We start from the raw sequence: 144179 nt of genomic DNA on the forward strand, positions 1-144179 counted from the left end.
GATTCCTGTCTCACATTTAGGTCTTTCATCCATTTTTAGTCTATTTTTGTGTGTGGTGTAAGGAAACGGTCCAGTTTCATTGTTCTGCATAGGGCTGTCCAATTTTCCCAACACCATTTGTTGAAGAGACTGTCTTTTTTCCATTGAACATTCTTTCCTGCTTTGTTGAAGATTAGTTGGCCATAGAGTTGAGGTTCCATTTTTGGGCTCTCTATTCTGTTCTATTGATCTGTGTGTCTGTTTTTGTGCCAATACCATACTGTCTTGATGATGACAGCTTTGTAATAGAGCTTGAAGTCTGGAATTGTGACCAGCTTTGCTTTTCCTTTTCAACATTCTTCTGGCTATTCATGGTCTTTTCTGGTTCCATACAAATTTTAGGATTATTTGTCCCATTTCTTTGAAAAAAGTTGATGGTATTTTGTTAGGGATTGCCTTAAATGTGTAGATTGCTCTAGGTAGCAAATACAAGCAATTATAAGTACATATTATGAGCAAATATATGCCAGCAAATTAGATAACCTGGAAGAAATGGACGCATTCCTAGAGATGTATAAACTGCCAAACTGAACCAGGAAGAAATGGAAAACTTGAACAGACTGCAAACCACTAAGGAAATTGAAGCAATAATCAAAAATCTCCCAACAAACAAGAGCCCAGGGCCAGATGGCTTCCCAGAGGAATTCTACCAATCATTTAAAGAAGAATTAGTACCTATTTTTCTGAAACTGTTCCAAAAAATAGAAATGGAAGGAAAACTTCCAGACTCATTTTATGAGGGCAACATTACCTTGATCCCTAAATCAGTCAAAGACCCCATCAAAAAGGAGAATTACAGACCAATATCCCTGATGAACATGGATGCAAAAATTCTCACCAAAATACTAGCCAATAGGATCCAACAGTACATTAAAAGGATTATTCACCACGCCCAAGTGGGATTTATTCCTGGGCTGCAAGATTGGTTCAACATCCGCAAATCAATCAATGTGATACAATACATTAATAAAAGAAAGAACAAGAACCATATGATCCTCTCAGTAGATGCAGAAAAAGCATTTGACAAACTACAGCATCCTTTCTTGATCAAAACTTTTCAGAGTATAGGGATAGAGGGTACCTACCTCAATATCCTAAAAGCCATCTATGAAAAACCCACAGCGAATATCATTCTCAATGGGGAAAAACTGAGAGCTTTCCCCCTAAGGTCAGGAACACCACAGGGATGTCCACTATCACCACTGCTATTCAACATAGTACTAGAAGTCCTAGCCACAGCAATCAGACAACAAAAAGAAATAAAAGGCATCTAAATCAGCAAAGAAGTCAAACTCTCACTCTTTGCAGATGATATGATACTTTATGTGGAAAACGCAAAAGACTCCACCCCAAACTGCTAGAACTCATACAGGAATCCAGTAAAGTGGCAGGATATAAAATCAATGCACAGAAATCAGCTGCATTACTGATTTGCATATACACATATACAGTTGCATATACACCAACAACAAGACAGAAGAAAGAGAAATTAAGGAGTCAATCCCATATATAATTGCACCCAAAACCATAAGATACCTAGGAATAAATCTAACCAAAGAGGCAAAGAATCTGTACTCAGAAAACTATAAAATACTCCTGAAAGAAATTGAGGAAGACACAAAGAAATGGAAAAATGTTCCATGCTCATGGATTGGAAGAACAAATATTGTGAAGATGTCAATGCTACCTAGTAGATTGTTTTCATTCATACATGATGAAAAGGATTCCAAGCAGGGGGAGCATCAAGGGCACAGGGACCCGAAAGCACATGGTACATTGGCAGATGTAGAAGGGGATTGGAGCCTAGTGCGTAAACAGGAAGGGTGATGACAGCAGGAAACAAGGGCAATGATGGTTCTGTGAAATTTGGACATGGCTCTACTTTTACAGGTAACAGGGATCCAATGAAAGATACGAAGTGTGGTGATACCGTGCTCAGATCTGCACTTTAGAAAGCTGCTCTGTGTCAGTGCCCAGGCAACAATGGAATTTGGTGAGATGAGAGAGAAGAAGGAAGACTGACTAGACTATTGAAATAGTCCAGGACAGAAAGAAAGGGACACATTAGTCCAGGAGTCTTGTGAACTAAGGGATGAATTCAAGAAGCTTTTCAGAAACTAAATTAATTGGATTTGGTGATAAATTATGTGTAGGAAAGTAAGGAGAGGAAGGAATTTCAATGACACATAGGTCCTGTCTTGGTCTCTAGGTTTATGGTTGTACATTTATTAATATAGGAAGCAGAGGAAAAGAATAGGTTTAGTTCTGGACCTGTGAAATTCTAGATGGACCTCTTAGATTTAGATTTGAATGTCTCATAAGCAACTTGAAATATATATAAGAGCTCAGTACCGGTCATAAAGTAGGCATTCAATAAATGTTTTCTCAATTTTGCAACATTTTAAGTGAAATGAAACTAGGCCAGCCTAACTTGTCCCACTTGCAATATGTTTCAACTCTTCAAAAAAAAAAAAAAAGATCCTCTCACAATTATATCACACATTATTCATGCATTGGATAATACATTCGGTCTCTGAGCCCAGCTGCCAGTGTTAAATTCTATGCTACACAACATATCTGTGGCCCAGACTAAAATCAACAGTGTGATGAGAGAGAAAATGGCTCTGAATTGTTTCCCTGATAGAATCCCTATTGGGCTGCCACTTTCCTTTGGCACAATTTAAAAAGGCTTACTTTCACTTCATTTTGATAAATGTTTAACTATCATCCTCAAATTAGAAAATCTTTAATTCAGATGTAATCATGAAAAATACCATACATAAAAAAGAGAGATGCAGCGATGAAAAATTCATTCAGGATTGGGCCTAGGAAACAGAGAGGCATGATTTATGCATTCTTTGAGCTAATCCTTTGTTAGGATTCTAATGGTGTCGCTTGCATAACTATTTTGTAAGACGAATGGGCAAAGTACTTATACATAGTTTTGCATTAGGACAAAATATAATTCTGTTTAATTCATTTAATAATCATGGTATCATTAAATAATCCATACAAACTACTTACTGAGCTTTAATAAAGTCATATTCAAAGAAACTCCATGAAAATTTGTGGTATGAAAGAAAGCATTTTGTAATAAGAAGTTCCCTACTCTTTGAGCTAAAGATAAGATACTGGTCTTACTTGTTCATTATTAAGGCTTATACCACTCATGAATTTTGAAAATCTTTTTTGACTGATGAGAATTAGTGAAAGCATTTCATGAATTCTGTATGAGTTTACATTATAAGTTAAGAGAATATAAAGTATGCTTTTCTTTCCATTTACATATTGATTTATTGCTCTGATATCAAATATATCATTAAATAATGTAAACATAGTTATAAAACAAACTGTTAAATATCTGAGTATGAGTTCCCTGACAAAACAAGGAAATTATGTGTATTTGAGAATAGTCATGCTTATTTATACAATTGTGCTTCTTTCTTAGTGTGTTTATCTAGAAAGAAATGTTACATATTAAACTAAATTATGTCTAAGATTCTTAGTCTGTTTCCTATTCTTAATACCAATAACCATGGACTTCAGAGAGAAAAGCCTCAGTATTAATAGCAGCAGAATTCATCAATGTAACATGGCCATTTATTTCATTAATCCTGAAATCCCACATAGTAGTAATATTATTACTATTTTTTAAAGATTTTATTTATTTATTTTAGAGAGAGAGAGAGTGCACACTTGAGCAGGGGAGAGGGGTGAGGGGTGGGGAAGAATCTCAAAAATCTCAAGCAGACTCTGCGGTGAGTATGGAGACCCATGCAGGACTTGATCTCATGACCCTGAGATCATGACCTGAGCCGAAAACAAGAGTCTGACGCTTAACTGACTGAGCCACCCAGACGCTCCAGTAGTAATATTATTGACCCAATTTTACAGTCAAGAAAAATGAGAATTAAAAAAAATAAATAATTTTCCCCAACATCACATATCTATAATTGGCAGAGTGATTGCCTTGCCCTCAAGTGTATATATTAATTCAGAGTTTAAACCTTAATCTATGCTCTCTATCCCAACATGTGCTAAGAAAAAATAGGATGCTGATGCAGGATGGTCATGCTTCTGACCTTCTATCAGCAGGATGTGTTCTTTGTGTTATGCCACATGAATGAGAATGACCTTCAGTGACCCATGTACAGTCTCAACCTGATTCCTGTTAGCCACTAGCCATCTAAGGGTCAGATCTGGAGGTGGTGTCTGCAACATTGGAGGAGCATTGTTTGTGACTTAGCAGAAATAACAATGAATAAGAAGTCAGAGTCTCCAACTTCTATTCCTGATTCTGTCACATGACTTTTGTTCACATTTAGACCAGTTAGACCAGCTGGTCACTCTGGATCTCTCTTTCCTTGGCTGACATGCAGATTGGACAGATAGTCTCTAACGTCTCCTCCCAGCCTCTGATGCTTTTGTTTATACAGAACCAACTGGCCAGACCAAGATTTAATGCACGTCCTTGGCCTTGCTCTTGGAATGAAAGGAGAACTTCTACACATTAAGTGGTTTGCATGGTAAAAGAAGACAATGGTATGTTCCAAAGTTTATGTAGATGTTAAATGATGAAAAGAAAGATGGTTTGGTTTTAAAACTTAGACCCTGCGTCAGGATTTAGACGGTGAATAATTCCAAACAAATTTGCTTTATTCATATAATACTATTTTAGTTAGTCTCCATATATAGCCTCATACTGACTTTGAGATCAATGGGCCAAGTGTCATACCCATCATCAAAACCATTGCTCAAAATGTCCTAACACAGTAAGGCAAGGCTTAAAGTAATATGTGATTATGCTGTTGGTGAAACCTGGAAACAAATACTTGATTAATATTAGACTGTGCCCTGCTAGAGAATCTAAGTGGAATATTGAGGAAGAGGCCCACTTCTGGGAAGTATGGATCACTTAGCTCAGAATCAAAACCCGAGAGCTCTTAATTCCACCTGTGATTTTTTTAATTTAACTGGCTTAAAAATTTCTTTAAAAAAGTTTCTTTATTAGAATACAGACATGTTGTTCATGTACTATCACAGAGAAATTTTTCTTATACAGTAGGTATAATATTAATGTGATAAAGGAAATTACAAAATAACTACAAAATACTTAATATCAAGAACTCAGTTCTATTTATGACTGCTTATTTGAAACTTTAAAGAAGAAAAAGACTTTCACAGTTTCATTCAGGTGTGTGTGCCAAGGCAACTCTAAACAGAATTCCTTAAATATAGAAAAACAGAAATTAATCTTTTCAAGAGGAATCTAAGGAATAATACTCAAGAACCTATCCAGAGGGGCCTGGGTAACTCGGTTAAAAGTCCAACTCTTGGTTTTTGCTCAGGTCATGATCTCAGATTCATGGGATCAAGCCCTGTGTCAAGCCTGCCCTCAAACCCCACCTCGAACCCCACATCAGGTTCCACGCTCAGGGTGGGGAGTCTGCTTCTCTCTCTCTGCCCACCCCCCTACTCATAGGCTCTCTTACTCTCTCTAAAATAAACAAATAAATCTTAAAATAAAAGAATGTATCCAGATTCTCTATATCTTATGAGTTATTCTTAACAAATCTGTAGGTAACACTTTCCTTATGCTCTCTGAGCTCTGTTTCTTTTTCTTTTTTCTTTTTTTTTTTTTTTTTGAGCTCTGTTTCTAATGGAATATACACATTCACCATGTAGACAGCTGCAAGGTTTCTGATCTTAACATTATGATTTTCCAATTCAGCAGAAAAACTACCAGTTAATTGTTTTGTTTGAAAATCCTGGGAATCAAAAGAAAAACAATAGTTTCATATATAGTAAAGAAAGCATATTTCAGAAATTTCTATTGATATGGGGGAAAAAATCTTTGAAAATTGATGAAATTTTGAGGACCCTCTCAAGAAGATTCTATCCTGTTCATGAAATAGTAGATGCTAAAGCAATAAAGTCATTGGTTAATGCTTAGTTTTTTTTAGGACCTATAGGGAAGGCATCATTCTATGCTTCTTCCAAGTAAATAAAAACTGATTCTATTTTAGCGTTTTCATTGTCACTAGTGTCAATTCTACATCTCCAAACTAAAACAGTGGTAGGTAGTCAATTATCAGAGTAGTCAAAATTTGTCATCTAAAACCTTCATACAACTTAATTACGTTTTCTATTATTGTTCTTGCTATAAAGAGTATCAGAGTAATGATCCAAACCAACATTTTTATCTCACATTTCCCAGCACTTTTGATTTTCAAGACCTTACTTTCTCTTCCGTTTCATCAACCTGTGCAGGATTTCTCACAGGAGTGCTGTGGACACCTTACACAGAAGCACCCCACAGTGTTTAAATGCCCGTCACAGCCCCACAAGCACAACTACAATTGCCCCCACATGCTGCTCAACACTGGTTGAGACCCTCTGCTATATTTCTTGGAACCCCCCAAGGCAGATTCAAAGTTACCGTCTCTTCTGTAGATTGTTCTTCCCTCCTTGTTCCTCTGTTAATGCCAGTGGAATTAACTGTCCTCTTCCTCGCCACACTGTAGGTAGGTTAATTTGTTCCTTCTCTCGCTCCCATTTTTTTTCTCCCTTTTCCTCCCTCCCTCTCTCTGTGTTTTCTTCCCTCCTTCTCACTCTCGCTCTCGTCTTCCTCTGTTTTTCTCTCTCCCTCACTAACCTATCTCTAGTCTCTGAGCCAATGGAGGACAAGAACAGTGTGGTGCTCACCTTTGTTTCTGCAGCATACACCCAAGTGTCTGACACAGAGCAGACATTCAGTAAATGTTGTTAAATTGAATCGAATTGCTCTGCTTTATCAAGGCCTGCAGGCTTTTCCAAACCAGAAGTATTTTAATCATGCCAACTGGCATCCATCTAATGGCAACTCCGAAGCCAGACCTGGCAGGCACCAGAATAACTTACAGAACTTTTAAAAATACAGCTTCAAGGGCCCCGCTCCATATCTACTGAATCAAAATCTGCTATAGAGAAGCCTGAAATATGGTATTTTGACAAATTTCTACAAAAGAAATGGTATTTTGAAAAATGCCAATCTTCTCCTACACCATGGCTTTTAGTAGAACCTTTTTCATTTCTTTGTACTCTTAGGCAAATCAGGAGCTCCTCCTTAGGAAGAGCTCAGATCCTCTTCTATTTCACAGAGCAACGTGTAGGAAGTAGGGTGACTTGAAAAGCATTCACAAAACAAACGCATTGAGTTAGCATACATTTTTGACTGCTTCAAATAACAAAAGTATACTAAAAAGCTGCTATTGAGACAGCAACTTAAATTATTAAGGTATTTGGAGAAAATGCTTGATAAAGATAAAAATTCTAAAATATATTTTCTCCTTTTCCGTGAATATGTTTAAAGGTAAACACACTTCTAACAATTCAGATGCTTGGCAGCCATTTCCAGTTACATTTATGTTTGAAATATTCCTTTTGCATAGCCACTTATATATTGTTCTTTTTTACTGTGCCAAATAGAATTTTCAATGCCAATGTGGGCCATGGAATTTGCATTGGAACATGGACTAGTGGAAACCTCAGTCACCCTTTCCCTTCTCTTCCATGTTGGAAGATATCAAAATTCCTTCAGTCAAGATACCTCTCGAATAAAATCTTTAAAAGGCGGGGAGGGCACCCAGGTGGTTCAGTCAGTTAAGCATCTGCCTTTGGCTCAGGTCATGATCCCAGAATCCTAGGATCGAGCCCAGGAATGGGTTCCCTGCTCAGCGAGGAGCCTGCTTCTCCCTCCCCCTCTACTCCTTCGCCCCCCTCATGCCCTCTCTCTCTCAAATAAATAAATAAAATCTTCAGAAAAAAAAAAAGATACCTCTAGGGTAATCATGTTTTTGTCTAGTTATATTTTAAATGATCAGTACAAAAAGTCTGTGAGATTGGGATGCTATTGTGGGATAATGGCTAGGAAAGCTAAGAAGGCCTAAATCTACCCTTGCACCAGCCACTTCTCCAAGTGAGGTCCCAAAAGGAGATATAAATACAGAGAAAATGGTAAACTAAAGCAAAATGTCACTTGAGTTTTGCTGAGAAGTGACTTAAACTCAAATATAGCTGCCATTAAAAGCATGGGACAGAGTACATGATTTAGGCTTAAGGAAGCTTCTCTCTTTTCTTTGAGCCAAAACCTAAATATAACCATTTTACCACCTTTGAGCCCAGACATATGAGGGAGGATAATGAAGAGTGAGAGCGATGGGCTCACTAATGAGAAATGACTTGGCTTTCCCCTGGGTGGGTAAGAGATACCCTCGGCCTCTTGTCATACTTGTTAGACAGAGGGGGGAATACATTGACTGGAGATTGTCTGGACTTCTTTGCAACCTAGGTGAAGGGAGAGGATAAAACACCCTCCCTTCCCCACAAAAAGCAAATAGTCAAGATCTTTCCAGTTCAGGAGAAGATATTACCATAGAAAGGAGAAGGAGGCGGGGTGTCTGTGAACTTCAATGACACCAGTAAGCCAGCCTTTCTTGGGGAGTAAGAGGTGAAAAGCTGAACGAAGACCTCTTCTGAGGTGAAGAGAAAAGCCTCTAGCTCTAAGCTCCTCTAGAGGCCTAAGGCTACTCACAAAATGACAGGCACCTTTCATAAGCTGCATATATAGAAATAAAGACATATCAAATGAGAAAAAGCAAAGACTATTTATTCAGAGCTTGTTATAGCAAGAGAGTCAGCCACCATCTCTTGCATTCTGGCAGAAACTTGAAGGCAGGAAGAAGGATGGGAAAGCTTTATAGTGGAAAATAAGGAAGGCTTCAGGTATGCTCTGATTGGAGGCTGTAGGGATAGGGATGCTTCAGGCAGGCTAATTAGAAGTGGAGCATCTTATGTGATTGGTTAGAGATGCATATTTAGCTCTCTCTCTTGTAGGTCCCAACCTGGAAGTGTGAAAAATAATTAGAAAAACTGTCAGTTATTAATCAAGTCCTGGCCATTTTGGTCTGATTGCTATGGAAGTTACAGTTTGACTTCCTGAATTCTTCCTGGAGAAAGCAGTCTGACTTCCTGTAGATTTGACTTGGTTTCCAGGACTGGTGATTAAAGATAAGAGGTTGGTCTCCTGGGCAGATTGCAGCATTTTTGGGTCAGACTTCTATTTTTTTTTTTTTAAGATTTTTTATTCATTTATTTGACAGAGAGAGAGAGACAAAGCAAGAGAGGGAACACAAGCAGGGCAAGTGGGAGAGGGAGAAGCAGGCTCCTTGCCGAGCAGGGAACACGAAGCAGGGGCTCGATCCCAGGACCCTGGGAACACGACCCGAGCCGAAGGCAGATGCCTGACGACTAAGCCACCCAGGCACCCTTCAGACTTCTATTTTGATACGTGGTTGGCCATTATCTGTTTGTATATTCAGTCTTCACTTATAATCATGCTACCATTCAAAGAGTGTTGGGGATCAACTGTGAGCTTGTTAAAAATGCAGAATATCAAGCTCCTCCCCAAATCTTCAGAATGAGAATCTATCAACTGATTCTTATGCAAACTAACAGTTGAAAAACAACTGGGCCATAATTCATCCTCTTTATGCCACAGACTGGTACTATCTGCATTTTAAAGACAAGGAAATGAAGATTTAGAGGGCTTTAGTGACTGACCCAAGAATGTGTCTAGTAGGTGGCAGAGCTAAGATATGAACCCAGTTGACTGCCAACCTCTGCCATTTGTAATCATATTCTCAACAGTTGAAGAACTAACAAGTGCCATGAAGTGACATAGTACTGTGTGCCAAGTGGGACTACAAGATAAATTCTTCCTAACAAGAAGCATTGGGCAATGAAATGAAACGTCTTTGCAGACTTTGGTGAAGTCTCATTCAGGGACATCAATTTTAGTGAGCATTAGGTACTCGAGGCAAGGACATTCCTGCTGTTAGAAAAAAATTCTCAGAGGGTCCTCACCAGAGCAGACTATTGAACTTTGACATGTGACATTTCTTCCTTTTCATAGGAAATAAATGGAATTATAACCTAGGATTATTATTGTTAAGCAAGACATATCCTTTCACAGAAAATATAATTAGACTGCAACAAAGTACAAAATGTACAAAATGTACAATTTTGTGCATTGTACACAAAATTCCTGAATTCTTTCTTTGTCCAGAAATAATGTTTTTAGCTTTTTTGCTCTATATTTTAAGGCATAAAGAAAGACTTACCAGAGATGTCCTAAAGAGTTAGAAAGTTGTGATTATATCTCACCATTGAAACTGCCTCAAATACAATTAGAAAGTTATAAAAGTGTGTCATCAAAAAACCAATAGTTTGTGCATTTAGTGAGGCTATAATAGGGATGGAAACATTTTCTTGCCCCTGAAACAGGAATTCAGTCATGTCCAAGAAGCTTGACTGGGTTGTAGCCTAACCTCTCCAGCTTCCCAATGGCCAGGTGAGTTATAGCAGCTCCTAGAATCACCACAGGTGAGTATTAATGGTTAATTAGCAAAGATTGATGTCATTTGAAGTTTAAAATGAAAGTAGGGGTCATTGTAGGTAGGATTCATTCTTGTTTCTGTCTCTGTTTGCATGTTCTACCTATACTAAGGCAAGAAATGCAATCAGTACATACTTATTTTTTTAAATAAATTGTTACATATTTTATTTTAAAAAGTGTGATAAGAAAAGACTTTTTCTCTAAATTTTTGTGTAACCACATTTGGGAACATATTTATAACCAAAGCACGACCCTTCACCTGATGACAACCCTCAAAACATTAGGTATAAAGACTACAGAAATAAGTAATATAAAAGGCAAGGATCACAAAATCCATCAGATGATGGCAAATGCCAACCTTTTTATTCTTTACTACAAAATATATTCAAAGATACTTTAAACATTTTGTTTTTATTGAATCCCAGTAGACAAAAATCAAAATCTGATTCTGGATAAATAAAGATCCAGATGAATGGTCTAGTTGATAAAGAAACACAACATAGTCTATTAAGTAAACTTTTATAACAAAATTGGAATAGTTTGATTGATTATCAGTCTTAAGTAACAATCCACCAGTAAGAGTTAAGAAGGAAAAGGGGAATGTTCTTTTTTATTTTTAAGATTTTATTTATTTATTTGTCAGAGAGAGCACAAGTGGGGGCAGGGGGGTGGCAGGCAGAGGGAGAAGCAGGCTCCCCACTGAGCAGGGAGCCCGATGTGGGACTCGATCCCAGGACCCTGGGATCATGACCTGAGCCAAAGGCAGACACTTAACCGACTAAGCCACCCAAGCATCCCTAAAAAGAGGAGTGTTCTAATATATAAATAAAAATATAATTATTTCCTGAATACCGTTTTAGGTTTTCATTCTTTTTCCAAAGGATGTGCAATCTCACTCTTAACTTACAGGACAAGACATTAAGAACAAGAAAGCCATTTCACTTCCTTTTGAGATTCAAGACCTTACCTAGGACATTGTGTTGTGGTTCATGTTTTATTTGTACAGAAACTTCAATACTGTGAGGTTGTAGAGACTTTAGGGGTTATTTTTCATGCATCAGAATACTAACCTATAGAGATAACAGACCTAGAGGTGGACAAAGTAGAAAAAAATTCTCTCAGTCATGTCTTTCAAAAATCTACAAGAGATGTTCATGGAATCCGAGGCTTATGTGGAAATTAGTTCGAAAGTGATGAATCAATGTGGCAGCTGAAAATAATTGAGTCCCTTTAATTTATAACTCTGTCACATGCAAAAAAACCTGCATGTATTCTTTAAAAATTTTAAATGCCTCCAAAACATTATAATCCAAGTATTTGATATACTTTTTGTATTTTAATGTCTTTTTAAAAATTAAATATATAGGGATGCCTGGGTAGCTCAGCCGGTTAAGCGTCTGCCTTTGGCTCAGGTCATGATCCCAGGGTCCTGGGATCGAGCCCTGCATCGGGCTCCTTGCTCAGCAGTGAGCCTGCTTCTCCCTCTGCCTGCCTCTCTCCCTGCCTGTGTGCTCTCTCTCTCTCTCTCTCTCTCTGACATAATAAATAAACAAAATCTTTTTAAAAAATTAAATATATATATATATGAACAAGACTATCGATAAAATATTTTTCCAAAGCAGACAGAACAGTAATGAAATTATAAAACAAGACACACAGAGAGTCAGAGAGAAAAGCTTTAGATCCTGGAATCTAAATGGGACCAAGTAGAAGTTATGGCCACACTCATTCCCGATTGGAAATGTTTATTATTAATGGGGAGGAAAGAGAATATAAATATAGCAGAGACATCATTTAACATTTAAGTTCTCCAAAATGACAGAAAGTATTTTAATTACAAACTCAGTATGCATCGCTTGCATTCATTAAAGAAGCCAAACTACAATGTTACTTTTTCTTTATGAAATTTTCCTTTTTGGTATTCAAACCCAGAGAAGGCATCATATTTCCACTTTGACTGCAAATTCAGTAGTGCTGAGGGATACTTGATAGGTACTTGTGGTAGCTTCAGGGTAAATTCAAAGAAAGTTGATGTCTTGGATGAGTCACAAAGCCAACATCTTTGAGTACAATGGAAAATGCTTTACATATGGTATGCATTTTTCCTATTGAGAGAATAGATATCCTAAAGTTCAGGAACATAGGAAATGAATGGATATGCTGTTGGTTCATCTGTGTCTATAGAGCAATAATTCATTTGTCCAGCCTTTAAAATAATGTTTGGTCTTCTAAGCAACAGGTGTATAGTAAATTGGGCTAAAAAGTTGTAAAAATCTAGGTCTAATTTGGAGAATACATGTTTTACAATGGTTGTATTCCTTTCTATTTCTCAGAATAAAGTGATAAGGATTTTTTAAAAAGATTTTAAGCCAGAACTTCTCATTGCTGCATTTAAAATTTAACCAGATCCACATATGGTATTGTTTCTTGATGAAATGAACTAAATGCTATGAAAAATCAAGTGCAATTGCTTCAGGTGATAACAAATTCTTTTCTTTAAAACTATTTCTCAAGAACACTCCTGCTAAACTAAGAAGTAACAAGACAAAGAGGGAGAAACACTGAGCAGAGAATCCATTATCTCAGGTCCTTGCTACTAACAATTTATGTATTTCAGGCAAGTAACTCACTTCACCTTACAACCTCGGGAAATTATGTTAGTGTTTATCTCCAAAGTCCCTTCCAGTGCTAACGTTTTATGATCATATTATTTCTTGGATGTTTCATCTTTACAGTAATAACAATATTAACAGCAACAATATTAATAATAGCAACAATAACAAAAATGAGAGAGGCATTGGGGAATAGTTGGAAGAACACAGTGGGAGTCAGGCAATGTACATTCTAATTACTTCTCTCTCAGGAGATTGTGAAATGACCTAGAATGAGACGCTTTCTCTGGGTCTGAGTTTCTTTTTCTTTTTTCTCGCTAGGACAAGTAAAATTCTTTCCCAACCAACTTCTACATAACTCTAGGATTTCACATATGTGCTTCATGTAAAACCACACAGATACACATACACACACACCTTTACATATGTAATAGCTGAAAAGAAAAACAAAGCAATATATTGGCCTAAATATGTATTTTTTCCTAATCAATACCAGAGCCCATCAACTCATTGATCAGTACTGCTACATTATCTTGTTTCATATTGTCTCCAAAAGAAAGCATGCCCTGCCATTTCTATTTAATCGAAGAGTATCCTGAGATTTTTAGCAATCTGGCTTTAAGTATATGTTCCTACAAATACTTTTATAATGAGCCATGTGGAAAGGAATTGTGCAATTTCAAATATTCATTTTATCAAAAGAGTCTGTTTTTACTGACTTTACAGAAATTGAAGTTATAAATGAAAGTGATACTAATAATAATGCTTTTTATTTTATGTATTACAATTTCTTGGAAAATGTTATGTGACTAAAAGATTCATATTTTTAAGCTTGAATATCTTGAATAAATGAATCTATAAGTTCTCTTTTACTTCCAATCTTGAACAATTTTAAACAACTGGCCAGAGATCTAAAAGTTATCTTAAATTAGACACAGAAAAGGCAATGTTTACATTCCCTGTCAAAGGTAGTTTCCTGCTGAGTTTCTTGTAAAGCAACTCTCAATCTAGAAAATGTCATTCTAATTTTGGGACAGTCCTGACAAGAATCCAAAGTCTTTATTGAAAAGGATCCTTTTCAATCCATAATGAAAATTCTGTTCATTCCAAAGTGAGCTAGTGGTCTCTTCTAGTGGAAACAGAAGAGCTGACTAGAAGCCAGCCTTTATGTGGGGAAGAAACATGCCTGTCATGCTAAGGATATTAGTGAAACCGATTCCTTTAGAGTAGCAAAAGGTGGCAAATGCTTTCCTATGCTATTGTTCCAGTGGGGAGAAATGGGGTGATCTTTGCTTCTTTAAGCTCAATGAAATAATCATGCATCATTTGTCTAAGGTTTTGTGCACACTGTACTTTGTCAAATTATATTAATGATTTTGGACTTCCTTGTCTATCGAGTGGGCAAATTCCCATGAAATGAGAGACAAGAGTTAGAGTAGAATGGAAATGGAAGTGAGGGGATAGATAATAAAATTATTCTCTCATTTTTAGAGAAGTTGGGGAAGCAGTGTAAATAACAAGCTCCTGGGTTATACTTAATTCCCCATTGGATTGGTTCAATCCTAGAAATTTGTGAATGAAAACCCTTGTTTGTCTTACCCTTATTAAACAATTCATTTTCTTCTTTTTGTATTTCATTATTTCTAAGAGTATCACTTGTTATGCCATTATGGGTCTGTCCATCCATGGCCTTTGGAGTATCTCCTTTTTCAAAGCTCAACTCAAATGCCACCTACCTGTTAACAGGTTGTTTTAATTCCCCTCCAGGTCTAATTTCTATCTCTTTTATAAAACCAATCAAAGCTCTAGTAGTGATATTAATATGTCTTTAATGTTTTATAACATTATCATTTTAGGACAAAATAGAAGTGCCTTTTAAAAGCTAATAATTTTTTAAAATAAAAACATAAAAGCTAATAATCTATTTTCTTGTAAAAGGTAAGAAACTATAACATAGGTAGTGAAAACAGAAGAGCAAAAAATGCATTTATGTATTCCAAAGATTGGAACATTGCAGAGAGAATGAAAGAATGAATGAAGCCAAAGAATAATCTGATAAACTAAATAAAAAATTCAGTTCCAAAAAATTTGTTAAATAGCCACATTTCTGAAAGAGTACATAGTTAGGAGTATTTCAGATGGTCTCCCACAAGGAGCAGGGAGTTGTGTGCTTTTGTAGAAAAGTAGCGACTGCAGCTGGAAAGCAACACCCACCCTGTGACTCAAGCTTCTCGTGTATCCACTGCAGGGGGCTGGGCGTGTTTCTCTTCTAAGTAGACCGAGGGAATCCCCCCCTCACCCGCCCCTACCCCTGCCCTGGCACCTTTAACACCACAGAAATCCTATACAATGAAGGAAAAGGAAATGAATGAATGAGGCAATGCCAAAAATGCTCATTTATTCCTAGTACTTTAGTTTAGAAAGAGTTCATAAAGTTTCTAATGTTCATTTTGAGTTGTCTAATGAAATACTTCGTTTTTAAAAGTTATTTGTTATGCTGTGTCTGATCCAAAACATACCTTCACATCTGCTACCCTGTAAGCAGCTCTATAAGAAGTTGTTTTTCTGGTTTCCCTGAGATTAAGGTTTGAGGATGATTTCTGTCTCCAATCCATTCCTGTAATATGAAACTGCAGTCAAGCATTGCACATTTATGTCTCTCTGAGAGCAGGTGGAGGTGAAGTAAACCAGATGAACTACAGGCCCTTTTTATTCAGTCTGTTTTGTTTGCTTCTTGGTATACAGATTACCCTAAGTGACATGATTCAAGCTGAAGTTTTCACTGAAGTTCTCATATGATTTTCCTCTCAGACTTGAAAGCAAAACCATAGCAACATGAAGAAAATAGTGGTTACTGACCATGATTCTATCAACACCCTTCTCGTTTACACATAAATGGGGGGGGGGAGGCAAATCACCCTGTGATCTTGCCTTATTGAATGTAGCTATTCCAGGAAAGGTTGGGAGGAGGTGAATAAACACTTCATCAAAATCTACAGAGGCAATCAGTGTACAAAAGCTGCATCAAACATTATGTGATCATTTTCTTCTTAATAGCTTCTGCTGCCTAAGCTCGCTGGTGGCATTAGAGTGGTGTATGGCTTGAATAGCAATGTGTCCCCTTGTCCTGGTAGGGCTCCCAGTGTAATAGCAAGGATAATGGTCTGCCTTTCCAGCTTATAGACGCTGTTAACCCCAAAGCAAATTGCACAGTCTGTCTTGCTGTGGTTATTACATAGAAGTTTGACGCTCAACCCCAAAGCAAACTGTAGCTCTATCCTATTGTTATTTTTTGTTGTTGTTGAAGTTTGGAGTTCAACACTATTCTACCTTTTTCCCCTACTTTTCTCTGTGTCCCAGTATCCAATAATTTATGTTACCTATAGTAGTCCAAAAAGCATACTTAAAATGCTTCGTGCACACGCCCTCCAACCCCCACATTGACATTCGCCATAGCCCTTTGCCCTACTAACTGGTTCTGAGTCCAAGAGATACACCTGAGAAATATAAAGACCAAAGTTTCATTTTTGCCTAACCAGTTGTTTTCAGTGTGAAGTCTGTGAACCAAGTACCTGAGCTTCGCCTAGACTTCCCAAGTCCAATCTCGACTTACTAAATTGAAATCCTGAAGGGGGTGCTGTGAAATCTGTGGTTTTTAGTAAGTCAATTTCTTTATGTTATTCTTTCATGAACTACATTATGACAGACATTGGAAGATATATACTTAAAATCTTCATTCTCTGTTTGCTCTCATGTTTCCTTATGAAACTAACCAAGGTCGCATGAATAGCATCAAATCTTACACTCTCCTGCTGCCTACGTCCAGTCAACAGATGTCTCCACCAGAGCTCACAACCCCACCCCACCCCCTTGCTGCTAGCTGTTGAAAGTATTCTCCTACCTGACTCTGTGGCCAGGAGCTGTTGTGGATGAAAGCTGTTCATTCGTGTAGTAAAGATAAGTGATGTCCCCCACCCCCTCCATAGTCCCTAGAAGAATGGATCACAGGTGACTCACAAGCTGTTTGCCCATTTTTCTTTCTATTGGCCCAGTTCAGGCATCAGATTGCAGCTTGCCTGACTCCTATAAAGTGAGGCAGAGGTTGGAGGTTGGGAAGTGCTGGTAAACAATGGAAAGTATCCCTCAGGTTAACATGTTACCCTTTTTGTTAAAAGTCACAATTCCCCTCTTGTTTAAATTATAGGTCATTGAGATTATTGCTCATGCTTTCAATAAACCCAGTAAAAGGAAACATAAACTCACATGCTCTAGTGGGTAGGAGAAAATTACTAAAATAATAAGATGAAATGAGCAGAGGTTAAGGGAGGAAGCCCATGATTTTTAATAGAAACCGCTTATGGCTTAAAGGATCCATTATGTTAGCTGTTTTTTTCAATTTTAGAACATTATAGTTGAAAGAGTCTCTTAGATAATTAAATGAGTTTCTTCTGTGACTTCTACCCTCTCTTTAAATATCTCAGAATTCATGAAGCTCATATTAAAAAGCATCCCATTTCAATACTTTATTTTGCTAAAAAGTTCTTTCTTAGGTTGAGCCAAATTCTTCCCCTTTCCAGGTTCCACAGCTGGTTCCGGATCCACTTTATGGTGCACTATTATCGATGTTGGTCCTAGATCTACAGGATAAGTCCTTCATGTAACTGAACACAATGTTCATGCCCATATCCTTAGATATAGCAAACATTCCTTCCTGGTGACATTTCCAAGTTCCCTGGCATCCTCATTGTGTTTGCCCCTGGAAAAGTGCATGTTTACCCATGTCTCTTAGGATGTGATCCTCTGAATTGAACAGAATGCACTAGGCATGGCTGGACATGTCCTGGACACTGTGTTTTTATAACACAACCTAAAATTTCATTAATTAGTTAGTTAGTTAGTTTATTGCAATCATCACAATAATATTTACATAGAACTTAAAAGTCAGCTAAAATGTTTAGGTCTCTCCTTACCACATACCACCTCCATGCTGGTATTTAGCCAAACCTCCCATCTATACTGGTTCTTTTGTTAAATGTAAATGTATAACTAAATGCATTTACTGATAGAATTTGTTAAATGTAAATGTATAACTAAATGCATTTACTTATAGAATTTAATCTATTTGTCTTGAATAATTCAGTTCACAGAATGAATGATGATTCTTTTTTCCAGTATTTAAACTTTCCTTCTAGGTATCATATCTCAAAGGTAATAGACCTGTTATTTTGGGGGAAAATATTATGTGAAGTAAATATTATTGGCAAATTTTCAGATTTTAAAAATATTCTCAAGATTTATTTATTACAAAAGATAAATAAACCAAGGTATTATTTACCAAATCATTTCTACTTATTCATATATATATATAGAGAGAGAGAGAGACAGAGAGAGAGAAATATACATTAGGGATATATATATAATATCTATCATATATAAGGGAATATACATACATTTATATAAAATTTTTATATATTTATAAATTTATAAACATATTTATAAATATAATATAAACATTTATATAGCATAGATATTCTATGATCCTATTCCTTTCTATGATATATATATGACAGATGTATATATCATACATGAATCTATTTCAATTTAGCTATCTCTGTCTTATGTCAGAGAGTATTTATACAATCCCATTTAAGTCCATCACAATTCAATAGTTACTGAATGCTTACAACTAATGTATTTAACAAATATTTATTTAAACTTAACATGGTAACAGGCATAGGTGATAAGTATATACTGGTGAATAAAATAGTCATGGTATCTGGTCTCATGGAGCATTTAAATTACATTTAGTGGTGAAGACAGAAAACCAACATACATGCAAAGCAATACATACAGAATTACAATGTGTGATAAGCCTGACAATGTAAAAAGAACAGAAAAACAGGTTGAATGACCTACTTGAGTAGGGGGTCTGTGTACCTTTTTTAAACTAAACCCGTACAAAGTATTCATTAGCAATAAAAAAAAATCAATTCCATTTCTGTCATAGTTTCTAATGGCTATTTGGAAATATGCATCTGTTCAAAGGTTTTTGTGGCTATTTGAGTAAGCCTTAAAACACCATTATTATATAGTTTTGAGACAGACAATGTATTTGATCTGAGATATGGAAAAAATGATGGTTGAAATAATTCTACAGCCTTAAATAGGGTTCTGAGTTTTCAGTTTTTCTGTGGGATCCTTAGGAACAAACCCCGTAATTCATAATTGTAACCTTTTGGGTTTGTCATAAATTTATAGGTATTGCCAAATGATATCAAGTTAGGAAACACATTACAAAGTCTTGAAAACAGAGCTGTGCAATTATGTGATCATAGTTACATCCCTTGATGGTATTAGGTTTGCTAGGAATTTCTAGGCTGAGTAGTAGCAGTTTTCTGGAATTTCTTAAAGCCATCATTTGGCTGCCTCTTGCAAAGTTTGTTCCCAATAAAATAAGATTAAAGAAATAGTATTAGTTAACTTCATCTATTTTTATTAATGAAAATAAATGTACTGTGTCTGATCAGTTTGCTACCATGAAGGAAGAAGTGCTTATTCTAAGTTTATTTTACCTAATCAATAGCAGAATTTGGGAAAAGCAATGACTTAGATTATATCTGGGAATTGGTGACCTGCTGGAAGAGAAACTAACCAGAGTCCAAGGAAGTAAGCAAACAGTCAAAACTCAGGACTCCAACAATAACGCCACATCAGAGAGCTTTTCTGAACAATGACATTCAAGATTCAGACTAGAATGGGCATGAGGAACTTGTCTAATTCTGGGACTAATGGAAGGAGGTAAGTCTTTAGAAATGAATAGAAAGATACAGGGGTTATCGGATACATAGCAAGTTCCAAGTCATTCCAAGAGTCCCTTAAAAACAGGAAGGTTGAGAAATGAATCAGGCCCAGCCCACAGAAAATGGGACTAGCAATAAAATAGGCCCCAAGCTAGTAAGTAGAATTTAGGACTAGTCTCCCCCACTTCCTCAATAATAACCAGTGCCTTGGCACAGGCAGAGAAATTTCTGGTAAGGAAGAGATCCACCCAGAAGTTAGCCAGAGCTAACCAAGTAGCTCTTTCCCTATTTACATGCCCAGTAAAATGTTTTATGGACTACACAACTGCAGACCATGTTCAAGCCCATGGAGAAGTTGCATACATGGTAGAAACAGTTGGGATCCTGGGTTTTAGGGAAATGGGTTGAACAGTGAACCTTGGGGGAAAGACCAAAAGTCTGACCAAGTCTGAAAAAAGGTATAGCAGAATCAGTCCATGAACTGGCTTTAGGGACAAATGGAAGGAAGAGGGACAGTGAGGTAAGGGCCAAAGTGGCAGGAGAGATATGGAGAGATATGATCTGGGCTAGTGAAAGAATAGACAATTCCAGAAATGCAGGAGAAAATTAATTAGGACTGAATTTTAAGCTCCCTCTCTTGAGGACTCCTTTCTGGGTAAGAAACACAAATATCAGGATTGATTAGACTCCATTTCTTGGTGATTAAATGCTAAGGAGGAATTAAATAGGATGCAGTTAGGTCTACTGATGGAGGTGGGGCACTGTTTACATCAGAAGGGGAAGCTCCATTAAGTTGCGATCCAGAGTGGCTTGGCCATCCACAGTAGTATTTAAAATAGGCTTCCGCACTGGGAAAGTTTGTGGAGACAAATTGTCTGCATATTGCGTACAAAACTAAAAGCAAAAGCCTTCTGATATGGAGTTGAGAGAGATCAAGAACTAATGGCTCAGAGGGTCGTGGGGTAATAACAAGCAGACTGCATCTCAACCTATGCACTGGTGCTGGGAGCACTTTTGATTTGCTGATCTATGACTTCACTATTGGCTCACAGAGAGGGGCAAGTAGCCCCAGTTAGCTCATTTATTAATGGTACCCTCTGGAACAGGCTGGCAGGAAGCAAAGGCTGACAGTGACAATAAGCCATGAGGTATGATGTGGCTGAATTTTCAGGAAACTGACATTTGTGCAGAACTAACATCTGCATCATTTCCCACTTTTTCCTAATATGCTGGGCTTGTGCACCTTGATGACTTGGTGGCAGTGGGAAATGGCGTCTCCAAACACAAGTAAAGCAGAGGTTTTAATTGCCATCTTGTTGAAAGCAGGCAGATCAACAAATCACAGGGATTATGACAGGAATCATAATTACACCCATAATTTGGGCTGAAGAACCATGTTCCAATCAATGAGGATATCCTTTTCTAATGATGTAGGTACATGGGGAGGTGAGGGAGGAACAGGCAGCAGAAAGATCAGCTGGTTCAATCCAGACACTCAAGGCAGACATTCATAGAGAAATTGCAGTGGGATCACCCTCACATCCAAGAATATAAAAAACAAGCTTATAATAACAAAATCATGGTGGGGCACCTGGGTGGAAAGTCAGTTAAGCGTCTCAGGTCATGATCTCCGGGTCCTGGGATTGAGCCCCGCGTTGGGTTCCCTGCTCAGCAGGGAGTCTGCTTCTCTCTCTCTCCCTCTACTCTTCCTCCCTGCTTGTTCTCTCTCTCTCATATAAATAAATAAAATCTTAAAAAAAAACAAAATCATGGTTTTCTACAAATTCTTCCATATCCATGTCCATATAATGAAGTGAAAAATTTAGAAAATTCTTTGTGCACATGGATTCTTCTAGACATAAAGCAACTTTGTAAATAATCAAATTTCATATATTTAAGATTTAAATCCTTATGGCATTGATTTGGGAGAACAGTTCAGCGTGAAGTGTATCTCCACAAAGACGATACCATGCCACTCTCCACTCTAGAAAAGAGTATGGAGTTTCCTCAAGAAGTTAAATAGAGCTACCCTACGACCCAGCAATTGTACTACTAGGTATTTACCCCAAAGATACAAATGTAGTGATCCAAAGAGGCACCTGCACCCCAATGTTTATAGCAGCAATGTCCACAATAGCCAAACTATGGAAAGAGCCCAGATGTCCATCGACAGATGAACGGATAAAGAAGATGTGCTATTATATATGCAATGGAATATTACTCAGCCACTTAAAAAAAATGAAATCTTACCATTTACATCAACATGGATGGAACCGGAGCATATTATGCTGAGCGAAATAAGTCAATCAGAGAAAAAAATTATCATATGGTCTCATTCATATGAGGAATATAAGAAACAGCAAAGAGGATCATAGGGGAAGGGAGGGAAAATCGAATGGGAAGAAATCAGAAAGGGAGACAAACCATGAGACTTTTAACTATGGGAAAGAAACTGAGGGTTGCTGAAGGGGAGGGGAGAGGGGATGGGGTAAATGGGTGATGGACATTAAGGAGGGCATGTAATGTAATGAACAATGGGTGTTGTATGCAAATGATGAATTACTGAACTCTACATCTGAAACTAATAATGTACTATATGTTGGCTAATTGAATTTAAATAAAAAAAAGAAAGTAAAAGGTCAAGTCAATTACTTTTATCCAAAGAACAGAAAACAATAAACCAGTTTGTTTTTTTCCCTCCAATGAGACTAGTTTTCATTCTATTAAAAGAATTTCAAAACAACACAAAAATATCTGGGTGAAGGAAAGAGACTATCTTATAATATTTTGTCCTTATATCTAGTCTTATTGTTGTTCATTTTCTTCACAGATTAAATGAGGGGACAGCCATATTTACCAGAGTAAATTCAACTCTGAAGAAAAGCTAACTATGTAGCACAATTGGGTGTGTCCCCTCATGAGTAGGGAAAGGAGTAACATGATCTGACTGAAATCCACCAGGCATTCTTTATTAGCCAAAAATAAAATCTATTTTGCTTTTTTCTTTAGGTTAAGAAGTTGTAGTTCCTTAGTAAAAACACGCTTTTTTCTTAGAGAGTTCAAAAATTCAGCCAACATAAGTCATAAATCACAGTTCAAATGATTCCTGTGTAGTTGGCTAGTTATCAAGCTGTGACTTAAAGGTGCCCATCAGAGCCTGCTCATTTTTTGCCAAGTTACCCACACATCCACCATGAACCAGGGATCACTCCATAATGATGAACCATAAAATAATGTCTATATGTTAGTCCTTTTTTATTCCTCTTCAACATACTCTCTAAACCAGATTCTGGTTTCAATCTGCTATTCATCCTCTAGAAATTATTCATTTAATTTCCAGGGGAATCTGTTACTGATTTTTCAATGCATTACTATAATTCTTCTTATTCAAAATTTGTATAAAATAATATATTCTCATTTAAATCTAATTTGATACAAAAACAACTATAACTAGGAAATGTCATGTTAAGTGGTAAATGTACCATAACTGCTTGAAAATTAATCCATCTCCAATTAAGAAACTGTGAAGCACATGGGCTATTATGCTTCACTGGTTTTGTATAGGGTTTCAATAGTAACCTTATGTTCTCCCGACTTTCTAAAATGTGTTCAAGATAATGGCATAAGTTCATTTTTTCCTTCTTTTAAACTTCCCTTTTATTTAAAAATAGGAACAACCAGAAAATCTTTAGATTTCTTCAGTTGAATTGCATAAAGATCAAGGCTGTTAATATGAGAGTTTAATATGTGACATCTACATCAATTACTATTAATTTATACTGAAAAATTTTTGAGCATTCCCAAATTCAAAAAATAACCTCTTAGGCTTTTCTTATACATTAGGACACATGTTGCTAATGGACATACAAAATAAATCAAGATAAAGTACGGATGCTTATAGACATGGTTCAAACCTACTGCCGAGTATAGTTCCTGGGAAGGAGGTTGGGGGCACCACTCTCGCTGCTGAGGTGCACTCTGCTTCTATAAGTGCTCGTAGCCAAAAAAATGCTGAATGCTATTTTCACTTTTTGCCTTTTCTTTTTTTTTTTTTTTGTAAAAGTAAAAATCTTTGGATTTCTTTCGGTTAGCAAAAACAGATACTAACATAGGTCTTCCGTAAAAGTGAAGTGGCATACTACAAACTTTCAAAAAGTGAAGGCTAAAAAACAAAAGAAGATAGCAGGAGGGGAAGGATGAAGGGGGGGAAATCGGAGGGGGAGACGAGCCATGAGAGACTATGGACTCTGAGAAACAAACTGAGGGTTCTAGAGGGGGAGGGAGGTGGGGGGATGGGTCAGCCTGGTGATGGGTATTAAAGAGGGCACGTTCTGTGTAGAGCACTGGGTGTTATACGCAAACAATGAATCATGGAACACTACATCAAAAACTAATGATGTCATATATGGTGACTAAGATAACAAAATAAATAAAAACAAAACAAAACAAAACAAAACAAAACAAAAAGTGAGGGATACCTATACTTGAAGAATGTGGAAAATGATTCCTGGTGGTTTGGGACCACCCTTTAGGAAAATGGAATCTATCCCCAATGGCTGGTTATTGGGACATCTTACACTTCAATCATTTTTGGCAAGAAGAAATCTCCTCACATTTTCATTATAGTTCATGAGATTTATTTATGCCATGCCCCCAAAGAAGGCAAGTCATGCCAGAATATTGTCTTTGCTTATCCAGGAGAATAAATTTCAAAACACATAATTAAGGTGTCATAAGAACTTAATTTCTTCTTCATTTGTTCTTTTCAAGATTCATTTCCTTCTTCAGAATTATGACTTCATTATGGCCCTATGCCACGCTCCTAGTCATCAGAAATATAAAAGAAAAACAAATATATCTGAATCCAAGCTTAGCACTGCATCTGTCTTTGTCTTATCTACCGCCATCCTCTGTCTTTTCAACTACTACCAGCTGGCCTTTTTTTTCTCCTGTCCTGATATATAATATCCGTGGGGTAAGGTTCATAAGTTAAACTTTAGTGTTAAGGCAAAAGTTTCAACAAAAAGGATAGAATCACTCAACAGCAGTTACTTACAGGGGGTGGGGAACAATTTTTCTAGGCTTCTAATATTTCCTTTCATGTGAAAGGAGCTGCAGTAAAGAAGGAGGAATTGTACCTGGGGCCATAACTTTAGAGTTTGTGGACCCTTTCTGGACTGTTTCCTGGAAGCCAAGCTGCCAATAGAGAGCTCTGCTCCTCTGAGTTATATGGCATCCATGCTGTACACATATGGAAGCTTATGTTGGTCAGCACTGCCTGACCCAGCAGACAAGTTATTAGGCGCACATCTGAGGATAAGAACTTAATGCCATCAGGAGCTAAGTCACATTCTCCAATATCACTTTTATTAATATAAAATTAACTTTTGGCCTCATTTTTCAATTGGTAGACAACTTAAATGGATAAAACAGTGGAATTCATTGAGCCTCCACAAATTCAATACTTTTCTCCCTCATACATTACTCAGACTTTCAACCTCACCCTACCCAATCCATATTCAGTTTAGAACTAGGAGTCTGGAAACTCTCTTCATTTGTGTTTTGGGAATACCCAATTAATGATTAAATCCTTCAAAGTGAGATTATTCTACCCTTCAGTAGCAAATTCTCACCCACTTCTTCTCCCCCCCTCCCCAAACTCACAAATATCTCAATTATGCTTTTTTTAAGTACAAAATCAGTGGAACCCTAAGTCAGCCATGGCATCTCATGAAAGAAAAATGGGGTATGAAGGAATACTATTGATGGAAACACTTAATAAACATTTATTCTGCAGCACTGACCCAGCCAGCACACATTTAGGTGACCTTCTGAGCTCTATGTTTGATTTTTACTAGTGTGCTAGCTCAGTGTCCACATTTTGAATAATTGTCACAAAATTTCTCCCAGAATAGGCAAATCTGAACTTGGTAGTAGTTTAACATCTCTCTTCCCATCTCCTCTTCATATTTTACCAGCAGGTAAATATGACAATACTAAATCTATGACAATACTAAAAAGGAAGGCACATCCAATCCAGAGTCATCCTGGATCATTCTCTGGTGATGTAGCCACTCAAGGCCAACTCTTTCTGAGCATGAGTCTTTTTGTTGTCTCTAAAGAAGATAGGCCTAGTTTGCCTTGAGATTGTTAAACAGTCAGAGGCATAACTAGAAATTTTGGCATTCAAAGCTATTATCCCCTTGAAATCACCAGGATTTATACAAGTGCCTATAATTTGTAAGCTACTCCATGAAATCTGATAAATCAGTGAAGGTCCCTGAGATAATAGAAGTCGCATCACTTTACATCTGTATATGAGTAACCAGCTGAGAATCACGTGCCAGCAACATCCCTGAGAGGAACATACAAACTAAAGACTGTTAAGAGAATGAGGGATCCTGCAACTTCCTATAAGTAAAGGCTATGCTCCCAAGGGCTCAAAAATGTTACAACCTCTCTTTGTCATATTATTTCTTCACGAGGATTTTTAACATGCATATATAAATGTCACAGTCCTTACAGCACTTGATTAGCAAATGCCTTGGAAATTCATTGTGAAATCTCACCATCAGCTGGTATTCAATAAAATCCTTATTCTGAGTAAACTCTATGGAAATTAAAAACATGAAAAACAAGGAATTTCAAATTATTAAGAACTAATTAAGAAAGGATTTGGATAATTTAAAATACTCATTTCCATATGATTAATGTTTCACTGGGGGCAGGTGGAAATTCTTATAATATCTTGACTATTACAATAGCTTCCTTGGCTAGTTTCCATGCTTCCACACTTGTCTTCCTTCTGATTGCTTCCAATATGGTAGTTAAAATGTAATTTTTAAAAATAACGAGTCAGATTAAGTTAATAGTCTACTCAAAACACCTTCATGGTTTCCCATCATACTTAAAGTGTCAAATTCTTACAAGAACTCATACAGGAATTCAGCAAAGTGGCAGGATATAAAATCAATGCACAGAAATCAGTCTCATTTCTATACGCTAAAAATGAGACAGAAGAAAGAGAAATTAAGGCGTCGATCCCATTTACAACTGCACCAAAAACCATAAGATACCTAAGAATAAACCTTACCAAAGAGGCAAAGAATCTGTACTCAGAAAACTATAGAGCACTCATTAAAGAAATTGAGGAAGACACAAAGAAATGGAAAAATGTTCTATGCTCATGGACTGGAAGAACAAATATTGTTAAAATGTCTATGCTACCATATGGTATATGTATACAATGGAATATTATGCAGCCATCAAAAAAACCCAGAAATCTTGCCATTTGCAATGACATGGATGGAACTAGAGGGTATTATGCTAAGCAAAATAAGTCAATCAGAGAAGAACAAGTATCATATGATCTCACTGATATGAGGAATTCTTAATCTCAGGAAACAAACTGAGGGTTGCTGAAGTGGTGGTGGTGGGAGGGATGGGGTGGCTGGGTGACAGACATTGGGGAGGGTATGTGCTATGGTGAGTGCTGTGAATTGTGTAAGACTGATGAATCACAGACCTGTACCTCTGAAACAAATAATACATTATATGTTTAAAAAAAAAAAAAAGAAGATAGTAGGAAGGGAAAAATGAAGGGGAGGAAATTGGAGGGGGAGATGAACCATTAGAGACGATGGACTCTGAGAAACAAACAGGGTTTTAGAGGGGAAGGGGGGAGGGGGATGGGTTAGCCAGGTGATGGGTATTAAGGAGGGCATATATTGAATGGAGCACTGGGTGTTATACGCAAACAATGAATCATGGAACACTACATCAAAAACTAATGATGTAATGTGTGGTGACCAACATAACATAATAAAATTAAATTAAAAAGAAAGAAGGTCCAAAGACCTAAATTAAAAGGAAAAATTAAAACTTTAAGAATATTAAAAAAAAATGTCTATGCTACCTAGAGCGATCTATACATTCAATGCAATCCCTATCAAAATAACATTAACTTTTTTCACAGAGCTGGAAAAAAATAATCCTAATATTTGTATGGAACCAGAAAAGACCCCGAATAGCCAGAGGAATTTTGAAAAAGAAAACCAAAGCTGGTGGCATCATAATTCCAGACTTCAAGCTCTATTACAAAGCTGTCATCATCAAGACAGTATGGTACTGGCACAAAAACAGACACATAGATCAATAGAACAGCATAGAGAACCCAGAAATTGACCCTCAACTCTATGGTAACTAATCTTTGACAAAGCAGGAAAGAATATCCAATGGAAAAAAAGACAGTCTCTTCAACAAATGGCGCTGGGAAAATTGGACAACCACATGCAGAAGAATGAAACTGGACCATTTTCTTACACCATACACAAAAATTGACTCGAAATGGATGAAAGACCTAAAATGTAAGACAGGAGTCCATCAAAATCCTAAAGGAGAACACAGGTAGCAACCTCTTCGACCTCAGCCGCAGTAACTTCTTCCTAGAAACATCACCAAAGGCACGGGAAGCCAGGGCAAAAATGAACTATTGGGATTTCATCAAGATAAAAAGCTTTTGCACAGCAAAAGAAACAGTCAACAAAGCCAAAAGACAACCGACAGAATGGGAGAAAATATTTGCAAGTGACATATCAGATAAAGGGCTAGTATCCAAAATCTATAAAGAACTTATCAACTCAACACCCAAAGAACAAAAAATCCAATCAAGAAATGGGCAGAAGACATGAACAGACATTTTTCCAAAGAAGACTTCCAAATGGCCAACAGGCACATGAAAAAGTGCTCAACATTGCTCGGCATCAGGGAAATCCAAATCAAAACCTCAATGAGATACCACCTCACACCAGTCAGAATGGCTAAAATTAACAAGTCAGGGAACGACAGATGTTGGCGGGGATGTGGAGAAAGGGGAACCCTCCTACACTGTTGGTGGGGATGCAAGCTGGTGCAACCACTCTGGAAAACAGTATGGAGGTTCCTCAAACAGTTGAAATTAGAGCCACCATTCGATCCAGCAATTGCACTACTGGGTATTTACCACAAAGATACAAATGTAGGGACCCGAAGGGGTACGTGCACCCCAATGTTTATAGCAGCAATGTCCACGATAGCCAAACTGTGGAAAGAGCCAAGATGTCCATCAACAGATGAATGGATAAAGAAGATGTGGTATATATACACAATGGAATATTATGCAGCCATCAAAAGGAATGAGATCTTGCCATTTGCAACGACGTGGATGGAACTGGAGGGTGTTATGCTTAGTGAAATAAGTCAATCAGAGAAAGACATGTATCATATGACCTCACTGATATGAGGAATTCTTAATCTCAGGAACAAACTGAGTGTTACTGGAGTGGTTGGGGGTGGGAGGGATGGGGTGGCTGGGTGATAGACATTGGGGAGTGTATGTGCTACGGTAAGCACTGTGAATTGTGCAAGACTGTTGAATCACAGATCTGTACTTCTGAAACAAATAACGCAACATATTTTAAGAAAAAAGAAAAAGAAGAAGATAGCAGGAGAGGAAGAATGAAGGGGAGTAAGTCAGAGGGGGAGACGAGCCATGAGAGATGATGGACTCTGAAAAACAAACTGAGGGTTCTAGAGGGGAGGAGGGTGGGGGGATGGGTTAGCCTGGTGATGGGTATTAAAGAGGGCACATTCTGCATGGAGCACTGGGTGTTATGAACAAACAATGAATCATGGAACACTACATCAAAAACAAATGATGTAATATATGGTGATTAACATAACAATAAAAAAATTTAAAAAAAAATCCTAGAGGAGGACACAGGCAGCAACCTGTGACTTCAGCCTCAGTGACTTCTTGCTAGACACGTCTACAAAGGCAAGGGAAACAAAAGCAAAAATGAACTTTTTGGACTTCATCAAGATTAAAAGCTTCTGTATAGCAGTCAACAAAACCAAAAGACAACCGACAGAATGGGAGAAGATATTTGCAAATGTCTTATCACATAAAGGGCTAGTATCCAAAATCTATAAAGAACTTATCAAACTCAACACCCAAAGAACAAATAATCCAACCAAGAAATGGGCAGAAGACATGAACAGACATTTCTCCAAAGAAGACATACAAATGGCCAATAGACACATGAAAAAATGCTCAACATCACTCATCATCAGGAAATACAAATCAAAACCACAATGAGATACCACCTCACAGCAGTCAGAATGGCTAAAATTAACAACTCAGGAAATGCCAGATGTGGTGAGGATATGGAGAAAGGGGAACCCTCTTATAATGTTGGCTGGAATGAAAACTGGTGTGGCCACTCTGGAAAATAGTATGGAAGTTCCTCAAAGAGTTGAAAATAGAGATACCCTATGACCCAGCAATTGCATTACCGGGCGTTTGCCCTAAAGATACAAATGTAGTGATCCGAAGGGGTACCTGCACCCTGATGTTCATAGCAGCAATGTCCATGATAGCCAAACTATGGAAAGAGTCCAGATGTCCATCAACAGATGAATGGATAAAAAAGATGTGCTGTATACACACACACACACACACACACACACACACACACACACACACACAAAATGGAATACTACTCAGCCATCAAAAAAATGAAATCTTGCCATTTGCAGTGACGTGGATGGAACTAGAGGGTATTATGCTAAGCAAAATAAGTTAATCAGGGAAAGACAATTATCATATGATCTCACTCATATGTGGAATATAAGAAACAAAACAGGATCATAGGGGAAGAGAGGAAAAAATAAAACAAGACAAAATCAGAGAGGGAGCCAAACCATAAGAGACTCTTAATCATGGGAAACAAACTGAGGGTTGCTGGAGGAGAGGTAGGTGGGGGAATGGGGTAACTGGATGATGGATATTAAGGAGGGCACGTGATGTGATGAGCACTGGGTGTTATATAAGGCTGATGAATCACTGAACTCTACCTCTGAAACTAATAATACATTATATGTTAATTGAATTTAAATTAAAAAAAGAAAGAGAAAAGTAAAATAAAATAGTCAAATTCTTACCACAGCCTACATACTACAAACATGTAGCTCCCTTGCAAATTTATCTCCTACATTACTCCTTCTTGCTCATTCTTTTCCAGCCACATTGTCTTTTTGCTGTACCTTTAACACACCAGGCACACTCCACTCTCAGGGAATTTGCACCTACTATTCTCTCTGCCTGGTATTATCTTCCTCCAGGTATGGACACACTCATCCCCTCACTTTTTTAGGATCATTGCCCAAAATCAACTTCTCAGGGAGGAAATTCGGATCAGTGGCCTGAAAAGAACACTTCCAGTCACTCTATCCTCTTACATTGGTTTTTTTTTTTCAAAGCACTACCACTATCTGACATTACGTTATTTTTTTGCTGTCTCCCTAAAAAAGATTTTATGTTCTGTAAGTAATGTATTTGGTTTCCAGTATATAGAATAATGCAATAGTAACCACTCAATAAATATTTATTGAATAAATGAATTTTATTTTAGACATTGTTACAAATAAAATCAGTGTATTTATGTGATGTGATCTGGTTCGTTACTTGATTTTTAAATTGGTGGACATAAGAGCATAACATTTGCACTGCATCAAATTAATTTTGTTGTGTCACAAGTGGCAAGCCCATTTTCTGACTGTTTTCCAGAATAAACCATGCTAGTTTTGTGATGAACTCAATAAATAATTGAAGAAGTTGATTTACACATAGATTTTCCATGGAGAGAGAATCTAATTATGTCATTTGTTATAAAAATCATGACCCAGAGGCTGTGTTTAATTCTAGTAGAATCCAAACCAGAGAGTACTTGGAAAAGACTGTTACTCTTTGACTTTAACATTAATTATTTGATATCTCTAGGTGGAAGATTTCCTTCTTATTTACATTTTGCCTCACTTAATATTAAAATTTTTTTCTCAACAACATGATAGTGTATGTAGAGCAAAGTCTTTGAAGACAGACTGAGACTGTATTAAGGCACCCATGCCAGAATGTATGGGCTGTATGTTTCCATTTTCAACTTCAGTCTCAGTTTTCTCATTTGTCAAGGGGTCTAAGTATCTACATCACAGTGTGAGTGTGTGTGTGTGGGGGGGGGGCGCTATTGAAGTAATAATCTACAAAGGACCTGGTCTAGAACCTGGCATATGGAAGGGGCCAAACAATTTCCTTACCCTTCCTTACCCTTGCCCCTCCCCTATATCTGTGCCTAAATTAAAACCTCCTTGGGAAAGTAAAGCCAGAATCACCCAGATTTTTTCAGAGAATCTAGAAAAGTATTTGTTTGAATGATACAGAAGTCATGTCTTAATCATTCAATTTTTTGTTCTAATATCTATGTTTTTGTAGAGTAAGGAAATTGACAAGTGATATCAGCCTTTTTTCTCCCATCTCCAACTTTGCAAACACAGCATTTTCTGTGGCTGAGGCATTATCGGCTGATGTTACAGTAAGAGTTGATATACAGAACATATTTGGTTACCTCATCCAGCCAAATATAATTCAGATGAACATATCCTGGCTAGTCCTCCCCTCTCTGTTCACTGTTAGAACTCTAAATCCAAGTACATACCATTCCACTGTATCCTTCCAAAAGATTCAAGGGATTATATTTAGTTACAGAGAACATAAATTATGAGTGTTGTTGTTGTTGTTGCTTGTAATCTGTTAAAGCTTTGTCAGATATTCTGGATCAATTGCTTTGCCTATGGATTTGAATGTATCCAAACTCAGTCTAAGTTAATACAAATGAAGTCTGTTAAGTATTAATCAGTTATCTTCCTTGTTCTACAAAGACAGTATTTGCTTACAGAGCATTAAAATTGAACTAGGATAGTTCGATGTGCATCAGCAAAATATGTTACATTTCTCCTAACCTGTCTCAACAGGATTGCATTTAAATTAATCAGAAATACAGAAAATTGAGCTTGATAGATACTTTGGATGAGAAAAGGGGAATTCCTATTGAAATTTAAATCATGGTTTAAAATTGCTCTAAGATCCAATCTAATAATTAACTGATTTTTACTACAGGTTCTTGTAAGGCTGAAAGATGGCTCACCACCAAATGGCCCTCACGATAATACTGGATTCATGACACTTGATATAGAATTTGACTTTTCTAAATTATTTCATAATAGAAGTTCAAATACATTGCTACTTTCAAATTGGATGTAATTTTAAACATCTTAAGCACATCATGAATTTAGAAAAATATATTTTTAATGGCTGGCCTAAGGAACAATTCTTTTATAAAGCCGTAAAATCGCAAGAGAGGATTATACTATTAAATTGGTCTCTGAGGAAAATTATATTGATTTTATTGCTAAAAATAATTAATGACTTTCCCAGGCTTTCATGAAGAAGGTGCCCTATATGATCTTTTAAATTATTCTAGCTCCAGCCTTTTTAAATTTTTAATATTTATTTATTATTATTTATTTATTTACTTATTTATTGCTGTGATAAGGAGGACAAAAGTAAGAAACCTAAGTAGGCAACAGGGATCCCTTATTGCTTGAGAAATGGTAATAGCTAGATGTGGCTAAAACTTACTCAAATATTATATGCGCAATGACAGTATGCAAATTTAAAAGAATTTTTTTTTTTTTAAAGTAAAGATATAAGTTTGGAGAAGTACGATAGGGAACTCAAGACATTGCAAATACAGATTTTCAAGTTATATAAAGTTGGAAGAAGAGGGATGAGAAAGCAGAAATTAGGTAAGTCATCACAGATGTTAAAACAAATGGAGCAAAGAAGTAGCAAAATTGGTGGATTATACTAGTAAAGAAAATGATGACTTATTAATAGTCCTTTCACTTAAAGTACTTTGAAATGTCATACATATCCAATTTGGTATACCTATGAGGGGAGACAGAGAGAAAGAGTGAAGAGGTTGTTATTATTATGCCTGTCATAAAAATGAGAAAACTGAGGTCAATAAATTTAAATAACTTACCCAAGGTTACATGTCTCTAAGTGCACAAAGACAGGTTCCTCATCTGGTATTCTTTCTAAGACACTAGTGCCTTATATATCTAGAAACTCAGAAGTGGTAAAAGGTGCAAGGGTGATATAGGAAAGCACAGGAGTATTGGAGAAGCCTCTTGAAGAATGGTAGGAAAGATGGATGTCATAAAATGGAAGCTATCTCTCTCTCTATATATAGGCACCAGCCCTCGCCAGACTAGTGATTGACCTTCAGCTTCGATTTATACCACTGAGAGTTTGATGGTTCTTCAGTTCTTTCTCTGAATCTATAAATCATTCCATATTTTATCTTTTCCATTGTTTTTTCCCCAAATTAGCCAAAATCCTATGACATTAATAACCTTGAAAAATGTTGATTTGACCACACACTATATAAGGAGAAAGACAAAAAGAACTGTATATAAACACTGTGCTCTGGTTGATAATTTTCTTTTTTTCACGTGGATACAGGTCAGCGATTCTGAAACTATATTTGTACTAGAATTGAACAAATCAGTAAATAAATTGCTTTTAATGGGAGCCAGGTTTCCTATAAACCAAAAAATTACAAACAAGGAGAAAAAGCTAGAATGAATTAGAGTCGGAGATATCAGTATGAAGTTATGTTTATTTAAACATATATGCAAAAAGATAAAAATAAATATATTTGTATATACATAGTTCACAGAATATATATATATATATTCTCTCTCTCTCTCTCTCTCTCTCTCTCTCTCTCTCTATATATATATATATATATATATATATATATATATATACTTTTTTTTCCCTTAGTTCTGTCTGCTGATAGGGCCTAGAACCAGTGAGCACATCCACACCCCAGATCTTTGTTTCTAAATATTATTCTCCAATAAAAAGAAACAGAGCTCCTTAGAGAATGGTTGATTCTAGGACTCAGGTAGGGAAAATATAACACACTCTTGACACACCTTACAGAATCAGAAATTAGGGAAGTACTCATAAAACAAGGAGAGGGGTGCATGGGGTCATGTCAAAAAGACCTAGGAGCCAACCTGAAAAGAGGTTCTAATGGCTAAAAATGGAATAATTTGAGCAGCAAAATTAATAACCATGGTATTGAATTACTACAAACCAAAGAATAAAATAAAAACCCATGAGTCCACATTGACATACATAAGTAGGAGAGAAAGAACAAATCTTCCTTACAGAGGAACCCCAAATAGCATACTCCCCCTTCCAAGAAGTGGAGCTTATTTTTATCCTACTGAATGTGGGCTGGACCTTACAGGGAAGAAACCTAGCAGACATTACTTTAGTTGAGTGATCAAAGTTAACATCACTAGTGGTAAGTCATGTTGATTTCATATATCCCTGATAGGAAGCACCTCTGTGTTATTCTTCTCCCAAAGTCATAATTCCAGTCTAATTATGAAATTGACCAAACAAACTCAAATTGAGGGAAATTTACAAAATATGTGATCATTGTTCATCAAAACTGTCAACATCTTAAAACTGTCACAGATCACAGGAGCCCAAGAAGATATAGAGACTACATGGAATGTACTACCCTGGATTTAGATTAAATCCCAGATAAATAGAAGACTTCAGTGAAAAAAAAAAAGGTAAAATCTGAGTAAGTCTGTAGTTTCATCAATAGTATTGTACTAATGTTAAATTCTTATTTTTGACAAAAATACTGTGGTTATGTACAATATTAACATTAGGGGAAGCTGGATGAAGAGTATATGGGAATTTTCTGTACTATTTTTACAATTTTGCTATAAATATAACATTATTCCAAAATAAAAAGTTAAATAAAATTATCCAGTTTTTTTTCTTGCTTATTTCTGCCCAAATGGTACATGGTAATAATGAACAGATTATCCACAATCCCATTCAACAGTGGAAGCAGAATGTGCTTTTACACTGGAGAATTTCAGTACCTGCTTTACTAAAAATAAAATCTCAAATATTCTGAGTGCTTAACCCTAATGTTGGTTTATGGGGAAAAAATAAGACAAAGGCATTCCCTGAAAGCTATGTGGACTAAGAGTCTATGCAAATCCAAACATAGGCATCCACCAAACAGCATACCTTGTTGAATGGGACTTCATAATAGTACATAAGATAAAAGGAAGATATGATGTAAATACTTGACTTTTTCATACAACAGATATTTATCAGCCATTTATTATGTTCCAGCTACTCTGCTAGGCAGTAGGGATAAAGTGATGAGTGGAAAAGATACTGTCTCACCTTTAATAAATTTACTATTTGATGGACTAGCTTTGAAGATACTCATTCATTAGATTCTGAGGCCAAGAAATATTTTTGCGACTTTCACACTCCCACTTTTTTTCATCAAGAGCACAAAATCTATTTGCAATTAATCACTTTTAAACCAGAAATAGAAATATGAGGGACCTGCTTTTTCATTAAGCTTACTCATAGGGCTTAGAGTCAATCTTTTCTTCATTCCGTTTTCCAAAATATTGCTGATATATAGAATGTTTATTCATGCCCATCTAGCTCATTTCAATAGAAAGGCTACTTTTGGTGCTGCTTCAAAAAGCATAGGGAACCAAGTGAATGAGATAGTAGAAAAAATCTGAATGTTAAAGCCAGCTTTTACTTCCAAGAAGAATGATCAATAAGAGGAATATTTCATGCCAAATACAGTATATTTTTACATGAACACTATTTCATTACCTTATAGAAGGTTTCCTTTCAACTACATCATTTTTTTCTAAGGGAAGAATTCCGTAGTTACTAAACATATATAATTCTAAAGGGTTTACATTGTGCTGCCATGCTATTTTTTATATACCTTTGTCTGTTCCCTTTATAATTTTCTGGAAGAAAGTCAATAAAATCAGGGCTGACTAAAGTTTCCCAATCTCCTCTTCTTAAAGACCAAGAGTGAGTTATAATATTTCAGTATAACAAATCAAACAACAATTATTCTGATTTTATATATGTAGTATTTTATAACAAATATCAAAGAGTTTATTTTGGAACTGATTATTAGAAGCAAAAAATTGCACTCATAAAAGCATTTCACCCTTTGACCATGAATTATGTATTAGCTTGGGCTCTCAGCTGTTAGTACAAAAGCATAGGTCACACATCTCACATCTAAGCCCAGGTTAAAAAACCAGAGTAGAGGGAGGGGGAGAGAAATTCATCACAATAATATGTGAGTGTCTCATAGAATCAAAGGACACTATCCGGCTGGCCCTTGGGATATTTGCTCCTTTCTGCATGTCTCCATTTCTTTTTCTCTAAAGATGGCCACCAATGGCATCAAGCTCGGGTTTGAACCTGGTGCTAACAATTACTAACATTTTTTTTTTTTGCTCTTGGAAAAATTATTTAATCTCTGTCTCGATTTACTCTATGAAATGGGGATGAAAATAATAGCACCTACTTCACTGAGTTGCAGCAAAGAGTGAATGAGTTGCTATGTGTAAAACAGAACAGTGCCTGGCATAGTAGACATTCTAAAAGTGTTAGTTATTATTTGTAGTCTAAGGTTACCACCAAAGCTTTTCCCATAGTCATTAATTTAATGAATAAGGTAAAAGGGGAAGTTTTGCCCAAGGTAGTTGATTAAAAAATGAAGACACTGGGCACCTGGGTGGCTCAGTAGGTTAAGTGTCTGCCTTCAGCTCAGGTCATGATCCCAGGGTCCTGGGATTGAACTCCAAGTCAGGCTCCCTGCTCAGCGGGGAGTCTGCTTCTCCCTCTACCCCTCCCCTCTACTCATGATCTCTCTCTCTCACACTCTCTCAAATAAATTAATAAATTATTAAAATAAAAAAATGAAGACACTAAAACCACAATAACATTTACTGTCTAATTTAATTGGAATAATTAAAGATTTTATAGAAAAAGATTCTGTGATTGCCCTGGGCTCTAGAATTTTTTTCAGAGTCACTGCACTTTGGCCAATGTTTTGCAGATAGACAATGTCTTTTATACACCTCTCTGGATCACAACAACCTTAAGACATCCTTGAGAGCCTGTGGAAGAATGGGTGCTAAGGGGTCCACTGGAAGTTAACTGAAAGCACAAGAAGAGAGGAGAATCAGAAAACAGGATGTAAAATGGATGCCTTGTTTTCTCTTACCTCTGGTCAAAAATTATGGAATGGGAGGTAAAAAGATGTTGAGAAACAAAAGCTGACTTCTCTTCTCTTGTTCTCCTGTATTCCTTCCCAGTGTTCTCTCTGACTGCTTCTAATCTTTAATTTTTCCCATTTAAATAGTTCTAGAGAAGAGGCAAATAGGGCCTCTTAGGTTATCTCATTCTGTACATTGTTTAACCTTGAGTTTTACTGTATTTCTTGAACCTTAATTTTGAAACTAAGAGTATTTCAAGTATAGCAGAAAGAATGATCAAGTGAAAGAAAGGGGCTAAATAAGTGAAATAAAGAATGTCAATACTAGCTATTTTTAAGGAACGGCCAAGTTAAGAGAATAATTCTAGTTGAAAAAGGATGAAAAGAGAAGAGCATAGTTGTTGTAGGCTAACTAATTATTTCAAATGTTTTATAAGATTTGGCATGCCTGGGGCGCCTGGGTGGCTCAGTCGTTAAGCGTCTGCCTTGGGCTCAGGTCATGATCCCAGGGTCCTGGGGTCAAGCTCCATCAGCATCAGGCCGACTCCCTGCTCCGCGGGAAGCCTGCTTCTCCCTCTCCCACGCCCCCTGCTTGTGTTCCCTCTCTCGCTGTGTCTCTCCCTGTTAAAGAAATAAATAAAATCTTAAAAAAAAAAAAAAAAAAATTGGCCTGCCTAGGCTTTGAAGAGAAAGTTATAACATTAGCCACACTTAACAGTATTTCTAATGTCAAGGTACTACTCCACCAGTCTCATATGGACTAATTTATTTCATTCTCATAGTAACCTTAATGCCAGTACTTTTTCCTCATTACATATAAGAAAATTGAGCCCAGAAAGGTTAAGTAAATCTTCTAAAATCACACAGCTAGTAAGCGGCAGACCCAGGTCTTGAAATCAGATAACCTAGTAAGCCCAAGACATTTAATCCTACCCCTTACTATTCTTCTTTGAAAAATAACTTAAGGGGCGCCTGGGTGGCTCAGTCCTTAAGCGTCTGCCTTCCGCTCAGGTCATAATCCCAACGCCCTGGGATCAAGCCCTGTGTCCGGCTCCCTGATCAGTGGGGAGCCTGCTTCTCCCTCTCCAGCTCCCGCCTGCTTGTGTTCCCTCTCTCACTGTGTCTCTCTGTCAAATAAATAAATAAAATCATTAAAAAAAATAAAGAAAAATAACTTAATAACCCATGTTAAAGTAAATGTCATTAAGATTTCTAACGAAGTCCTATTAGAGTATGAGAACTTGACCTATATATTTGCCAACACAAGAAGGGAAATAATTAAGTATCATTATTGTACCTTTTTGCAAGTTCTTGAGATTTAAAAAGTGTGCTTGTGAAAAGAATAATTAGAGAATCCTTATTTAAGGAAATAGCACAGAATATTTTAGCCTTTGAGAATGAATGTATTCAACTAAACCAAAAACTCAGAGAAAACTGAATGAATGAAAACAAGGTATTTTTATGATTCAATTCAAGGTTCAACTTTGAAGAAAAAGAGTAAAGACTTAAGGAGAAAAAGGTCACTTGACCACTACTAAGTATGATTTATCTCAAGTAAGACGTCATAATAGATACCACAAGTTATTTGTTAAGATCTAATATACATAATTAACAGAATAAATTCTTTAAAAAATTAGGAATCAAATGTTAAGAATCTATATTTAAAATGTTAATGTTAATATTAAGAATCTATATTTAAAACCAGTAATCAGCTTCCTTCCTAACAATGAAAATATCATGATTGTGATGAAATGCTTGAGATTATATTAAAATTGGGACTAAATAAAGATGTCCATTATGATATGAAATAGAAACTAGTCACATTACTTTGAACACTATAGACATATAAATGTACTAAAACCCCACCATCATCAATTAAAAACTTTTAGAATAAAATAATTTAGTAAATCAGTTGGTTATAAAAAATATAATATCAATGGCTGTATTCTATTTCAGCAACAACCAATAAGACCCATTTCACAATAGGTGCCATAATCCTAAAACATCTAACATTAACTTTCTTCAGAGGTCTATAGGGGAAAAGAAAAAAACAAAAAACTATAAAACTCTAAGAGATAGAACATTTTAATTTTTTTAAGATTTTATTTATTTATTTGAGAGAGAGAGAGAGAGAAAGAGCAGGAAGGAGGGACAGAGGGAGACAGAGAGAGAAACAGACTCCCTGCTGAGTAGGGAGCCAGACCTGGGGCTCGATCCCAGGACCCTGAGATCATGACCTGAGCCAAAGGCAGACGCTTAACTGACTGAATCACCCAAGTACCCCAAGATAGAACAATTTAATAATTGGAAGAATATGCCAAGTTCCTAGAAAGTACGGTTACATATTTTGAAAATATCATCCAACCAAATTAATTTTAGTTTTAATATGAGCCTAATAAAAATTCCAATGAGATTGTTTTTGGAGTTTGATGAAATGATTCTCAAGTTCATATGCCATGATAATGGACAAGCTGCTCTAAAACATTTTAAAAAGATGAGTGGTGAGGGGAAACTTGCCTATTGATATTAAAAGACACTGGACCATCATATGCCTTTTATGGTTCTTCTGATTCTGATATTTGACAATAATGCACATATTTTATAGTTATGCTTTGTTAATAGAAATCATATCATCTTTGTTTTTTTTAATTTTTATTGTTATGTTAATCACCATACATTACATCATTAGTTCTTGATGTAGTGTTCCATGATTCATTGTTTGTGCATAACACCCAGTGCTCCACGCAGAACGTGCCCTCCTTAATACCCATCACCAGGCTAACCCATCCCCTCACCCCCCTCCCCTCTAGAACCCTGTTTTTCAGAGTCCATCGTCTCTCATGGTTCCTCTCCCCTCCAACTTACTCCCCTTCATTCTTCCCCTCCTGCTATCTTCTTCTTTTTCTATTTTCTTAACATATCTTACATTATTTGTTTCAGAAGTACAGATCCGTGATTCAACAGTCTTGCACAATTCACAGCAATCACCAGAAATCATATCATCTTTGAAACTTTGTCTAAATTATTCAAATATGTTAAAACAAAGTGACCAAAGATGCAACACATAGAAAATGAGTATCTCGGCATCATGGACACACACAGGTTACAAACACAGGCCACTCAGGGATAGTATATAGGGAGGGATCATGGCTGTCACTGCTGGCACAGCTCAGGCGCTCATCATCTTTCCCCTGACTATTCCAACAGTTTTCTAACTGGTCTCCTCACTTCCTCCAACACGCTGGGCCCATGGCTGAGAAAGTCATCTGCACGAAGATAAACTAAATCATGTTGCTTCCAGGCTTAACCATCGCTGGTTCTCCTGGCTACCGTGCTGACAGTTACCACGGTGGCCCACTCTGCAGCCCGAACCTCATTCGCTTTGCTCCAGCTGCAGGGAGCGCCTCATCCACATTTCCCTATTTAAGTCATGATCATTAATATCACTCCTCTTTGCACCTGGTTTTTCTCCTGCCTAGAATGTTATTTCAATATTCTGTTCAAACACATCCCAGCGCTTCACGTCGTCATTTAAAGCTTAATTTTTTTGACATTTCAGGGAAGGTCCATTAAGGCAACATCCTTACGACTACTGTATATGCCTGGTATCTACACCTGTATCTGCCACATGGTAGGAGCTCCATAACTATCTGTTACATGAATGAATAAATGAACATCTCCTATAGTTGTGTCACATTGTATTATAATTATTTGCTTATCTTCTTTGATCCTACTTGAGAGCAGGGATGTGTTTTAGGGGTGTTAATTGTTTCTTTCATTTAAGTTTGCCTTCAATGCCTAGACCCATGGTCAGGGCTCAAAAAATATTAGTTAAATGAGTGAATAAATAATGTAATGTTCCAACAAAAGGATATAAGCATTACTTAACCAGCCCAACACTATATACAGTAATTTCTTGCTGAAAGAGACAATGAAAGAAACATTTGTATATTGTTTTAGAATTAATTGATACTTATTGCTACAGTAGGTAATTCTGTTTAGAAAATTCTTTCACACTCAGCACTCTTTTCACATATTACCTTACATCAAAATGACATTCGTTAGCAGTCATTTCATACTGGAAGGCAGATGCCCTAAGCACTGGCACCAAATGATTTTTTGTTTCATTTCTTGGGTTATCCCTTTGAAGTAATAGGGACCTTCTGGACAGCAGCCTTTCCTAAGTCCCTTTACTGGACAGAACCTTAGGCTTCAACACTAAATTTGGCATTGTAATAATTTGTCAGGTACTTAACATTATTTGTATATCCCCCCCTGCCAAGAATGTATTTTCTGATAAACAAAAACTGTAAAGCAGAAGTTGGGGGGAAAACCTAGAAGCATAATTTTGTGAAAACTCTCAATTATTTAATATGTCTACAAACAGCAGTATAGTTATAAGTTCCATACATGTCCTTTATAACAATTTTTCCAAGATTTCCCTATACAGAGACATGTATATGTTTCCTTCCTATATGTATAATTACCTGAAAGCAATACGATTGGGTGTTTTTCAAAGAACTCTATAATTAAAATTTGTCCTGAATTCAGACTATTGAAATAGGTCAAAATTATTGACATCTACTGCATTTATAGGACTCATATAGCTAATCACTCTCTAATACAGATTGCTTTTTCATGTAGTAAACTGTTCTTTAAATGAGCTGCTTCATAAATTCAGATCTTTCACTCTTTTAAAAATTATTTTAATGAGAGACAAAAGGAAAAAAAGAGAGACAAAACCATAATATGAGTTTGAATTTGGGATTAGTTTTCCTCACACTTAAGTAAAGAGAAAGAAAAAAAACTTAGAAAACTTTACATGGGCAGACAAGAGTGTCTGTTTTCCTTTATCTTAGATGAATATGAATTCTCACCTGACACTTCCCTGATGGTAAAGTTAGTCAGTAAAATGTCCCCAAACCATTACCATCAATGTATACCACTTTCTCACTTAAAGCCTAAGAAGCTGGTGCCTAGTAAAAACAGAGTAAAAAACAAAACAAAACAAAAAAGAACTCCTGAAAGTAGCTCATGTTCTAAAAAAGATAAAATGGAATGTAGCATGTAGCACACCATCCAGCAAAACCCTTTGAGAGTACAGATATATGGTGTTTGAGTTTATTTATCTACCTATTTATTTTTCCTTTAGTTTTATTAGGGTTTTTTTTTTTTTTTTTCAAATATTTCTTTTTTATGCATGTGCTTTAAACATCTAGAGAATTTGGACTTACCTATGTCCATTCCAGTAAGACAAACCCACTTTTGCCCCTTCTTCTAGTCATATAATTGGATTTAGCATGAACACACACACTTAGGACACACAGGACACCACTAGCTATAAAAAAAATATGTGAAGCAAAATCGCACTCAAGGAGTCTATTTGCTTTTTAAAAGTTCATTATGTCATAAAAATTTTCAGCTCTTTCAAATGTTGCTAATGGCAAACGATGCTTTAATTACCTTTCCCTCTCTAAAAATGAGAAGTGCTGAGGCGCCTGGGTGGCTCAGTCAGTTAAACATCTGCCTTTGGCTCAGGTCATGATCCCAGGATCCTGGGATGGAGTCCTGTGTCCAGCTCCCTGCTCAACAAGGAGCCTGCTTCTCCCTCTCCCTCTGCTGCTTCCCCTGCTTGTGCTCTCTCACTCTCTCTCTGTCAAATAAATAAAACCTTTTTAAAAAATGAGAAATGCGGGACGCCTGGGTGGCTCAGTCAGTTAAGCGTCTGCCTTCGCTCAGGTCATGATCCCAGGGTCCTGGGATGGAGTCCCACATCAGACTCCTTGCTCAGCAGGAGGCCTGCTTCTCCCTCTGCCTGCCGCTCCCCCTGCTTGTGCTCTCACTCTCTCTCTCTCTCTCTGGCAAATAAATAAATAAAATTTTTTAAAAAAATGAGAAATGCCGGGCCTCTTATCTTCTGAAATTATGAAATACCACTCCAACCCTTCCCTGTTATCTGTGTTTCGCCTCTATTTTTGCAGGCATGAGAGATGGCTACCCCTCAAGCACTGGGTCAGCTGAGCTAAGAATTTATTTGAACTGAGTTTATTTACATTGGCTTTTATCACTTTAGCTAGGAGAAAAGCAAAAATGACCAGTAGCTATCCAAACCAGAAGCCCCGGTGACAAGTAAGGAAAAAAAAATGTATCAGTTAATGATCAAAGAGCAACTTCTACCAATATACTAAAAAAGGGCCAAAATACAAGGGTTTCTTTTTGCCTTATGTACCTCTCTATCTGTACATTGTAGCCAAATTGCCTAATTGGGTTATCTGCCCAAGATGAGTTAGGGCCTGAAGTGTTCATATTTGGCCTGCTTCTCTTGTTGCTTGCTCAGCTTTATACCAATTAAGAGTCAAACTGGTAAGTGTAAGGGAAAGGTAATGCAATACTTGTTGCATTGATGAATTGTACTGATTTGGAAGGGGCCAGAAACAAGAGAGCAGGTAAAAGCATTCAGATCAAGCTGATAGAGTGGGTGAACATGCATCTGGGATGGGGTTACATATTCAGGACAGGGCTGTGCTGGGACTGAGTGTTCTACCTCACTTCTGTTACAAAAGAGACAAAATGAAGAGCTTGAGATTGTGTTCTGATGGAGCCTACACACCTCAGCACAGTGGCTGCACCTTTCCTACCAGCAGGTTTCAAAACTAGGCTAAAGACCAAGTCATCGCCACCAGCTGATTCAACAGATTTACATCTGAACTGAAACTGATGTAAAAATCAGATTTAACTTCTTGTGAGGGAGCTTTTAGGATTTAATAATGGCACCTCCTTCTAAGGGCTAGGAAAAAAGAAAATGCCAGGACACAGCTTTTGAAGTAGGCAATGAGCATCACCGTTCCAAACAGTCAAATCCCAACAACTTGAACTTGGCAGATAACTTTGTTACGAAAGTGAGCACTGCTAGAAAGGGGTTTGGCTGTTGAGTGAATTTCTTTTTTCCCTTTGCACTTGATACACTTTGAAAGTAGACATAGAAAATTCTGGGTTGAACCAAATAAACCCTGTATATATTAGATTATTAGTCTCGTGTGTGACTTCCGAGTACATTTTTGAGGTTAGCATCCATCTAAAGGCATTTTAAAATTAGGGCTTTCTCATGAATGTGGTAAAAATGGAATTTATAACAAAGTCACTAATGGAATGCATTTGCATGACTCATTTATCCTTTTATAGGCTATGCATGGCCAGACACAGGGTGTTATCTACAATGTTCCTAAAATTACCTCTCTAGGACTTTCATCCAGCTTTAAGGAACTTCAAAGAAGGAAACATATTTCTCGTGGGTGACTTTAAAAAACAGGTAAATGATTTTTAAATGAAAGAAAAACAATCTCTTGGGGATTGTGTATAGGAATCTGCACTTTAACGAGTATCTGAGATGGCAATAACAGAAAAAATGGGGAAAATCAAATTTACAGGAAGACTTTAAACTTAGTCTCCAAAAAGATGGTCTATGTATTAGGAAACTATTAAGAAAATGCTTCCTTATATATTTTATGTTCTAATGGTAACTATTCCGAGGAAAATAGAGTAAAACAAAACAAACTAAAACCTTGTTTCCATTTGAAGAAGCAACTTGAGCTGGTAGGGCCTTTTTCCTTATATCAAGTACCAATCCCTCCCAACTCCAACTCCTCCCCTCCCACCCCACCGTTAGTGAGTGACAAGGAAAACCTTGAGCTAAATACCTAAACTTTCTATAGCTACTTGAACATTTTACAAGTTTTAAAGAATTTATCATTTAAAATGTATAATGAACAAAAGATAGCCCGTTGGTGCTTTAAGTCTTTAGGTGTAATACTGTTCTCCATTTGCATTTTGATATTTCATTTGCAGCTAGACACTCAGTCCTCACCAACACTGGTCCTACGCAGTACCATTCACATGGAGAGAATTAATTCACTGGAACAAATCATAGGAGAGCCCAGGCAAACTGATTATTTTCTTTATCAAATTCAGGATGATATTTGATTTCCTTCTTAGTATGAAAATTCTGTTACTTTCGGGTTATATAAAGCTTGAGATAGGAGACCACATAGAAAATTCAAAGAAATGAAGTCAGTGGTCAAGCTCTAGTTCAGCTGTACTTCAAAATGAATTGGGCTTATGTCCCAGGCTCTCAGGTATCTGAGAAACCTGTAATAAGGGACACTGGTCCTTCCAGGTCCTTGGTCCTTCTGGGGGCAACTCTCAGTTTTGAACAACCTTGACAGATGAGAGTCATTAGAGAGAAGGAGCTGTATTTAGCCTCACCTCCACAGCCTGGCAGAACATCAGAACTCCTGGGGCACGTTTCTCTTAAAAAATAACTGACCACAGAAAAATGAGGATAAGGGTAGTTAGAGGTACAAAATGGAGAGCTACAAAAGGCAAGCTGAGCTTCATCTGCAGGCCTTCCTTCTATGGAGACCTGAAGTCAATCTTCAAATGTTCGTGATGTCAACTTTGCCATCTGTATCTCAGGGATCTGAGATTGGCAGGGCTTTCTTTTATCCAAGAAAAAGAATTCTGGTGCCCTTGGCCCTGGGAAGAGGGTTCAGACATAGTCTGTTAGCCAGTCTTTGCCTAAAACTTGGTTAAAACACTTGGTATTTGAAAGAGTTGGTTTAAAACATCGTTAAATATCCATTTCTCCAGCTTTACCTCTGCTTTAAGGTATATCATAAGAGAACAATGTTCCTAGATTATCTTAGTTTCTTATAGAAACATCTTCTAAAGGTTAAGATTTAATATTAGGCCCTTGGCTTTTATAGAGGTAAAATTAAAACCTTGGACATATAACTGCCTATTCATTGTACATTTTGTAAGAATCCCCCTGGTAAATTCCCCCGAGGATTCAGTCAGGAAAAGCATTTTCTTCAGATAGATTTTAATACTACTTATATTAGGCAGAGGGAAATTAAATAAATTAATCTGTTTCTCTTTTGAAATTGGCTTCCACATTCACCTTGCAGCTGTAGTAACAAACCCATTTTAATTTCCTGTTATAATGGACTAGCACTCTCGCCCTTTCCAATCTGTGTTATGCACACTTGAGATCTATAGATTACCCGTTTCAGAATCACCGAGAAGGCCTCTGAAAATTACAGGCCCCTGAGCCACTCCCCAGAGATTCTGATATACTAGTTTTTAAAAAGGACCTAGGAATATGCACTTTATTCAAGCCTCATTGTTATTATGCGTCCTGAGTTTAAAACTATTCTGGTTTTTTTTTTTTCGCAATTTACATAATTCCCTTATTATTAAAATTAAAAGGCCACTATAGCCAAAACTAGGAGGAGAATAGATGGGGTTCATATTGCTCTAAGTGGTTTTGATCGGTCTTTTAGTAATATTAGGGGATTCAGATCTTTATGTTTTTCTGATTGAACAATATGGCTCATTTGAGACATTCATATCTACATGCAGTCTCTCCCCACACACCCCCCCCGCAACAAAGAGGTAAGATAATGGAGGTAACAGATCACCAGATGGAAGGAATAAACACACAAGATGACCTCTGGAAATGTATAAAACCCACTCAGAAGTGTGTTGCTTATCATTAAGGACACATCACGAAAAATACATACATAAAGAAACCAAGGAATTCTGCAAAGAAAACTAGCAAGTCTGTTGCATAAAGGAATAAAACTTCAGACTGCTAGCCTCCAGATACTTAAGGACAGGATCCCAAACTATTTGTAGTTTTTTTTTTTTTTTTTCTTTAAGGCTTTTTCATGCAAAAGGTTTTGTTTGGGTCCCAAACTAATGGCAGGGGTTTGATTACTAGATAGTTTCTAGCTTGCCTCTGCAAATGGTTTTTACAAACATGAAAACCAGGGTATAGCTGATTTGCAGTGAACGCCATTGGTAGAAATCTGAGAAACCTATAAGACAGCATATTTTCTAACACAACTATTGATTCTTCCCAGTGTGAACAAGATCTAAAAGTATAGCAAATTAGCATATAACTCAGTTGGCCAAACAAATTTTAAAAAATTGTTAGTTTTCGAACAAATGTTTTAAATCATACAAAACACTGTTTTAAAGAAACTGTAGATTCTTTATAGCATACTCAAAAGTATAAAATAGGTAACACAGACTAAATTTATTTTTATATATATGTAAATGCAATCTGATATATTCTTTATCAATCTAGTCTTTCATTTTTGTAGAATTCACATAGCAAAATATCTCGTGTTTCCATAAAGAATTACATAAAAACAAACACACTGATTTGTGGTCACAACTTGCCAAATGAGTTTGAAAATTCATACAAAATGAAAAGATGGTAGTTAATTGTTTTTTAATTCTCTATTTAGACTTCTAAAAAAATACGGCAGGTAAGTATAAATATTCAACCTCCTTTGGCTATAACGAACAGAAATAACCAAAATGGTAAAAACAGAGTAAAACTTATAAGGAAAGAAACTCCAAAGACCCTAGTTCCACCCGTAGGCCACAAAATTCAAGAAATTTCTGTTATACATAGTGCAAGTGGAACCAGGTGGAATGAAGATATTTAGAAGTGACTCACAACTCACTTTCCTAAGAAAGCAATGTAGTCTCCAAGCAAACAGCAGACAGCCTAGGAGAAGCGGGATTAATTTTCCTATTTTCTAGAAGCAAAGGTCAGAGAGCCCTGGGGGGTGGGGGATGGGGGAGGATGCCTATCACGGCTGTAATCAGAATCAGCTGAGTGAGGAAATGCCCAAGCAAGCCCAGCTATGCCTAAAGGAAAGCAGGCTCCTTGCTGGCTTGTCAATGGATTTTATGGTTGGATGAAGCCATTTCCTAAAACAGAAAGAGCTAAAACATGTAATCAGAGAATATTTAGAAAATAACAATAACGAAAAATGTTCCACATAAAAATGTTGAGATTCAGCCAAAATTAAATTACTCTCAGGAAAAAAACAAAACAAAACAAACTAACTCTCACTACTTTCATGATTAAACAGGAAGGAATAAAAATAAATTAACTAAATATCCAATTCATTAAATTAAGACTAGAACAAGAAAATAAACCCAGGATAAGGAGGCAGAATAAATAGCAGCTAATATTGGCATTAACTTTTCTAGTTTCTCTGTGTGTAAGATTTAATTTAATCTTCTCTACCACCCATTGAAATAGATCCTACTAATAACATTATTTTAAAGATGAGGAAACTGAGATGCAGGGAATTGAATTTTAAAACTGCAAAAGTGGAATAATTGATAAATAAAAATACTCAGGTATTAGCAAAAATAAACACAAAAACAGAAATTATACATCAATTCCTATATATTCCAAATTTCTATTAGGCCCTTTACAAATAGCCTCACTTCTTACTTCTACCCTCTTTTGCTCCTTTCAAATCTCTTTCAAATTAAAAAAAAAAAGTTTAAGTTCTAGGCTATAATTGTTCCAGTTCCAAGCCAAGACATGGGGATGAATATATTTACACGTTCACTTACTTTTTGTCCAGTTACTACATTAAATAGTAATGCAAAAGAATGCAGAACATATATATCTAAAACTACACACCAAACAGTAGAAAAGCTAAAAGCAGATGATGATTTTCAACACATTTCTAGAAGAATGAAGGTGAATTGTGTGTTTCCCATGGGTCAAAGCTCAGTACAACTGGCCTGAGGCCACTGGCACAGGGGAAGAAGCTCACTGGCCTGGAAGAGCAGAGAGGGTACAATCTCATGATTGGCAGAGGCAACAAACAGCAGCAGGCACAGGTGGGGTGCTACATATACACATATACACATGTATATACATATATACACATATACATATATACACATACACACATATACACATGTATATACACATATATACACATATATACACGTATACATATATGCACGTGTACATATGTATATACACATATACACATATATACATATATACACATATACATATGTATATACACATATACACATATATACATATATATGTATATACATATGTATATACACATATACATATATACACATATACATATGTATATACATATACACACATATATACACATATACATATATACACATACATATATACACATGCACATATGTATATACATATACACACATATACACATGTATATACAAATATACACACGTATATACATGTATACACACATATACATATATACATACACACATGTATATACACATATATACATACATATATATATATATATTATATATATATATATATATATGGAAGGGTGGAAAAGCACAGTAGTACAACTCTTTGGAGAAGAAATAAGGCAGGCAGGATAGATATTCTTGCCCTAAAGCCCTCTTTGTGCTATCACTCAGGGATCACCCAGTTTAGCTGAGCCAGCCCTGCCTGTACATGCTGAGGCAATCAGATATGCTAGGCCTCTCTGTTGCTTCATTCCTAAAATAGCCAATATATATCTATCAGAGAAGGAGAGTAAATAATAAAGCAATGAAAGTAATGGTAACAATAGACGAATCTGGATAAAATGTCCTTTATACTATTAAGCACAAGATACAGGAAACTGGAGCCATGTACCAGGCAAAGATGTCGAGGAAATGCCCAGATGCAGAGGGAGAAGAGTAAAGATTGGAGGTCAGAAGTTTCTGGAAAAGATTTCCTTCGAGAAGTTGAAACCCATAGAATGCTTTATACAACTTCATCTATTGAAAGGGAACTTAGAAAATGTAGATAACTTGCTTTTTAACTAGTAATTATAAAGAACATTAAGTGAACAAAAAGTTAGGCATCATTAATAATTACAGAGAAAAAAAGTGTTTTGGAATGGATAAGTAATCTTAATTTTCAACATGGTTCTGGTAGGAAAAATGTTTACATAGCAAAATAGGTAAATGAATATTATTTTACCATATTGGAAGATAGAGGGGCATATTACATGAATGAAAACAGGGGGATAAAGAGGAGCTCAATTCCCTTTATCCTTCATGGAAAGTCAAAATGGAAAAATCATGAAGCAGCCAGACAAGAAAATTACTTAAGAGGTTTTAGTAACAAAAGAATTAGTCAAGACGGGGCAAATGCACGGACTTCCAAAAAGGGAAATTAGGAAGGAGGTTATAGTGAACTGTTAGTTTGCATAAAAAACACTGTAACATTGACTTTAACTTTTGCACATGTGTAACTTGAACAAAAATAGATAAAGTTAAAGACAAGACAGAGACCGGGATGTAGAGAATCCCAGGAAAGGAAATGCAGCATGAGTGTGCTGATATCCTCGGTATCAGAGTGGAGGCCTTGAGATGCTGGCTGATGGAACAAGAAACAGAGGTTCCTGGTTTAAAAATGCATATTATGTTCTGGAACAAAACAATTACACTGGGAGGAGGGGGTGCTGGGAGATGGAAGGTCGATATGTGCAAAGTCATCGATGAGTCAAGAGATAATATCTAAGCTAAAAAATGAAGCAATGTAGAAGAAACATAGAAGAAAGTTTAAGAAACCCTGAAATGAATGGATACAGGGGATGCCTTTAGGAAACAAAATTCATGGAAAGGAGGCAAGGGAAGGGAGATGGGGTGAATGTTATTAAAAGCCTTGTCTTACCATTTACATTTGGGTCTGTGCACTTGTAAAAACTAATAAAAATCCAATTTTTAGAAAACCTATTTAAAAAGCATTAAATAAGGTAGGAGGTTTTGCAATACATTTTTGAAGCTAGAATAACCCTGATATTGATAAAGACAGAATAATATTTAAATTACCAACCAATACACTTATGAATATAGATGAAAAAAATCCTAAATAAAATACAGTATTGCTAAATTGGACTCAAAATAGTATTTTAAAAATTAGTATTGTGTGACAAGCATGGTTTCTTCTTGAAATGCATGGCTGATTTAATATTTGAGAATACATTAACACAAGGTATCATATAAAGAGGTCAAAAGAGGAAAAAAGAGCAGATCATTGTGCAAGATGACAAAATGGTATTTGATAACACTAAATAACCAACTTATTAAACAAAAAGACCTCTTAAGATAATTAGCAACTGTAATATGCCCTAGCTCAGGTTAATCACGTGTCCCTACATTTGCTTATTTTAAATACAATTGAGTGTAGTACCATCCTGTAGTGGTGATTTAGCAGTGGACAAACAAAACAGACTAAGTCCTTGAACTTGTGAAACTTACCTTCTAGTGAAGATGGGAGCAAATAAATAAAAAGTAATATGATTTCTTTTTTTTAATGATTTTATTTATTTATTTGAGAGAGAGAATGAGATAGAGAGAGAGCATGAGAGAGGGGAGGGTCAGAGGGAGAAGCAGACTCACTGCTGAGCAGGGAGCCCGATGCGGGACTCGATCCCAGGACTCCAGGATCATGACCTGAGCCGGAGGCAGTCGCTTAACCAACTGAGCCACCCAGGCGCCCAGTAATATGATTTCTGATTGTGCTGCATTTAAAGTAAACAAAACAGAGTGAGACAGAAAATGAGATTTCTATGTTAGATGAATTGGCGAGGGTCTGATTTGCTGAAGCAGTGACTTTTTTTTATGGACATATAGACGACACTCATGTTACATTAGTTTCAGGTGTACAACATAAGGATCGGACAGCTCTGGAGATGATGCCATGCTCACCACAAGCTGAAGCAGTGACTTTTGAGGAGGGAGTGTGCCTTGTGGTTACCCAAGATAGAAAAATTTCAGACAAAGGGCTCTTTTAGAATGAACGAGGGAAGTGTGAAGAGAATTTGGGAGAAAGTCAGGTGCCAGATCACAAGTGGTCTCACTCGCCACAAGTGAGGGCTCGCTGGATCAATTGTCCCACTTCCCACATGGCAGCATGTCAACCATGCTCCTCTCTTGATTCTTGGTCTCCAAAAGAGTTTATCTTAAAAAACAGATGGAACGCTTTGGTCCACACTTCTGCCTTCTTACTGCTCTAGATTTCTCTCTCATGTATCTCTCCCAAACTGTGCCTACTGTCACCTTTCCACTGCTTCAAAGCCACCTGTGCTGTCGGACTCTACCCAGTCTGGACACAGCTGCACTTGCCCCCCACATTGCCTAGAGTCCCGCCACTGCTCACCTCCGTGTGGTCACTGCTTTGCTGTCACTTGCAGGAGTCCTGCTCTTGAGAGGCTGCATAAAGGCTGGTGCTGCCCCCTTATTAGCTTCCTTAACTTACAATATTTTTGCTACATGGGAAACCTAGGAAAATCAAGCAAATCTCTATTAGAATTCTTTAGAAAGTTCAGCGATGTGGATGATCTAAAAACTCACTATTTATAATCAATAGGCTTTTTTATGCTAGTAAGAAACTATTAAAAAACAATTCCATAGCCATAAACACTACGAAAATATTTGGGAATAAATTCAATGATAAATATGCAAGAATATGCACAGTCTACGAAGCACTTTAATGAGATGAAATAGAAGACTGGCGTGAGTAAAGAAGACACATTTTCTTGGCTAGAGGAAACAAAACCTTATGGGTGTTTCTGAATTTGAGTCTAAACTTTATTTGCAAGAAAAATGGGATACATAGAAAAATATCCATTATATATACACACATATACATATATAGCATATGCATACTTACATATTACATTAATTTAGTAATGAGTTAATTAGTTATTGAGACTGTGAAACTGTCAAAAGAGCACATCAATAGATCAGCGCCATGGCATAAAAAACCAAAGAGACCTGACCCCTGACTTGTTAGGAGTTATTTATAACTAGGGCATGGAAATAGTAAAATGGTAAATCAGAGGACTGGTTGGATTCTCTGGGAAGCAGACATTGAGCTGGATTTAGAAGCACCAAAGTTTCTTGGGGATTAACACTTGGGAAGGAAAAAAGGACAGCCAGGGAACTATCAGACCAGGAAGCAGACCTAACTGAAGTGAAGTCTCTGACAGTCCAGAGGGGAGCCATAGAGGGATGGAGGGTAGACTGCTCAGTGGAGGAGTCCCTCACTGAGTGGAAAAAGCCAGCCCTTGCACAACTGCTTTGCCCGGTCACTGGTCAGAGGCCAGCCCACGAGGAGTGTGACTGACCCTGGCTTGAAAGTTGAGGTGGACTCCTGAGGCGCTCACACCTGGAGGCTGGCAGTTAACCACGCCCCCTCACTGCTGAGCTGAGTCTCCTTTTCTTGGGGGACAGGAACAGCGTGTCTCTGTGTGTGCTGCAACCAGTGAAAAGAACAAGTTACATTTCTAGCTCCCTCTATAGGCTCAAATCAGTTCCGAATGGGTTAAAGCATCAAATGTAAAGAAAAGAAATAACTGTTTTCAAGAGTTGTATAATCTTCAGCTGGGAAAAGGTATAACATAAAAGACAAAAGGAAAAGTGGAAAAAAATAAAGTACATAAATCCCACAGCCCCATACATCTTAAAACAACATAAAATTTAAAGGCAAATGTAAGTTTGAACAAAATAATTGAAACAAAGATGAAAGATAATGAACATTTATTTTGTGTAAGGGTTGTTACAACTCGGTGAAAAAAAACCAAACACTCCAGTAAAAATGGCTAAGGGCATGACTGTGTTGTTGTGAAAGAAGAAAGGCAAAGGTGATGCGTGTGAAATTACTATAAACAGTATCATAATAAAAGACAGCAATTTAGATTTAGAAGACACCTTTTTCCTACCAGATTGGCATAATAATACCCAGAGTTGGTAAAGATGGCAAACATGAAAACTTGCCTGTATCTTTTTAAAAATTGACTTTTTTGGTGATAATGTGCCCAAACTAAAACTCCACTTTTTGTTCATAACAAAATTAATTGTGAAGACAGATCAATGCTACTAGTTCTCTGAGTATTTATTGGAAAAATAAATAAACCTGAAATGTAGATTATGCTTTTGCACACTGAGGGAAACACTAGTGACCTGAAAGAACTGACCCTAACAGCCTCTGAAAAGGCAGTAGACAGAAAACACTGATTTCTCTTGCAACCTCAAAAGGGCTAAAGAAAAAGGGCCAAGAGAAAAAAATATATTTGTACTTATATATATTATTAAACATATATTTTAAAACTTTATTTTTATTTTTAATATGTAAATATTATATACATAAATGTTATGTATATAAACATGTTATAGATAATTCTTCATTCAGGAAGAACAGGTGTTGACATAAAGGGAAAAACAAAAAAGAGACAGGAGAAAGGACACCTGAGGTGAGAGTCTGGCCCCATTCTAGGATTAGGAAGTTTCCTGGGGTAAATCTCGGGAGCCTGGCAAGTTCCCTCAGCTATCCATGCTTAACGCCCCCTTGGCCAGTTGTCCCTGCTTCTGTTCTTGTCTTCTGACCAACCATCCTTCATAGTGCTGATATAAGGATCTCTCTGATTTCTCCAAAGAAGAAACTTCCTCAGAATCTGGCCTTTTTGGATCTTACTTGCATCATCTTCTTGCCCTAAACAGCTAGTTCTAGTTTCATTAATGTATCAGAAACTCCCACTCTTTCATGATTTTGTTCATGCTATTTGCTTCCTGGAATTTCCATATTAGCCATTTATTACATACCTACTCATATGTCAAAATGTAGGTCAAGTATTATCTCTGCTTTGGAATCTTCCTAGACATTCCCATTATGAGTTTTCACTGGAGACTGCATCATATACTTATTTAACTTGCCTACATTCAGTTATATGTATGCAATTGAGAAGAAAGAGAGAGAGAGAGAGAATTTAAACAGAGCAAGGAAATGAACCACCAGCCATTCGCGTCTGCAAGTGTAAGCCCCACAATGACAATGACATGGTAGACATGAATCTGCTTCCCTTTGGTAGGTTTTTGCTCCTATGTGTCCCTCACAGGGTGGGCATCCTGCAAAGCTTACAAGGTGTTTGTTTTTTGTTTTGTTTTAAGATTCTATTTATTTACTTGACAGAGAGAGACAGGGAATACAAGCAGTGGGTGTGGAAGAGGGAGAAGCAGGCTTCTTGCCGAGCAGGGAGCCCGATGAGGGGCTCGATCCCAGGACCCTGGGATCATGACCTGGGCCAAAGGCAGACGCTTAAGGACTGAGCCACCCAGGCACCCCGGCTTACAAGGTTTTTAAAATGAGCATATTTCAACTACTTCATCTGAGAGCCAGCTGAAAAATCAACAATCTTTTCTAAATGCTTGAAGAAAAGCAGGCTGGTTTAGACTCATTGAGAAGTAGTAGGTAAGTCTCCAACCTGATGACTTCTTAGGGATTTTTAAGGAAAATTTTGACTACATAAAATTTTTCTGCCTTCAGTGTTGCCTTCAGATTCTAACCTCACATAAAATGTGACTTTTCTTTACCGATCTTAGAGTTTTGTTTCCTTATTCTGCAAGTTTTTATGTGGTTATGAGCTGATTGAGGAATATGTTCAGAATATACTATATGTTCAATAAATGTTTGTAAAATGAACAAATTATGTGACTGATAATCTCAATAAACAGTAATATGTTTTTAAATTTTATTATGTTATGTTAATCACCATACATTACATCGTTAGTAATATCTATTTTATATATGTAACAGTAAATCCAGCTGGGATTTATGACTATGTAAATGTATCATGAAGTACCTTAAAATATTCATATACAAAAGGTTTTTTTAATGCTAGAAAAAGAAAATGATGATGAAATTAGGTTGAAAAAGAATAATCCAATTCAGAAAGAAATGTGTGATGAACTTTGCTTCTGGACAACAGTTATCTCATAGGGTTATTGTGAGGATTTAGTTAGCTAACATTTGTGTATGTTATTACATTAAGTAAGTAGTATATATAAGTGATCAAATATATTGGATATTTTATTAACATTATTAGCATTTTAAAAAACAATGCTCTACAAAGAGGGAAATTTGAGCCTTTCTTTTTCACTCAAGTCAATAAAACAGTCATTTGTTTTCTGCCGGACAAGATTTAGAGGTGCTCTTACAACATTTGAGACCAAATTACATGTCAGGCTTTATGACGTTTCTTTTAATATAGCAGAAAGAGGTGTGTCTTCCAAAAGTCCTATTTATCTGTTCTATTTAAATTTCATTAAAACACTCATGTCTCATTATGTCATACTGTTTATTCAAAATTGTTGCAGGAAATATCATGAACACTAGGTTGAAGTTAAAGCTAGCAATTCGTGTTCCTTTTCTAGAACATCAAATGTGTATTGTAAGCAGCAAGGAGAAAAGTCAAGCACAACAGAAGATGCTGAACTGTGGGAGTCACATTTTATAGCAGAGAAAACTGAACAAGAGTGAGGCCTGAGGGTCACCCCTGTTAAGGGGACACTCCAGTCCATATTGAGGGGTTTACCTGCGTAGGCCCACAAGACTGACTCCTATACCCAGAACATAAATGTTGGCATTCCTTGCATCCGCTCAGGGCCTTTGTCCCTCTACACACTTGCCCGGGTTATTAAGTCTCTGGGTGATTTCAGTTGTTCCAATAATTACTTATAAAATTCTTTTAAAGTGATTCCTTATTCTTGGAACAGTTAAAATGTGTCTAGTGGCCTATTCTTGTATAAGTGAGAAACACCACTTCTGTGAACCTTCCGGCACAAGACATGTCTTTTTCTGTCCCTGAGGCAGCTGCTAATTTCTCTCACTGAAGATAAGAAAATCCCTAATTGAATTTCTGGGAGGGTGCCCTGTACTACATGTGTATGGTGTTAGTTCTACCCAGAGCTTATCTGGAGACGGGAGGCCCGTGTGGCCGTGAGAACCAGAAGGTCAGTGTAAGAGAAAGACTGGTGGAGGTGAACGGGTGGTCCATGTAAAGTGGACAGCAGGGACTGGTGCCCCCAGCCGTGAGACATCACACGCACAGCCTCTCTACCTTTAAAGGCTTCTCCTTTGGGGAGAAAAATATTTTTACTCAGTCACCAAACAAACTGAGACAAAAATTAAACTGATCATACAGATACTTTTATATGTTATCATATTCCTTAAGTTGCATGAATTACCACATATCTCCTCAAATATGATATGACGTTACAAAAGAACGGGGGGGGGGCATTACAGTGAAGGGGAAGGGAACAAACCAACTTCCCAGCACCCCTAAAACTATAAATTTAGTGACAACTCTATTTCTTTCCTTTGGATACTGGCTCAATAAACAAGCTATTAATTAAAGGAAGAAAATTTCCAGTTTATTCTCTAAAGTCTCTGGTCCTAAATTCTCCTGACTATAAAAAATGATTCCTGTTTCTTCTTTTGCTCACACAAATTAATAAAAATAATTCTCCAGTGACTGGTTTATCTTTGTACCAATCCACTCTTAGTGTCACACTGTTATTTGTACAAAAGCTGGACAAATTTTAAAACAACTATTTAAAGGCAATAAAAAGCATCCAAAAGCAGGCAGGATCAGAAGAGTTTACTCTTATGAAACTGTTAACTATGACAGGTAAGAATTGTGTTTGTGGCCTTATTTCCCAATGGTGGTCCCCATGGAGAACTGCAACCTTACTAGCTCAAGATGGCAGGAGACAAAGTTCAAACAAATACTTTATAGATAGGACAAAGAAAGAATGAACCATAAAAGAAATATTTGATAAATTGGACTTCATTAGCACATGAAAAGATGCACATATATTATTTATCAGAAAGATATAAGTTAAAACTCAATGAGATCCCACTACACACCCATTAGAATGACTGAAACAAAAAAGGCTTGCAATACCAAGTGTTGCAAGAGATTTAGAGCAACTGGAACTCTCATATGCTTTTGTTGGGAATGCAAAATGCTAGCTACTTTGGAAAATAATTTGAGAGTTTCTGATACAGTTAAATATAAATTTACAGTAAGACCCAGTAATTCCACTCCCAGTAATTTACCTGAGAGAAATGTATATGTATAATGTACACTGAATATTCATAGTTGCTTTCTTGATAATATCCAAAAACTAGAAAAAAATGTTTACCCACAGGTCAATGATTAAACAAATTATAGCAATCTAAATAACTGGATGCTCTTCTGCAATATAAAGGAACAAATTACTGATAACTGCAGTATGAATGAATTTCAAAACCAGGCTAAGTAAAAGATGCCACACACAGAAGAGTACAGATTGGGGCGCCTGGGTGGCTCAGTTGGTTAAGTGACTGCCTTCAGCTCAGGTCATGATCCTGGAGTCCCAGGATCGAGTCCCGCATCGGGCTCCCTGCTCGGCGGGGAGTCTGCTTCTCCCTCTGACCCTCTTCCCTCTCGTGCTCTCTATCTCTTATTCTCTCTCTCTCTCTCAAAATAAATAAATAAAATCTTAAAAAAAAAGAAGAGTACAGATTGTGTGATTCCATTTATATGAAATTCTAAATAATGCAGACTAACCTATAGAGACAAAGTAGATCATTGGGTGTGGGGCAGAGGGCATTGACTACCAAAGTCCCCAAGAGAGTTTTTGGAGTGACAGAAATTTCTATCTTTTCTGTGGTGGTAATTACATGATTTCCTTTGCCAAAATCATTGAGTGCATTTTATTGTATATAAGTTATACCTAAATGAATTTTGTTCTTGTTTTTAGAGAGAAGAGATGGGAAACATATAACGCAGGATGATTCCAAATATACAGAACCTATTTTCCTAAAGTTGGATCAGCAGAGATCCTTAAACCTCCCTATGAATACTTTCCACAGTCCCACGAGTTAGGACTCAGGGCCCAAGGCATAACTTCAGGGCCATGACCATAAACTCACCTCTGCCTACCATGCTGCTTAGGGCGTGATTGGCAGAAGCCAGGGGACAATTCTGTCTGCTGCTGGCCAGGTGAGCGTACTCGTTAGTCGCTCCCCTCAGGTGTGGAAGATTTATACTGAGGGGTGAGCGTAGGAGTCCTAACTTGGGCTTCAGACCTAAGCTAATATCTCCATCCCAGGTTTAGCAGTTTTAAAAACAAATATGTAACATTGATGCCTAAGTGAAGCCCAAGTCCATTTAAACTGTTTAAAAGTCATGGGTGTGATGGTTAATTTTGTATGTCAACTTGACTGGACCATGAGGTTCCAGATATTTGGTTAAACTTTATTCTGGGGTATCTGTGAGTGTGTTTCTGGATGACATTAACATTTGAATCCACAGACTGAGTAAAGCAGATTGCCCTCCTGAATGTGGCTGGGCATCACCCAATCTGTGAATGTCTTAAATAGAACAGAAGGCTGAGTAAGGGAGAATATCCTCTCTTTCTGCTTGACTGTCTTTGAGAGGGGACTTCAGTCTTCTCCTACCTTTGAATTTGGACTTGAACTAGAGCTACACCATCGCCTCTTCTGGATCCCTAGCTTGCTGACTGTAGAACTTGGATTTCTCAGTCTCCATAACTACATGACCCAATTCTTTATAATAAATCTCTTTATATACCTATGTGCATATAATAAACATATGTATTATCTTTATATCTTTATAAGTATGTATATATTTTAGATGTAATGTAAGTGCATATATAAATATATATGTATGTATAAATTGTTTCTATACAAACATAATTGTGTGTATATAACATATATTGTTTATATAAATATATAAATAAATATGTATAGCTTCTGTTTCTCTGGAGAATGCCAACGAACACATGGAGCAAAGGAGTATCACCAGCTCCCCTAGAGAGGCCTGGAAAGCCTATTGGCATATCACACATTACACAAATTGAAAATTGGTGACTAAACTGCTCTGAGGCCTCCATCCATAAGAATTTTTCATATTCTGCATTTGATATTCTTTGGTACAAACTGAGAAAATAGAACCTGAATAATATGAACAGAAAGAAATTTGGAGCCCTAAAAACAAAAGAAAAAGTGACCTTTATTCATTTGCATATTAGACTTCTACTACTTGAGAACAAGCCATATAATTGGGGTAATTTTTAATTCAGGAATGTAAGCATTTTGGACAGGGCAGTTTTGCCCTTATTAAAGTGCCATAAAGAGAGGTTCAGGGTCACAGTTTTAGACTCTATAATATGCTGTGATAAACTGGCTGATTCCTGTACCCCCACCCCCATTCACCTATCTCACAGAGACTTGGTGAGGTAAAATTCCCACTCTCAAATAATTTTACGTATCATTCCCTTTCTTCCTTTATGGATGACTGTAGCCTGTAATAGTCTCCAGAAGAGAAGTGACAGTCTAACAAAATACGTCATAACAGAATACATTAGCCCACCCCAAAGAATAAACATGAGTTGCAAGGCATATGTATATTTAGCTCACAATGTGTAAAATAATGAGGAGGTCTTTATATTGGTCTAATCTGTTCTGAAAGTGCATTATCATACGTAAAAATTTACATTACATTACATTACATTAGACATATTTTACATTTTTCAAAATTCTTGGGTAATACATTCTTTTACAGTATTTAAATCAAGTATGAATTTTACTAAGCAATATAAGCAATTTCTCTATTATTCAATATGCCCATTCTACATGGCATTAGGAGCAATAGTCTTTCAAATGACTGACAGTCAATTGCAAAGGGACAATGTGTGTTAAGATGTGGGGCCTCTGAAGGACCCTCTTAGGCTTTAAATCTCTTCTGTTAATATTCATGGAACTGGATAATAGCTCCTTCTGAAGGCCCTTCTTGGTGGCCAAGGTGACTGTTTTTATTGGTAAATTCAGAAATAGTAATAAAATAAAAGATTTGAAAATCCTTGAAGCAAGCTAGAGTGAACAGTCTGCCCGATTCAACCACTGTTTGCAAATATTTATTTTTTCATCTCTAAACCTTCAGAGTATGTTTGATTTGAAGCACTAAAACAGCAATTGCTCTGACCCACAGAAAATTTTTATGCTGAATAAACTACCTCGTAAGCTGAAGCTTAAACATGTAGGGTGGATGTCTTGACACAGCATTCCCTTGTGAAGCATCTGGAATTCTGGTTTTCAATTGACTTAATTTTCATGTCACTCCAGAAAACTTCCTAGGACCTTAAGGAATGACGGCCTCACATTTTAAGGTGCCATTCCTTACAAAATAGAGTGTCACTTGTATTTCCCTAGGATGAAACATGAAATGCTTGCTCTTTTCTGATCTAATTTTACAAGAAGATGTAGAATGCTGGTACCTGCTGGATATGCCATGTCTCCTCAGATAAAAAGACAAGGTAAAAAAGCTGGACTAGTCTCTCTACCTCAACTTATTTCCTAAAATTATAGTTTTCATTTTTTTGAGAAAGCCTATTTTACTCTAGTTGTCATATCCTCCTCTACAAATCAAACAATAAGATATTTCCACTTGTACATTAAAATCAACTGAATCTACACACTAGCTTTAATGTATCGAAAAATGCAGCTTTTATGTAGTCAGCATTCATAGCACATCCTGACCAAAAGAGCTGTGGTGACTTCAGAACATTTCTTCCCTCAGCTTCAAACTTTATGACTTGGTCTACCACCATCTCTGTAATAGTCTCTGACTCCTATTGATGTTTACCTTTGAAACAACAGGCATATTTCACATGAGTGGACTGAAACTAGATTAAGTGGTCAAAACATCATCCCACACTGTCAGCCACTCATCAGCCAGCTGACAGGTTGTCAGTGACATGTATGGAGGATCAGGCCTACAGAGTCAAATAGCTATTGCTAAGCATAACAGGAACAATGGAATCATGGGCAAATGTTCAAATTTCTTTATATAACAAGTCCAGAGGTTGTTTCCATTGCCTGGAATGCTGTTTCTCCTGCTGATCTCATGGCTCTTGTCTTCTCACCCTCTAGTCCTCAACTTAACCACGACCTCCACTGTAACACCTCCTTTAACTGCCCTAGCTAAGTAGGTCTTGCCTCAACTCTGTTATTCTCAATCATGGCACCCTTTTTGTTTGTTTCATATCAGGATCACAATTTATAATAGTAAATGCATCTTTGTTTACTTTTTGAACATCTGTGCTCCCAACTAGACTGCAAACTCTATTAAGAGAGAAATACTTTCATTCAATAGAGTAGATATTTAGCATGGTAGAATCTGGTTCATAATATGCATGCAGTGAACATTTGATAAGTGTTTAAACAAATAGTGAAGGTATACATATTTTTTAAGAAAAAAAAAACCGAAAGGATATACAACAATCTCTAGTTGTTGTGGAGTTTTAATTGATTTTAACTTTTATCTTTATAAATTTCTGTATTTATTTTCTATATGAAGATCTATTTTCATAGCAAGATTTTCAGACTTTAGAAAGTAAAAGAAAAAAACAAATGAATAAACATATTTTCATAAAATACTATTTATCTCCCAATAGGAAAAGTTTTTTTTTTTAATTACAGCATTTTGAAAGCAATTTTTACATAGCAGGGAGTGTAAAAGTATGTATTTGCCGACTAAGTCATATCTAGGTGAAACTTTTTATGTATTGCCCTTTTGACTCCTAAAAATAAGAGAATTGTTCCATATTTACAGAAAAGGACAACTGTCTTAAGATAAAATGACAGATATTTTAGCAGGGGCAATGAAAAGATGAAACTGGGATCACATTTTCGACTTCCTATCCTTGGTAAAAGGACAGTTTGGGGATGCATTAGAAGTGAAGTGATTAAAAGTCAGACTTTCATTACACTAACATTTTTATACTTGGGAAAAATTATAGGTAATTAAGTTGTATCACAAGCAGTAAAAATCAATTGACACTAAAAACTAGATGTAAATGGATTTAATTTTGTTTTTAACATTTAAGAATATAGACAGTGATTAGAAACGGTTTGGAGAAATGAATAAATAAAGCTTATTAATGGAACAAAAATAGGTATAGGGACTAAAAAATAAAAACAAAAGTTCTGATTCTTTGAGGAATAGAAATCTATTGGTTATATTGATAGTTTCATGGCCATTGTTTGGAAGAGGAAGGATTGTTTTGAGGAAAATATTGATCAATTGATCTTTTATTTTATCAAAACTCAGGTAAGAAGTGAGTGTGAGTTGCAGGGAATTTGCTCAGATATAAGGGAAAGATCTTTTTCCCTTTATTTACCATTCTTGACATTTATTTTTCAATAAATTTTTTTAGGAAGAATTCTCTGATGTATGATGAGTCAACACTGAAAGGAGATGTGCACAGTCATGGTACTATAGTCCTTGAAAATCATTGAAAATTTAAAAGTTTATTACTAAAGTAAAAAAGCAAATATTCTGCTGACCTTGTGTCAAGAAAATCAACACAATGAATACTTCCAGCTCTGATATTCTATTATATCCTGCCAATATGGGATAAGGCTAAGGACTTAGAAGAATCTAGGACAAATTACAACTAAATCCCCACCCAACCACTTTCCTCCACCCATCTCCCATACACTCTGCCCCAGGACCACTTGTCATTTTTCTTCAAATCATTTATCTATTGCAATGAAGTTCTGATTATTTGAATGCTCATACACATGAAAGATCAAGTAAATGTGGTTTCAATATTGATTTGGCAAACCACATGCCAAGAAAAGTAGATAGGGTTGTGCCAAAGATTAATCACAGATTGTTGGGTGATAAGCAATACAATGCCACACTTGCTGTAGTGAGTCAGACAGAGCACAAATGTTTGATTTTTTAGATCTAAAATAATAGAGAGCTCAGATATATGCAAGAAATATTACCCAGTTGGTGGTCCTTGTTTCACTTACTATTGTAGTCAGAGCAAATACTGATAATTTATTTTGGGTTGAATTTCACTCACTCAGCAAAAGGCTATACATTTCATGTTAAGAAAATATATACTGCACTGAGCAAATTATTTTCAAGTCAGCGAGATCAATAAGTGTGCTATAATTTTAATATGTTTGAATTATCCATATTGCTATTCAGATCTCTTTGTTATTGATTGATTATACACCATATATTGTATTTCAAACCAAGTTACATCTTAAGTCAAGATAGGAATGTTTAAACATTCTGGGATAGGTGTTTGCCCACAAGACTTGCATCAAGAAATTATAGGCACTGAAACCAAAAGAACCAAATCCATCTGTGACAGGTCTATGTATCTGATATCCTTTATGGGAAAGATCGAGTATTTTCTCATTAGGTCATTGTGGTTTTGACTGTCAAGTTTCTTTACATTCTAAGCCAACTCTTGTGGGATACTGCATATTTCCAAAGTAACTATCGGCCTGCTATTCATTCCATAGAGGTCTTGCTTTCGTACAAAATGAGCCAATGGTAATTCGTCAGTCTTTCATGATGAAGGCAACACTGAGATCCTGTATTGACAACTTGCTTTCAACCAGACAGAAGAGGAAAGATAAGACATAGAAAGCCATCGAAGTTCTGTAAACCAGTTCTTATATGATGAAGTCTACTCAGCAGCAGTTGAGAGAAACTCATATTAAAGACTACCAAAAAAAAAAACAAAACAAAAGAAAACAAAACAAATCAGTATTCTTTTAGGCTTGGAAACTATCAGGAGAAAAACAAACTCAGGAATTCCCGAGTTGTTACTATAACTTAACTCCACACTGGATTTCAGTCCTCCCTTAGAAAGATGTATTCTAAATAACTTCATAGATTCAGTTAAATTTATTCCCACTTGGCCTGCAGTAGCCAAATCTTATCATTCAAACTTCTAAAATAGGGACTTGTAAGTACTTTTCAATTTCGCTAACTGCAGAATTTCATTTTCAATGCTAGAGTGTTCCCACTTTAGGATTTCCAATCACTCTGTCTTTACTGATACTAGTTCAAACTTATTATTGCTCTAAAGTCTCTCACTTAAGAAGAAATGTCAATAAATGAGCATTTGCATTTGAGGTCACCAAATGCTCAAAGACCAACCTTTGTAACTTTAGATAAAATGCACTTATCTTTCACTTAGATATCAGTACAAGAAAAATATATCAAGACGCAGTTGATCAGAAGATTGATAAATATTTACTGGGGTAAAAAACAGAATAATAACTCTGAGTAGAATATTGGCTAAAAAGCATCTCTCTTGGAATAGGTCCAGGTTTTGGAGGAAATTAATTTATCAAAGAGATTCTGTGTTTACTTAGGTACAGATTTTCGTGAGGAGAAATTTGAGAAATTCTGAGAGCTTTGTCTCCTATCAAGACTTGCATATTTTGGCATCAGTTCTCATGAGCCCTCTTCAACATCCACAGAAAAACAGTTCTGGGACCCTTGTATCACTTAGTAGTTACCCAGTGAGGTTAGAGCCTATTGTTCTCAATTCAAAGACTCCATGAAAACCAAAGAAGAGATTAAACTCTTTCATAGATTAAGAACTGGAATGACAGAAAATCTCTATGTATGACCAATGTCACACACTCTTAGAGCATTTTACAGCAGTTAAGCTTTAATGACAGCCCCCCTCCAAAAAGAAAAAAAAAAGTGTGACGTTTCTTACTTGCTCAGTTTGCTTTGTTTAATGTTAAATTCCCACCATTCAATACAAAACACTGTAGTTAAAACTCTTTCTCTAGTTTGAAACTGCACTTGGTTCCTATTACGATTTTATATATATGTATGCACTGACCTCTATCTACATTGTGATTATCCTTTACTTCTCCACAAACTACTTCTCTACTTCGGCCATAATTCCTTCTTCTTGCTAGTATGAGTGAGAAGGCTCTGGCAGCAGGCCTCTAGGCCAGTGTCTCAGTTTCTGGATGGACTCTGAGAACCCTGAGCATTATGGGAGGCATAGTTCTGACATGGTTCCAAATCTCTTTAAAAAAGTGGTTAGACATTCTAGAGATAGAGAACTCCTTGATAAAAAAGCCTCGGGAAAATACAGGGCATATGTGACTAAAGAAAGTGATGCCTTCTGGAAAGCAATGGAAATCATAGTTGGGAAATTAGAAATAGTTGCAAAATAGTAAACAAGATTTCAAACACTCAACCTATCTCTTTTAAACCGTTCTTCTCAATTTTGCCTACATGTTTTCTTTTTACACAGCTAAAGACACTTGGCCATCAAATTTATGGTCTGAACTCCACTCCCAGTCTTGAGATACAATTCTTAATCTGAGCAGGAGGAATTAAAAGGACCCAATCCAAAACATTGGGACAAACATCATGTTATAGTTGCTGTTAATGCTTAAATACTTGCCACTTGTAAAATGGGAAAAAATGTGAATCTTAATTTGGGGATTCTGATTTGGTCTCTGCTGAGTGAGTCTCAGTTATGGTAACGTGGACTTGTCCTGTTTCCTAGCCCGCCATTTTTTTTGGATTATCCGCCTATTATAATCTGACTAGCATTCCAGACCATGCTGGAATGGAGTCCTGTTTCCCCTTTTGTCCAGCCCACGGATCGAATGTTTAGATCCTTTCATGTGATCCAAGTTATTCCAGTACCGACCATCTTTTTGTACTTAAAGATCTCTGAATATCACCAACCCCTTAGTTTCCCATAGCTTTCCTTTGTTGACTTGTTGAACCCCAATTGGCCTCATTTGTTTGGTCCTTAGGACTATTGCCTGGCCCTGAGGGTACCATGCTCTCTTTCTGTTGATCTGGTCTTCTTTCATGATGATCACAGTTAGCCGACTCCAGATCCTACCACCCTAACTTGCTACAATTAATAGAGTCATTCCCAGCCATGAACAGACAGATGATACATTTCTTCCTCCTTCATTCTAACTTTCTGTATTTTATAAAATATAGCCAAAACATTGTACCTTTTTTCAAGGCTCCATCATGAACTACTAACCTCTTGCCATCTGTGGTACAGGCACTAAAATTACTCTTAACCTTCGAAGAAAATAAGCGGTTGAGAAATGCAAGCAGACGGATATGATTCTTCAGTAAAGAATCAGAAGCTTAGGTATCCAGATCATTGCCATTGGATGGCACATTTGCTTCTATCTATGATAGAAGAGTTACTGCACTTGTGTTTCTGGGGCCAGTCCTTACTTGGAGTGCAGAGATGGATGATAATTGATTGCATGCGTTATACAAGTATGTGATCACACAGCGGGGAGTGAGGGTGGATCAGTTGCTCAACCAAATTCCTGAACCTACACTATCTGGAGAACTGATAGAAGGCATTAAGGGAGCAGCAATGCAAATAAAATATACTAGCCTACTTCCACAAACGTCCAAGAGCAATAATTGACAACCCTGGCTAAGATCAGGATCAGCTGGAAAGCTTTTAGAAGCAACAGATGCCCAGGCTATATACCCTAGAATCTTGGGGTGGAGTGGGAATTCTGAGGAGAAACCAGGGTGGGAATTCACTACTCTGTGGTCAAACTGGGGAATAGGCAAAGATTTATGTAATCAGCTTCCAAAGACAGGTTAATATGCACAGCAGCCAGTAATGTTTGCTTTTAACAAAAACAAACCAGTGGGGACTTAAGAAATTCTATTATGTTACAGTTTGCCATTTGTCTATTTCCTCTCCTTCATATCATTTCAGAAATTATCCAAACATTGTAAAAATCAATGAATCCTGAACAACTCTGATGATAAAAACACCTGGGGTTCTCTTTAAAAACATGAAGCCCAGGGCTGTACCATAATGTCACTGAAACAGACTTTCCAAGGACAAAGGCTCGGAAGCAGGATTTTAGCAAGTATCCCAGGTGATTCTTATCATTGAGGAAGTTTGGAAAACACTGATCTGGATACTGAAGACTGGTGGACTTTGAACTTGTTTGTGATCTGGGGCCCGTGAACACATGACAAGCACATTATGAGAGACACAAGTGTGAAGCTCTTGTACCTCCTGGACTGCAATCACCCAGACATCTCCCAGTTCCTTGATTATTTCATGCCTGTTCCCACATCAGGGGCTTTGCATCTGCTGTTGACAAGTCTGGAAACTGCCCCCCCACCCCAACTCTTCAACAGGTGGAATCCTATTTATCCTTTGCCACTTTTTCAGAAAAGCGCTCCCAGCTCTGACCAACTATATCCAGTGACCTGTTAAAAAATCTCTGCACTCTTTGCTTAACTTCATAACAGTCATGACTGTTTCTGGTTATCTCTCTCTAGTGATAATGTTTTAGTATCTGTCTCCTACACTGGATGGTAAAGCCCTGTGGGGTAGGGCCTGGGTTATGTGTTCACAGCTTTACCTGCGGTATTTTATAATAGCAATATAGTGAACGAATATGTGAATGCGTGAAAGTGCTCAGTGGTAGCACGTAAAGACGGAGCAAGGTCGTGGGGAGAGATTTGCAGGAGTGACTGAGATGAACATGTGTAAAGCTGGAAAGGCTTTCAGAGGGAGGCGAGGATTGTGCTGGGCTCTGCGGCAAGGGGACCGGCATAGCTCAGAGGAGCGGAAACGTGCCAGGTGGGCAGAAGGCTCTGCGAATACCCTGGAGAAGAGACAGTGTGTTTGCCTTCTCAACAAGGAGCCAGGCTGCTTGAATTAAGCAGAGAGAACAATCAGGCTATGATGAAAGTGGAGGACAGTTAGATAAAGAGTGACTCATGATCAGTTCTGATTTGACGTAAGCAGAAACTCAGAGATCCTGCAGGGTTCAGAGAAGGAGAGAGATGATCAAAACAGAGCTTGCAGGGGATGACTCACACTCTTTGTGTAGGACTGAATGAAGGGACAGGACTAAAGATACGTGAAACCAGCTAGGAGGCTGTGGCAATCAAATTGCCGTGCAGTTAGGAAGCAAAATGGGTGCTCTGTTTTACTTGGGTCTGTCTGACCTAGTGCCACAAAAAGTTTGACGCACCTGGGTAGAAATATGATAACAGCTGTAGAATAGAGGAAGAGAAGGGGTCCTAAGAGAAAACCAGTAAGGTCTGAACTAACTTTCATAGAAGAAGAGGGAAGAGAGTCAATGAAGACACTAACTTATAGACCCAAAAGGCTGCATCCTGCAAAACGGGATGGAGAAATACAAAGGCAGGGAAGTCTGAGAGCCGGAGAAAATAATGAGCTCCCTTCCTAGCATGGAGAGTCATAGCTGACATTTCAGGAAGCCTATCCTTTTTTTTTTTTTTAAGATTTTTTATTTATTTATTGGAGAGAGAGAGCGCATGAACACGCATGCAGGGGCAAGGGGCAGTGAGGGCGAAGAGAATTTTACCAGATTGTGCTGAGCGCAGAGCCTGACGCTGGGCTTGATCTTATGACCCTGAGATCATGATCTGAGCCGAAACCAAAAGTCCATCACTTAACCAACTGTGCCACCCAGGCGCCCCTCAGGAAGCCTATCCTTTATTCGAGGGAAATTACAGGACATGAGAAAGGGCCCAAGAATAAGAAAACCTGTTACTTCACGGCCACAAACTCTGAAGCTTGAAGAGACACGCATGGTTATCAGAATGCTGGAGGGGATAGTAATGAATCTCAAAGGACATTTTCTAAGTTTGTTATCTTTCTATAGTGTTCAGGTATATTTGATGCTCTTGACAGCTCCCTTCTTTGTATCATTATATTTTTGGTAATTGCGGAAATCCTCCCCTCCCTATTTACTATTACTATTACCATATTCTCTGTCCTTTCCAGAATTCTAGCTTTACTATTTTTAATTATTTTAATAGCTCTATGGAATATCCCCAGCTTGCCGAAAATACATTCGAAAGATTCCCTAAAACACTCCCTGCCCTTGTTGTGTGTTGCTTTGTCCAGATCATTCTGATTTTCTTTCCTGGATTATTGAAAACAGCCCCCTACTGCTGGTAGGTGCTGCTAACAACAATGAAGTCATCCTTCAAAAAAATATTTCACCAAAAAAAAAAAAAAAAAAAAATTTCACCAACCATTCATATTCCTTGTTTTTCATGCCATGTCTCGGACTCAACTTATACTCAGTTCTCCCTTTGGCAGCTTCTCATTTTGATTTCGACTCCAGAATTAAACAATATATATTAAAAAAAAAGCAGTTCGCTCATAAGAAGAGTCAATAATATACCAAAATAAAATACATTTCAAGAGGAAGGTGCTTTCCTTCCCTTGCTTAAAATCTTTAAATGACTGTTTAACGAAAACCTTCAGGATAAAGGGCAGATAGATTTGCTAGCACAAAATTTCCTTTAGGATGTATCTGCTGCCCCTCTCTTCTTCTTTCTCTGTTTCCATGGGCAGTTATTACTTTTCATCCCAGTAATCTGTTCATTTCCCTGAATTACATGCACTCTCTCTTCCCTCCCTACCTTGGTAAGTGGCGTTACCTCTTTGTTATCCTTGTCACCCTTTTGTTGCCTGACAAATTTCATTCATTTTTCAAAACTTCAATCATCAGCCCCTCTAGGATGCCTTCCCTTGATTCCCTCTGCAGATCTCCCATGTGCTCATATAGATGACTGTAGCTTGCCCCAAGCAGAGAACTATAATTTGTATGCTGGGTTGGTTTTTTTTTTTTTTTTTTTTTAATTCTAACTAAAATAGGATCTTCCTTGAGGCAAGAATGGTGTCTCTCATACCTCTACTTTTTATGTCTGGCACAAGTGCCTGATACACTGTTTGAAGGAAAGAAAGTAAGGACAGAAATCGGGAAAGGAAAGAAGGAGCAAAGGAAGGAAGGGACAGCGTTTCCCCTCACCAAAAGTTCTACTAAAAGGTTGAGAAGACAGGGAAAGAGAGAGAGAGAGCAAAAGCCAGGTCAACTGGTACAACCCAAATTGAAGAATATTGAGTCAATTAAATGTCAAATTCATAATAGCCATTAAACAGCATGAACTATTTTTTTTATAATTTCTCATCATTTTAATAATTCCCTGCAGAGCACTGTGTTAATCCCTGATGCTAGACGCTGTGCTCATGAAGGTAGGTGGTATAAAAATCAGTAGGTTTTGGTCTCTACCCCAAGACCCTCGCAGTTCCTTTGGGGAAATACTCAGACATATGTTGCACTGATGCCTGACCGAGGCACAGGCAGTATGGAAGAGGGAGCAGCCAAACATACCAGATAGTATGTGGTTCCTGGAGGTTTCAAAGGTCAGTGACTCAAAAAAGGATAAGTAGAAATGTGCCAGGGTCAGAAAGGAAGGGAAAGCATTCCAGAGAAAGGACCAAGGCATCTTGGAGAATGGCAGAGTTTGGAATGACTGAATTTGGCCAAACACTCTTCCTTTGTTACTTGTCGGAGCTGCGGGGTGAGGACATAATAAAATACAATTGTATCTTCTTTTTCAATATCCTCAGCCATGTCAGTTCTTCCACTTCCTCCCTCTTTTGCCATATCACCTGCTACCCTCCTTCTCTGTCTTTTCCCCACATCATGTTTGTCCGATGGGCTGAGTAATTCTGCTTTCTTCATTCTTCTGTGATTCTTCTCACTTCAGTATCTAGAGCACTTAATCCACCCCCCTAACCTCCAGAAGACAGCTCATGACCATCTGCTCCCATTAGAACATGTCAAGGGGATAGGTTGGTGGTCTCACTATTCGTTAAACCCTCTTAGTGTACTCCCTCTGACAGGGCATGTTATTAAATAAGCTTTCCTGTTATCATGCTGCATGATTCATCATAATTCATCACGTCACTAAGGAACAATTCTGATCATTCTGAAAAGAAAAATGCATGCCAATTGAAGGGACAGCTTGGCTAGATGATATTAATAGTTTATATAGCCATCTAAGTGGAGTGTTTGGAGGAAGAAAAAATATGGCCACAGCACATCCCCAGCACTGTTACTACGTATGTCTCTCTGGGGCACAGAACTGAGTCTTGGATGGACCACTCTCAGAGCCAGCGACCGTTGCTTGTGTTTGAAGGCTTTTTGTGAACGTGGAGGCTCCTGTAGGCGTTTCACGGACCTAACATGGGCTAAGCAACTAACATGAACAGAGTTCTTTGCTTGGTGCCTTTAATATTTCACTCATTCTCACAAAGAAGAAATGCATGGTAATTATTCTAGTTTTCTGGATGGGTTATCATAAGGGTAGATATCTTAAATATTTCACTCAAAGTAACAAGTATCTTATCAATACGTGAAGAAAGCTGCCATTTGAATTTGAGTATATAATACCAAGGATGCCATTTTCCTGGTATGTTTGAGTATATAATACCAAGGATGCCATTTTCCTGGTATGTTTGTAGGCACTTGCTCTTCCCTGCCCAGCAAGCATCACTAATAAATCATGGAAGTATCACCCCCATGACTGAATATAGTCTCAGAGGCATCCAAGCTCAACAAGTTTGTTCCTTATAGTCATTTCTTTGGCCTTACCAACTTTTCTATATTATAGAAATAAGAAGCTAAAGAGAGCAAGAAAGTAAACCTAAATTATTAGGATTTTTCAGCTTTCAAGCTGAAATATACATAAATAGTTTCATTCCTTGAGAAAGTGCCCCGCCTACCCAGGCACATATTCTTATTCTGCCCACATTTGCTCTCTTGTCTCTTTCAGATTAGTCATAAAATTATGAGCTGCTTATGTGTCAACAACAAATTACCAATTGTTGGTCCTACCTTATAGGAGCATTTTAAACTGTCTCTTCTCTTCAAAAGCCATATTCAGACATACTAACTTTACGCTTGAGAATAATCGGGCCCATTAGCAATCTAACTAGTCCTGTTTACCTCCTTGCCATTTCTTCATATTATGAAAAGAAGTGGTAATTATAGGATTTCTAATCTATCTACTGACAGTGATTTCTTTTACCTGAGAGAAGTCCAGAAGCCTTTCCCTAGTAGCACTAAGAGCTTAACATACGTAGAGCTTCCTGACAGCGAGTTAAGTGCTCACACATGGATATGCTTATTAAATTCTCAAAACAGCCTTGTAAAGTTGTTGCTGTTAGTACCCCATTACACAGTTGAGAAAATTGAAGCTTTTAATAGACAAAAGTAATCTGCCCGAAATCACAAAACTAGCCAAGGAATGATATCTATATTTGAACCTGGGAAATCTGTCTCCAAGCTTTTTAAGCAGAACATTATACTGTCTCCCTCCATTCACCACATGCCCCTTGGTTGCTTCTTGGGACACCTACTGTCTAGCACACAATATGGCCACAGACAGTAAAGGAGACTACTACCAGGACAGCATTAATGACGAAGTCATTCAAAATCATTTGAAGTCTCCACCCCAGCTATAGGGCCTCCCTATCACCCATTCACAGGAGATCATGCTCTATAGCCAAAGCATAGATGAGTCAGCCTCTTGAGGCCCTTTTGATTCTTTGGCAACCAAATCCTCTTCCAGGTCCAAAAATTGCAGGATATACTCATATCTCCTCCATTCTTGGATTTGATGTCTTCTTATAGCTGCAGCTCACTGTGCACTCTGGACTGGCTCTGTCCATGGCTGGGTTTTAAGGTGCTTTTTCCTAGCTTGGGTCAGATCTGCTGCAGGTTTTATTCCAGTACTAAACTCTGGGATTCTACTTTGTCTTTGTGTTTTACATTAAGCCTAAAACTTTCCTTATAGAAGCCAATCCAGCAGTGATCATTCTGAGTAACACTTACATATCAGATCTCTAGCTCTTAAGTTTCAGTACATTTCTACATATCTGTAAGAGAAGAAAAAATAACCTATGCTTCTGTGATGAGATTTTTTATATCACAGTGGAAGTGTTCTTATCATCTTATACTAATGATACTTTATCCTTAATAATCTTTCAGTATTAGAGTTAAAATTAACATTTTAATACTAAAATGTCATACAATGATGAGATCAGGCACATAGATATTACCATGCACAGACTGTAGGAATGCAATTTGTAATGAGAGTAAAATTGATTACTATAGGGACAGTAAGCAACAAGATAATTTATCATTTATATGTCATTTTAGTTAGCTAACTTAGAACTATTAGGGTTTTATAAGTTTTTGGACCTTTATATCCATCTTGCTTTCATCACTAAAACTTCCCCATTCCATTATCTAGACAACAAATAAAAAAGTTTAATAGTTATTTAAATCACTATGGAAAAACCCATCAAGTTTAGGCAGCTCAAAATTCCTAGCACCTTTCATTTGCGGTGGCAAGTTTTCATTCATAGATTGCTTTATTGTGGCATGAGCTCCATGAAGGAAGTGATACCATGTTTCATAATGGGGGATGCAGGTTACTTTCCCATATAGGTCACCTCCCTGAGGATTCACAGTTTGGGTGTGGCCTGGGCCATTCCTTACTGATCTAGGCTCCAATCCAGGAATCTACAGACTGAATGAACTCTATAACATACAACCCATAATAATCTCTAGCATATTAACTATCAGCACCTTCAGTGAATACTTAAGAACTGAAAAAAAAAAATGTTTCCAGGATTGGACAGAGAAGTGGCTAAGGAAGAAAAAGGTGTACTATAAGAAGTAGGGGCAGATCAAAGATCAGTTCAACCTACTTCATGAATTTGCTTGGGGTTACCCCATCTAGAGAATTCCAATTCATCTGTGGCATGGATGACTTGTGCTGCCAACCACCTGGCTTGACATAAAGAGGTAGAGAATGGCATCAGACATGCCATCTGGTATTATTGTTCCTTTTTTGAGAACTAAAAGTAAAATTAAAATGTAAGGCGGAAAACAATGAAGATTGTAGCTGGGGGAAATGAAAACCACATTTTGATGTTTATTTCACTGGTCTCACAAGGCTAACTTTGTAACAAACAAAGGGATGCGGTAGATTAAAAACTAGCATTAAAATAAAGAAGTACAGAAATGAATCAAGTATTTAGACATGGAAATATACAGATCTTCAACTTTAGTTTGTGCAGCTGTTTGTTTTTAAAGCATAGAACTGTTCATCTAAAAGAGTTATAAACCAAAATCGTCTTAGAGACCCATGAAATTCTTCTCCTAAAATGGTTCCATTTTCTTGGTTGAGGCTCAAATTATTCTGATCACATTAGTTTGTCTTGGATAATATTGGTTAGGCTGGATTATCTAATTGTTATTGTCATCTCACTCAGAGAATTTATTTTGTCATTTTCCCACAACCTAAAAGACTTAAAAAAAAAAAAGACTTTTAATGCCCACAGTATTGTTTATAAAAATAAAGATCAAGATCATTTGTACAATTGCTTAATCCAAATATTTTTCTAGTCCTGGAAAGAGCTGTAGGTTCTAATCCTGGCAAATCTACAGAAAATTCAGAGGATCCTATTAGCCCTTTCCTATTTGCCTAGAATATTGTGATTTTTTTAAAAAAGGAACACTTATTTTAACCTATAGAAGGGCAAATAACACATTCAAAATAATAAAATATGAACAACTCAATATTCAATTAAGTCCCATGGGGTTATTTGGAGAATCTGATACAATTTGCAAGAGAGGCCTAGAAGAAGCTAGAAAAGGCATTTCATTTCTCTACATGCTTCTAAAGAAAAAAAAAATAATAAAGAAGGAGAATACTTCCTCAACAGTTTTGGAGAAAACAAAAAAATACAAATACAAATACAAAAACCACCCTGTGAGACTAGGGTAGAAAGTCTCATACCAGGGCAAGAGAAATACAGTGTCAAGGGAGCTAATTTCACTCCCTGCTGCTTTTGAAAGAGAATCAGGATGGTTCATGAAGATCCTTCAGAAAGTGAAAGTAAAACTCATTTGATTTAACCCTGGTTAATTTCAAGTGTCACCTGTATAACTATTGGCCCAAATCACTAAATTATTTGGAAACATGGACATTTTTTTTTAGATGAATGGAAAATAGTGTGTGTGTGTGTGTGTGTGTGTGTGTTTAATCATTGACCCTAAGACTTGAAGAATTTTTTTTGGTTGAAAAGGAGTATATTACACATTAAAGTCTTATTAGTGATTTCTGAGGATACTCTCCAGGAAAGGGAATGTGCACATCCAGTCTGTATCAGGGGCCCTTTCATTAATAACAATTTCTGAATTTCCTTGCAAGCTTTTAAAAGGTTAGATGTGTTATATATAGACTAAAGGCAACATTTTCAGGGATCTAGAACTTAAAATAAGAGGATGGCACAGACTGGATGTTTGTGACCCCTCAGAATCATATTTTGGAACCTAATCCCTAATTCGATGGTAGAAGGTGGGGGCATTGGGAGGCAAGTAGGTTCTGAGAGCAGTGGTTATGTCATTAGTGCTCTTATAAAAAAGACCCCAGAGAGATTCTTCACTCCTTCTACCACGTAAAGACACAGAGATAAAACAAGTGTGCACCAGGAAACTATCTCTGACCATTGACTGAATCTGCCATCACCTCTATCTCAGACTTCCCAGCCCCCAGAATTGTGAGAAATAAATTTCTGTTGTTTGTAGGCTACAGTCTATGGCATTTTGTTATAACAGCCTGAGAGGACTAAGAGGAGGGGAGAAAGGAGGTAAGGAACTCATTTCCATGATAATCCAAGAAAAGAAGATGCATCATTTAATCACAGTTTGTTAATAAGGATATCCTAAATTTATGAAATTTTGAAAAAGAGAAAATTACAAGTAGAATGTATATTTTGTTCTTTAAAAAATAAAATGTCAAACAAAAGGATAGGGAAGGATGAAATAAGTTTGTGAGTTGCAGACTGCAGGTGGATAATGAAAATAATAAAATATTGTTACTTGGGGGTGTATTTGTGTATATGTATGTATGTGTTTGGTTTTACTGACAACTATCTCATCTTTTTTTAGAAGTATGAGATATACACTAAAAATAAAAAAATAACTGGGTTGAATAGAATTAAAGGATATCGTATTGATATCAGTATCAAGACTGACATTTGAAATTCACCTTAATCTCTCTATAGCTAAAATCAAACAGATTTTGCCATTAGAAACAACATGACAACACTTCAGACATTTCACAAAGCCTTAGTGTGAAAAAAGGCCAAAGCAAATATAAATTGAGGTAATAGCCAACACCAAAGTTTCAAACCCTATTAAAAAGAATGCAGTGGTGTTGAAAATTCCATGGCTTGAGATACAATGATGCATCCAGTTGTTTTATTTCATAATTTGTAATTAAATTGGAATTATCAAGATATATTTTGGCCTTCCAAATAGTCTGATAAATATTAAAAGACCTTGAAATGTTGATCATTGCAAATAAAATTAGTTATGTGGAGATTATTCCGAGAAAAAAAATCATTTGATTGTTTTACTTACACTCAACCCTTCTTGGAAGACAACAGTCCCCTCATTTTCACTTACAAAACAAAGTACACATGCAGTCATTTGATTGTTTGGGCTTTTAAATTTGGCTCTGAGTCCTTTGGAGTATAATCCCTTTACTGGAAATTCAGTTAAAGTAACTCCTTCAATCTCTAAACACTAACCAGATAAACCACATTTCCTGCCTTCGCTCTGTTTTCTCCACCTCTCTGCAGATTTAGTCCTGATTGGCAATAAAGATTATAGCTTTGGACAGCATGGCAGGTTGATGAAAACAATCATCTCCTATCATTTGGCATCTATTTTCCTCTCTTCACTTTGCTCATCTCCAACGGTCAACCCCAGCTGCTCATTAGACCCCTGGAGGGCTTTTGAAAACCCCTCCCCTTTCCTAAAACATTTTTATTTAACAGGTCTCGGGTGGAGTCCAAATAATAATATTTTTAAAGAAACTCTTCAGGTAACTCTAATGTGTAAAATTGAATTGAATTGAAAGGCCGGGTTTACAGGGAGTTAGGATAGAAAACTGAAGAGGGGAAGGAAACGCGGCTAAGAGTGGCCTCCTGATAACCAATCAGGATGCTCTGAGCCTCCCCTCAGTGAATAGGATAATCCGAACTTTCAGTGCACCAGCTGCCTAATCTGCGTGGAATAGACTCTAAAACGGCTCTCTCTCAATTTGAAAGTGCACAGGCATCTCTTGGCCATCTTGTTAAAATGCATTTTTTTTTTTTTTTAGTAGGTCTGTATGGAACCTGAGAGTCTGCATTTCTAACCTGCTTCCAGGGGATGCTGTAGCTGTTGTTCCACAGACCACATTTTGAGTAGCAAGTATTTAGGATAAATCTGGTCCCATAATAAAAATGTGGCCATTTTTTTTCAAAAGAATGTAATACTGATACAAAAGGGTATAACAGTTATAATGAAAATTTAGAAACAACCTAAATGTCTATTAACAGAGCCAATATGAAGGGATAATATTCAATCTGTGTGTTTTGAAGGAGTTGTTAGTAGCCTGGAAAAATCAGTAAAATAAAAAATGTAAAATGTAAAATATAAAATTATATGTAAACTCGAGGTGCCTGGATGGCTCATTCGGTTGAGCAACAGACTTAAATATAAATAAATTAAATAAATAAATAAATAAATAAATAAATAAATAAATAAATAAATAAAGTCTTTATAAAAAATTACATGTAAACTATATAGGAATATTCCAATTACATTCAAATGGGTGGAAATAGATGGAAAGAAAATGATCCAGTATGTTAAACTATGATTACAACAGGTTTTGTGATTATAAGCAACTTTATTTTCTTTCTTGTTTTCTGTATTTTCCATTTTATCCAATTAATGTTTTATCATTATAATAAGATTAAACATATTAAGCAAAATACTGTATTACATCAGATAATACATTTTTTTTACATTTGTATCAAAGGACATGTACAAGGTTTAATCCCCATTAGTTTAACCCTGAAATTCACTAACTTTATCAAAATTTCTTTTATATCTATTGATATGCATCTTTTTCACAACTCATGATGAAGTTCATGTTTTCATTACTCACTGTGCATATGCAGAGTAGTACCTACTTAGATTTGTCAAAAAAGCAAAAGAAAAAAATCTATGTCGAGCTTCAAGAAAATTGAATATTGACAATTGTGAAGTTAAGGAAGTTTTAGTTGATAACACTAATCCTTTCTCTTTTCAGGAAATTATAGGGCAACCACACTCAACGCAGCTGTGTTGTTTATGGATTTTGCATCTATTTTTCATGAGTGTGTTCATACATGATTTATTATCATACATCATAACCATACATTGTGATCAAGCTATATTTATTCCAGAGATGTAGGTTGGTTTAATATTTTTAAAAATTAATAAAAAAATGGTGTGGTTCACCATAAAATTGGATCTAACAAGGCAAAGTCCCTCATACCATGGCAAATTTTTGTAATATTTAAGTAAAAACTGCCATTCCTCTATTAATGAGGGTCTTTGCCTTTGTCCACTAAGATTTCATCTAATAAAATAGAACACTTGTTCTCTGGTGAATCAAACTCACATAGAAACCAATAACACTGCCTTTAAGTCTTAAATCCACCTGAAAGACATATACAAAAATATGTGGGTGGATGAGGACTCAACAGGCTCTTTCATTAGAAAATGGGTCTTTCTAAGTACATTTGGAAGGGCACAAGGACTCAGCCTCTTAGAAGTGGGCAGTTACAGTCCAGAATTGACCAAGGTATAATGACAATTTCAACTAAGATAAAACCTATTTTGAGCAGAGAACCCCCAGTGATCTCCCTATGGTTGATGATACTGCAACGAAACCTGTTTTGTGTGTAAGTTTGCCTGGAGCACCCCTCAGCTCAATCCTACTCAGTCCTTTGATGACACTAAACAGCTTCATTTTATCTTACTGCCCACATGTACTCCAACCCATGCTGCAACAAATGAATGTTTAATACTAGCTGCATGTAAAATTCACCCAGTGAACTTTTTTAAATCATACAGTGTTGGGCTCTACCCAGAAAAACTGAATCAGTCTCTGAAGATGGAGCCAGGATATCATTTTGTGTTGTTTTATTTTTTAAAAGCTCTCCAGGTAACTCCAATGTGCAGTAAGGGTTGAGATCCCTAGTGATAACCCGCTAACTTGGCTTACCATTGCCTTGAACAAAATAGAACACCTTCGGGTATAGCATTTTTTTTTATGTTATGTTAATCACCATACATTACATCATTAGTTTTTTATGTAGTGTTCCATGATTCATTGTTTGCATATAACACCCAGTGCTCCATGCAGAACATGCCCTCTTTAATACCCATCACCAGGCCAACCCATCCCCCCACCCCTGCCCTCTAGAACCCTCAGTTTGTTTCTCAGAGTCCATAGTCTCCCATGGTTCGTCTCCCCCTCGGACTTCCCCCTCCTTCATTCTTCCCCTCCTTGCTATCGTCCAGTCAGAATGGCTAAAATCAACAAGTCAGGAAATGACAGATGTTGGCGGGCATGTGGAGAAAGGGGAACCCTCCTACACTGTTGGTGCGAATGCAAGCTGGTGTAGCCACTCTGGAAAACAGTATGGAGGTTCCTCAAAAAGTTGAAAATAGAGCTACCCTATGACCCAGCAATTGCACTCTTGGGTATTTACCCCAAAGATACAAATGTAGGGATCCGGAGGGGCATGTGCACCCCGATGTTTATAGCAGCAATGTCCACAATAGTCAAACTATGGAAAGAGCCAAGATGTCCATTGACAGATGAATGGATAAAGAAGATGTGGTATATATACACAATGGAATATTATGTAGCCATCAAAAGGAATGACATCTTGCCATTTGCAATGACGTGGATGGAACTGGAGGGTATTATGCTGAGCGAAATAAGTCAATCAGAGAAAGACACGGATTATATGACCTCACTGATATGAGGAATTCTTAATCTCAGGAAACAAACTGAGGTTTGCTGGAGTGGTGGGGGGTGGGAGGGATGGAGTGGCTGGGTGATAGACATTGGGGAGGGTATGTGCTATGGTGAGCACTATAAATTGTGTAATACTACTGAGTCACAGACCTGTACCTCTGAAACAAATAATACATTATATGTTAAAAAAAAAAAAGAAGACAGGTATACCATTTTAATATTAATCAAAACTTTAAGCCAAGGTAATGGGATTTCAGGCATCAATTAAGGCCTAAAGAGAAAAAAGTGAACAAAACCAACAACAATAACCCCCCCCCCCACACACACACACAATTTTGACTATAGCAGAGCCTCTGGGGGGTTTTTGAACTCTAGACTGGCAGGTACTCTGGGCTGTGCTAAACAGATGAAGATTGGAGCTAGAGGGATGTATTTTTATGATACTTGTAACATACATTGCCCCAATTTCCATTAATAATGATAAGGTTGTCAGTATGAGCATCTTATCCCTGTCTGGTATTGGCCTCTGTTCTAAATGTCAAATCTAATCCAGAAGCCCTACCAACCTTCATCTCTCCACCCCAAATCAGTCTGATCTTTTAACTTGCCCTCATGAAGATGCTTCCCCTTCCCCAAAGTGATATTTTTTTTTCTTTATCTAACTTTATATTTCACCAAATTAGGGTTACCAGATCAAATATAGGACTGAGAGTTAAATTTGATTTTAGATTGAGAAAAGTAATTTGGGACACATTTATACTGAAAAATTATTCATTGTTTATATGATATTCAAATTTAACTGGGCATCCTACTTTTTGTTTTTATTCTTGTTTTGTTTTGTTTTTGCTAAATCTGGCAACCATATACCAAATATATCCTGAAATGCAACAAAGCATTTGGAAAATTTGTTTTTGGCATTGGAATTATGGAAGAAACCCCCTTCTCCCCCAAAAAACTAGTGTCATTTCTCACCTTAAACTTACGTCAAACCAAGAAAAGGAGAATCCCAATTTCTAACTTTTTCATTAAAGACTTGAGGGGAAAATGAATAATAAAGCAATCAGTAGAAATCAGTCTGAGTCAGCATTGAAAAGATCAACTAAAGAGAAAAAATCAATTTTGAAAACATTATTATCAACATGACATTTCTTTGTAAAGGTTCTTATAAATTGCTTTTCCATTCAGTAAAAATTTTCTGGATTAAATGCAAAAGTCATCTGTTAATCAGCAAGATTTACTTTTAAAGTTAAACAAAAATGAAAATAAGACTATGAAAATAATATTTCATTCTACCTCAGCTTGTTTTGTACATGGACACGGCAGTGGGATTTTGTATTTAATTATTTCAAGCTCATAGGCTTTTATTATTTTATTAAATAATTTTTCTAACAATTAGATGCTTAGGCCTTAAGCCCTTTTCATTTTTAGATTTATTTCTATAGTTTCAATGTGTCTTTTAGGGAGAGAGAGGAATTCCCAGTAAGATCATAAATTACATGATGGCATAGAGTAACTTCATTATCTTCATCTTCCCTTCCATCTTCAGCCCCATGATGCTGCAAGCCCCCTGCCCACTCACTAAATACCATGGGTGGATTGCATTACAGATGTGTACCTTTCACAAAGAGTTTTAAAGAGAAGCTTCAACATTTCTTTATATAAGAAGGAAGAGACATCATGCTAAGATTACAGTCAGCCCTGGGCATGTAGTCAGCCATGCAAAGGGCATACCCGTAATTTAAAAAACAAAACCCCCAGAAGACTTGTAGATGTGCAACAAGAGATTTGTACAAGGATATTTAGAGCAGTGCTGTTTATAATAGGACTACAAACTAAACTAAACTAAAAATGCTAATGGTTATTAACAGTAGAATATATAAACAATCACCATGTATTCATATATTGAATACTATAAAGTTGTTGAATTTCATATACATACAATAACATGGTCATAAGGTTGACCAAAGATAAGCAAGACACGTAGCATAATTCCACATACATAAATCTCAAAAGTATGCAAAAGAAAACAGTATATGGTTTAAGTTTACAAATAATTTAGTAAAACTGTAAGAAGACAAGGGAATGAAAAACAAGAAATCCATATAATAGTTCCCTCTGAGGGAAAGGAACAAACTGAGACCAGCAAAAGAAAAACAGTGAGTTTCAAGGTAGTGATAACGGTCTCTTTGTTAATGTGGGTGGTGGTGGTCACTCCAATATGATTCTTTATACCACCCATATATTTTATACTTTTATTATCACAATGATATTTATTATATAACCTAATAATAATAAGCCAACTTTCTCTTCCCAGGACATTTTATTTGTTTGTTTGTCTGTTTGTCAGATATATATATCTATATATAAAAGTTGGTGTTTTGGGGGCTTAAATTTATCCAAATTCACATTAGATGGTAACTAGAGGAATCATGAGAGTGAGGGAGGAATTCTACAAGAAAACTTGACTATATTCCTCTTCTGAGCATGAGCAATAAAAAGAAAGGGATTGGGCTGAAGGAAAAATGACTGATGAAGCATCAGAAATTAGATGAGTTAGTCTTAAGCAAAATGAAAAAAAAGGGGAGGGAGATAGTTTTATAGAAAGTGAGACAGAATTTAGAGTGAGACTCACAACCAGGGTAGGGTGGACGACTGGGAATAGGGATTGAGAACTGTAAAGCTTTAGTAGATAGAACTGATGAAACAAATGAGATCTGCCAAGTAAAAATAGGATTGAGAAGTGTTTTTGATGGCCCAACTTAAGTTATTATAATTAATTATAATGATACTAATCTACAAAACTGTGCAATTTTTGCTCATTAGTTTAGAAATGGTGAGAAGACTTAGCAATAGTCCACCTTTATTTGTGATGATGGTATCTGTGAGGGAGGGTATCTGTAGTCAATCCTACAGGGAACTCCAGAACTGGAATGTCCCTTCAGCATTTTCCCATATCTCCAGGAAGGAAGGTCATTATCCCCCACACTGACAAGTTATTAGAGGTGGGCCAGTTCCCAAGAGGGAACGTAATCTTGTGAAAGTCACTACTTCAGCCTAAGGGAATTCTAGAGAAGAACTCATCTGAGAGAAATCAGCAAATAGCACTCCCACAGCTGAGCCAATGAGTGTGAACTGTGGCATATCAGTGCATCTATACAGCCCACCACTCATGGTACTCAGATTCATTTGCTTCATCTACTAAGTTGATCACAATTTACAAGAGGAAATTTACAAGAGGATGGTTATTAGAATAAACTATCAACTCTGCCACTGCATCTAGACTCAAGACCATAGCTGATACTCATTTTCTTCTTTCTCCACTACCCATTCCAGATGCCCCTCACCCTTGGCTAGCACATCTACAATTTAGGTGGCCTACCTGGGAGAGTGACCCAGATCCTCATCTCTAAAGGAACTAAATCCCCTGCTCACCAGGCTGCTATGCTGTTCATTTACTATCAAAATTGTGCAGAGAAGATAAGCACTAGTAAATCACTTGGGTGCCAAGCCTTCTTTTGGTGATCAGAGCCAATCACCCCTGCCCAAGTGGTGACTTCTCTTCTTGCCTAATTGTCTATCCAAGTCTGAAATGCTAAGGCAGCAACCGCAGCTTCAAATTTAATGGAACTCTGTGTCCTCTGGTGGGAGCATTCCTCTGGAAATCGGGTTATCTAGATGCACAGAAATGCAAATTCCCCAGTGGAATCACTGGAAATGATGAGATGTGGGCCTTGGTTCTTGGTTCTTAGATCCATGTATTTTACTAACTGGGGGCACAGCACTATATACGGCCAGAGTTTAGGGTGTAGACTGCTTCCTGGAAAATGGTGCCTCATCTTCCCAGGGGATTATCTCCAAGCTGTTGCTTTACAATAAACACATTCTATATTTCTATCATGTCAGTAGCTTCTGGGGAAGCTTGGTATGTGGTAAGACCAGAAGATCCTATGGTCATGCACCCACTCTTACACCTGCTTTGCTGTAAAGCAGTTCTCTCAGTCTGAGGTGATATACATATCTTGTTGGTAGTTCAAACACTGTGTAAGTTCTTTTTTTTTTTTAAGATTTTATTTATTTATTTGAGAGAGAGAGAATGAGAGATAGAGAGGGAAGAGGGTCAGAGGGAGAAGCAGACTCCCTGCTGAGCAGGGAGCCCAATGTGGGACTCGATCCCGGGACTCCAGGATCATGACCTGAGCCAAAGGCAGTCGCTTAACCAACTGAGCCACCCAGGTGCCCAAGTGTAAGTTCTTGGATAACAGCACTGACTGAGGCAAGAAAGGAAAGTGTTGATATGTGTTGATTCCCGATAATGTGTTATTTCTGGATCAACTAAATCCCTCCTCCTTCCAAAGTTGGTTTCATTGAGGGATAGTAGCATACTAGGGGCTCAGCATTAGTCATTGATTCAGGATCTAAAAATAGGATGAGGTTCAAATATTGGACAAGAGATCATGATATTTCATTGTAGTACCCATCCAATAAATCTTTGATTTCTTTTGGTTGTCTAAATTTTATAAATTGAGCAACACTCTTTTTTTAAAGATTTTATTTATTTATTTATTTAACGGAGAGAGAGAGAGAGAGAGAGAGAGAGAGAGAGCACAAGCAGGGAGAGCGGTAGGCAGAGGGAGAAGCAGACTCCGCACTGAGCGGGGAGCCCAATGTGGGGCTCAATCCAAGGACGCTAGGATCATGACCTGAGCCAAAGGCAGATGCTTAACCGACTGAGCCACCCAGGTGCCCCAATTGAACAACACTCATATTGGCTGCCCATTTATCTTGCACCTAGGAATATCATGTTCTATATCTTCATAGTTCTAGGTAGGCCAGCTCCCGCTGGCTGTCCTTCAGACCTTGCTATCAATTGTGATGATTGTACCTACATTGCTTCTAAAGTTTTAGTTTTTCCTCCTGCTCTCCATTATTCTGAACCCATCAACCCCATTGCTATCAGAAGCCCAATTCTATAACAGCATCTCCGATGTCACCTATAAGAAACATTGATCACTGAACTACTTAGAAGTGCTATGACCTGGTGCCCCCTCGTTAGAGCATCTCTTATCAGTTTTGTAGGTGGAATTTTGTCCGGGTTCTCCCACAGTGACCTGGGGTTTTCCAGCCTTACATGGTGTACCTCATCCAGCATGCTTATTTCTTCAAACCTCTTGATCTCTTGCTCTACTGTCTGCCACAGTAGTTCTAGCATCTCTACCTTATTTATTGAGTTCTATCCCTTTTCTAAACTTCCAAGAATGTTACAATGTTCACACTGTTTCTTAAGGTACTCAACAAGGTAATAAATCTTAGATTATTGAGATAGTGCTCCCATATCAGTTCACTCTCTCTTATCCAAACTCATGTTCCACCCTCAGAATCCCCTACACTCTCCAGGCTCCTACTCGTACACGTTGGCTGGCCCATGTTGGCTAGTACTTCAGCATTTCCTATTTAATGTCAGGATGTCTCTGGCAGGGCAGTGTTATGACTTGACCCTGGTTATCTTTCTGATGCCTAGTAAGAGAGGTGGAGATAGATCCTGAAAGGATGTGTATTATGTTATGAGGCAAAGATCTCTGCATTGTCTTCAAGCAGAGGAGGAATTCTAGATTTTAACAGGAAAAAGTGGGCTATTTCTATAGGTTCAGTGTCGTAGGGAAGCTGGAGATTCAAGATTTCTGAGTATATTGACTCAGATGTCTCCATCCCACATGTGAGTTTCAAACATCTTTGCAACTGAGGTGCTGAGTCTTGCCCAGGGTTAAGGATTCACCATTCTCTGGAACTATTTTGCCCTTATAATTAGATCCTGGGCTTTATACCCACTTTTTTTTTTTTTCCTCTAGCTGCTAGAGATGAGACTCTCTTTATATGCTGCTTAAGAGACCCTCTGGTTTTCACACATCACCTTAAATTACTGATTAATTACCTTCTGCCATTTATTGTCTTTTTCCAATATCACCCAGCAAGAACCAGGAGATTTCAAAGTCTCCATACTTACTACTTTCTTCAAACTTCTTCAAGTTTTCTAATTAAAAAAATATATATATATACATATATATGTGTTTAAATAGGTGTTGAGATTCTGTAATAATGTTATAGTTAAGGATATGTCCACTTTTCCTCATTATAAATAAATCAGATAAGCAAACCGTACATCTTTCTTCTTTCCCATCTATTCCATTGATTTAAATTACTAGAAGAGGAATTTTGTGGGGGTGCCTGGGTGGCTCAGTCAGTTAAGCATCTGCCTTTGGCTCAGGTCATGATCTTGTGGTCCTGGGATGGAGCCCTGCATAGCGCTGGGCTCCCTGCTTGGTAGGGAGTCTGCTTCTCCCTCTGCCTCTGTCCCTCGCTTTCTCTCAAATAAATAAATAAATAAAATCTTTAAAAAAAAGAGAGAGAGAGAGAAAAAAGAGGAATTTTGTGGTCAAATGGTACATCTATCTTAAAAGCTTTTGGTATATATTGTCAAACATGTTCCAGAAGTGTTAGACTAGTGTAAACTTCCACTAGCAGTGAATGAGAGATCTGTCCCCAAAACCAACCCAACATTTGTAATATCATTTGTGGTAATTTTTGCTAATATGTCAAGATAAAAAGGCATTTCCTTTTTCATTTTAAATATTTTGAATTTTAAATATGTTAATGGCTATGTATGTTTTTCTTTTGTAAGTCGCCTATCCGAATTCTTCAGAAAGGTCAACAACCAATGCTCAGAAGGTCAGAAGGTCACCTGGTGCAGTGTTTACAAACTGTTCTCTGAATATACCTATGCTTTGATATTGAGAACCTTAAGGGTTGGAGGGAGGAAGCCATCACAGGGAAAGAGAAGCCATGCTGTGGAGGAGGGAAGGGAAGCAGACAGCACTATTGGCACACACCCCTACCTCCCCCACCCCCACAGATATACACACTCACTTTGTTTCAAAACATTATCTACATTTATTTTTGTTTTCTTTATTTGGTATCTCCTTAAGATTTTCTTTTAAGTAAAAGGTCAAGTAAAGTCACTTTGAAAACCATTACTTCCTGCCCAACCTTCCAGTTAGATGAGGAGGAAACGGAATCTCAGAAAAGCTGGTGGCCTCTAGCAACCAAGATCAGCACATCAGGCTGGTGTCATCAGAGCAGGTAATTGATCACCTCCACTCTACTACTTCAGGATGATTTCTTTTTCTGATTACCCAGGCAGAAAACAGTACAAGGTGATTCAAGTATACAAAGTGTCAAAAATTTCTCCTTAAACTTTCTCCGGTTACTGCTCTTCAGGAAGGGGTGCAACTCTTTTAATAAGACCTTTGCTACTAGTCATCTCCAACAGCTGGCCCTCATGTTCTGTGGCTCTCAAACACAAAGTAGCCTCATCATGTGGATTTCTATAAACACATTATTTTAAATGAAAGATCAGAGATTAAATAAACGCCTTAGTTTCCTATCAGTTGTGCACTGGGATTCACATTTTCCCTTATCTCTTCTAAATATTTGAATGATAATATTTTCTAAATAGTGGTTAGAACACAATTTACCAAATCATAATTTACTGACTCAGTTTGGATTTAAGGAACATCATCTTAGTTATTCAGTCCTTGGACATTATCAGAGCTGAAGACACATTTCTGTTTCAGGTTTTACATATTTTAGCAATCGTTATCAGTTCATGTACTTTTTTGCCCTAAAGCAGTTTCAAAAGAGTATAATTTGAAACATCAAAAAAGGGAATAATGATACTCTACTTGAACTTTGAACTTTAAGGACTACAAACAAGTTTTGCAATCTAAAAATGACCTAATTATTTCCAGTTTTTCTACTTTTTCTATTATTAACTCTTTAACTTCTTATTTAATATTTCATATCCTATGATCCATAACTACCACTTACAGTAGTACCTTCTATGTGCTTAGAAATGTATCTGTGTTGGGCGCCTGGGTGGCTCAGTTGGTTAAGCCACTGCCTTCAGCTTAGGTCATGATCCTGGAGTCCCGGGATCGAGTCCCGCATCGGGCTCCCTGCTGGGCAGGGAGTCTGCTTCTCCCTCTGATCTTCTCCCCTCTCATGTGCTCTTTCTCTCAAATAAAGAAAATCTTTAAAAAAAAAAAAGAAATGTATCTGTGTTACCTCATTTAGTCCTCATAGTAAAAAATATTAAGGTGGTTTAGGGACTGTTATTATGTCCATTTCACAGATGCAGAAATGGAGTCTTAAAGATGTTTAGTGTCAAATAATGGTTCATTTGCTTCTGGAATTCAAGTTTTCATACAGTACATTTTATGCCTCCCATGTTACAGAAAGAAATTCCACAATTGTTCCTTTGATTGAACCTTAATTTCTGTGGTTCTTCCAAGCACTCCAACTCATATTTCAAATTACAGAAGTTTTACTAGACCTATAGTAAAATATACTTTATACTCACAGCTGAATCTCTCAAGACCCAACATGTTGAAGACATCTTGTTATAAATGCAAACACTAAGTTGTCTCAGACCCTATAACATCCAGTAATTCCTTTGTGCATTGAAATGGAAGTACAGAATCACAATGGTTTGGTTTATACAATCCTAAACCTCTTGAAGGCAGGGTTTTATCTAGCCAAAAGTATACACACATATATTTGTAAAATATGAGCCTAGAACTCTAAATTCAGAAAGATGAGGGACAAGTTTGCTGGACTGTCTCCTTTCAGAAACCACATCCTTTGACTTTCTAATTCTGCTCATGGATAGATCTCCAGTTCTTGGATGTGAAATGTTAAAAATTACAAGAACTATACTCTTGAGTTAATATAAAGATAACTTAGTAAATATTTATTAGCATATGTGTTATATCAAGTCTACAGATGATTTTCAAAAATCATTAAATGATGAGGATTCATTTTGGCCCAATAACTATGTTCTGATAATATTTATGATCTAAAATGGGAGAGTAAAGGGAGAGATGTTGACAAGGTTGTTACCATCACTTATGAAAAATGAAAATGATCTAGAATTTAGTTTCACATTTTATATCTCACAACACTGAGACATGAAACTATGAGGTATTCTAATAGTCTTACATTTTTATGTGATTTGGCAAAGAGTCTGAACTCCTCCTCAAATGTATCTCACTGATAAAATTTTTGTGAGATGACAAATAGGTTTCTTTGTTTATCAGTTTGGAAAATAAACCCTATGGGCCTAAACAAACTTGCTTAAGGTCAATGCAGGACACAGATCAGGTTACAAAGGGTATGTGAGATTATAACTTTGTGTACCATCACAATGCATTAGCCTCATTTTTATGTTAGTTGCCATCTTCAACACTGGCTCTGAGCACATCTGCTAAGTTTTACCCAGCGACTGATTAGCATGGTTTCTCCAGCACATCAATGTCTTAGTTCAAATTTTTAAAGAGATGGATCTGATTGACCCATTTCACCTTATGATGCAGGTCTCCTCTGACAAATGTAATTTGTGCTGACATCACAGCGTGGAACCAGCAGGATTACTGACAGGTTCAATAGAAGAGTACAGGCTCATGAACTGCTCTTATGGTCACCTGAGCAGCCCCAGGTCCAGCTATCTTAAAGTCTCTGCCTGCTTATTTCTAGAATTTTTTGAGATTTCACTGGAAAATTACAGTAAAGCTCAAATTTTATTTGAGCTAGTTTGAGTAGGTTTCTGTGCCTTATTAACAAAGAACCTATTACAGAACAGATTCTAACAACTTTGTTAAAATTTTTCACTTCCACCTTTTATGTCTTAAAATATATAGGGTAACTAATATACATTATTCTATCTTTGAAAAAATGTCTTTTTTAGGAGAAAGTTTAAAATGAAAGTAAAATATACTCCACTTTTGGGAAAATAGGCAGGAACTCCAATATACAGGAAATGAGTAGATGAGGGCACTAATGAGAATCAGGAAGTAGAAAAAAGTGAGGGAGGGAAGGAAGAAGTTTTTCCCCTTGCTTTGCTTTCCTAGAGATTTGAGTGTTACATGGGTAAGTTGCTTTAAATTGAAATACAGTATAGCAGTTATGTAGATATCCCTGAAGCTAAACTGTTTAGGTTCAAATTTAGCTTTGCCAGATTTAGCAGATGACCTGTGAAACTAATCTCCCTGTATCTCAGTCTCTCATCCTTAAATTTGGTAGAATAACTTTCAGTTTTTAACTGTTTATCTTAGTTTCTATAAAAACAGACTAAAATCTTTTTATGTACTCATAGTAACTAAACAAATACATAGCTCCAGTGGGCATTTGTTATACCCTACTAATTGGACAAAGATAGGATAAATAACCCTAGATAACTTTGTGAATTGGCTAGGGAGTCTGAGGATAAGAAGACTGAAGCTTCTTTCTCGGTGGCCCAAGACAGTGTATAGACCCTCTACAGCCCAGTTTAGGGCACTTCAATAGACCTAAACCATAACACAGGTGTCCTTCCATCAGAAAATTTTATAATCTCAAATCTTTTACTCCCTTTCCCCCGAGGGACAGCCACTTAAGAGTCCAATATGCTCTGGGATTGAATAGTACCTGGGCAAAGTGCCATGATTTGTAGCATTTTTATTTTTGTCTCAAGAACTCCTTTAGGTAGGTGTTAGAAATCTATAATCTGGAATTGCATAGATTCCTAACCCTGGCTTGCAAACCTTGTCAGCCTGTAGTGTTCTGGACTCGAAATCTTTGACTGGGGACCTTACCACCTTGATTGGTAAACATACAATTCTTAGTTATTTCTTGCCTGCGTAGGTTCAATCCCATTACTTTGATGACCTAAGGGAGGTACTCGGTGTACTCCAACTCAAGACTGGTTTCAAACATCCGGAGTTCACTGTCTGGATTTTAGCCATTCCCCTGTCAGCTATTTCTTTGCCTAACATTTTGGTTGGGTTTACTTGGTTCTGGGCTTTTGACACCTGCCATCCACAGTCCTGGTATTATCATATATACCCAATACTTGCCTCTTTGGGAACAGCAGACTAGGTAGGTATCAGGACAGGGGCTAGAAATGAGGTTTACAGAGTGACCACTAAGTTTAGGAGCTACACTAGACACTACAAATGTGTGTGTGTGTGCGCGCGCACTCAGTCTTTATAAAAAACTATGATATAAAGATTATTAATCCCATTTTACAAATAAGAAAACTGAGGCTCAGCAATCATATATAACTTGCTAGTAAAAGCATACAATCAGTGAACAGTGGAATTTCTGGCTCCTCATCACCACTGAATGTAACTGCATCTATGACACAGCATTAGTAGCTAGATGTTTGCCTTCATCCTTGGCTGGTTTTCCTTCACTTCTTTGTGGAGAGAACTGCCCATGTGGTTATTTATTTATTTTTTTCTAAATAAATCTTGGCTATTAAAATGATTCAGAGTTTCCTGGAACCAACCACTCGTTGGGACCCATATTATACAGATTCTCCCTGAACTTCTTGACATTCAGTAGAGCCAGAAAGGGAAACAGCATAATGGCTAATACACAAGTTTTGGGGCTAGACAAATATGGAGTCAAGTCCTGGCATCAGCACTAACTAGTGTATAACTTGGGTCTAATTACTTAACATCTTTTTGTGAGACTGTGCATATAAAGCTTTTAGCAGGACCTAAGAACTGATGAAGAGTAAGTGTTCAGTAAACACTAAGTATCCTTGTGGTACTATTTCATAATTATCCATTATTATTATGTTCTTCCAATGTACTCTGCCAATCTTGTGTTCTGAACTAAGGTCAAACAAAGCATAGGGCAAGTAAAAGTTAAGTAAGTGGCATAAAAACCCAAGACTTGGAACAATAGTTCTCTCTTTTTTTCAACATCTTGTTCTCAACTGCCTGGCCAGAAAGGAAAACATACAGGAGTGCAAGGTTTGAAGCTCTTAGAAGGGAGGAAAAAATGGTCACACTCCAGTTCTTTTCTGAGAATTCAATTGATCTGTTATAGTAGGTATTTGCTTTGAAACAAACTGAGGGTTCTAGAGGGGAGGAGGGTAGGGGGATGGGTTAACCTGGTGATGGGTATTAAAGAGGGCACATTCTGCATGGAGCACTGGGTGTTATGAACAAACAATGAATCATGGAATACTACACCAAAACAAATGATGTAATATATGGTGATTAACATAATAATAAAAAATTAAAAAAAACAAAACAAACAAAACAAAACAAAACAAAACAAACAAAAAAAAGAAATAAGGAAAAGAGTCAATGGAGTTTTGATACAAAGGTTGCATGGAACCAGATTAATGAATGAAAAGTGAGCCAGAATTTACTAATGAAATGCAAAACCTTTCCCTCTAGATCATTGATCCAGACCTGGCTACATTGTCATATTTCATAGCATAATAGCTTTAACCATAGTGCTGGGGGCACTTTGCACTCCATGATTTTCAGGCAGACACTAGTCCAAAAATATTTTTTAAAAAATTGAGTGTAAATTCTCTTAATGGCCAACTGAGTAACCCTGAATAAGCCTCTTGAAGTGCTTTGTTTTATAAAACTAGTCCCTTTCTTATATTGACTGCTAGTGAATGGTGAGTACAAGAAACTGATAAACAATTTTAAGTGCAAGTCAGTTGACCTGCATTGCAGTCATCCCAGGGTTATGTGACCTGAAGCAGATCATTTAGTGTTTCTGCCCTCTGTTTTCTTTTCCATAAAACAAGCCTCCTAATGGTATAATTTGTATGGTTTTACTGTTAACAAATCACTCTCCCATGCATTAACTCAGTTCATATAACAGCCCCCTCCTCGCCTACCTCCTTAGGTTGCTGTGGTGATAAAACAAGTTAATAGGTATGAAAAGCTTTTGAAATGTTAAAGAGGCTAGTCAACCTCATGTAGTCATAATGGTTTCACAGTATAATTAGAAAATACTACATAGAGGAACCATGTTTCCATTGCTTAAACAGACAGTGTTCTTAAACCATTAACGTAGACCTCCACCGGGTTTTTTTAGTGAGTGAGCATTTAATAGGCATTGCTGAGTTCATAAAACAGCCAGCCTCTGTAACACACAAGGCAGGGCCACCTTTGGAGGAGAGCCACATCTGCTCCACACCGAGTGCAGCCTCTGATTGGCGCATTCCAAACAAGGACAGTTTGTAGCTGCTATTCCAGGAAACCCACACAATGCATAACCGCTTTTCCTTTTATACTTCCCACTGGTGTAGTAAATAGTAACCTTTTGCCATCCATTCATAAACCACTATGCCACACACATCCGAAGTACCTATTTTGAGATATTCTAAGAAATATGCAATCTTTAAAACATCTCGTTTTTCAATTCTCACTTTTCTCTGTAAGCACATGATTTAAAAGCATTTACATAATGAAAAAGACATTTGAAAAGCACATAATTGTGAGCAGTTTTTGAAAAAACTGGCATAAAATGCTATTTGAAAAGTCATAGACTCAGGAAAGCAGCAAGCTATTTTTGCTTTAATTTAAAAACTTGTAGATCTAAAAAAATGTTTTAAATACACAGTAGAACAGTGTTAAGTAGTCAATGGCAATTTTGGCAGGCATTAAATGAGTTATTGCCATACTTTCTATTAATTTTCATTTTAAATACATTATAAAATTAATAAATAGAAATTGTTTTAGTGAAGTAATCTATAGATAAGATTATTTAAATTAGGCAATTGCTATGCTCCATTTAAAAAAGGAATGACTATAGTTTAACAATTTAACAATAATGTATATTACATGTAATGTAATTTTAGAAATAGAATTCAGCTGTTAATAGACAACAGTATACCACTGGTGAAAATTTATAAACTATATTTTCAACTTCTAAGCTATTTCAAGGAAACTACTCAATTGTTAAACAGGAACTTGTTGAAGACATGTTTAAATGTTAAAGACTGTTTGTTACTTCTAACATATATGAAATGTGGAGCTCTCGCTGGAAGAATATGTGAAAAAAATGCTCTGAAGCTTAAAGCAGGTAAATGATTGACCCCTCCTCTCTGTCACTTCTTTGCCACATAGGACCAAACCACAGAGGATGGCTTCTCTACAAGCTTACAGATAATGAATGTTGTTTATGTTTAGAGTCTTCATGTTTAGAGTCACAGGATCTATTCCACACCTCTAAGTGAAATTTATTTATTTGTTTACTTATTTATTTATTTAAATAGATACATTTAAATCTGAGGATTATGCTAAACTTTATAAAATGGGTGAGCTCTTACAACTGTATAACTGAATTAAGCATTACAAAAACTCTTCATTTATTTATTTGTCACCTGGGAAGTTTCCTTCATTTTTAACAGATAAAGAAAATAAAACGCTTTAAAAATTAAACAACAGAGATGAATGTAAAAGATCTATTTCCTATATGAGAAAGAGAATGGACTGTATTTGGAGATAATGCTAAGATTACATCTTAGAAATTAAAAGCAGCCTATTTTAACTGCTGAGTTGCTATTTTCTAAAATGACCAAGAGGCAAAGAGTATGGATCTTTAATTATAAATTCATGATTCCTTAAGAAAATTCAAACATTCTCCTCTTATTTTATATACTTTATCTGAGGAATTTAACAATTTCATAACTTCAATGAACATCTTATATTCAACTCAAATTATTTTCCTCATTTCAAGACTCACTTATCACACTTTTCCTGTTAAAGGTCCTATGACTTCTAAAATTCATCATGTATCCATCAAAATCCTCATCTTTAGGGACACCTGGGTGGTGCAGTTGGTTAAGCATCTAACTCTTGATTTGGGCTCAAGCTGTGATCCCAGGGTCCTGATCTCAGGTTCATGAGATGGAACCTCGCGTAGGGCTCCGTGCTCAGCATGGAGTCTGCTTGAGATTCTCTCTCCCTCTCCCTCTGCCCCTCCCACTCATGTACTCTCTCTCTAAAAATAAATAAAAAATCTTAAAAAAAGACCTCATCTTTATAAATGTAACCTCCTTCTACCCAAACCAGACATCTTGGAGTTAACCTATATGCCTCTCTTTCCATTTTTTTTTTGTCATATCAAATAAAACCATTTTTATTTATATCTCTCAAATCGAACCTATGCTAAGGATTTCAGTTTCCCTTACCTGAAATACTGAAATAGGCTTTCAAACTGTCAGAGGCAGAGCCCAAGAATGACTAGCAGACATTCAGATGGAAAGATGTTGAAGAAATAGTTTCTTGCTGAAATAACACCTGCAAGGTTCTCTCTAAGCTAGGAAAGACAGTATATTTCAGTAAAGAACTGATAATAGTTCTGCATGAGTGGAGCAAGGAGATCAAGGATGAACTAGATGAGTACATAAATCCCAAAAGATCAGAAACATTATTTTTTTCACTATTGAATCTCCAATGCCTAGTATAGTACTCAACACTTAGCAGGCATTCAGTACACATTTGTCATATTAATGGAAAATGAATGAAGCTCAAGAGCTAAGAGACTCTAAAGGGCCTTGTATGCTTCCTTAGTATTTGGATATTCTTCAAAGGGCGATGGGAAGCCATAAAAAGGTCGTAAGCTTCAGAGTGACATAATCAGATCTAAGGTTTAGGAATATCACTCTGGCTACCAAATGGAGAAAAGATGGAGGGAGGGAGCAAGAGTCTATGGAAGAAGACTAAGAGGATTTTCTGCTAGTCAAAGGAAGAGAGAGATGCTAGAAGTTTGAACTAGGAAGCTAAAATAAGGATGACTGTAAGTAGATATTTGAGGGATGTAGAGGATACAGATCCCTAGGATTTAGAGATTAATGAAGTAATAGAATATGGGTCGTAGAAGAGAAGGAGGAAGCAAGAATGATGATTTATAGCTTGGCAACTAGCTGAAAGGTTAAATGGAACATAGAACATGGAAGAAGAAAGCCTTGTTTGTTTTTAAATTTGTTTCTTTTCACCAAAGATGTGCATTACGGTGTTAGGTGGAGAAATGTTAAATGTGCTATATTAAAAAGACATATCCAGAAGGCAGATGGCTATATGGGTCTGGCACTCAGGAAAGCAACATCAGATACAAATATAGATTCAGGAGTTACTCTTAAAGATGAGATCAAGGGAGTGAAAGAGATTCCAGACAGCGAGAGAGAGGGTAAAAAGAAAGTAAGATGCTGACTTGGATATGAATAACATGACAAAAAAGATGGAATGAAGAAGAGTCCACAAAATAAAAAGAAGGAACAGCCAAAAAAAGAAAAAGAAAAAAAGGTGAGCTATGAAAGTAGTAATAGAAAATATTACAATAAGAAGCAGGGTCAATAAAGGATATCAAGAAAAATGCCTATCTTTGATTTTGCAACAAGTAGGTCATCTATAACCTTGGTGAGAGCAATTTCAATAAAGTTCTTCATGTGGAAGTCCAGTAGTGGTAAGCTGAATAGCTAGTGGGAGATGAGAAAGTGAGAAAATGGATGTGAACAACTCTTTCAAAAAGTTTGCCTATATAAAGAGGGCACGTTCTGCATGGAGCACTGGGTGTTATATGCAAACAATGAATCATGGAACACTACCTCAAAAACTAATGATGTAATGTATGGTGACTAATATAACATAATAATAATAATAAAAAAAGTTTGCCTATAAAAGGGAAGAGAGAGAGCAGGTAGAGCTAGAAAAGTGTAAGATCCAGGAAGGCCTTTCTTTAGATTTTGTCTTAAAGATAAAAAAGTCTTGGGGCACCTGGGTGGCACACTTGGTTTCAGCTCAGGTCATGATCTCAGGGTCATGAGATCAAGCCCTGTGTAGGGCTCCGTGCTGAGTGCGGAGCCTGCCTGAGACTCTCTCTCCCTCTCCCTCTGCCCCTCCTGCTTGTGTTCTCTCTCTAGCTCTCTCAAATAAATAAGTGAATCTTTAAAAAAAGATAATAAAGACTTAAATATGTTTAAATAATGGTGAAAGGAACCAGTTGATAGTCAGTGGTTACAAATTTAAGAATGAAAAGAGGAAATGGATAAAGATCTCTGATTAGTCAAGATGGATCAGGATCCAAAATCCAGAAGAAAGCTTAGCTTTGGACAGAAAGTGGGGCATCTCTCTATAATAATAGGAGAGAAAACAGAAAAGCAGAGCACGGATGCAGAACAGACAGGAGATGGCTTCTCTATTCCTTATAAAATCTTATATTCAAGTTGGGAGTTTGAGATAAGGGAGGAGAAAGTTTGAAGAAAGTAAAAGGAGTTTGAAATTGTTCTTGTGGGAATGGGAGAAGATGGTGAAAGATGAGGATGGTCTTTTGGCACTGAAATCCCATTGAGATCATGACCATGTATTTTATGGAGCAGATTCAAGATATTGTGTAATTTTTATTCCAGTAGTATTTATCAGTCTGGATATGGACAAGGGGAAGATACACAGCTAGGTTTATCTAAGGTTTTGATTTTTCCAGGTAGGTGTGACAGAAGGGAAGGGAGGCAGGAATGCTGAAGATGATGATGATAGGGATAGAGCTTCAGCTTCCAAGGAAGGTACCAGGATTTTTTTTTTTTTTTTTTTTTGGTGGGGGGGACAAATGAGAAATGGTACAAAGGGGGCTTTGGGAGCTTATATACTGGTCACTGTACTAGGCTTCAACATATATTATTCTACTTGTGAGCTACAACAAACCTATTCTGTGGACCCAGTATGACCTCCATTTGATAAATTAAAAAGCTGAAAATCTCAAAAAGGAGGAGTTACATATCAACGGCCATACACCTAGGACCCAGTGTAACTAGGGCTCCAAATCAGAACTAAGGTCTAGCTGACCCCAAGGCCCAGGTGCTAAACATAAGCCACAGTGAAAAGTAGTTAGTAAAGAATTCTTTCCTTGTAAAAGTCTATCTTTAGAAAGTATACAAACGATTTGAGAATCAGAATGATAAAATGCATAGGTCAGGATTGAAGACATTATTAACTCCAAATGGGATACAGTGTTCCCCCTTATCTATGGTTTCACTTTTCGTGGTTTCAGTCACCTTCGGCCAACTGTGGTCTGGAAGCAGATAATTCATCTTCTGACCTTAAGTCAGAATCAATCAATATCAGTCTAACACTACATCACAATGCCTACTTCATTCACCTCACTTCATTTCATCACATAGGCATTCTGTCACCTTATATTATCACAAGAAGAAGTGTGAGTACAGTACAGTAACATATTTTGAGAGAAAGACCTTGTTCACATTACTTTTATTATAGCATATTGTTGTAATTGTTCCATGTTATTATTAGTTATTGTTGGTAATCTCTCTCTTTTTTTTTAAGATTTTATTTATTTATTTGACAGAGAGAGACACAATGAGAGAGGAAATACAAACAGGGGGAGTGGGAGAGGGAGAAGCAGGCTTCCTGCCAAGTAGGGAGCCCGATGTGGGGCTGATCCCAAGACACAGGGATCATGACCTGAGCTGAAGGCCCAACGACTGAGCCACTCAGGTGCCCCATATTGTTGGTAATCTCTTACTGTGCCTAATTTATCAATTAGTTTATCACAGGTGTGTATGTATAGGAAAAAACATATTATATATAGGGTTCAGTACTATTGACAGTTTCAGACATCCACTGGGGGGGTCTTAGAATGTATCCCCATTGTTAAAGAGAGACTACTGTATTTTTAAACAATAATACTTGACTGCTGTGTGAAACCTTAGAGGATCCAAGGAACTTTCATAAATTTTATCTCAACAATCAAAACAACTGTATGAAGTAGGTATTTTATCATTTTGATTTTATGAGTTTCAAGAAGCTAAAGAATTTACACAGCTTACTTACCAGTGGATTATGCCTTTTCATTAATGTTTGTTAGAGCCCCTGAAAAACTCAAAATTATTACAGATATGTTATCAGCAAGATTATACTCACATATGAGCTTGATATAGTGAAAAGGTACAGTGAATCTCAATACTTTTTTATTATTTCAATTTTGAGACTATCAAGAAAAAATTACTCAGGATTGGATTCAATTTTTTTGAGCTTCTGGTGAGAAAATGTGCGTACTTCATATAAATCAGATGGGTTTAACACTGGAAAATAGTCCAACATCTCTCTCATTGGAGATTTGGCTACTTTTCATTCTCTTTCTGTGTAGAGATCACAACTTAAGATTCTTGCAGATTGTTTTCATTCTGAAAGCATCTGACATAAGCTTGCCCACTCCCCTCTGTCTCAGGACACTTTCCTTGTCTTTTTACTGAGCAAATAAAGAAATATAGAAGTAAATGAATAGAGAAAAATAAATATGTAAGTATAGGTCTCTGGAAAAGTACAGAGTATAAAATATAAACCAGGAAAGAAGGAGCTAGAAGGAAAATTGAGACAGCTGCCTGAGTGAGCAACATGTTCCTTCTTTTACCAAATAGTTTGGCTAAAGCCAAGTATGTTTTCTTTGATTTCTTTTCTTCTTTCCCTGTAGGTGTTCTTCTCATCCTACTCCCTCCTTTTAGGGGAACATTTCTGGCTTCACTAAACCAATAGGTCTAGGAAGATTGCTGTAATCCTCTGTACTATCCTTAGAGCTGAGATAGTTTTGACATATGCTATTCCTTCAATGTCATTGAAATGGTTTAAAAAGTATTAAAATGAAGTCTGATTTTTATTAATTGAATTTAAAGAACCAATATGATCTAAAAGAATCCCAATATTAGTACGTTGTCTGGAAACAAATTTGTTGTTGAGCTTTGGAAAGACGCAAAGATAGAACATGTAAAGAAAACATGTTGTTTTTATTAAAGATTTTGTTTATTTATTTGAGAGAGAGAGAGAGCACAGGCAGGAGGAGCAGGAGATAGAGAAGCAGACTCCCTGCTAAGCAGGGAATCTGACGCCTGGCTGGATCCCAGGACCTGTAGATCATGACCTGAGCTGAAGGTAGATGCTTAACCTACTGAGCCAATCAGGCTCCCCTATAGAAAATATTTTGAATCAATAATTCTTTTCTTGGGTTTAGTAGCCAAATGAGAAACAGAAATTATGCCAAATGAGGAGGTTAGGAACTTGACAAATAATGAAGACAGAAATCCATAACTTAAAAAAAATCTAATATCATGCTAATTCCTGGATTACATCTACATAATTTTGGGGTAGTCTTGATTTAAATAAAGGCTGTTGGCATCCATATTCTAAAGCTATATCTATTAGTAGTTGATTAAAAAGAAGAGGAAAGAAGAAAAAGGAAGAGTGAGAAGAAGAAGGAGAAGGTGAAGGGGAGGAAGAGGAATCAGGGAAGAAGAGATTAAGAGGGAAGAGAAGGAAAAAAGCAAACAAATGAAAAAAACTTTAAATGATTCCCATTTTTCTCAGTGAAGTTAGTTATTTGGCTTGTTTGTTTGATAGTCATGGTTCCCACAGAGAGGAAAAGGCGGTCCTAGTCATGGTTGAAAGAAAGGTTAAATGAAATCACTAAAACATATATCTGTTAGTCAGAAATTGGGGCCAATTCCATAAATTAAGGTGCTTTCTCAGTGTTCACAGAACCACATATGGCCTATCTCTGTCATGGAGGCTCTCAGTGGTTTTGATAATATAAAAAGGCAATGTTTTTTGTTAAAGCCAAGTATGTTTTCTTTTATAGACTAATGCTAAAATATGGAACAGTTAACATAAAGATGTCTCCATAACAAAACTATTTCTACCTCACCATAGGAAATCCGCACTGGTCATTTGTTTATGGGAAGTTCTCTATAAAGGATAAATCAATACAATCAATACAGGTATACCTTATTTTACTGTGTTTCAGTTTATTGTGCTTCACAGATATGAAGTTTTTTACATAATGAAGGTCTTTGATAACCTTGTGTTGCACAAATCTATCAGCACAATTTTTCCAACAGCATCTGCCTATTTCATGCCTCCATGTCACATTTTGATAATTCTCACAATATTTCAAACTTTTTCCTTATGATTATATTTGTTATGGTGATGTGTAATCCGTGATCTTTATGTTATGATTGGAGACTCAAAATGTGACTGAATTGTTGCAATCTCATGGCAAAATTATAATGGATGAGGAATTCCTTCTTATGGGTGAGGAAAGAAAGTGGTTTCTTGAGATGGAAACTCCTTCTGGTGAAGATGCCATGAAGACTGTTGAAATGACAATGAAGAATTTAGAATATCACATAAACTTAGTTGATAAAGCAGAAGCAGGGTTTGGGAGGATTGACTCCAATTCTGAAAATGGGTAAAAAGCTGTTAATCAGCATCATGTACTACAGAGAAATCATTCCTGAAAGGAAGAATGAATTGATACAGCAAACTTCATTCTGTCCTATTTTAAGGAATTACCACAGCCATACCCACTTTCAGCAACCACCACCCTGATCAGTCAGCAGCCATCAACATTGAGGCAACACCCTCCACTAGCAAAATGATTATTCAGAAAGCTGAGATGATGGTTAGCATTTTTGTGAGTAATAAAGTGTTTTTAATTAAAATATGTACATTTTTAGACATAATGCTATTTTATACTTAACAGACTATAGTATAATGTAATCATAACTTTTATATGCACTGAGAAACCAAAAAATTCATTGACTCACTTTATTGCAATATTTGCTTAATGCAGTGGTCTGGAACCTGCAATATCTCCAAGGCATTTATTGTCCCATTCAGGCTTTTCATTCCTGTTATTTAATTACTGACTTTTGTATTGATACCAGTTTAAGGAATAAGAAAAGAATGAATGCCTACTGTTTCATGGTTTAGAAGTGAATTTTCAAAATCCCTTTTCATTTAAACTATCCCAATCAGCTCTGACAAAAATCTTACTGATATTGCCACTCACTCATCAAACTGCATAATGTTTATTTAACAACCCAAAAATCCGGGAAATTTCAAGGAGGGAAGGGTTCAAAAAAGGGTATTGATGTGACATACCTCTTTTTCTTTCACTTTGTTAAAATGAAAGTTTTGAAGCTTTCTGCCCTCCAGGCCACCTAAAGACTATTTAATCAATAATTATATATTGTACCATTCAATACTAGATAAATAAAGCAAAATTTTGTACTCAAGGAACTGCTTTGGTGGAACATGAGCAGATTTATAGGTACTAACCAAGGAAGGGAACAATGCAAAGAAAATAATAGCAAACCTATAGGAAGGAGATAGCCTTTGAACTGAGTCTTAAATGGTAAGTATTCACTCAGGGATAAGAGAGGAGAAAGAAAGTCTTTCACATCAGAGAGAAAAGAGCAAAATAAATATTTTAGGAAAGATATTCAGAATTCTAGCAATTTTATTGGACCAGAGTACAAGCTGCTAAAAGATACAATAGAAGATGATCCTGGAAAGGGAAGGTAAGGATCCAACAGGAAAGGACTTCTATGAGATGTCAAGGAACTTGGACTCCAACTGTGGCAATGGTGCCTTTAGACTGGCCTTTAAGGTCCTTTAGCATCCATGTAGAAGATAGACCAGAGGTAAACAAGGATGGAGCAGAAAAAAACAGGAAATTTCAGAAGGTAACTAAAGATGGAGGCCTAAAAGAAGGCAGTGGCAATGTGTTTAGAAAGTAAAGAACAAATGTCATATATATTAAGGGGGGCAGAAATACTGGGACTTGGTTATTGATCAGATGAGGGAGGGGAGGGCAAGACTGAGAAATAAAGAACGACTTCAAGGTTTCTGATCTAGGCCACATGTTAGATGATGATGTTAATCACTGAGAAGGGGAAATACAAATAATGAATGGGTTTGGAAAGAAGGTTGAAGGTTATGTAGGTAAGGCGTAGGATATTTTGAGTTTGAGGTGACAATGGGATCAAAGTATAAATGTCCAATAAACATTCAGATATGGGTTGGAATTAAGAAGAGGGATTCAGGCTAGAGTGAGATTAGAGAGTTGTATACAAGTGGTGGGTTATTGAACCTAAGATTGTTTATGAGGTCCAGTAAGATTGTGAGGAAACGAGAGCTAATGCTGGAAACAGAAAAAAGAAAGGAGTCTGGTCAATAAGAAAAGAATAATCTAATAGAAAACAACAACAACAACAACACAAAGAAAGATCTAGGTCTTAGACCAGAAAGGGGGGGTTTGGTTCTAGATGGAAGGATTTTCCTTGACTGGAAAAAGATTTCCATCTTATCCTGAGACATAAGAGGAAAGATGGACTCAGATGTTTATAGATATGGTGATGTCAAGTTGAGAAAGATAGGGTGGACTGTTTCATCTATGGTAAGAGGTAAAATTTTTTTCTGCATGCTATGAAATATGAATTGAATAGTTATGCTGTTAATACAGTAAAGGTTTAGAATAGTTACTGTGAGAAGAGATTGAGGAAGGTCATCAATGAGGTGGAATAACTCGTCCTATGGAAATAAAAGCCCAGGTATTTTTGAAGAAAATATGTTTTTCAATGCTATGTTATACATGCTTGTGTGCTTTGCTTTGTGAAGGGAAAAGTTTATGGTTGCTTTGATGCAGAAAATGGTAGTAAAAAAAAAAAAGCCAGGAAATTAGGGGTTTTATTAAGAAACCATTGAAGTAGGATATTGATTCAGAGTCTAAGCTGGTTTGCAAAAGATATGTAAAGGAAAGGATCAAGGTACCTGATGTCTTGCTGAGGCCACAGAACAAGCATTAAAGAAGGAAATCGGATGCTAGGTTAGAACAATGCGTTTTGAAGTGTTTTAGATGTGTTCAAAAGCAAAGTAGTAAAACTCTTGTAGAGTTCAAAAGATCTGTGAATCTTCAGCTGACTTACATACTTCTTTCAATTCCAGTTTCTTCCATGTTCCTAGATAAGTTTATTATTCATATGACAACCATCCATAATCCTATCTTCTGAGTTTTTGGTTTCTCCATCTTCAGTAACATTAATTTCTTTCAATAACCTTAATCTCATAAGAAATTAAGATATGTGATTGAAACTATAAATAAAAGTCATTGGAGATAAATCTTTTGGAATGCTCACATGTGGGCTGGGACACTCAGAACCCAGCTGCCATGTTGTGAGAATCTCAAGCTACATGAAAAGCCCATGTGTACATGCACCATATGACAGCATCACTTGCCAACCATGTAAGGGGGCCATCTTGTATGCCAGCCCAGTCAAGACTTCAGATGACTGTAGCCCCAGCTGACGTCTGACTGCAACTGCATGACAAACGCTAAACAAACACTACTCATCTGGGTCCTTATTCCACACAACCATGACAGAAAATAAGTTATTATTTTAAGCTAATAAATTTTGTGGTGGTTCACTATGCAGTGATAAATAACTGGAACACTCTACTTCATGATCAATTTCTCTTTCTGAATAAACTTTTAGTAATTACTTAATATCAAGATTCTAGCATGATGAATGGTTTTGTATCCTCCATGTAATTATTTATAGATTCAAACAATACTTTTCTAAATTAGACACCACACTTTCCTTCCTTCCTTCCTTTCTTTTTTCTTTCTTTCTTTCTTTCTCTCTCTCTCTCTCTCTCTTTCTTTTTTTAAAATTCAGGTAGGCTCCATGCTCAGTGTGGGGCCCAACACAGGGCTTGAACACACAACCCTGAGATCAAGACCTAAGCTGAAATCAAGAATCAGATGCTTAACCAACTGAGCCACTCAGGCACCCCTAGCAACTCTTATTTCTTAAAATGAGAAGAAGAAGATAACAGGAGAGGAAGAAAAGGGGAGTATGTCAGAGGGGGAGACGAACCATGAGAGATGATGGACTCTGAAAAACAAACTGAGGGTTCTAGAGGGGAGGGGGGGAGGGGGATGGGTTATCCTGGTGATGGGTATTGAGGAGGGCACGTTCTGCATGGAGCACTGGGTGTTATGAACAAACAATGAATCATGGAACACTGCACCAAAAACTAATGATGTAATATATGATGATTAACATAACAATAAAAAAATAAAAAAAAATGAGTACAAAGCAAGTCAGCAGAACAATGTGAAGAAAATTGTTAGTTATTTAGAATCACTGCTAAAGAAAAAAATTCTTTAAAATTTGGCATATAATTGGATTAGAATAAACCAAAAAGGACCTTTTAATATTTGCTTGGCATGACACATTTTCCTTTTGGGAATAAAGTGTTTAATTAGTGTGGATCTCACTGTATTATTGCACTACTCTTAGGAGGTAACCACACTGAAAAGGAATGTTTGTATTTAAATTCACTTGTCAGCACCAGAATCATGAGAGTTTCAAGAAGTTAGATTTCAAAGAGAATACTTAAGCCTCCTTTCAATTTTTTTCTCATTCATATTAAGGATATCTTAAATACTCACATACACATAAATTGATTACAATGAGTATATTTTCATTTTCAGAAGATAACTATTAATAAAAGTATACCTTTCATTTAAAGGAAAAAAAAAGATAGTCTAGAATGTAATATACTAATGTTGAGTTGTCCTATAAAGGTTATCCTTCTGCACAAATTAAGAAAAAAATATTTGTTTTTAATTAATATTGATATTGAAATCATTGCCACTCATGTGGCAAATGACACTTGAAACTCATTGTTGGAGGGTATTGACAGCTTATTAGTGACTAGAGACTTGGAGAAAGCTCAAAATTCACACAAACAAGACCAAATACCCTAGAAGATTTCTCTAAGAAATATCTCTGAGAAACAGAATTCATAAGCCTCCTAACCTTGCTACATCAAATACCCTCATTTTAGTGCAATAGTTTGTTGACATTATTGAGGTGATATAGAAAGAATGAGATTAATAAAGATTTTTCCAATTTTCTCAATCAAAGAGAAATATATTTTATCATTGTTGAGTATGAATGAACTGGATACTTAAGATAATTTTTTTGTTTTAGTGACAGTTTTCTTTTTTTATAAATATTTCCTATAATGACTATTGCACATTTGTAAAGAAATAGCTAAAGTGTTAGCACATGCAATTACTCACAAAATGTGAATTGCAGAAATGCAGTTATTATTAACACAAATGAAATGCATTCAAAATAACACTTCAACAGCATACAAATTACTTAAAGTAATAAAAAGTGTTGATGTGGTAGTTCTTCTTCATTCTTCATTTCATTTAAAATGTTTATCTTTTTTCATTTCTTCCTCAAACTTTTCACCCTGCATCACTGATAAATTCTTCCTGCAACAAAGGGAAAATCATTTTGACCTAATTCAAAGTTATATGAAAATTTCAGTACATTATTAATCCATATGTGTAGCAGATAAATAGACTAACACCTCATGTACACACCCACATACACACACAAACACTAGAGGTTAGATTGAATTTTGTATCTTTGCAAGTTGTTTTCTGTCATGCCATGAGTTGCTGAGCAATTTTTCTGGTGATTTCTAAAAGAAAGGATTGATTTAACATATTCCCTTGCTTAATTTTTATGCAAATACTATAAAATATTGGATATATAGTCCAAAGAAGCCATTTCTATTTCTCCAGTTACTCTGTATTCTGACACTAGGACACAATAATTTACATGCTTTCTCTAATGGTAGATTATTATAGCCATGTCATGTATGCCTGTATTTCAGATAACTCTAGTCCTATTTGAAGACTTCAGAGTAATAGTCAAGCTGAGAGACCCAGCCATAAATCTGGAAAAGCTCCACAGGCACACTTCACCCCTTACACAGAAAACTGTTCTTAAAACTACAGAAAACCAATGTCTTTAAGACATAAGCAACTGGAAAAAGTTTAAGTTCTATACAAAGAGATTATGCAGAAAAAAATATTTAAATATAAAAAATAGTACATCAACAGATAATGGAAACATACCAGATAAATATGTCCACAGTCAGATAGAAATATAATTCCAGAGTACAAAACAAGTAAATAATTAAAAAGTACACACAAAGAAGTAGCAACATAAATTAGAAAGCCAGGAATAATATGACTTAAAAAAAAAAAACAACAAAGAAGGAAAGAAAGGAAATAAGACTTTTGTAAGTTTTTTTTCTAGTTTGATTTGGAACTATGTAAATATTTTACATAATTTAAAATCCTACTTCAAAAAGAAAAAAGTTAAATATCTAAAATTGTAAAACATCATAAAACAATTTTTGTTAACTTCCAGTGAATTTCAGTGTATATATCAGTTAACAGACAGTGAACCATCTATTTAGGTTTTCTGCACCCTCAGTTGCGATCATGTGTAAATTTCCATGCATACCTAGAGAACTTTCTTTATGTATTAGAAACCAAAGGCTAAAAAAAAAAACCATATTCGTGTAAACAGTTTCCCGGCCCCTAGGTCTCTCTTCCTTCATGTGAGATTCATCTTGCTCAAACACAAATTTGATCATGTTACTCTTTTACTCAAGAACCAACAGATGCCCTCAGTTTGTTTTACAGAATAAAAAACTCCACAGGTTGTGTTTCATGGGTCCCTTCTAACTTCTCTGTATCTTCCCAGCTTCACCTCCCTGTCATTTTCCTCACTTGTTTCCACTCCTTGTTCCTCACCACCCCTCACCACACAGCGCACTTTGTATCCACACCAACAACTTTCCTATTTGCCTTCCCATCTCTATCTCATTATAGGTCCGTGGTCTATCAAGCTCCCCAACCCCCTCCCCACTTGTATCTCTTCCTTCAATAAAAAACTCTTAATCGAAAATAATCTCTTCATCAAATGCTGTAATTTCTTCTTATTACTACTGAAACAGATTCATTACTCAACATCTCTTAGCCCCCTTCATTTTTCATTCAGTTAGAACTAATTGTAATCTCTATTTATATCAATATGCACTCCTTTCACAGTAGAGAACTATTTCATCAGTGCAGAGAACTATTCCTGGTGTGATCATCAATAGCATCAAGTCTACTGTGGGCTGAAGACTTATCTCAAGGGCCCAGATGTTCTGCTTGGATGAGATAAGAGCCACATCAAGGCATTAATTACCCAAGGGATTTTGGCTAACTCTATTATCTGGCTGTTCTGGGAAAGACTGCAAAATATTCATGAATTCGTCTGTACACCAAAATGCTATTAAAGCAAATTATACAATTAATAAGAAATTTATTTGCATGTGACTAGGAACACAATGACCCAGAAAATGAGAATGGCATGAATATTTTAAAGAAGAAGGTCACTTAGCCCGTGCCAAACCAATGTGATTTGAATCCAATGGTGATGTAAGCTAGAGGCGGCATGTCAGCCTGAACACACAATTTCCTGGCTAGGGTAAGTTTGCATCACACTTTCAGCAGACGCTTCTAATAATATGCACTCAGAAATAGGCATGCCACTTTCTAAATGTCTCCCCAGACACAAATGCTTTGACACCCTGGATCAAACACACTATTTGATGGCTTTTTCTAAGAAAAATGTCATCCATATAGTGACACTTAAATATGACATGCTATTGTTAATAATTTCTATAGCTTCTTGCATAATACATTCTGTACAATAGGTAGAATTTACCAGGGAGAAACAAGATTTTTCCCAAAAGACTTCTTTCAACTAAAGACAGAACTGAGGAGAGCACAAAATTAAATAGTTCATAGAATGAGATGATTTTTTCTTATGGCATAAAGACAGTGCTCAGTCATTGAAGGGAAGAATATTAAGTGAGGAATTTGAAAAGAAAAAATTATCAAAAGAAAACTGATAAGAGGCATATTTTGAAGTTTGATTTCTTTATCTTTAAAAGCTCAAGTAAACCATGTCCATATCTAGAGTTTTATTTAAAAGCAGTTAGTAGATTAAAAGTAATTTTGGCAATCCTGACTCCAATTGTAACCATGCCCCCTTCCCTCCCCAACACATACACACTTTAATCCACTAGAAACTGAACTGGCAGGGGCGGGGAGGAGGTGATTAGAGAGAATGGATGGGGCTCATGGAGGAGGGAAGGGGGAATAGGGTGGAGGAGGGAGATGATAAGAAGGTCTTTAAATCAAGTTTGACTTTGGAATTTTTAACTGAAAAGGATTCAAATAAGAATGTTTTAATTTAAAAAAAGATTATAAAATTATAAAATCTAATCAAGATATCAGTGTCTACCACCAACTAAGAAAGAGGGTTAAGCATATAGATACTTTTGGAGACCAGATATTAAAAAAATAAATAAAACTTGTTCATGTGTATACCATTCATGTGTATTATACATATTGTTGGATTTACACATTTCAAATCAAATTCAGATTTGGAAATTCAGCATTTTCACTTTCTCTGAAAAAAATTTAACTTAAGGCATGTAAGATAATTTATCTTAAAAGCAACAAAAATGAATTATTTCTCTAAAAGTTTCATCTTCAAAATTTTATGCTTAGAGAGTTTTACGCTAAAGTTTTAAGGGGACTTCCAGGTGTTAGAAATATTGGGGACTCTATTCTTTTTCAATATAAAATTAAATATGTCTTTGATACTTTTAGCTTATAAATGAGAATTTAGACAGAATTAGTCATTATTAATGGTCAACAGTGTATTCAACTGCCATCAATTAGAGGTTTTTGGAACATCAAAAGGTCTTTGAACAATAATGATAAAAATGAATCTCAGGAGAAAAGAATAAACACAAGCACAGTATCATTTTTGTAAGGTTCAATAAACATGTGCTAAGAGCCTTGAATGAAAACAGAACCCATCAGTTCAGTAAACGTAACATCAAGTTGAAGAGTTTTCAGCACAGACATCTGTCTGCTAGTTGTTGATGGACCTTAAACATATGTGCATATGTATGTAAGCAAATGTACACATAGTCCACTTATATTTCCCTCATGAATCATTCCAAAAGGAAACTTTAAGTTTTATATCTTACTCATATGTACTACCATTTCCCTCAAATGTTTAAAGTTTGTCCTTGAAAAATGCCTTATGTCAATTTTATTCTAAGTGAAGAAATAGTTGTTCTTGAGCATGTAAATTGAAGGCTATTTGAAGTAACACTTCAAATTCTACAAATATGTGAAAACAATTAAAAAGGCTATTAAATGAGAATGCAAAAAACATCATCTCCTTAAAAAAAATATAAAAATTCACTGTATGCACCTATGTTTTAACTCACAGGACCCTCTCAGGATGTAAGATCGCCACTTGGAGAGCAGTATCCGTCCAAATAGGGTAGGGTTCTCTGAACCCTCTACTAAAGACAGGTGGGGTGAGGGACCTATGTCAAATTATCTCTGATGCTCTGTCAAAATACATGCCTTCTTTATGATAGAATCTCAGATATGAGAAGGGGAAGGAGATATTTATTTTTAGAAAGCTTTCCAATTTATTCTGATATACCTACTTCAGCCCATGTCACCCACATTTAAAATCCACAGCGTTGAAATTTCTCAATTGTTAAAAGACAATATGTGTTTAATTCAGTTTGATATATATGTATGGGTATTTATGAGGTCTGTGATTCTCCTTAAATTCTCAGCTCAAGGAAGCCTTCAGTGACTCTCACCCTTCTCCATACACCTTGCCTTTCCCCTGTCTGATTAGGTGCACTTCTCTGCTCAGAAAGCCCCTGGTGCACCCCTCAAAGAGAGCAGTTACTACATCTCTTAGCTTGTAAATGGGTTTTTTTGTGTGGGGGGGGGAGGGGGCTAAAGATATTCTTTATATATTTAGGACATAAAAGAATGTCTAGTATAAAGAAGATAGATGCATAGCGGTTGATAAATGAAGGATTCACAAATTCAATAAATGCTTGTTATGTGTCTCAGGCACTGTTTTAAGTGCTGGAAAATACTGTCTTACACACACATACACACACACACACACACACACAAGAACAAGTAAATGAATAAGGAAAGAGAGAAGGATGGCGAAAGGGAGGGTTAAACAAGAGTGAACAAGAAATAATCTCTTCTGAAAGCACATACAGTCTAAGAGAGAAAACAAACCGTCAGCTATTCCTTCAGTTCACAGTCGTCAAATTTTTATTGAGCCCCACTTTGTCAGGCACAACAGAACATACTCACAGCAGGCAAAATCTCCAGTGCCTACCTCAGCGATCTTGTAAATAGACAATGAACAAATGGGCATAATATTTGGTAGGTCCATAAGTGCTAGGGAGCAAAGTATAAAAGCTAACGGAACAGGTGAGACAGGGACTGCCTTCTACAGGATGCACAGGAAAGGTCTCCGTAATATTACCTCTAAGAGATCCTGAGAGGGTACCATATTTTAAACACTTTGGCATCCTTTATTAAATCTGTTATGCATGCAAAATAGAAGTTCTTATAAAAAGAATTTATGATAACAGACACCCTCTATCATTCTCTACAAAGCCACACTGTAGTACCTATAAATTTTACTACAGAACCCAAGTTCAGTCCATTTGACTGCCAAAACAATGCCTCAAATTCCACTATAAAGCCACCAAATCAAACAGAAGACATGTAAGATTAAACATTTCTCTTTAGTAATGACTTTTATACTCACCCCACCCTACCCCCATCTGCTTTCCAGCTGTTCATCCCCTCCCAATTCCCACGTTTAGAACCCATTAGTTTTTTTTTTAAGAAAACTAAATTCCCCTATTATTTAATACATAAGTAATTTTATACCTAAAAACATCCCATAGCCTCAACTACAATTTCCTATATTCAGAAAGTTACACATATTATAATTGTTTCTAATATATTTTTTTTTAAATAACTGCTGTCTTCCACCCTAAGCATGTTTCCAGGATCCACATTTGTAATCAATACTCCTAGTACTAATATATACTTGCCAAACTCTCTGGTCCTTGTCACAGGCTCCACCCATTCATATTATCAATTCTCCCTGTCAGACGATCAATCTCTCATATGATGTCAATTTTTAGGATTGTAAAGGAAAGAAAAGAAATACAATGAAACACTGACCTTTTATTACTCATTTTATTCTTACTCTCTCCAGCTGTGCAATTTCCTCATCAGGCTAAGCTTTCCATGGCTTCATCTATTACCTTTATACTAAGGTTCCCAAATTCATGAACTCTAGCCCCATCCTTCTTGTCAACTCCCTGACAGATTCTGACACCAGAAACTCCACAGGTTCAGAATGAATCTTATCATTCTGAGTCACTGCAATGAGTTCTTCTGACTTCTTTATCTCCATTTCACCAAACTTCCAGTCACTCAAGGTTAAGACTCTGGAGTAACTTTTTCCTTTTCCCTCTCCCCACTTGCCAGGTCCTGAACATTTTTCATTCTGTAATGTGTCACTCAATCTTCTCAATCTCTTCATTCCCACTGTTAAGCCTATGGCTCAGATGTGAGTTTTTGCTATAAGAAGCCTAACTGGTTTCCTGATTCTACCACCCATGCCCCCTTAGTTTTTGTTACCAATCTTCACCACAGTAGGTATCTTAAAATAACAAAACAAAATACAGTATATCCTTTCTCTGGTCCTACAGAAATACATTAAAAGTCTTCAGTTGGGTTCAAGGCCTTCCATGCTAAATGTCAAATACACATTTCCAGTCCTGAGCAGTGACATTGTTATTTGTCAAATTGCCCACTATTCCCAACGCATGTTGATCTCGCCCTCCTTCTTGACTTTGCCATGATGTTCTCTCAGCCTGAAAATATCTTTCCCTACTCAGCTCTTTGTTCACTTGGCAAAATTTTAATAATTTATAAAATGATGTGAATTATTATTTTCTTCATATGTTTTTTCTCCATGTTTCAATTTCTCCACCATGAGATTGCATTGCTATTTCCATAGATTCAAAAACATTTTTTTTTTAATTCTATACATCAGTTTGGGCTTATCTCAACTCTCAAAATGTCACTTCCTCTTCCATTAGAAACATTGTCTTCCAGTCTCTTCAATAAATGGTGCTGGGAAAATTGGACAGCCACATGCAGAAGAATGAAACTCGACCATTCTCTAACACCATACACAAAGATAAACTCAAAATCGATGAAAGACCTCAATGCGAGACAGGAATCCATCAAAATCCTAGAGGAGAACATAGGCAGTAACCTCTCTGACATCACCCACAGCAACTTCTTTCAAGATCATCTCCAAAAGCTAGTGAAACAAAAGCAAAAATGAACTTTCAGGACTTCATCAAGATAAAAAGCTTCTGCACAGGAAAGGAAACAGTCAACAAAAGAAAGAGGCAACCCACAGAATGGGAGTAGATATTTGCAAATGACACTACAGACAAAGGGCTGATATCAAGATCTATAAAGAACTTCTCAAACTCAACACCCAAAAAACAAATAAGTCAAAAAATGGACAGAAGATATGAAAAGACACTTCTCTGAAGAAGACATACAAATGGCTAACAGACACATGAAAAAATGTACATCATCATTAGCCATCAGGGAAATTCAAATCAAAACCACATTGAGATACCACCTTATACCAGTTAGAATGGCAAAAATGGACAGGGAAAGAAACAACAAATGTTGGGGAGGTTGTGGAGAAAGGGGAACCCTCTTACACTGTTGGTGGGAATGCAAGTTGGTACAGCCACTTTGGAAAACAGTGTGGAGGTGCCTCAAAAAATTAAAAATAGAGCTACCCTATGACCCAGCAATTGCATTCCTGGGTATTTACCCCAAAGACACAGATGTAGTGAAAAGAAGGGCCATATGCACCCCAATGTTCATAGCAGCAATGTCCGCAATAGCCAAACTGTGGAAAGAGCCGAGATGCCCTTCAACAGATGAAGGGATAAAGAAGATGTGGTCCATATATACAATGGAATATTACTCAGCCATCAGAAAGAATGAATACCCAACTTTTACATCCACATGGATGGGACTGGAGGAGATTATGCTAAGTGAAGTAAGTCAAGCAGAGAAAGTCAATTATCATATGGTTTCCCTTATTTGTGGAACATAAGGAAGAGCATGGAGGACATTAGGAGAAGGAAGGGAATAATGAAGGGGGGGATCAGAGGGAGAGATGAACCATGAGAGACTATGGACTCTGAGAAACAAACTGAGGGTTCTAGAGGGGAGGGGGGTGGGGGATGGGTTGGCCTGGTGATGGGTATTAAGGAGGGCACGTACTGCACGGAGCACTGGGTGTTATACGAAAACAAGGGATCATGGATCACCACATCAAAAACTAATGATGTATTGTATGGTGATTAACATAACATAATAAAATAAAATAAAAAGAAACATTGTCTTCTCCCACCTTAGACATTTTTAAAAATTACATACTTCTTAAATAGAGTGTTTTGCTTTGTGTCATAGTTATTACTGTTATCTACTCCCCCTACCCCCAAATTAAAATCCCTACACCAAAATTAGATTTATCCATTGGGATAGGATATGTGTCAATTTATTTGTGTATGCACTTTTTAGTTTGTACACTCATTCACTCACTCATTTAGTTTTGTACACATCAACTCATAAAGGATTTAACATTCCTTACAAAGTTACTTAAAGTATAATGATTAAAATAATATTAAATGTATAATAAAATAGGATTAAAATGGGGAAAAAAGAGTAAGAGTAGTAGAAGTCAGGAGTGGAAGAAGTAAAGAAAATATATGATATTAAATACCACACTATTTCCTAGTTGCTGCCATAAATAAATGATTTGGGATCTCATGCATGATTGATCACAATGCCCTATATCTAGAAAGAGATTAATAAATGTTTACTAATTGTTAACTGAATTATTCATGGCATGTTTTTTGAAAAACAAGTCAAAATTCTTTAGGATTATTTTTTATTTTTAGCAAATCAACTATACTATTCTCAGGAATAATTAATTAATAATTAATATTAATGGCATCATAAAAATGGCATCATTAAACATAATATTCTAGCACAAAATTTAAGAAAATAAAGAAAACAATAGAATGAACAGGCTCAAAAGTAACCTTATACATATAAGAAGGTACATATTTATGTAGCTAAGGTACACATTTTAATTGCTCATTCAAAAAACATTCATTTGGTGTCCACTTTGGAAAATACATACTACCTGGTTCTTTAGAAACACAAGGAAGAGAGTCTTTCTTAAAAACAAAAACAAAAACAAAAAAGAATCATTCAAGAAAAGAAGAAAGAAAAAATTAAGTAAAGTGATTTTACTTTACTTAATTAGTAAAGTAAAGTAAAATGTAAAGTAAAAAGTAAAAAATTTCCTTAGTCAAAGATTCCAGAAACCCTCATCTACATTTCTCAGTTCATCAAGCAGTTAATTCTTTCACTGTCTCTCCTGTCTATGGCATCATTAGGCTCTCCTTTTTTACTGAATCTTCCAGCAATACAAAGCAATTTCTTTTTTAAAAAAATTTTTATTTTATTTTATATTTTAGAGAGAGCAAGGGGGGAGGGGCAAAGGGAGATGGAGAGAGAGAATCTTAAGCAGGCTCCCATATTTAAAATAGAACAAAACATTTTCACTCATATGTGCAATTTAAGAAACAAAATAAATGAGCAAAGGAAAAGAGAGAGAGAGATTGAGACAAACCAAGAAACAGACTCTTAACTATAGAGGACAAACGGATGGTTCCCAGAGGGGAGGTGTCTTGGGAGAATGGGCTAAAGGGGTGATGGGTATTAAGGAAAGCTCTTGTGATGGGCACTGGGTGTTGTATGAAAGTGTTGAATCACTATCTTGTACAATTGACACTAATATAACACTGTATGTTAACTCTATTAGAATTAAAATAAAAAAGAATAAAAAGAATTAGTGGGCAAACAAATAAATAAAAATAAAAATAAAGAAATGCAACAAAACAAGTTTGCTTGTCCCCACAAACCTCTCTATTGTTCTCATTTATAGGAACAATTCTTTATACTATTTTCTGTCTCCACTTCTTACTTCCCACCCTCCCAACAGGATCTTGCTTCTGTCCCAATCAGGCCACTAAAACTGCTCTTATCAGGATCACTAAAGGCCTTGTTTCTAAGTCCAACAGGTCTTTTTTTTTTTTTTTAGAAGAGTGATGAACAGCATTCCACATTATGAGTCATTCCCTCTTTCTTTAAACACTACTATCTCTTTGTCCACTCCTAAGTCTCTTTTTTTCTAGTTTCTACTCTTTGAGAGCCTTAAAGTACAGGAGTTCTTCAGAGCTTAACCCTTGGTCTTCTCTTTTTCGTGCTCTATATTCTTCACTAGGTAATATTCTATCTATTCTAATCCTTCTATCTCTAGATAATATTCAGTTCTGTGGCTTGTACATGCAATATTAACTATCCAAACATATTTCCAATCTAGACTTCTCCACTGAGCTCAAGACTCATATATAAAAGTGCCCACTGATGTTTCTTGGATATCTGAAGTGCATCTTAAACTTAACACATCCAAAAGTGGACTTGGATCTTCACCCCACAATGTGTTCCATGCAGATGGAACTAGTAAATTGCACTACCATCTATCCAATGGTTCAACCCATATTCCTGGTAATCATATTATATGCCTTTCTCCCCTCTTCTTTCTCAAGCCTCACATTGAATCATCAAATTCTACCAGTTCTACTTCCAAGATATACTTCACATCTGCTCTTCTTTACTTCTCTACTACATTGTCATAGTCCAAGTCATTATCATCTTTTATGTGGATTATCTTCTCAGCCCCTTAAATGTGCTCCCTGCTATTTATTTTTCTTCCTGCTTCCTTCAGTTCACTTCTCTCACAGCAGCTACATAGATAAAGTGAAAGTACATCTGATCTCTCTCTAATTTAAAATTATTGACTGGCTTCCAAACTCCATGTCTTGTCCCTCAATGCCTGATATCATCTCACCTTGTGGCCCACCTACTCGCTACTCCAATGACATTGACTTCCTTTCAGTTCCTGAAATACTTCAAGCTCTTTTGTGCTTCAATTATTTTCCTTATGCTATCCTTCTGCCCAAAATACTATTTACCTACTTCTTTGCATAGCTGAATCTTTCTTCCTTTAGGTGCCAGTTTGAGTTACCTCAGAGAGGTATTCATTGATACTGTCAACAATTATTTTAAAAGAATGTAACATATTTGTTATTGATTTATTTATTTAGTTCTTCTATCTCACTAATCTATAAGCTCCATGCAGGAAGGCACTCTTTTTCTCACTCACTTCTGTCTGAATCCCTAGCACAATGTCTGGAATGCAGTTAGCAAAATAGTATTTTCCAAATAAATATATTTTTAAATAATGAATGAATTATATACTACAATATAGTAAAAACTTTATATACTAAAGAATTTAAATTGGTTTTCTAATTTTTGGGTCAGTTGCCTACTAAATTCTGATGAAAGTCATTATTTTTAATACTAAGTGACAGAAGCAAGAATTGAGTAGACTTAGCATTTAAAGTCAATAAAAACAAAAAGAGAGAGAAACCAACCATTAAATATTTGTTTTACCTGATGCATCAGCCTATGAGATTACTTGTTTTTACTTACGTGGCTTCCTTATCTCTCAATTAAAATTCAGAAGGAAATCCAAAATTTTATGGGGATTTTTTTTTCCAGTATCTTCAGGATATCATCTGTCATATTTCTTTTTTTTCTTTCTTTTTTTTTCTTTTAGTTTATGAGTATCTGAGAAGATTTATGTTTTCATAGGATTATGGTCTAGGAATCTCTGCATTTATGTTTTCTTTAAAGATCATAATAGCATGCTTAAATGGGCTAAGTGATAAAGATGTCTAGTGACAGAATTCATAGTTTTTGCTTTTGTGTTTTGTAGTCTAGCTGAAAGTTCCCTCAACCAAAATTATGAATCATTTATTGCAACCTAGTAAAAGGCCAAATGAAGCTCAACATGGGCTGGTGCCTTGCTTCAGTCTAACTTGTAATGTTACCATTGTATAGCATGAAGTAGGAAAACTAAAAGACAACCCAATAGAAAAGAAAAAAGACAAGGAATCTTTTCCTCTCCCTTAGGAAACAATGGAAAAGTTTATATTTACTTTTCATAGTTTTTATATATTCCTATTCTAATCAAGCATTAGTGTAAATATGTATACATACACTTATCAACTAAATAAAAAATAAATATTTTTTAAAGATTTATTTATTTTAGAGAGAAAGAGTTGAGAGAGAGTGCATGAGTGGGGGGAGGGGCAGAGGGAGAGAATCTCAAGCGGACTCCCCAATGAGTGTGGAGTCCTGCACGGGGCTTGATCTCAAGACATAGGAGATCATGACCTGAGCCAAAACCAAGTCCAATGCTCAACTGACTGAGCCACCCAGGTGCCCCAGAAAATTAAATAATTTTTTAAGTATTTGTACCAGTAGCCTCTATGATTAGCATGAAGAATCAAACACTGATTACACCATGATATTTCAAGAAACATTAATAAACAGTGTTATAAAATGAATTCAAAATTAAAGACCATGTATTTGCTAGAGGTAACTTTGAATGATAAATATTAATATCTATCAAATATTTTACATTAAGTACCAGTCTAATTACGTCCTTTTTTGCTCAGAAAGAATATGGAAAATTTCCTCAGAACTTATAAAATTTAGATCCTAATGTTCACATGTACCTGTAACTGCTCACAGTGTAACTTTCCCAGGAAGTAGCATCATATAGTGGAAAGAGACTTCTGAGTAAGCTACATTTAAGTCTGAACAAGAGCCTGAAATTTTCCTGGTTATATAACCTTATATCTTACTTATGAGTCAACTGACTTTTCTTATCTTTAAAATTAGATAACATCTTCCTCACTGACATATTGGTATGATTATTATAAATGGAGATAATATATATGTAAAGCAGTGGGCACTTGGAGGTGCTCAACAAATATTGCTTCATATGATCCTAGAGAAAAGTAAAAAGATTAAATCTTATCAAATGTTTGCTAATGTGCCACAAATATTCTCATATATGGTAAGCAGAGCTTATATCTGCCCTCTAGAGTTAATAATACTATAATTATTACTACAAATTCGGTACTCAGAGAGGTAAATAACTTGCATAGCTAGCACACTGGAGACTCCAAGGGTTTGAACTTGGATCTTAAAAGCTTTCAAAGCCCCTTTTTTTTCTCCTTTTGCTTGGCCCATAAAGGAAAGTTTTCTGCAATGTTTGGAGCTCTTTGAACTACTCTTCCAGAAAGAGCTCACATCAGTTTGACCCATGTGGTGAAACCCAAGAAATGGGACAGAAGACTGCTTAAAAGATAATACAAGTAAACCAACAGGACAGTTATCAAGTAAACTGATTCACTAAGAGCCCCATAGTTTAAATGTGTCTGCACAGTCCTCCTTTCCTACTCCAGGACTAGGTTAGCAATCCCCCCAAAAAGCAGAAGACTTGGTAGAGAAGCCTGACCAAATAGGACATATTTCCAAAAGATGGGGAGAGGGGAAACTTCTGGATTTGTCACTACTGCTTCTAATAGGTTGTTTACTCTTTTCTGTTTTTGATCCCAACAGATTAGAGTAATAGTGGTGAAACATGATAAAAGCTGTGGATAGACTGTGAAATAAGCTGTTTCAATAATTCTCTCTAAACCAATCTTCAAATCCAATCTTACCTTAATTGAGCATCAGAGGATAAAACCAAGGTTGTACCAATTGCTGCCTGTTAAAAATGGGGCTCACTGAAACACCCAGCTACAAAACCTAGAAGCAAGGTTACATAACCAATTGCAGAATGTTTTGGCTTTTTTCTATCCAGAGCTTAAGAACATATAGTTGCATAAGAGCCTGGCTGACCCTCTGTTCCCAAAAGTATGCATACAATAGTCGTGGTGGCCAAAACTAATTGATTTGACTAGGAGAACAAAATTTGAAAACATGAAAATCTCTTTTTATAAAGTTGATATTATTTCTCAAAAACATTATGCTACATTCCAGAAGATACCTGTTCTAAACATTAAATGCAACTATCTGTTCTTAGAATTAAAATTTAGGTCATGAATATCTTAAAACATTTTGAAAGTAGTTTAATTTTATCCTTCAAAAAACTTTTTCTTCAATCAATATTTGGCTAGCTTTCAGAATCTGGCAATCATGTATTTTTTGGTAATGTTGATGACTGTCCTACTCACTTTCTCACTGCCTTTGGAACCAAATCTGGAGAAAATTTCCATTCAAAACCTTTTTCTCCTTATTAAAACATCTAGTGACTTCATTTTTACCTCCCTTCTCTATTAAGTTCAAAATTGGTATAGCCTATGATTATTTTGTAACCATATTCATGGACTAAACCAACACATTTTTTAAAATAAGAGATATCTAGTGGGACAGTAGAATAAAACAGTTGAAAAATACAATGTATCAGAGACTCTAGGACATGTGGTCAATGTGCACAGTGATTGCTGACAATTCTTTGTTTTTCTCTGCCTTCATTACTGTTTGCTGTTTGAATAGAGTACTCAAAAGGATAATGGTTTCTTTTACAAACACTTCCTGGTAGCTGAGATGTTCATAAGCTATGTCTGATAGATGACAAAAGTCCAGCCTTATGGTGACAGAGCAGAGAATATAAGATACTGGCCTTTAGAGCAACGAAAGCTGGGGCATTTTCATGAGAAAAGGTGCTCATAAGAGCATAGAAATTATACGACAGATTAGAAAATAATTCTAAAACTTCTCTTTTAGACATCTGGGTATCCCCCAAGTCCTAGGTTTCTAGGAAAGAACTCAAGGGGGAAACTAGCTGTCTAGCATAGAAGACAGCACAGTGCAAGGACACATAGGAGAACACAGGGTGACAGAAGGAAAAGGAACATTATGATAATGTAATGCCAAGCTTGGGTCTCAGACAATATTCAGGTTGAGCAAATAATTCAAGGATGGAGCAAGCAAGATATGTTAGCAGAGACCTCTCAGACGTCAACATGGAAAGACACACACACACACACACACACACACACACACACACACACACACACACGCCAGGAACCAGGAATTGTGAGAGAGGTTGGCAAGCACAATTATATCACATGAGGTTGTGGCATGGTGGAATATGTCTGTATATTAAATAGAGTGTTTGTTGCTATTTTTTAAGACTTTATTTTTTAGAGCAGTTTTAGGTTCACAGCAAAATTGAGAGGAAGACATAGAGATTTCCTGCCCCCATACATTCATAGCCTTCCCCATTATCAACATCTCCCACCAGAGTGGTACATTTGTTGGTATTAAGAACCCAAACTGACACATCATAATTGCCCATAGTCCATAGTTTACTTCAGGATTCACTCTTGGAGTTGTGCATTCTATGGGTTTGGAAATTTGTTACTAGTTTTTAGTTGTAACCACATTTTCTTCTAATGATAGAGTCCTTGTATATGGGAATAGTCAGTTCATTTCTGTGAGTAAATATGCCAGTTATCTTTATAGGACTTTATGAGACAACAAAACAGTGTGAGACGAAAAATAAAACATAAAGCATCTTGGAGTAGAATTTCTAAGGGTATCCCAGGAGAAAGTTTACATCAAATTAGATCATTATAGATCAGCACAGAATTTATCTATTGATCTAGACTGTCATTTATGTACTATGTACTGAGCATCTTCTACACAAATGTCCTTAAACCAGGGACAGATGATATACCCTGAATGAACACACCATGCTGAGCTCTTAAGAAGCTTATAGATAGACAAATAAAGAGATAATTCCATTGAGGTGGATGGCAATAGAAGATGCTACAATGACATATAATTGCCAAGTGACTGGCAGTTGTTCCAGATCAGAGAGGGGGCCATAGAAAGAAGGATGACAGAAGACTTCATAGATGTCATGTCCCCTGAGGTAAGACTTGAAGTAAGTGGTGATAACAATAAAAGACAGTCATCTGAGTTAGCTTTCAAATGAGATGATGGTTATCTTACTTGCCAAATGCATCATTAATACAATTGTAATTGTATTTGCCAAACACGATAGTGATAGATGGTAAAGCAACTAGAAAGGGGGAAGGAATCACACAACTGAGAAATTAACTACACCTGATCCTCTGACATTCCCTTACATAATTTTTAGCCCAACAGACATGGAATCCACCTCTTTAATCTAATTCAAGTACTGCAGTGATAACTTCTCAAAATAGTTGTACACTGAGACTGGAATCTGACATTCTTTGCTTTCATGGACTTGTGAATGGACATGTTCTTAATTTAAGGCACTCTGTAGCCCTATATAATTGTTTTTCTAGAAGAAGGCCAACAGAACTCAGAGAAAACCTGTGTGGCAAGGCTTCTCTTTCTTTCATCCATTTGTCTGTTCAGTTACTGATTAATGGCTCTACCCTTAGAAATTTTCAGGCTTTTTAGAAAAATAGCAAATGACATAAATCCAGAATATGTTAGTAGTTAGATTTATGCTTTGCTTCCTTTACTTTCGTTTATTTGAATGAAACATCAAGATGCTGTAAAATCTAAGAAAATCAAAATCTTGATTTAAAGTGTCTCCTCTTTCCCTATTCTCCATTTTTGTTTTCTTCCAGCCACTCTCCCATAACCACATTCATATACGTTTTATGTGTCTCTGAACTTGAAAACTGTACTATCAACAATCTACACACACACACACACACACACACACACACACACACTTTGTAATCTTTTTTCTTCAACACATTTCAATGGATTAGGTAATGGTATTGAACAAATAAGACATGGTCCTTGCTTCCCCGGAAGTTCTAATATAAACTAGACAATAGGAACACAAATAAACATACAGGCATTTAGACAGCTGTGTAAACACTGACTAATGAATAATGTATATCCATTTTAAAAATGTTAGTAAATATGGGTTATGTGGGGGAAAATGAAAAGTGAACTGAAAAACCTTTTGACCATTAGAGCTGAAAAAGGCCTTTGAGAACATCAAGGTCGGTAGCCTCATTGGATAAAGGGAAAACGTCAAGCAGAGTTTCAAGAGTTGGATGTAGGGGAAGAAGATCATAACATCTCCCATCGGTGGAGTAAGGCTCTTTGCAGGTCAGATTTCTACATGCTCTGAGAAGGGATTGAGCTCTCTGTCCAAATGATTACATAAATTATCAACCTGAAAACAACAAAGCTTTTTCAAATGATAACGATTTTGTCTTGCAAAATGATGAAATCAAAAAGCCTAAATTCCTGCCTGGGTTCCAAATCCTTCTCTTGTACTTTTCAGCAATTCTTTTTCTCAGAGTCAGATGCCTTATGTAAATCTTATATTGCCATCTCAAACAAGTCTCCCTGCTTTTTGCCAAAGACAGCCTCGGGGATGTATTTCAAGGTTTCCTTATGGTCGGGCTAATGCTGTTAGGTTTCAAAACAGATATTCCTGATTTCTGGACTAAGGGATGAAGCTAAGCAGCACCTTTGCCCTTACACACTAGCTTTTCCTTCTTTTTTGAATGATTATAAACCATCAAAGTGAAAGACCATCAATTTTAACAAGGCCAATTCAATGCAAGTGGGTGCAGAGGATCCCTAAATATTCTATTTTGTTCTAAATGTTATGTGTAGCCAAACAAGTGGTAATATAAAATTACTACTGTAGTTATTTTTTTCTGATCTAAAGGAGAATTGCATTATTAAAATATGAACCCTAATTTCCAAATATTATAATAAGAAAAATTTGAAAATCACATGTAACATGAAAACATTGAAACAACTATGGCTTTATTTTGGTAACTCTGAGTGTCGCCAATTTATTCCCAAAGGTAGTCATCAGCATTGATGTTGACAATGCCTTCCCTAAAATAGCCAGTGTGGAGTCCTGCATACACAGTGTACTCAATAAATCTTGCTCATCCATTTACTGACTCACTCATAATCTGTCATTGTTTTGTGTCATCAATTTAAAACATCTTTATCTGAAAGTAATTTATGGAAATCCATGGTCCTTGAAAATGACCAAATTGTTTTCTGGTTTCATCATCCTGTTTTTCTTTTTCTCATAAACATTCAAATGACAAGGAAGGCGACCAGAATATTGTCACAGCTACCATGTAGTGTCTTTTAATCCTTGTCACACGAGATGTTCCTTCTTCATCTTTATTCCTCACTCTTGTTTTGGCATAAATAGAAAACCCTATAATTTGAATGTTTAATCTAGAGAAGATTTCATTCCTTGTTGAAAAGTCGTGGTTGACCAATTCCTCCAGTAATAGTATCATCTCATTTAAGTAACTAAATCATTAACATTATGTACTAAAGACTCTGGCACGAGAGTGGGAACCCCTTCCCGATAAATAATGTGTAATTATTTCTATTTATTTCTCTGAAAAACATAAAACTTTCAACCTACTCACTTCTTATATTTAAGACACTAAATGTTTTTATGCATTTAAGTTATAATGGTCTGTTTACTATAAGAAGTTTGAAGTAACCTACAGTAACATACCATAAATATGGCAACACAATTGAAGTGGAAAAGAAAACTTGGATATAGAAGCAAAGGAAATGAAGATTCCTAGTCACCTAAAGGAAGCAGATTCGTGATTTCCTGACATTTAAGGCAAATTCCTACTTGTACATCAAGACCCAGATTAGATGGTACCCTCTCTGTGAAGCCTCTTCTGAGTCTCTAAGGGCTGACGGTTCTTTTCTGCTCCAGAACCCTAGTAGTCTTTTAAACTTAGGTTTCTTTTGCAAAACTTTTACATAAACCCCCTTTGTTCAAAAGGCTAGCTCATAACCCCTCAAAATTAGGAACCACTGTCTTTCTTTGGTTCCTGTTCTTAAATCAATATTTAGCACCCTTCAGCCACCTGTGTTTCCTCTTTTCTGGAAACTTTCGCACCATTCTCATTATCCTTTGAATTCTGAAGTATCATGTACAGGTTGACTGAGTCTGAAGACTTGCACAACCTTTCTTTGATTAGGACAAATTTCTTTCCTAATATTACATCATTTCTACATCTCAATTTCCCCCACTCTTTATTTTAAAACTCCTGGAAAGAGAGCTGAGCTCCTGAATTGATTTGCAATGACTCATCACTATTGTACTCTTATTTTTCATTTTTTTGTTCTATGTTTTATGAGTTTATCAACTTTATCTTTCAGAATAGATTGTTAATTTAGTGTGTTTGATTTGTTTTATAAATTTCCAGAAAATATATTTTTAGTTCCAAAAATTTTTGCTTGTTTTTAGTAATAGCCTGGTTTCCTGTCTTTCTTTTTAAATGTATTTAATACCAAAATAAATCTCTCTGAGAATGTGCCCAGAATATTTTTCTAGTTCTCCTATGTTCATTGAACTATTTCTTTTTCCTCTGTAGTCATTTATTCTGTTTCCTTAGTTTGTTGCTCTGCATTTAGGTTGTTGGTTTACTTAAACTCTGATCTTTAGTTGGTGATTCATATTTATCAACAAAGGACTTGATTGATGAATTAGGGTAGCAGTCACACCCACTGTGTGTAGGTCTGGATCTGTTTCCCCAGAAGGCTTTTCCCTGGAATGAGCAGGCTGCTTTCCTGTCTGTGTAAATAGGTGAGGACACGTCAACTGGTGAGCATCATTTTAGAATGTGTGGCCAGTGGGTAAGTGGGTAGGCTGCCCAAATGCCAAAATAACAAGAATATTACTCTGGGAATGGAGTACTTCAGCATGTTTTTCTCCTAGTCTGGGTGTTTCCTTGTATATTCCCTTGCTGTAGTTGTAGAGCTTTGATATACCTGGAAATCAGCCCTGCTTTTGTCTCAAGTAACAAGTGTCACACTGGATTGCTAGCCCATCCCATGCGATCTATTCAGTTTCTTTAGGAAGAAGTTCTCTCACTTAAACTCGGGAAGAAATGCTGCTGCTGTCAGTCACTGGGTAGGGAGGTAGTAAAGGGCCACATTGGCCTGTTAGCCTAAAAACAGATTTTTAAATAACTATCCTGATTCTTGTTTCACAGCTCTTCCTAAGCCCCATACCTACACACTGAACTTGGAGATTTTCCCAACCTATCCAAGACGTCTCCTTTGACTATGTTGGACTCCCTCTGCTTTCTCTTAGTCTGGATTATTTGTTTATAAGATCCTATTCTCTAGAAATCATTCACAATTTCAATTGTGCAGGTAGTATCACTTCCTATTTGCAATGCAGCTGTGGATCTCTTTTTCAACTTTGTTGTTTCAGTGGAACTGGGAGGAGAAAAATGGTAAACCCTCTACCTATGTTCACCATCTTTGAACTAGAGGTTCTGTGAGTTTGGATTCCCAATTGAAATTTAGATGTAGGTCTTCATTTGGACTGTTGACTTCCATGTCTAATTATTAATCTTTAGAAAGGTTCTAGTCTTATTTAGAAGATTACAAAAGCCAGACTTGTAGAAATTATTTTTTGGCTGGCAATAACCTTTAAAATCATGAAGGTCAGTTAAATTCAGGCTCAGGGCTGAATCTGATACCTGAGTCACAGGTATCAATATAGCTGTAAATATTAAAGGGATACAAATGCCCTTGATACATATCTTTTAAAAACATCAAAAAAGCAGACTTCTTAAAATTAAAAAAAAAAAAAATCTTCCCATTGGTTTAAAAAATGTATTAAAATCCAAGTAAAATCTAAATAATTGAGATCATATGTGTAATATATATCATAATATGATACATTCTATAATTATGTATTACATATAATTATATTATGTGTATATATATTATGTTTACATACCAATTTTCCTAAATAGAAAGCAAAACTAGTTCTCAATTTTCTCAATTCCGTCAGTACTATTGATAAAAATTATCTTTTTAAAAATTCTATCTCTCTTCCTTTAAAATCACTGGCCGTATGTTCATTTAATCTCATAATTAGATACAGTCTTCTATTACTCTGTAGTCAGTGAAAATGAGAGGCACTGACCTTCTCAGCTTGCTCTGAAATCACAAGAAGTACTTTGAAATGACAGTAGCTCTAGTTTCTTTCCCTCATCAGTTATTTAGTTTCAATATTTTTTAGTAATTCCAAAGATAAACTACAGTTTCTATTTCCTTCGTGTTTCTCCATCTTCAATCAGAATAGAATATGGGTGTTTTCTCTGTTTCCTAGTAAAATTCACTACATTAGGGTTTTTTTTAATAGGACAAAACACTATATTATTCAAATTTCCCCAGATTTTTTTCTTCCTGTTTCTAACATCCATTAAATCTCCTTTCACACATCCCAAAAATACTTTAAATCTTATCTAAGTACTAGTTCACTGTGATTCCCTACAATCAATTAGTAAAAAAAAAAAATTTAATTGCTTCATTAATCATTTTAAATTTTTCTCATGAAAAGGCAATATATACTATATCAGATAATATAAAAACTTATTTCACAAGTAATCCACTTCACTGAATAAATTAAGTCAAAATGCAAGTGAATGCAATGAATAATACTACATACAAAGGCATTTGCATGGGAAATGTGGTTGTAAGGGCTTAGGTGGATTAATGTGGACTGAAATACACTTAGCATCAACACTGAAGTGGGGGCACTTTTTCCTTAACAGACAGTTTTCAGTGTTGTGTATTTGGGAACTTAATTTCATTTTTTCATCTAGAATAATCAAACTAAACATGGTTAGTTTACATTAATCAAATCCATAGGGTTGTGAATAAATACACTGCATGCCAACATATTATTTACTATGAAAATATATCATTGCTGAGTAGATCACAGTTCTCCTATCAAGTGGTTAGCATATTCTCTTCCTAAAGGGGAATTGGAAAGTCAAAAGTCTGCTACATGAATATAGATTCAAATTAAAGGAGAACTGTGATACTGATAGTACCCTGAAAAAATATAATAGGTACTGAACAAATGGTTGCTGATATAATAAATTCAGTAAAACATTAATCAATGATGCTATCATATTACAATAGCTTGATGCATTTATGTTAATTATAGGACTGTCCCCCTCCTAAAAGACTTAGATCTAACATTGCAAAATATAATTTATTTATTTACATGATTTCTTCTCCTATTAATCAGTGGGATCCCTGAAAGCAGGGACTATGTCTTATTTACTTCTACATCACTAGTGGTCAGCAGAGTGCCTGGCATTATTAGATGCTCAGTAATTTCTCTAATTGCATTGAAATGAAATATTTATGTTAGCTAGGCAAAATAGCCTCTTCCATTTAAAAAGTTTAGAAAAATTCTTAGCTCCACTAGTCATAGGCTTTTAAATATGGCATTTACTGGGAAATCAGCTTAGATATGCTAACCTCATAAAGCTTCCCATTCTCAGAAAATGACACCTGTTAGAACACAAGCCAGTATCTGAGTCTTATGCACACATATTATTACCAGGTGAATCTGGTCAAGTTCTCTATAGTTGTGCAAGTTGTATTTTTCTCCTCCTTAAAAATTCTCACAAAGTTCCTTACCTGTCTTTGCCATGCAAGAAATGCAAATGTGACATTGGTATTGCATTTCTGAAGACCATAATCCAGCCACTGGAAGCAACTGGAAACAGTTGCTATCTATCTCAACTCCACTCCCTTCCCAGAATTTCTGTGTAACCCAGGGTTCTACACTAATTGTATGTGCTCAACTAGCACCTTTGACTCAGTCTCCATTTAGTGGCTTAATGAACTCTCCAACAGCTCTCTGCTTTCCTGGTTTATCACATCTTCATGGACCTTGGTGGTAATATTAGTGGTAAAAATAGCTAACATTTACTGAGCACTTATACCTCTACTACAACGTGTACAGAAATTTACTCTTTCCTGCCTTTTTATATGCTTATCTCTCCAATAAAACTATGAATCATTTATTAAATCAATGAATAAATTGATCAAATAATAAACAAATCAATGAATTAAGCAAATTGTATGGTCTTTATTGTGCCTCTCACTTGGACAATACTGGCTTCTATCTCCTATTTCCCCAGCACTGGGGAAACCAAGTTCTTGCCTTGTCTTTTTCTAGCTTTCAGCACGAATAACTCCTTTCTATTCTGACAGTTAATACATTGATAGACTTTCTTATAGTAGGCATCCCAGTGACAGTGGGAAAGCACCTATTCTCATTGACAACTTTTGTAACTATATTTTGGAGATTACTTCTGATTTTGATGTTAACATTACAATGATATCTGCCTTTGGGACAACTAAAAGAAGCCGAATAAGCTATTAAATTATCCACTGTTGTTTTTAATCCACTAGAGAACTGAGGAGACAAAGAACCTTAGTTGAACTAAATTCCAAAAAAGTGATAAGCCTTTCATAGGAGAGAAGAGACACATGCCTGTTCTCATTTCTGGTGGAATGCAAGGAGGAGAAAGAAGTAAGGAGGAAGAAACCAGCCAAAACTTTAATGAACTTCTAATGACTGTGGGCATAATTCTGAGACCCAGCCAGAGAGCAAATCTGCACTCACCAAAGGCTCTTTCTCATAGGTCTCTAGATGGAATATACTACAGGCTAACAGCAGAGCTGAGAGAGATCCTCCTGAGGTGTATGGGCCATCCTGAAACTAAGGCAGGCACCTTCGGAGAAGGCTGGAAGTAAGAGGAGCTGAGAGAAATCCCTCAGAGGCATTCCAGTCTTGACAGCTTGCAGATACCCTCCCAAAGCTAAAGGCTGAGTGGACAGGCAGAGAGAGATTATCTATAATGCAAAAACAGCAGGCAGCTGAACTGTAAACTAGAGACAAAATCCCCACAGTTCAGAAAGCTGGTGACTTTGCTATAAAATGCAAAGATATCTCTCTGGAGTCATGCCAGTATGCAGATGTTAGAATTATCAGGGAGAGGTTACGAAATAATTACAATAAAAAAACTAAAGGATCTAGTGGAAAAGATGGACCACATGTGTGAAGAGATAAGGAATTTTAGTGGAGAAATGGAAACGCTGAAAAAAAACTAAAAGTGAATGATAAAAATGTAAAATTTTATCAGAAATGAAAAATTCATTAGAGAAGCTTACCAACTGGGTCATGAAAGATCAGTTCACTTAAAGCCAGGACAACAGAAAATATCCAAATTGTAACATTAAAGAGAGAAAAAAAAAAGGCAGAACTGTTAATATTTGTAGATCAATAGCAAACAATCAACATTCAAGTAAAAGTAGTTCCAGGAGGAGAGAAAAGAGAAAAAATGGAAGAAATATTTGATAAAACATTGGATGACAGTTTTCCAAAATTTAAGAAAATCATCCTCGTATAAATATCAGGAGCTCAGCAAAACCAAAGCAGAACAAATACAAAGAAAAATCAGACCTAGGCACATCATAAACAAAACGCTGAAAACCAAAGATAAAAAACAGACTTAAAAAGCGCCTGAGGTAAGATACAAATGTAGGGATCCGAAGGGGTACATGCACCCCGATGTTAATAGCAGCAATGTCCACAATAGCCAAACTGTGGAAAGAGCCAAGATGTCCATCGACAGATGAATGGATAAGTGGTGTGTATACACACACACACACACACACACACACACACACACACACACACACACACAATGGAATATTATGCAGCCATCAAAAAGAATGAAATCTTGCCATTTGCAACGACATGGATGGAACTGGAGAGTATTATGCTGAGCGAAATAAGTCAATCAAAGCCATGTATCATATGACCTCACTGATATAAGGAATTCTTAATCTCAGGAAACAAACTGAGGGTTGCTGGAGTGGTGGGGGGGTGGGAGGGATGGGGTGTCTGGGTGATAGACATTGGGGAGGGCATGTGCTATGGTGAGCGCTGTGAAGTGTGCAAGACTGTTGAATCATAGATCTGTACCTCTGAAGCAAATAATACATTATATGTTAAAAAAAAAAAAAGAAGAAGATAGCAGGAGGGGAAGAATGAAGGGGGGAAATCGGACAGGGAGACAAACCATGAGAGACTATGTACTCTGAAAAACAAACTGACGGTTCTAGAGGGGAGAGGGGTGGGTGGATTGTTAGCCAGGTGATGGGTATTAAAGAGGGCACGTTCTGCATGGAGCGCTGGATGTTATATGCAAACAATGAATCATGGAACACTACATCAAAAACTAATGATGTAATGTATGGTGATTAACATAACATAATAATAAAAAAAAAGCGCCTGAGGAAAAAGATACATTACATTGATGAGAATAACAATACAGTTGATGTCTGACTTCTCACCAGAAAATAGAGGCTAGGAAAAAAGGGGTAGTGTGCATTTAAAGTGCTGAAAAAAAAAAAAAAACCCTAGAATTTTACATTCAGCTAGATATATCATTTTTTTTAAAGATTTATTTATTTATTTCAGAGAGAGAGAGTGCGTGGGGAGGGGCAGAGAGAGGGGGAGAGGGAGAAAAGCTGATTGCACTAAGTGCGGAGCCCAAAGCCAGGCTCCATCTCACAATCCTGAGACCATGTCCTGAACCCAAATCAAGAGTCTGTCGCTTAACAGACTGAGCCACAGGTGCCCCTCAGCAAAATATATCTTTAATAATAAAAGAGGACTCATCTTCCGACTGATAAAAATCTGATATAATTTGTTTCTAGCAGACCTATCCTATAAGAAATGCTAAAAAAAGACAGAAAGGAAATAATAGATGAAACCCTGGATCCACAGGAAGGACTGATGAGCATCAGAAACATGAAATATTTGCTTAAAATATAAAATAGCTTTCTTAAACTATCTATATATCTATTTATCTCTTAAAAACTTCTCACTTTTTAAAACAAAAATAATAATATATTTGGTGTTTATAACATACATAAAGTAAAAAAAATGCAATTAGAGCACAAAAACTGGGATTATACTATTGTAAGAATCATGAAAAAGTATACAATTATTTGAAGGTAGATTATGACAAATTAGAGATACATATCATTCTGTGTTATAGAGTAACCACTAAATGTGTGCACACACACATACATACATGAAGAGATGGACATAAAAAACCAAGAAAGGAGTAAAATTAAACATGGGAAATACTTGATTCACCCATAACAAGGCAAGAAAGGAACAAATTAAAAACTTGGATAAACAGAAAACAAATAACTTATATATTTGTCTTATGATATCAATTGTCAGACTGAATAAAAAAGCAAGACCCAACAGATGCTATTTACAAGAAACACATAATAGGGTCACCTGGGTGGCTCAGTCAGTTAAGTGTCTGCCTTTGGCTCAGGTCATGATCCCAGGGTCCTGGGATTGAGCCCAGCATTGGGCTACCTGCTCGGCCGGGAGCCTGCTTCTCCCTCTCCCTCTGCCCCCCTCCTCCTTGCTTGTGATCTCTCTTTCTTTCTATCTGTGTCAAATAAATAAATAAATAAAATCTTAAAAAAAAACAACAACAAGAAACACATAATAAATTTAAAAGGCACAGCAAAGAGCTGAAAGTAAAGGTACAGAAAAAGATATACATGCAAACACTGAGCATAATAAATCTGGTATGGCTTTATTATTCTCACACAAAGAAGACTTTAAGACAGAGAATATAAACAAAGATAAAGAGGTATATTCCAAAATGATAAGAGAATCAACCATTCAAGAAGACATAATCTCAAAGGCCCATGAGCTTAATAGAAGATTTGAACAATACTAACCACCAATTTGAACTAATTGACACGTAGAGAACATTACACTCAATGCACATTATTTTCAAGAACACATGGAACATTGAAAATAGGTCATATGCTGGGCTATAAAATAAATCTCAAATATAAAAAGGTTGAAATTATATAGAGTATATTCTTCAGTCACACAAGCATTAAGTTAGAAATAAGTAATATAAGCTATCTTGATTTGGAAAAATCTTCAAAATAATTTTAAATTAAGCCGTAAAAATCAAATAACCTATGCATCAAAGAAACACAAGAAAATTAGAAAACACTTTGAACAAAAGAACAAAACCTTAAGCTAAAAGAATGAAAGCACAACATATCAAAATGTGTGAAATTCAGTTAGAGTACTGCTTAGAGGGCAACTGATAGCTTATCAAATAGTCATTAAATAAAATAAATGTGTGGAGTCAATGGATATGTTTTCATTAAGAATTTAGAAAAAGGAGAGAAAATTAAACCCCAAATAAGTAGAAGAAAGGAAATGAAAAAAATAAGAGAAGAAATCAATGAAATAGGAAACATACAAATGACAAAGAAAGTTAACAAAACCAAAGATTACTTTATTATTGATAATATTAGTAAAATTGTCTAATCTCTGGAATGATAAAAAAAATAGTATGGACAACACAAACTGTTGATCTCAGGAAAGCAAGAAGGATTATTGCTATAGATTCTAGTAAATACACTTAACATCTTAGATAAAATATACAAATTCCTTTAAGGTCACAAATTATCAGACCAAATGGGAAAGGAAACAATTTAAAACCCAAAGAAAACTATATCTGCTAATAAATTAAAATGTAATTTAAAACACTTTTCCACAATGAACACTTTAGGCCCATAAGTCTTCACTGATAAATTTTACCAGACATTTTAAAAAGAAATAATACAAATCCTATATAAACTCTCACCAAAAAAAAAAAGAAGAGGAAGGGATACTTCCTAACTCATTTTAAAACATTAGCGATACCGTGATGTCAAAGGTCACCAGAAGAAGAAAAACTATAGACTAAAATTCCTCATAAACAGATGCAAAATTCTTAACAAAATATTAGCACTTCAAATTCAGCAACAAATACAAAGAATAATACTTCATGATTGAGCAAGGTATATCCCAAGAATGCAAGATTGGTCTAATATTCAAAATTCAATCAGTATAAATCACTACTTTATATAGAATAAAGGAGAAATTATCTTAATAGATAATAGATAGATAAATGAATTATCTATATAGGTGCAGAAAAAGTATATGACAAAATTGAACACTCTTCTATGATAAAAACTTTTAATAAACTAGGAAGAGAAGGACTTTTTCAATCTGATGTAGGTTATCTATGAAAAACCTACAGCTAACATCATACTCACTGGTGAAGAACTAAATCTTCTTCCTCTAAAACTGGGACAGGGCAAAGATTCTGCACTCTTGCTCATGTGTGAGACAAAGAAATAAAAGATGGAACTATGAGATGGGAAGAAGTTAAACTCCCATTATTCACTGATGATATGATTACACATGTACAGAAAGCTATGTAACTACTAAAAAACTACTAAGTGAATGGTACTTTTATATGTTAACAACAAATAATTGGAAAATGAAAATTTTAAAATGCAATTTATTATAGTATCAAAACCTTCAAATATCTGAGAATAAATCTAATGAAATATGTGCAATACTTCTACATTAAAAACTATAAAATAACACTGAAATTAAAGAATACCTAAACAAGGAGATAATTGGTCAATAGAACAGAATAACAACTATAAAACTAGATCCATGTATGTATGGTCAATTAATTTTCAACCAAAGTATCAATTAAACTCAGTGGGAAAAGACATACCTCTTTTTCTAGGCTTATTGAGCTATAATTGACAAATAAAATCATAAGATATTCAAAGTATACAATTAATATTTTATATACATTGTGGAGGGATTCCCTCCATTGAGCTAATTAACACAACCATCACCTCTCATATTTACCATTTTTTTTAAGTTTTGCTCTCTTAGCAAATTTCAATTACATCATACAGTGTTAACTACTATAGTCACCATGTTATACATTTGATTCTCAAACTTTATGTATCTTATAACTGAAAGATTTGTACCCTTTTACCAACCTCTCTCTATTCCCTCACACCTCAGTCCCTGAAAACCACTTTTCTACCTTCTATGTTTATGAGTTCAACTTTTAAATTTTTTTTAGTTTCCACATACAAATGAAACCATGCAGTATATTGCTTCCCAACAAATGGTGCTAGAACAACTGGATTATCCACAGAAAAAGAAAATGAACCTCCACCCGTATGTCATTCCAAACACAAAAATTCAAAATGGATCAGATGGGGAGCTGACTTAGAACTGGTGCCAACCAGGGGAATTCAACTGTTTAATTAAAACAAAACAAAATTTCTACTTCTGAACAACATGACGAAGGACAAGATTTAACCTCTTACCTGAAGCAGCTGAAACAAATAAAATATATGAAACAACAGTTTTGAAGGCACTGAACATTAGACACTAAAGAACAATGATCCCTGAGAGAAGGGAAATGGACAAGGTGAGCCCTAAGGTTGTCCCAGTTTAAGGTCTTCAGAGTTTCCAAGGTGAAGCACAGAATCGGGAAACTCCTTCAGAAGCACACAGACTTTCTGAGTTGAAGAGACCAAGGAGGATACAGTTTATAGGACGGAGAACAGAAATGTAGAAACTGTAGAATTCAATACGCAGAATGTTATCAAACATCTACCATGATTTCGTTTTTCCCTTATTCAACAAATCCTGTTTATTTTCTTGCCTCCATAAGGGTTTTATGACTCAACCCTGGGTTATTTATTCTTCTTCTTTGAAATGTTAGTAAGGCTTACAATTGGTCGGTTGAAAATGGTTAGGGTGGAATTTAGTGTAAATCATTTTTCTTTAGGATAGTAAATGATCAAATGTGCATTGGCCACCACAAATACTCATGATAGTTAATCTTCAAGTATTAGGCCTCTCCTACACCATATTATGGACCCTTCACAATGTTCTGTCTTCAACCACAGCATAAGCAAAGTTATATGGCATTAACAGCTGCTTTGTTTCACCCTCAAACTGACTGAAACTTAGCAATGGATAAAATAAGTTTTACTGACAAACTTTAGAAAGTTTACACATCCTTTTACTACTTAGGCTGGAAACATCAGAAAGAATATGATAAACACCCACACACTCTTTCCAGGCTACTTGTAGATTAAACAATGTCACATCTGTTTGTGAGTTAAAAGACTTACTCTATGCTATTGCATTTTATCTTCATGTTTCCTACTCATATAAATAATGTACATGTGACTATAGCTAAATTGTACTTTAATCGAGATTATTGCATTCATACCATTTTATCTCTTTATAAAACAAACACTGTATTGTTTACATATATCTTTAGATCATATGGGAAAAACATTCACTATGTGTGATATGAGAAATTATTGCTTTTTACAAAATATTAATCACTTACATAAATCATGACTTGAACTATACAAAGAGCACTTTTATCCAGTGGACTATTTTTTATGATCCAACAGAGAATAGAGAACATTATGTTCATTTTCCTTAACCATATTCTATTAGTTTTAAATGTATCATTAAGAGATTTGTGATTAAAGAAATTAGGAAACAAACCAAAACTAGAAGACAAGGTGAAATGCAACAGATAACAGAAAGAACTTATCAAGTGCAGGTCAGAGTTTAGCCACAAGGATACAGGGAACCAGCAAAAGGAGAGGCTTTGGGAGCCAAAACTGGGAAAGTTCTCACAGAGAAGAGACCACTGGGTCATGCTGGGGTCTAAGACACACGGCAGGGGCTTCTGTGTATCTGTTGATACTCTATAAAGATTTGCCCTGAGTGCTCTAAACTATGAATATTTCTCTTATACTTGTATCTCACCTCCAATCACAGAGTAGGCCTTCCAAAACCTCTTTGTATTTAAGCCCACAGTGTCTAAGGGGTTTTGGCTTACAGACTCCGTTTGCATCTTCACGATATGAGTGTTTACTTATTTGAGTCCTTTGAAGCTTTGAAACCAGGCACACTTCTCTTCTTGCTAATATATCATCCTTAGCCAGTTTTTCTCAAAATAAACTACTTCATCCATACGAATATCTGTTGATGCAGGTACGATCTCTCTTGATGAGGATCACAGCGAGTCTCTTCCTCAGCAGCCAGCATGTACCACAACACAATTTGATGATGTACAGAAAGGACAACTGGCCTTAAACCTGTGAATCATCCTAGTTTTTCAGAGAAAAAATTTCATCATCAGTTCTTTCATCTCAAAGTCTTATCCTTGCTTGAGATAGCATTAAGTCAATAGTCATTCCACACTGCTGATCTTTCTAGCCACAGTAAATATATTTTTTTAATGAATACTTTTTTATTTCATCTCTAATTATTCCTTATCTTTTGCTGAGTATCACTAACTGCATACTTAACATTTATCACATGTTGAATGATTTGTCCTTTGTCATTTTGAGTTTTTTGTACAAATAACTTCATTTCCAATTGAGTTTACTTTTTGTTTCAATTATATCAATGCTCTGACCTAAAACACTCATTGTATCTGTTGACCATCATCTCAAAATGAAAGGCAAACTTAACAAAAAATTATGCTAATTGCTATGGTCTAAATGTTTGTGTTCCTCCCAACCCCCCAAATCACAAGTTGGAATCCTAATGCCCAATGTGAAGATGTTAGGAGATGGGAGGTGATTAGGTCATGAGGACAAAGCCTTCATAAATGGGATTAGCACCCTTATAAAAGGGGCTGCAAAGAGATCCTGTGCCTCTTCCACCATGTGAAGACACAACGAGAAGTCAGCAGTCTGCAATCCAGAAGCACACCTTCACCAGAACCTGACAATGACGGTGCCTTGATCTTGGACTTCCAGACTCCAGAACTATGCAAAATAAATTTCTGTTGTTTATAAACTACCAAATGTGTGATATTTTGTTACAGCAGCCTGAATGAACTAAAACAGTAATCTAGCCACACTATGATGACAGGGACTAAAATGTTTATATGTCACTGCTCGTGCCAATTGTGAGAGTAGCAAAATTGAGTCACTGTTCTTTATGCTTGTTTGTTTTATTTTGTCTGTTTTCTTAGATTTTATTGAATAAATTTGATGTGCAACATTGTGTAAGGTTAAGGTGTACAGTGTATTACTTTGATACATTTATACATTATAATATGATTGCCCATGTGATAGTTATCACATTACATAATTATAGTACAATATTATTGTCTATATTCACTATACTGTGCATTAGATCTCTATGGCTTATTTACTACCTGTTACAGGTTTAAATTCTTAAAACACCAGCACTCTTTTCTTTTATTATGTTATGTTAATCACCATACATTACATCATTAGTTTTTGATGTATTTTTCCATGATTCATTGTTTGCATATAACACCCAGTGCTCCATGCAGAACGTGCCCTCTTTAATACCCATCACCAGACTAACCCATCAGCCATGAGAAAGGTAGATACCCTCCCATTTGCAACAATGTGGATGTACCTTGGGCACATTATACTGAGATAAGTCAGATAAAGAAAGATAAGTAATGTATGATATCACTTACATATGGAATCTAAAAAAGTTATACCTGTAAAAATACAGTGTAAAATAGTGGTTACCAAGGGATGGGTGGTGTAGGTGATAAGAGTGCTGGTGTTTACTTATCTTTCTTTATCTGACTTATCTCAGTATAATGTACCCAAGGTACATCCACGTTGTTGCAAATGGGAGGGTATCTACCTTTCTCATGGCTGAATAATATTCCACTGTGCATATGTACCACATCTTTTTTATCTATTCATCTGTTGATGGCATTTGGATTATTTCCATATCTTGGCTATTATGAATAATGCTATAGTAAACAGGAGAGTACATGTATCTTCCTGAAAAACTGTTTTCATTTCCTTTGATATATACCCAGAAGTTGGATTGTATGGTAGATCCATTTTTAATTTTTTGAGGAAACTATTTTTTTTTCCATAGTGGTTGGACCAATTTACATTCCAACCAACAATATATAAGAGTTCCCTTTTCACCACATCCTCTCCAACACCTGTTGCTTCTTGTCTTCTTGACAGTCATTCTAATAGGTGTGAGATGATACCTTATTGTGATTTTGATTTGCATTTCCCTGATAAGTGATGTCGAGCATCTTTTAATGTGTCTATTGGCTGTTTTATGTCCTCTTTGGAGAAATGTCTATTTAGTTCTTCTGCCCATTTTGTAATCAGATTGCTTGGGGTTTCTGTTTTGTTTTGTTTTGTTGTATTGAGTTGACTGAGGTTTTTTAAAATATATTTTAGATATATCTGATAGGTGGTTTGCAAAAATTTTTTCCCACTCTGTAGGTTGTCTTTTTATTTTGTTAATTGTTTCTTTTGCTATATGGAAGCTTTTGAGTTTCATGTAGTCCCATTTGCTGATTTTTTTCTTTTGTTCTTTGTGCATTTGGGGTCATGCTTCAAAAAAATATTGACAAACCAAATATTGTTGAACTTCCTCCCTGTTTTCTTCTTGGAGTTTTGTGGTACCAGGTCTTATGTTTAAGTCTATGATCCATTTTGAGTTATTTTTTTGTGAGTGGTGTGAGATATGGGTCCAATTTCATGGTTCTGCATGTGTTTCTCCAGTTTTCCCACCACCATTTGTGGAAGAGACTATCCATCCCCCATTGGGTGTTCTTGGCTCCCTTGTCAAATATTAGTTGACTGTATATGCCAGGGTATAATTCTGGGCTCTCTATTCTATTCCATTGGTCAATATGTCTATTTTTGTGCCAGTATCATACTGTTTTTCCTACTATGGTTGGGGTAGTATAGTTTGAAATCCAGAAGCATGATACTTCTGGCTTTGTTCTTTTTCACAGCATTGCTTTGACTATTTTGGGTCTTTTGTGGTTCCACATATATTTTAGGATTGTTTCTTCTATTTTGTGAAGAATGCCTTTGATAATTGATGGGGATTGTGTGGAATCTGTAGATGGCTTTGTGTAGTATGACCATTTTAATAATATTCTGATCCATGAACACAGGGTATCTTTCCATTCGCTTGTGTCTTCTTTCATTTCTTTCAGCAAGCTTTTGTGATTTTACTTTTACAGATCTTTCACTTCCTTGGTTAAATTTATTTATTTTATTGTTTTTAACGCTACTGTGAATGGGATGGTCTCCTTTATTTCTTTTTTCAGATGTTTCGTCATTAGTGTAAAGGAATGCAGTTGATTTCTGTATGTTTATTTTGGAGTCACTATTATTTTGGACCATAAGTTTAAAGATGCTATACATAAAGCACAGAATTGTAGGTAGTTGCTTTCTCTCTGTCCCTTCCACTAGATTGCGAGTCATGTGACAGCAGAATCCATGTTTAATGTTCAGTTTGTCCTATCATAACTGTTCCATAATAATAATCCCTAGGGCATATATTTTTAACTTAACAAAACAAAATCATAAAAATGTCTGATTTCAAAGAGGAAAAACAGAAAAATTCTTTAGAGTCACATTTATCTACTTGAGATTTAAACAGCAGAATTATCTAGGAAAATTTGTTTAAGTTTATATCCCCTCCTCTCCACAATGCATATATATTATTTGAGAAAGGTTAGAAGATTCTGATATAAATTCTGCTTATTTTTTGCAGTTACTTTTATTGTACTATAATCACAAAGGCAATGAAGAAATAAAGATACATCTATGCATGTACTTATATACATACTGTACATATGTATGTATGTAAAATTACAGATAAACATATGACATATAAATAGTAGTAAGACACCTGATCTGGCCTTAAATCCAAACAAACTTTAAAATAGCAAATAAAAATAATATAATTTTTTTGTATGTGTATAAAAATGATTTAATTATAAAAGAAAAGAACAAAAAGAAAGAACAGACACTTTTCAAAGTATCACATGGGCTGCTGTGCCAGTTAAGGTACTAGTCTGGTGTTCTTATAAATGGAGGCACATCTATGTGGTGCCCTTCAATATATTTAAATTAATGTACAGCAGGTGATTTATGACATTTTTCAGCAAAGACATGTTTTCATCTCATTAGAACATTTTAACAATCAAAAAGGAAAACAAAAGCTCAATTTCTATTTTGTTTTAATTCTTTTGGTCCCAAAGATGGCCTCAAGTACAAAAAAACAAATGAGAGAATAAGGGCTTCCATAATTATTTTTAGATTATCAAGAAAATTATAAACCACACTTCTCAAACAGACAAAATTGAATATGTGAATGTTATTTTATACTCAGTCTTCATAAAAAAGATAATAGAAAATTGTAGTAATACACTCAGCATTAAGTAAATATATGTATCTGTTTAAAATTTGTCCCCTCCCCCTTATCAACTCTATCAGTTCTTCACTGCTGCATAGCATAATACCCAAAATGTAGTGGCTTAAAAATAACCAGCAGTTCTTATCTCACAGTTTCAGCAGATCAGAAATGCAGGCATAGCTTAGCTAGATGGCTCTAGCCCAAGCTTTCTCACGGCCTGCAGTCACAACTGAGTTGGGCAGGGAGATTTTGGGGAGCATCTACTTTCAAGTTCACTCACGTGGTTGTTGTGGCCCTTTGTCCTCTCCAGGTAGGTCTCCCCACAGCACTGCCTTATGACTTACAGCCGTCTTTCCTGAAGCTAAAAGTGATTTAGGAGAAAGTGAGAGCGCCTGAGCATACCCAAGGTGGAAGCCACAGTCTTTTATAACCCAATCTTAGAAGTGACATCCCCTCACTAAAGCAACTCACTAAATCAGGCCTACACTAGTTCCCTGTGAATTATACAAAGAGATTATATGAGGATCACTAGAGGTCATCTCAGGGGCTGTCTCTTATATCAACCTTAAAAGGAACACAGCAACTTTGTTATTATCTTTAATTCATAATTCTGATGATCCCAGCAATTGAATCAGGTAGAGTTGTAAAGGGGATAATCAAATCCCCATAAAGGATGCAGCAAATTAATTCTACAAATCATGATAGAAAAATTATGGCCTCTGCCAGTTCAGTAGGTTTCTGGGATAGAAATTCCACTGAGAAAGAAGATGACTTCTCCGCTGGGTATCTCACATGCCCCATGGAATTGTGGGAGCAGTCTAGTAGACTCCAAGGTATGATTGAAAGAACTATACCCTGGAATTCAGAAGGACTGCACTCTGGTTCCAAGTCTGATAATAAATTCCCTGGGTACCGGGGAGCCTGGGTGGCTCAGTCAGTTGAGTGTCTGCCTTTGGCTTAGGTCATGATCTCAGATGTCCTGGGATCCAGCCCAGAGTGGGGCTCCCTGCTCAGCGGGGAGTCTGCTTCTCCCTCTCCCCCTGCCCCTCCCACTCCCCTACCCCCCAACCTGCTTGTGCTCTCATGTACTCTCTCAAATAAATAAAAATCTTTTAAAAAATGTTTTTCTGGGTACCAGCTTACCTATGTATAAATATAATGCTTTAAAAAGTTCCCTATGTCCTACCAGTGTTCAATAAATAATAATTTAATGAAAAACTGAGTAATATTAATTTCACGAAGCACTCACCATTGTTTCTCTGCATGCATAATGCAAATATAAAAGTCTCATTTGGGCTGCTTAAATTTCTAATGCAACCAAAATCTCAAAGTTACTTTAATACTAAGCCTAGATTTAAGTATCAAGAAACTAGTAAAATGGGGGCACCTGGGTTGCTCAGTCGTTAAGCGTCTGTCTTCGGCTCTGGTCATAATCCCAGGACGCTGGGATTGAGCCCCGCATCAGGCTCCCTGCTCTGCGGGAAGCCTGCTTCACCCTCTCCCACTTCCCCTTCTTGTGTTCCTGCTCTTGCTAACTCTCTCTCTGTCAAATAAATAAATAAAAATCTTAAAAAAAAAAAGAAACTAGTAAAGTGGTTTTGTTTGTCCATGAAAAGAAGGGTCCTATTGATGTATGTAATTAGGCATCCTTATTTTTTAAAAAACTGTAAGTCCTGATTGTGGGGTGTGTGTATATGTGTGTGTGCTTAATAATTTTTTTTTTATTTTGGGATAATTTTGGATTTACAGAAAGTTTGCAAAGATAATATAGAGTTTCCCTATACCCATTATCTAGTTTTCCTTAAGTAACATCTTGCATAACCATGGCCCATCTGTCAAAACTAAGAATAACATTGGTACATTACTATTAACTAAACTATGGATGTTATTCAGATTCTACCAAGTTTTCCACTAATGTCCTTTTTCTGTTCCAGGATTCAATCCAGAATACCACATTGCATTTAGTCATCTGGTCTCCTAGTCTCCTCTAGCCTGTGAGAGTTTCTCAGTCTTTCCTTGTTTTTCATGACCTTAACAATTATGAGGAGTAGTGGTCAGGTATTTTGTAGACTATTCCTCAACTTATGCTGTGTGATGTTTTTCTCATAATAAAGCTTAGGATATGGTTTGAGGGAAACACATCATAAGATGAGGTGACTTTCTCATCATGTCATATCAAGGGGTAGATGGCATCTGCACAAATTATTACTGATGATGTTAGTCTTTATCACATGGTTAAGGTGGTGTTTGCTAGTTTTCTCCACTGTAAACTCATTTTCTTCCTTTGTCTATATTTTATTGATATGGTGTGAGTCACTACCTCTAGCCTATACTCAAGGAGATCCAGGGCACATTTTATTGTGACCCTTTTACCCAGTGTCAAAATTCATTTTGGAAATTTCAGTATGAATGTCTCCTTTCTAAATTTAAATCTCAATGACCTTTTATAGAAATCCATTTCTCA

Source organism: Callorhinus ursinus, unplaced genomic scaffold (genome assembly GCF_003265705.2).
Source record: "Callorhinus ursinus isolate GAN/ISIS: 27379988/994484 unplaced genomic scaffold, GSC_fseal_2.0 scaffold6, whole genome shotgun sequence".
NCBI lineage: Eukaryota > Metazoa > Chordata > Mammalia > Carnivora > Otariidae > Callorhinus > Callorhinus ursinus.